This window comes from Bidens hawaiensis, unplaced genomic scaffold (assembly GCF_021521415.1).
Source record: "Bidens hawaiensis isolate Kalapana, Puna unplaced genomic scaffold, B.hawaiensis_p1.1 tig00004357_1, whole genome shotgun sequence".
NCBI classification, from domain to species: Eukaryota; Viridiplantae; Streptophyta; class Magnoliopsida; order Asterales; family Asteraceae; genus Bidens; species Bidens hawaiensis.
In genome coordinates, this window is record NW_027491262.1 from 800,734 (window position 1) to 917,106 (window position 116,373).

Sequence of the window (116,373 nt, forward strand, 5' to 3'; positions counted from 1 at the left end):
TTTAGGTACTAATTGTAACTTTCATTAAATACTATCAGAAATAGAGGGCAGTTTCGTCATTATGCAAAAAATAGAATATATATGCATGTTTTTGACTCGTATATTTTACCGAACTTTCGGTAAACTGCTCTCTGTTTTCTGTTAGCATTTAATGAAAGTCACAATTAGTACCTAAATTCGTTACAGATTTTCAAGTTGAATACTCATACATGTGACTTTTAAACGTTAGTGTGCCAAATCTTGTTACTTTCAATAAACGTTAGGGACTAACTGTGTAATTATATCTAAGTAATATAATAAACACAAAATAAAGCTCATATATATATATATATATTGCTATAATAAAAATAATTAAAAAATAAATAGAATTATCTATATCAAGTAAAGTTGACAGTCGGTGCCACAGAAGTGAAATTGATTCCAAGGATTTTTCATATATATTAAACAGATATTTATGCAAAACACAAAGGTTTGGTTCTGGCTTAATGGCTAGGGTAGTTTTGTTAGATGTTTCTTTATTTTTGATTTGCCCAGGCTCAATTCCTTTCTAAGACAATTTTTTCTTCCAACATTGCATCACTGTGGTGGCCCATGAAACCCGTTTAAAACCATGATTTGATTAACCAAATATTTAGAATATAGGTGTGGATGTTTTTTTACCTTGAAAAAAATATATAAAACATGTTTATGTAAATCCAATTGTTAAAACGTCCGAGTTTTTCCGACCAAATAAACATCGTTTTTTTAGGACGGCGACTTTTTTTTTTATTTTATTACACCACCACCCTATCCAATCTGCCAGACTATGCTGTCTTAACCGGGTACACGCTGCCTTCAGAGACCGAGTTCGTGTCAACTTACCGTCATAACGCTCGGGTTTTACCAACCGAATAAATATGTTAATTTTGTTTATAATACGCTATATGAGTTCCGTTACTTTCTTTTGGTTTCTTATTTTAAATATGTTAATTTGACGAATTAATTTTTAGGTTTAGTTCTGGTACTGTAATAAACGTAGCCAATACCAACCCAAATCATGTTAACTCGCCACTGCAATACCTATGTAACATTCGTTACTTTTCAAACCCGAAAACCCGACCCGTGTTGAATTTTCGGATATATATATATATATATATATATATATATATATATATATATATATATATATATATATATTTTATATTCACGAGATTTCGTGCGATATTTGTTCATTTACTACTACGTTCAATTACTTAAGAAATCTCGAAGTTTATCGATAACCCGGTTGAACGCGTAAATAATCCACAACCGAAAATCATATAATTTAATTATAAAGTTTAGGGTTAAAAGTGTAAACTTTAAATACTTATTATTAACTTAAAAGATATTAAGTTTCATTTAAAATGTTTATCAAACTCTAAGGGCTAATAGTGTAACATTTTTATTATATATTATTAAAATTACCCAACCCTACCAGCCCACCCCCGTACACCCGTTTTTCCGGCCACCGTCGCCGGTGGCGGCGCCGGAGATCACAAACACCCCTAAATCCATAATCTTTGACCCGAAATTTTAGTTTAAAGTGTTTTGTCGTCAATTAGCATCGTTATCTAACATATTAATTACGTTATAACGAACTTAAAGTCGCGAATCAATCCCGAAATCTTCGCCGGAATTACGGAAAATCAAATTAATAACATTACCGCGTATTCGCTCCAATTACTAGTATAAATAGAAGCATAACCTCAAGCTAAACTATCTCATTCCTCTTAATCCCCCTCTAATACACCGATTTTCTGTAATTGGGAGTTTTTCTTCTTAGTTTTCGACAACCGGGTCTCGGCCAAAACAACTCTATTTGAGGTAATTTTTATATGCATATTAACGTCGTTGAATCAACAAATAAAACCCCCAAAGTAACTTTGACAATCAACGAACAGAACCTTCAATTTGAAAAATTAGGGTTTATGTGTTTGAGATGAGGAAGATGATGAATCTGGTAATTATTTATATATAAACTTTTCCAAGTTTAAGACGAATAATCCATGTAGAGCGTCTGGTTGTGTCTGTGTGTTGTAAACCACCAGACCCGGGTTTGAAACGGCATTTTGTATTTTCTTTTTTTAAATGTTTTATTAGACTTGAAAACCACAATCTGTTAGTATGTATAAATATTAAAAACCAAATAAAACTGAATGTCTTTCCCTTGGAGCAGCAAGTAACACTTGGAACTCGTAACCCGGAGACCCGGGTTCAAAACTTGGGTCAAACACTTATTTTTGGTATTTATTTTTCAAGTTTTTATTTAAAATTTTAATCAATTAAAATCATTATAAATTCATAAAAAGCTTTTCAAATTAAATAAAAATTATGTAAATTAACTATAAAATATATCTCACCATTTTACATGTAAAAAACATCAAGTTTCTCGTTTCGCAACTCGTTATTAAAAATCGTTTAGTCAACGCAATAAATATAGTTATAACTTATAATCAACAGTTCAAACGTTTTGAACATATAAGTTTTGTTTTCTCGTCATTAAAGTGCTTAAATCGTACTAAAAACCGAATTGTCGTTAAAACATAAATAATAATATAATAATCTAAGAGCTATAGAATTAGTAATAAATCGTAATAAAATAATAACTAACACCTAAAATTATTTGTACAATTAATCAGCCTTAAAATCCCGTTAGAATAGTCGTTAAAAGTCGTGTTTATTCTTATTTATCGGATTGACTGCTTCGGTTTCCTTTGACGCCTTCGAGTTATTCTTATTTCTTTTTTTACTTCAATTACTAAGGTGAGATTTCACAACCCCTTTTTCAACGCTTTCATGTTTTGGGGTGACATATGTATTTATTATCAAACTTCAAGATTTACAACTTTGCTTACAAACTACAATTCGTATCATAGACTTGTATGCTTATTTGCTTATTTGTTATATACGTGGATTTCAAGTGGTTGCCTCAATAAGTATGATCATACGCCTCACTTTGCACTCAGGTCCATTTGTATCGAGTGGAAAAGGGACCTCATATCCAAGTACGTTGGTAGCCCCAACTGGAAAGGACATTCGTTTGTTCTTTACACTCAGGTCCATTGCATCAAGTGTAAAGAACCCTTACTTGCGCATTTTACAAGTTTTCATGGAATTGTATGGTTTTTATATTATATATATCAAACTGTGGAAGTTTCACCAGCTATATTTATAGCTGACCGTATTTTATACATATGTTACAGGTACCGTGATTAGAGGATGAAGGACTAGATGACGCTTAGAATACCTAGGTTATTTAATAAATGAGACATTTGTTTTTATTATGATTTGATTTCAATTTGTATTCTTATTTGAACTTGTGTTACATGATGCTTTAATGAATTAATGTTATTATGGTCATAAAATAGTGTCACGTGTGTTTGAACAATTTGTACGTCACACTCGGGCGTTTCCGCTTAAGCCGGGGTGTTACAACCTGGGTTTTACAGACCGGTTTCCCGCGTAACACACGGGTAAATCACTAGTTATAGAGTAAATTACACCCGTCATTTTCACCGTATGCTCAAATTTCCGTTCTAAAGTATAAAAATTACGGTTTTAGTCCCAATTGCTTATTCAAGCTTTTCAGTTATCGTCCTTTACATGAATGGACTTTTAACAGATTTGTTAAGTTGATGTAAAATTTCAAATTTACTCTTAAAAAAATGTAAAAAAGATAAAGAAATTTAACATCGTATGTTACGCTCGAAAGTTATGCTCTTGTGACAACATAACGACTATTATGTGGCAGCCACCGATATATTTCCCGGGGGATCACTCAACACAAACGTTGAAGCCAGCATGGGCCCAGCTAAGTCATAGTCTGACTAGATTATGGGCAACGGGGCTGCCAGAGTAAGAACAAGACATTTGTCGTTCTAAACAGATATAAAAGAAAAAAAAACCCACAAGAAGGCAGATATAGCTAGAGGTGCATAAACCGGGTATTTTCAAGAACCGAAATATGGTCAACAAAAGTTAAAACCGGGTCGGGTAGGAACCGGTTCCGGGTATAGTCGGGTATTTGATCGGGGTCTCGGGTTTCGGGTAGGGTCGGTTTTTGACCGGGTATTTCCAATTCCGACATGCCCGGGTCGATTCCGGTTCCAGGTCCAGGTGCAGCGCCAGAGAAAAACCCAATACCAAGTCGTACCAGCATATAGGATACAAGTAGGAACCGGTTCTGGATATTCTTTACATCTCTAGATACACAACCGTACAACACATAATTATGGGGAAAGGCCCACGACACGTCAGGAAATCTTTCAAAGTAAAAAAAGGAAATATATCTAACCCAAAGTTGTGACATAGGGGCCCATCGCACAAAAGGCTTTATATGGGAACCGAACTGTTTTATTTGACTTTCTGTTTGTAATTAGGGCTATAAATGAGGTTTGCAAGTTATTTGAGACTGGGACGATAAAAAGCTTGAAACTTGTTAAGCCTTTTCGAGTTCAAGCCGAGTCAATCTCGAGTCTCAAATAAAACTTATTTAGTTATCTAGTCCAAGCTTTAGCATTGTTTGGTAAGCTCGCTTAGGCTCGACGAGCCTTAAGTAGTTTTAAGTTTTATTTATGTGTATTAATTTACACACAACCGAGCTCAAGACGAGTTTTAGCTTGTCTAAGGTATTACACGAGCTCGAGCCTAAGCACGTTTAAGCTTTGCTCAAAATACATAAAAAAAAAATAACTAAAATGCATTTAAATTCATTAATATATATATAAACGAGCCAAACAACTCACGAACCGAACTCAAACTTTAGAAAAAAAGCTTAAGCTCTTATAAATCAAAATGAATCAAGGTCGGGCTTGGCCTATTTACACCTCTATTTGTAACTGTTTTCACTATTTCATTATTTGTTTTTCTTTTTATTAAAGTTTCTTTTTAGTTATTTATTTGTTAGTAGTTTATTGGTTTATGTTACTAATATTTTTCCAAGTTGTCCACAATTTTCTTATACGGAGGTTTCCTTACTATGTTAACCTTTTTTGTTTGTTTATGTTAATTTGATTGTATTAGTGATGATTTTTTCTAATGCATTGATCAGAATCTAAGTCAAATTTACCTTTTTTTCAATATAAATATATAGAAAACACGTAGGGAATAATTATGAAATGTATTTTTCTATTATAACTAAAGAAATATAGTTATATTTTTCACAATCTTTTACATGTTATCCTAAATAATAAATGAGCCGATCTCAAACGTAATAAATCAATTATGAACCAAGCTTGAACTTATCAAGTTTAGTGAAGCTTGTTCTAGACTAGACTTGAAAACCTATTTAGAATTCTCATCAACCTTTGAAGCACAAGAGTTATTGGAACATGATTGTTGTAATCAAAAGTATGGGTTGGTGGTGGATGTAATCATGCATTCATACCAACTAGGGCCTCACAAAACTCTTTTAAACATGTTGAATTGACCTTATGAGACCATGAAAGGCCAATGCATTATCATTTACAGTTTTATCTAGAATCTTGGGGATAAACGTTTTATTAGTTGTTGTCACTTATCATTGTAACAATCTTTTTAATTCACACTTGGTATGAAGACAAATATATTGAACATTCTTTATTTATTTGTAAAATCACCCGCTTATATAAAGACAGCAAAGTTACAAATATGGTCTACAGGAAAATCTTTGAAAGTTTATGAATTGTATCCATTGTTATTATTTTTGTATTAAATTTAATATGTATTTCTTTTTTATAATTCTTGCTCATTTGGTCATTTTTGTTATTTTAAACTACCAAGATGTTATATGTTAATTTTATACAACTACTAATGAATGTACTACCAAACGGAACATTAATTTGTTCATAATACTACTTGTAAAATCATTCGTTTATTCTACGTTAACATTTATTTTCATAATGACTTTCGTCTCCTCCTATCTATTTTCATTAAAAAAACACTACATTTATGTAAACTCTTCCGTTTATACTACGTTTAAATTGACAAATTGTTCAAACTTCAAATACATAAACATATATTCATATTTGCTATTTTTTTAAATAATTTCTGTCACTAGTCTAGTTTATGATTTAAAAAAAAAATTAATTCGTACCTGATATGAACACAAATATATTGAACATTATTTATTCACTTATGTAAGTTTCACGAGTATATATATTTAATGCATTTTATTTAACTAGTTACAACATATTTCGCATGTACATATAATTAATGCATTTTAACTAGTTACAATTTCATGTGTACATATATTTAATGTATTAGGCCTAGAGTTAGAGCGGTTTGCTTTTACATTTCGAGATCTTGACATGACATGCTTTTGCAACCTTTTTCGCATTAGGGGACTTCACATACTTAGCAAATTTCGGGTTTTTAATGTAACCACACATACAAGGCTTCTGCTCCTTGAGCTTTTTACAACATACTGCTGGTGGTGGCGTACCAGACGTAAAAGATCTTAAGCATGGGAAAAGTTGTGTGGGCTCACATGTCACTGCTGCTGTCTCTGCCACCGTCACTATATCTGTCTCCGCCATGCTTCGCGTCACACCAATCACTAGTACCACCAGCAATGGAAATGCTATCATGGCTAATGACTTCTTCATGTTTGAAATATTGAATGATTTAGGAAAAAGTGATATTTTGTATGATTTATACATGTTTGAAGTATATACGTGTAGGAATGAAAGTAGCAAAACATACATTAATAATGCATGATCAATTTTGCTCTATAGACATAAGTTAGAAATAAAACAGGGATTATGCGACACGTGAATTTGAAGGCCATTTTTTTTCCTGATTTTGCAATTAATAAAGATTTTTTGTGAGGATTTTAATTATTTTTTGTTTAACATTTGTTTCAGAATTATATTATTATGAGTTATATTGTGTACAATTATTTTATTTAATTTTTATTTCACATATATTTTATGGTTATATTGTAAATATTATATGAGTTGTATTAAATAGAACAAGATATTAACACGTGAATCAAACAAGTTGCTGACAAACTAAATCAATTTTGTTTGTTTCTAAAGTTTCAAAGTCTAATTGATTTAGTTTTTTTATTTTTTTAATTTTTAAATGAGGTGAAGATTGACGACACAAACGATCGAGAGGATGAAGGAATCAAGGAAGTTAATTAATGAAAACTTACATGTTCTGATATTTCTTAACCAAAACTACATAGTTCTAGATTGATTTTTAAATGTTCATCTTTTCTTAATTACAATATTCTCAAATTTAGTAAATAATTACTAAAGGTAAATGTAAGGATATTATATGATTATAAAATTTTGATGAGTTATATATTGATGTTTAAAATCTAAATTCTTTTAATAAATATGTGGTTTTGTTATTAAATAGCTATATTTTTAAACAAGAGTATTACTTGAGAAATTGTTTAAACTCGGTTCAGTAAACGTATAGATGGTATTACTATAGTTATAGTCGCCTGAATCTATTAATATGGCGATTTAAACGACAATAAAACATGAGATATAATCTCCTTTAGTTTTATTTTATTTTTATATATAATTCTATGATACTTCGTTTTCATTTCCAGCTTTATATCTAAATCTTTGAGATATATTCCTGAATAGTTCTTCCTTGAGCATTGATCAATTTTTTTTTGTTTATTATCCGTTAAATTTCAAGCTTTATATCTAAAAATTGAGCTAGAATCATGAATAATCTTTCAAAAATCCAGCATGAATCAAAATTTATTGGTTGTTATCCATTGAGTATTTTAATTGCAAGTATATTTATTAAATAGTTATTATATCAATTAATTTTTGTTTTATCTTAATAATAGACTTATTTATATGTGTGAGTCTACTTAGGCTCAAGCTCGTTTAAACTAGAGCGAATTTAAACTTTTAGTTATTCAATCTCAAATATTTTGCAAGCGCCTCATCTCGTTTTCATTCATATACAAGTAAATAAGTAATTGCAAGATTGCAAGGGGTGGAAAGGTCCATTAGAAAGCCCACTTGACTCTAAAAGAAGTCCAATTTCTTAAACATATTAATTGGGCTTTCTTTTAAATTCTTTTGGTCTACTACCTTTACAGGTGCACAAAAAACCCGAACCAAGAACCGTACCCGAAAAAAGTACCCGAAACCGGTTTTTATTATACCTGGGTTTTTAATATCCGAACCCGTACCCGACCCTACCGGTAGGGTACGAATAAGGTATGCATTTCAGTACCAAAACCCATACCCGAAACCGGGCCCGATTTATACCCGGTAATACCCGAAAGCCAGAACCGGTTCCATACCCGGAATTGGGTTTTTCCAATACCCGAAACCGGGTTTTTCAAATACCCGATCTATACCCGAAAAATACCTGAAAAATACCCGGAAATACCCCTAAAAATTGTAACCCCTTAAAAAAATCCAATCTATACCCGAAAAAAACCCTGAAAAAACCCAAAAAAAACCCCAAAAATAGGGTTTCTCAATACCCGGAAATAGGGTATTCAAATACCCGGTTTTAGAATACCCGGTTCTGTACCCGACCCGAACCCGATGCATTGGGTATGGTTTTTCGAGACAATACCCAGACCCGAACCCGACCCGAGTATTACCAATACCCGATTTTCCAATACCCGGTCATACCTGAACTCAGTTCAATACCCGAACCCGGGTATTTGAAAAACCCGATCTGTGCGCCTCTAAGTCTACCTTTGGTGGAACTGGACCAGACATGTGTAATTGTGGGGAAAAAAAAAAGATGGTTGAGAATTAAATCCGGTTTGGTTGAACCCAGTCTGGACCCGAACCAAGCCGTAGGGTTGAAATAGGTTTGTAACCATATACCTTGAACCACCAAATCCTTTCCCCCTTAAAAGAGGTTTAAACCCGAACCTGTTTGGACAAAAACCTTGCTTAGCCATCTTTTTGACAACCAAACCGATTTCAACTTGAACAGTTGTTATTTACAGGAATATGCATTCATTGTTGACGAAGATTTATTTGTTTATAATTGTAATAGTAACAAGTGACATCTTCAAAAGATACTGGTTGATTTAATGATCCATCTTATGTTGGTTTGATGAAATATCTGACAATGAATGCATCCTGAACGGCCATTTATCATATATAAATGCAAATGCAAATAAAATTTAGCATTTTATTGTTACTTTTGGCCTTTTCACATATTAATTTTAGGTGGTTGGATGAATTTAAAGTGTTGATGAGACATTTGTCCGAATGATGCATCTTGCATTCACTTGGGTGTACCATGTTGTCAACTCAGATTTAAATCTACCCATAAAGTAGGGTAATGCCCCATTATATTATGGGAAAATCGTGAAAACGAGACCAAGAAGGTAAAACCAAAACAAACATGAAAAACGTCTGACATCAAGGGGTTTCATGAAAAACAATGGCTTCTGAAGGAGACATCAGATATGCATATGGATGAAACGTTTGAGCTATAGGGGTTTCTCTAACACATGAGTTGTTTTATGTCAAATGTTTTAAATCTATATTTGTGTTGGTATGATATATTGTAAAAAGTAAAAAACAAAAGAACATTGTTATGATGTGTCGGCTGAGGTATTTGATTTAATCATAAAATTGGTCTTTTCTTCATTTAGTTTTAAATAATAATTTTAGTTTTATGATATTTTTTTGTTAAATTACTAGTATGTTAGGTTTTGTATATTTATCTTCAAAAATATTACAAGTAAAACAAAATCAACTAGAGTTGCTGACTTTTTCATACAAGTATGGAGTCCATTACAAAGCTAAATTGTTACGGTTTTTTTAATTAAACAGAAAAAAAGTTTAAATCCAAATTATTACAGTATACATTTATACAACATGATATAAAATAAATTATAAAAATTCTCAGGGCCTGACTGCATCAAAACACTGTTTCTAATGAGATTTGATAAATCATGTAACTTGTATTACAGGGTCATCCACTATAAGAGAAGTGAATGACCTGACGACCTTTACTGACGACATGTCGTCGGCATACCCTTTCCCAACGACATGTCATCGGTAACTAGAACCTAGTCGCAATAGCTAAAAAACGTAGTTGGTATACTTCTCGTCGCTAAAAACCAAAATTTTCTTCTAGAGTATTTGCTAATTTCCAACTAGATTTCATTATATGAAGAATGAATTGAATTCCCTCCAAAGAGTTACATATTAATATAATATTATAATGTACTTTATTATAATTTATATAATAATTTGTTGTTCACAATATATAGTAACAATATGTTTACATTGTTAGTGTTTTAATAATAATATGTTTACATCTCATATAGTTTTAATTACTTTCCAAAACAAAACAAAACAAGTAAAAGTGGTCATAGATATATATTATCATATTAAGCATAGCACAACCCAACTTTGTTGCATTAACAACACAAGCATTCACTCACCTTCCATCATTAAACAAGTTGTATGCATGCTACAATTTATTTTACCATATATATTCCACATTTCATATTACCATGCAAGTCCAAAACACTATTTCTAACACTGTGGAATAGTAACTCCACACTGGCTAGCAACCCTCTGTGCCGTTGCCGGGCTAACAAACTGGCGTAGGCTCGGGTTCCGAAGGTACCCGCAGAAGCACGGCCTTTGCTCCCTAATCTTACTGCAACAGGCGCCAGACGGTGCCTGTGACGATGAGATTGCGCCCGCGCACGGCACGAGCTCCATGTAGTTGCATGTTACCGCCGTGGTTGCGGGGATCCCGCCCATAAAAACCATCATGGTTGCAGTTAATGCAACCATAAAGCAGACTATGGTTGGTGCCTTCATTTTGGAATGGGTTAATTTTTTGTGTGAAGTGTGGTTGTGACAAGTGAGGGGTTGGGGCATTATTTATATAGACCATTGGACACATCGGTAGTTAAAGATTTTAATGGCTGATTGACACATGCAATTAGATATTAGACTACTAGGTTAGGTACCCGTGTAGAACACGGGTTAAAATAAATAAATTTATTTAAATTATAACACAATGTGAAATATAAATAATATGTTCAACATATAAAAAAATATAATATATAATTGAATAAATTACACAATACACAGTATGGAAATAAAAGATTGCAAATTCGTAAATCTCTAAATATTTTTTGTATACAATATTTGTAACTTTATCATCCATATTAAAATTACTAGTTTCACTTTATTTTTGTTTCAACTATATATAATGGAACACATAACTGGCCATATGTTAAAACATGTTGTCTCAAAAACAAACAAATTATCTAAAGCAATCGGCCTTGTCTTTTATTAATCTTCATTGAGAACCAAACATAAAGTGAAAATTTCTTTTTTTGAAATTAATTATTTTATCTAAATCAATGTGAAAATTCATTGTTTATAAAAACTCAATATTAATAGCTAGTACAATATATTAAAAACTAAATAATATATACTTCAAAATATATACATAAAATAATATATATTAAAGCAAATTGGACTTGTAAATATATACTTAAAATAAAATTCCATAATTAAAGCAAATTGTCAAAAAAAACATGAAGTTAACAAAAGTCATGGCTTATAATCAAGTAACCCTTGAGCACTCATCAATAGTCTTAAACTTGTTCTCACTTACCCTTTGTATTTGTAACATCAAAATATATTACAGGCTTCCTCTTAGGTTCATTTCATTGTTGCTGCAAACGTAAATGCAAATAGTCAACGGTCTTCGTGTTTAGTTTTCTCTTTGACTTTTAAGGTCAAATACATTATATATTTTCCAGCTTTAATTAATATGATTATCTTTAAATTTAGACAAGTCCACAATGATTTTACTTAATATAGTTGAAAGTACAAAGGTCAACTTTTACCTCTATAACAGCAGCCAAACGCAAAATCGTTGCTTCACACCAAGGCCGTCCTATTAGTTGCAGCCCTATTGGAAGTCCCTGCTTATCATAACCAACCTAGGCAGACGCAGACAGCAACATAAGACACGAGGAGTGGTTACGTTTATCATTTCCATACACACTTACAGGGACAGAAATGACCGGGAATCCAAGAACATTTGCTGTCAATCCATATTTCATTAGGCTAGCTGAACAACACACACATATAATAATAATTAGACTCACATTCCATTTTGTTTGCATAAATAACAGATACATCTTTTCTTAAGTTAACTATGCACCTGCAACCTCCAGATCCGATTCACCACAAGCAAGTGCACTCGGGTGAATCTTAGGTGTAGTCATGCTGGACAATAACGCAATTAGATCATGAAAACAATCAACATATACATACATACATACATACATATAGTAGCTGCTGAGCTTATCATACCCTGTTGAAGGGGTCACAATAATGTCCACCTTCTTGAAGATTTCCATGTGGTAATACTTTAATCTCCGTCTGTAGCATATTAAATTATAATTATTTCTCTAGCTATAGAAATCATAATAAAGAAATTTTTTTTTACCTAAGACGTTGGGCAGCAACATAGTCTGAGCCTGTGAATGACTGAATAACTGCCAAATTTATACGACTATCCAATGCAAGTTTCTGAAAGTTCCTGCATGAAAAACAAAAAACCTGTCATTCACCAAAAGTCCATTTTTAATGTTTATAGAATTCTGAAATCGTTTTACTTGTAAATTAAGACTACTATAGTAACATTAAAAATTATATCTCTCATTAAACTCAAAACGATTACAATAAAGTTGTGATTAACATGTTTGTAATTATACATAACAAAACACACATACCTTTCTAGGAATCGAGGCATTAATGAGCACAGGGCTTCACTACCATATGAAACGATATGTGCTATGCGCATCTTTTGAAGCTCTGGTATAGTAATCTCTACTATCTTGGACCACAGAGAAAGCAAATTATTGCAAGCTAGAAGAAGTAACATTTAAGTAGATATATAGACTTACTTCACACCCATGCATCTCTGATAATGAAGTAAGAACTTGTCCACAGACACCAGATACGTCAGGCGAGTTTACATCATCAAACCACTGAAAGAGTGGTACACATAGACATATTTAGTACTCTTTAAGACCTTATTAGGTAAAAGTATAAAACTGTATCTGTTTCAACTCAATTATATATCTTAACACAATAATCGGCGAGGCATGGATTATTTGAGGACACGCTGGAGCAATTAAGAACTATACCTTAGTCGCTGTAGCAATCGGCGAGGCATGGATTATGATGATAAGACGTAACGAATCTTCTAGTGCTGGATCGAGAAGAAGAAAGATTTGAGTTTGTTTTTCATTTTTTGTAGTTTATTAATTATAATATATGACTTTAATAATCCTTTTATATATATTAACTAATTTTTAAAAATTTAAAGAAGATGGAACCTCTAAAAGAAGTGCTGACATATGAAAAGATTAACAACCCTGAGCTTGCTGAGGCAAAAGTTCCTTTGTTTCTTCGGGCTTTGCAAACTCTTCCTCGGTTTGAGGTTCACAATTTGCATCTGAAAGAAGTTGTTTTAAGGATGCAATGGTTTCTTTTAGTCTTCACAGTCAATTATCTTGCAAAAATCAAAAATATTGATACATCAGAAAACAAAGAATATCAAAAGGCAACAGAAATCTGCAATTGACGTTTAAAATTGTACCTTTTGGTTGAGCTGTTCTTGTATTAGTCGATGCTCCTCGGTTTTCACCTGTTAATCAAAATGATATAACATCTATGCAATAATAATAAACATAATCATCGAAATTCACAAAATTGAAGAACATTTGGTTAAAACAACAAATAAATAATCGAGCCTAAGAAGAATAAGGAACAAGATTTAGAGTTTATATCAAAACAAAAATAAAGATAAAAGGCACATATCGAACGTAATTTCATACATTATGAAATCGAAGAATAAACAATGGTGAGATGCTGCTTGTTAATCAATTCATGCCTAAATACATACTGAAATCAATTTAGGGTTTATATAAATAATAACGAACATCGAATCATATGAGAAAGCAAGAACTATAACATACCAGCCTGAGGTCCAAAGACTGGTGTACCAAAAGGGTTGTCGGCGGGACCAATGGTGGAATCAGGTGAGAAAAAGGGGGTGGCGGTGGCGGTTGCGGCTGCAACATCGGAGACGAAGGTAGCTGCAGAATGATTTAACAGATGAATCAGACCAGTGTAAAATCCGGTGAGAAATAAGGGGTGGGGGTGGCGGTGGCGGGTGCAGCCGCAACACCGAAGACAAAGTAATTAAGCTGGAGGATGATTTAGGGTTTGTATGAAAGAAGTCGTTCAGATTTAATCGGGCCTGTTATAGGAAATGGGTTTGTAAATGGATATTGGTGAGAGGCGGGAATGGGAGACTAATGATAGGTTAAATGGATGACATGTGGCATAAAGAAAGGTTTATTTATTTAGTAGTATAGATGTGTAGGGGACGTCTTTATAGGAGCGTTTTATATATCATGTGGCGTCACGTTATAATAGGAGTCTTATATACATAAAAAGGTGTGTAGTGAATAATGCCCCTCTCATTAATCATTCCCATCATTATTTTTTTTTGATTTTTTAATAAAAATAAAACATAAAAACACATTTCATTAAATAAAAAAAATACATTAAAACTAAAACAAATACCCAAAAAAATACATCAAAAGTACATAAAATAAAATATTTATTTAGTCTTCTTTATCGAGAGCATATATTTTTTATTATTTTATCGAGCATATTTTTTTATATTATTTTATCCCTTTTTATTTCAGCAAGCCTCCGCGCATGCATTTCCGTTGAGTTGGTTGAAGTGTTGCTGCAAAAAGTCAGTTAAGTAGTTTTTGATTGAGTCGGTTGGTTAGATGTTCGGAAGTTAAGTTGAAAAAGCGTCCTCCTACACACGGTGTTAAAGATTTAGACAAAGATGGAATAGTAATGCAAACATGTTGTGTGGAAAGTTAAGTCGTATGAGAAAAGTTGTTAGAAAGTGGTTGAATTTAATATTTGTTTTGTCTTTGTGTGTTTTAAAGCAAGGCTAACTTTTTAACATTTGTATAAAACTTTTGTTCTTCTTTGTTCATGAACTATACAGGTCATGAAAAATATAAGGGGAGGAATCTTGGCAATATATTGTATTGTCACCAAAATGTTGCATATGAACACTTTACTTTTAACGGTGAATGTTTTATGCGCATCTGATGTTGTTTCATACAGTGGTGATAACCTTCATATATGTTGAGCATTATGTACTCAGTCTAAGCCTTTCGTTTTTTTGAACGCTTGTACTTTTTCATTAATACTGAACAAAATGATTCAATTACAACAATGAGGCAGGTGAGCGGGCAACAAGTTGCGCTGTCTTCCCTTATAACGGAGGTTGATAGTGTCTTTGACTGCATCAAACTGTTTCTAAACGAACTTCGTGCGGGACAATTTAACATATTTTGAATGCTCTTTAATGAAGTAAAGAAACTATTATTTTAAGTTTTTCCTTTTATAATATTATGATGATCATGTTTTGTAAGGATAAAATCGATTACACCCTATTTTAATAAAATAAACTAACAACTATTATATACACATAGATAAAAAGCAGTGGCCGGTGTCACAAACTTTTAAGCAGCTCACTCTTTGTCTACTTTAGTTTATTGTATTGAATGGAATACAAATATGATTTGTTGGTTTATTGGTGGTTTTGTATTTGTTAGGCATGTATTGAGTTAGTGCGCAGGTTTAAATCTTACCTACTAGCTTTTGTTATTTGCATTGACAGATGGATCTTCTTTATTTTTTTTACATTTTCAAGTTTATGTTAATGCTAAGCTTGATGTAAACAATATATAGAAATATAAATTTTCGAAACATATTGTTATCACTAAGAATTTTGTGAACTTTCAAGTTTATGCTAATGATATATAAGATAGTGATATTAGATGTATAATTTAATAAACCTTAATAGCTAATAATTAATTTATTTTTGTTAATTTCATTTAATATGCTTAGTTTTAATATGTTTTTTCGGCTTACTAATTTATGTTTACGATTTAGTTTCGGTACTATTAATACCGACCAAGTTTGCATCGGTTTGATCGAGCCTGAAGGCGTGGATTTTGTTTTTCCCTTTCGCATGGGTTTTTTTAATGAATTTATTTTTTGGTTTAGTTTCGGTGGTGCCATAGCCCTAAACGGATTGAATATTGTCGGTTCGCCAACGCAATGCACGATTTTTGTTTTTTTAATATGTTAATTTGTTGTATTTGGGCATTGACGAATTATCTTTTTTACAGATTACGCTATCAGCCTTAGGCAACGCGCCGGGGAATCTACTAGTTCCTGTTATTGTTAATATAATTTAATAACACATAGTTTTAGATAAATTATTTTAAGCTTTTTCTCTTATAATATAATTATAGTTCTCCATTAAACTCTTGGTGCTCCATTGAACCCTCTTTGAGGACTTTTGTGCCATTGAATTCTTAGGTGTAATATTTTTCTACCATGCTATTACTTCATTGGTCCCTTTTATAGTCAACGAAGGTAATTGGGGACAAAAATTAGAGGTTGTAATGAGTTGAAAAGATGAGTGGAATGCGTGCTTATAACTGCCTCAAATACCCAAGTGAGCATTTACAAGACATGATTTTAACTGTTTATATTAGTTTTGGTGTTTTAAACCTGACTCACTCAAAAATATCTTCACGAATGAAACCGATTAATGTGAAAAAAAACTCTATTGAACTAGATTTCAAATATATGATCATAAAATTTCAAAACTTAACTATCGCATTCATGCCATTGGACCATAATACAAACCCTTAAAAAGGGGGAGGTAAGTTGTTGTAATGGAGTACTTAATGTGGGCATTATAGAAATCGAACTTAATTTTTTTTAAGTTATTAATTAATTCTTAATCAATAAAATTTTTCTAATTGTCATCCCATTTACCTAAAGGAAAATTTTGAGATTAATAAAATTTTGAGATTTAGTTTCGGTACTATTAATACCGACCAAGTTTGCATCGGTTTGATCGAGCCTGAAGGCGTGGATTTTGTTTTTCCCTTTCGCATGGGTTTTTTTAATGAATTTATTTTTTGGTTTAGTTTCGGTGGTGCCATAGCCCTAAACGGATTGAATATTGTCGGTTCGCCAACGCAATGCACGATTTTTGTTTTTTTAATATGTTAATTTGTTGTATTTGGGCATTGACGAATTATCTTTTTTACAGATTACGCTATTAGCCTTAGGCAACGCGCCGGGGAATCTACTAGTTCCTGTTATTGTTAATATAATTTAATAACACATAGTTTTAGATAAATTATTTTAAGCTATTTTCTCTTATAATATAATTATAGTTCTCCATTAAACTCTTGGTGCTCCATTGAACCCTCTTTGAGGACTTTTGTGCCATTGAATTCTTAGGTGTAATATTTTTCTACCATGCTATTACTTCATTGGTCCCTTTTATAGTCAACGAAGGTAATTGGGGACAAAAATTAGAGGTTGTAATGAGTTGAAAAGATGAGTGGAATGCGTGCTTATAACTGCCTCAAATACCTAAGTGAGCATTTACAAGACATGATTTTAACTGTTTATATTAGTTTTGGTGTTTTAAACCTGACTCACTCAAAAATATCTTCACGAATGAAACCGATTAATGTGAAAAAAAACTCTATTGAACTAGATTTCAAATATATGATCATAATCAAAACTTAACTATCGCATTCATGCCATTGGACCATAATACAAACCCTTAAAAAGGGGGAGGTAAGTTGTTGTAATGGAGTACTTAATGTGGGCATTATAGAAATCGAACTTAATTTTTTTTAAGTTATTAATTAATTCTTAATCAATAAAATTTTTCTAATTGTCATCCCATTTACCTCAAGGAAAATTTTGAGATTAATAAAATTTTGAGATTTAGTTTCGGTACTATTAATACCGACCAAGTTTGCATCGGTTTGATCGAGCCTGAAGGCGTGGATTTTGTTTTTCCCTTTCGCATGGGTTTTTTTAATGAATTTATTTTTTGGTTTAGTTTCGGTGGTGCCATAGCCCTAAACGGATTGAATATTGTCGGTTCGCCAACGCAATGCACGATTTTTGTTTTTTTAATATGTTAATTTGTTGTATTTGGGCATTGACGAATTATCTTTTTTACAGATTACGCTATCAGCCTTAGGCAACGCGCCGGGGAATCTACTAGTTCCTGTTATTGTTAATATAATTTAATAACACATAGTTTTAGATAAATTATTTTAAGCTATTTTCTCTTATAATATAATTATAGTTCTCCATTAAACTCTTGGTGCTCCATTGAACCCTCTTTGAGGACTTTTGTGCCATTGAATTCTTAGGTGTAATATTTTTCTACCATGCTATTACTTCATTGGTCCCTTTTATAGTCAACGAAGGTAATTGGGGACAAAAATTAGAGGTTGTAATGAGTTGAAAAGATGAGTGGAATGCGTGCTTATAACTGCCTCAAATACCTAAGTGAGCATTTACAAGACATGATTTTAACTGTTTATATTAGTTTTGGTGTTTTAAACCTGACTCACTCAAAAATATCTTCACGAATGAAACCGATTAATGTGAAAAAAAACTCTATTGAACTAGATTTCAAATATATGATCATAATCAAAACTTAACTATCGCATTCATGCCATTGGACCATAATACAAACCCTTAAAAAGGGGGAGGTAAGTTGTTGTAATGGAGTACTTAATGTGGGCATTATAGAAATCGAACTTAATTTTTTTTAAGTTATTAATTAATTCTTAATCAATAAAATTTTTCTAATTGTCATCCCATTTACCTCAAGGAAAATTTTGAGATTAATAAAATCCAATTTGTCTTACTCATGTATACTATAACGCAACTCTTTTGTATCAACTGGATATGATTCTTGGGAAATTTGGATCTTGGAAATGAAACTTATAAAATTGAAGCCACCATAGGTTTAGGGTGCTTTACCATAGCCATAATTAGGGTGTTCAAAACTAACCTTTTTTGTATTATTTGAGAAAGTAGTTTAAGAAAGGGGTCAAGGGTTTTGTCGGCGCAGTCGTGTGCTAGCGAAAACAAGTTAGGGTTTTAGGCCTACACTTAATTAAGGCCTTCAAGTTTAAAAAAAATTATATATAAATATATTATAAGTGGTAAAATAAATTCAAAGTAATGTATTGATGTGGTGGTAAGCTTGGTTGCTACTAAAACATAGATTATGAGTTCAAAATTTGTAATAAACAATTTTTTTCTTAACAATTGTCAAAAAAATGTCCCAAAATCTTATTTCGATTTAGGCCTCTATATTCGTTGAGACGGCCTGGGTTTTGTTAAATTCTTATGTTGTTTATTTTGGTCATTCTAACCCCTCTTTGTTCTTATATAATTACATTGACTAACAATGTGTGGAGTGGGTGAGAAAAGCATCTCAAGATAAGGGCAAAACATATGCAAGTAGTGTGTGTTTTAATATACACTATAAAACAAAAACAAAAGCCATTAATGGACGTATTCTTGGAAAATCTAATGTGGTTTCGTTATTCATATATATGTGATACTATGTCTGAACACATGGTGTGAGTAATGAATTTACGGAGAGTTTTAGCAAGTGATCACCAACACGTTACCAACTCTATGTTGGCGTCGAAGTCTAGTCGTATAGGAGAACAAATTTCGGACGAAAATGTAACAATGGATTAAAAACAACTACTTTACTCACTCAAGGCCGATATCACCATCCGAATCCGTCACTAGATTTATTTTACTAAAAGAAGGTAAATTTTCTAATGTATGCACAATATGGATTGATAGCCTACACTAGTATTCACAATCGAAGTTTTATATAATTTACTATAAAACGACTACAATAAAGTGGCAGGCAAACGGGCAACAAGCTGCGCCGCAACCCCCTTTTGAACAGCAAAGCCAATCCTGCTAAAAACGAAGCTTTGGGACCTAGAAGCTGAAGAGGTTCCGTGTACGACGCGCTGAACCATACTCAAAAATTTCACAGCCTCTGGAGCCAGAAAACCAAATGTATCAAAGGCAAATGGTAGAAAGACATGTTGATTATCTAAACAAGCTTTCTCGTGTTTAACAACTTTGCCCGATTCAGCCTTCAACGCAGCCTGACCCACAACAAACCCACGGTCCCTGAGCCCAACAAAAGGAGACACTCCTGTAAGATCCACACAGGCGTGTTTCCCCCCTGCCCACCCGAAAACAAGAATATCAGCTGGTCGTAAAGTAGACCTCCCTTCAATAGAATCCGTGAGAAAATTAACAGGAGCCTCCTTTTTAGCAGAAATCCCTGCCCGTTTAAGAACATCACACAGAACATCCCTAACCAGATCATGTCTGTATTTAAAGCCAGACAATTCTTTGCAATGCACCGCATGGTCACCAAAAGAATATTTTGTAATAATCTAAGTATTTCACAAGATATATAAAATTTGGAAAACAACAAAATATTGACAAATCAGAAAAAAAAAAAAAACCATCATTTCACTAATAGGCCTGCCTTCGCCTTGTTTTAGGCCATCTCAAGTTCACCTGCATTTGGGCCAACGTAATCTTTACATGGGCTTCTGCCCATTGCTTGCTTTTTACTTACCAGCTTTTATTTTATTTAATTTTTATTATTTTTCTGTATTCATTTTTGTTTTGTTGTAACTTATATAGTACATCATTTCTTGTCACAATATTAATTGTCACGTTTTAAGGAACGAAAAGGTTAGCGTTTAAAAACTCATTAATCATATCTTCCTGAGAAGAAAGCTCCAACATATCTAATAAGTACTCACCTTCATCACCATTATCCAAATTCATAATCGGGTCGGGTATGCACGACCCGTGCCCATACCCAAACCCATTTTCTTCAAACACATTCAAATCAGGAGCAAACATACACTCCCCACCAAAAAGATCCTCGTTATTCTCATATTCAAGAAACGACGTCGTTTTTAAACCTAATTCAAGCGTGCCAACGTATCCTCCTTCGTCACAATGTGCATAATTATTATCAAAATCAGAACCCGTAAACCAATCGTGACAATCGTCTACATTATCAACCTTAAACCAAGATGAATAATGACCATGGTGACGTTTAATGTCTTCAGATAACACGCTGGTTCGCGAAGAGGAAAGAGGAACATTTTTTCTAGCACGACATTTTGCGAGCTTCTTGAAATGGGAATTGAGAGTGTGTAGTAATCGTGCTTCGGGTTTGTTTTTCTTTGGCTTTTGACGATGGTGGTGACGGTGATGATGGTGATTGGTTGCCGTTGTGTCGGCATGATTTGGTGGTTTATGTTCGACATTAAGATCGTAGGTAACCCTTTTTTTCCCCATATTGTAAGTTGTTATAACTAACATGCATGCATGAACGAAATGCAAACAAAAGACAACAAATAAAACATGTTTTGTGGGGTTGCTTACAATTCGCAATCAAATGTACGGAAACTACTTAATGATCAAACCCTCTTACCAGATTTTACTTCCTATTTTTAGTTTCATGCTATAATTTTATCCGTATGTATAGATTGTGTAACAGGGATATTTATATTATTATTTTACGTGTTATAAAATTTTTATAGTTTGATCATAAGTTCATAACTATCCGTTAATTAGTAAAAATTATTTTCTTATACAAATTCAATTTGGTTATTAATGTAATTGGACTCGTGTGTGTATGTTGTATAGTATCTTGTTAGTCTAGCTATGGAAATATATCAATAAAATTGGCCATTCAAAAAATAATAATAATAATTCGAATACAATTAATAAAAACAATTTAAAGCAATTACATAAATAAAGTACCTGGTTAAAATAAACGTACAATAGATATTTATTACATATATACTCTATCGTTGTCGGATAGTTTAAGCGCATAATTACATTCCTCCAAAGTTAGTGATGCAAGCACATACAAAATCCGTTTACGATAAGAATGAGATGGATCCCGTGCCGGTATTGGTTTTGAATATACTAAAATTGATACAGTACCGGTTCGGTACTCGTAGTGAAAAAATACCGAAACCAACTCACACCAAACCAGAATTCATAAAAAACAAATACATGTATTAGTACCAATGTTGTTCGGTCGGTATCGATCTGATTCGGTACTATACATGTTTTGCTTATTGTTATTATTAGTATTTTTTGGTCATCATTTTGATATAACTTTTAACGAAAGCCAAGTTGTATTTAAAAATAAAATAATTTTTGGGCTTGTAAATGGCTATGGCAATTGCTTGGAACGACATTTCGGAGGATAAGGAAAAACAATTATATTCAACATTTTGTAACTTCAAAATCTATAGAACATATAACCCAAAAGATATCAGATATCTTAATCTGACGTGATACAATTTAAAACAATTTAAGGTAACTAGTTTACCCTGCTTATTTTAACTACCAACTCACAGTGCCAGCTTTGAAGGAGAACAGGGTGGTTGATGGTCCCGGCCTCATCACATGATTGACCCTATTTTTTTAAATATATATATATATATATTATGCAAAAAATATATATTTTAATTTTTAACCCACTCAACTTATTTAAACATATTTTTATAAATAAAAATAAAAATAAAAATTGCATAATCTAAATCATAACCTTGTAAGTTTATTTCAAAATTTTTTATTTTAAGCCTAACAAAAAACCCTTTTATTTTAAGGCCTTCCCGTCTTAGATCCGAAAATTTAACGACTCTTGAAGAAGGTCTTCAAGACGGACTTGATAACTCATATGTTCATTTGATGTCTAATGGTGGTGCAAGGTGACAAAATCCAATTTTTTTTAATTACAACTCATATCCCAAACTAGAGGAAGACATGAACCAAACTTCCAACACCACCAACATTTCAAATTTCACATTCATTTCCACCCCTAGATTCCCATTTAATTACAACTTCACCCCTCCAAACCTCTCAAACAAAACCACATGACCCAAATCCATTCAATCCAATCCAATCCAATCCAATCCAATCCAATCCAATCCTCTTTTGCACAATTTTGTCACGAAACAAACACAACATGGAGTCACTATTAACCAAGCTTTCAGATGCTTCAAAAGCCCTACATAATCTAGCTTCCATGATTCAAGAATCGAATTCGACGCCAAATTGGCGCGAAAATGAAGCCGAATCGCATGCACAAGTGGTTCAAGAACTCGAACATGCGAAACACGAGTTGATCAAACTTAAGCGCGATATTGCTTGCGTGGCGAAGGAGAAACGCGATGCGAATAGAGCGTTAAAAGCTTCGAATTCGAAAAGATTAACACTTTTGGCTTCTATAGAGTTAATGAATAAAGAGATTCAAGAATTGAAGTCAAAGAGAGTTAAAGAACTTGAAATTATTAAAGGAGAAGGGTTTAATTTAATGGCATCAATGGATTCGATTCGAGACGAGTTGAATCGAGTTTGTATCGAAACAGGGGAGGTATTGAAAACAGAGGAGGTACAAGATTAATTAATTCAAGTTCTAAATTCAAAGATTTTGAATGAAAAAGCAAAATTAGAATCGATTACATCTATCGAATCGAAAACCGACATGGTTGCGATGAATTTAGTCGTGACGCTTGATCAATTAAGGTTGGAAACCGAAAGATTAAACAAGGAAGAAGGTTTTGTAATCGAAGAAATTGAAAACACGAAAAGGGATCGAGAAACCGAAAATGAGATTCGAGTTAAAGAAGTGGAATTGGAGGCTGCAATGGATGAATTGGAGGTAATTAAATTATTAGAATTTGAGGCATTGGGGAGTTTAAGGAATGTAATTAATGCAACAATGGAAGCTAGAGATGCGGCTTTCGTGAACAAAACGATGATAACGATAACGGGTTTTGAATACGGGTACTTAACGGGGAAGGCAGGTCTGGCTGTGGAGGTTGCTGATAAGAAGATTGATGCAGCTGAAGCTTGGGTTGAAGCTTTGAAGGCAAATGAGAGGGAGGTGTTGATGAAAATTGAGATGATAGAAAGAGAAATTAGTAAATTAAGTGTCGGGCCCGGCCCGAAAACCAATGTAGAGCCGGTGGGGTTAGGGGAACGGTTTGTGGCTTCGGGACGTAGATCGATGTATAGAGTTGGGAGCAAGGCGGGTGTTAAACGGGTTAGGTTGCAGAAGTTTCGGTCTTCAGGAGCCCGGTATTCGGGGAAGATGGGTTCTTTAAAGAAAGAGAAAGTTGTGTCAAAACTTGTTTAGTGTGAAGAATGTTGTGAGTGACGAACTTAGAAATTTTTTAATGGGTGTTGGTAATTTTCGATGCTCGAATGTCTTATCACTCGTTTTTGGATTTTCAACCGGGTTCAGGTTGAGCCATTTGAAAGCGCTAGATTGAAATTGTTTTAGGCTAATTAGTTGTATTGTTTTTTTCTTCTTTTGGTTTTCATTGTTTTTCTAGTTTATATGTTATTCTTTTATATGAAGAACTATACCAATCAATTTTTAACAATGAAAGGTAAGGTTTATGTTATTGTTTTCAAAATCCGCATCATAGTTTATGAGAAGAAAATATATCCAATTCGGACCAACCTCTCATATAATGTGGCATGTTTTCTCTTTTTATCAACTTATAATGCAGGTTGCAGTTACACCCAAGTGAAACTCTATGTCAGGGGGCTTTAGAGCTGTAGCTACGACACCTTCGGCGCTTAAGTTAGTATCATATGATCCTATCCATGATAATCATATTTGTTGTAGATTATTAGTCTTCCTATTTATAAAAAATTGCTGGGTTAACTCTAATTGGCTAGTCTAATCGTGAGCATACTAAGGTTGGGCCCGTGTGGGTGTCATTGGGTGTTTCAATTAAGGTTACGTAATACAAATTTGAAGTCATGTAAAACAAGTTTGGTGAGTGAAGAAACACTAATGGACCCCGGGCAGATTACGGATAATCTGGGGGTTAGATAGATGTTTCCCACGAGGGGTTAGACCCGGCAAAGATGGTTCTTCTGATAACCTGCAAAACAGACACCGTGAGCTCGTCACTGAGAAGGGGGGGGTACCTCCTTGTGACCACCCTCCGGCGTGAGAATCAGACTAGATTGCTCTTGAATATAAGTGTATATTAAGAGATTGCTAGAGCAGATATCATGTATAATATGTAAGATACAAGATAGTATATGATAAGATAAGATGATCATACCATTTGGGGTATTTATAGCCGAAGGTAGGTTTCCAAGAAGGTATAGCCGGCTGAATAGTATTCCTGTTCTACCAACTGTGGTCTACGCACGTGCCATGCTGGTAGTTGGTGGGTAGGCAGCGGCTGATAGTGACCAGGCCTGCTGTGTACTATTCCTTTTCCACCAACTACCGGCTATGCACGTGGTATGACAGGAGTTGGTGAGTAGGCAGTGGCTAATAGTGACATACAGTACAAGAGCATGCTGCTCGCCATATTGTTGTCAATGAGCTGTTGTATCTTTGGTCAGATCTTTTGCCCATACCTCGTCAGGTACAGTACAAAAGATCTTCCCGTATCGTACGGACTGGCTTATTTGGGCGGGAGTATTCCCCCTCCCGCCTTTGTGCGGGATTGTTCCCGGCTTTGCTCATTCCTTCAGGTGAAAACTGAATTATTGAGAGCTAAGTGCCTTGTGCGTGTAGCCTTGCTGCGCGGGTGGCCTTCCCTGATGGCTTGTATCCGCAGCTGCGGGAACAGGCGGAGTACTTCACCATTGGGAGGCATTTCCTGCGGGAACAGCTTGCGTACTGCGCGTAAGGACGTCACGTCTCTGAGCATGGTGGGTCCTTCGGATCCAGTTGGTTTCTGCGCAGACGTCTCTCTTCAAGGTGAGTCCTGCAGGTCCAACTGGGCTCTGCTGGGACCTACCTCTTCAAGTCCCCCCAGTCCAATGTTCTTCTTATGAATGTTTAATAAAGTGAGGTGAACTTTTGGACTTAAGCAAAGGGTTTTGAAAAGGGTTTAGTTTTAAGGTTTTCCCTGGGGATTCTTCCCGCGGAAGTCCTTATGTCACTTGCAGAAATTCCCGACTTTCCTGCTTGATCTTTGGGTATGATGCGGGTAGGTCTGTAACCTCCTCGCAAGTCAGGAGCGTTAAGTCCCACTTGTGTGGATTCTCCATGAGGTTTTGGTAGTTTTGAACATAGTGATCAATTATGTTAAAACCACCAATTCCATCCTGGAGCTTCAAACAATGTAGTTCTCGACGTTCCCGCTATGCGGGGATGTTATTCCCGTTTCCGCAAGCATTGCCCAGAAGATCCTTCTTGATTTCAATTCCCTGCGGAGCGCTAGGTATGTGAAGGGTTTTGCCTTGACACTGTACCCGCACTCGTCTTACGGTTACTTTACTTCCAAGGTATTCCTGGCGTCAATTCCCTGCGGGTGCTAAGTATGTGAAGGGTTTTGCCTTGACACTGTACCCGCACCCGTCTTATAGTTACTTGGTTGCCAAGGTATTCCTGGCGTCAATTCCCTGCGGGTGCTAAGTATGTGAAGGGTTTTGCCTTGACACTGTACCCGCACCCGTCTTATAGTTACTTGGTTGCCAAGGTATTCCTGGCGTCAATTCCCTGCGGGTGCTAAGTATGTGAAGGGTTTTGCCTTAACACTGTACCCGCACCCGTCTTATAGTTACTTGGTCGTCGAGGTATTCTTGGCTTCAATTCCCTGCAGGTGCTAAGTATGTGAAGGGTTTTGCCTTAACACTGTACCCGCACCTGTCTTACAGTTACTTGGTTGCCAAGGTAAGGGGTATTTTCCCGCTTACTTTTGAATCTTTTTGAATTTTTGAAATTCGAAGAGTTGGTGAAGGATAAGAACAGTCCAAACTGTTGAAACGTCGTGCGACGGTTTCTTCTGACTGTGTCAGGACGTGCAGGAAGTTATGGTGACGTGACAGTACATGGTCATTCCAGACGCTTTTTCAGGCGCGTGGGCGCGATTTTTCGGGCTCGTGGCCGCGAAATTAATGGCACGCGTCCTTTCAACAGCTGTTGCCAGCTTGCTTTTTGCCACGTGTCATAGTTTCATTGCACCTGCGATTTCTCTCTTTTCCGCATTAAATTCATCGCATTAATTGCGATTAGTATATAAAGGGGGAGAGGGTCCTTTGTAATCCACACTTTCACTTCATCTTCAAACGATTTCCGGCGAATACTCACCTTTTCAGTCGAGCATTCTCTTGAAATCGTTTTCTTTCATACCTGCAAGATGTCTTCTCACGATCTTGAGGCTACAGCCCAGGAGGCTGGGGTGTACGCCGATGACAAGAGTACTGCTGGCGAGTGCCAGTGTGCTCTGCCTGTCGATCTATATCAGTACATCGTCAGGAAGTTCAAGCTCGAGTCTTTCGAGCCTGAGTTTCCTGAACCTCATCAGACGGTGTATGATGCCCCCAGAGGCAAGATCGGGGTATATGCCGCATTCTTTGTCTATGGGAATCTTAGGTTCCCGTTGACGAAGTTTGTGTACCGTGTTCTGGAGAGGCACGGTGTACACCTGACCGAGGTACACCCGATGGCGATCGCGAAGATTCGCCACTTCGAGTGGGTGTGCCGGATTCTGGGCGTTGAGCCCTTCGTCGACCGCCTGATGACCTTCTTGTAAGGCCCCGTTACCGGTAGCCCTACTTTCGTGTTGGATTTACTCATGAACACAGTTCTAAATACCAGAGTTAATTAAAACATTTACGCGGAATATAAAACTTTCATAAAACTTTACATAATTCATAACTTGTCTCAAAACATCCTTTGTCTTTCAACATTAAAGCATTAAATTAAAACATCATAAGTCTTCAGATGCCAGATTCTTGTTCAGTGCCATGTGTCTCCTCAAGCGAGCTGCCTCATCCTACTCACCTGCGTGCATACTAAAAGTCAGCTACGCTGAGTGAGTTCTAGTTAATCACATAATCATACAATACATTCTTACGCTTCATACTTAATCTCTTAACTTTCTTTCATATACACCTAAGTGCTTTTACTTTCATTTTTACTTTCATACTTTCTTTACATTCATAATCATACGTTCATTTTTACCTTCATGCTTTCCTTACATACATAATCATACTTTTTAAAGAGCCTTTCGCCCTATAACCTCACAGATATTATAAGGGTCTGGTCCCTAGTTTTCGAATATTAGAAGGGTTCGATTCCCTAACATCACAGATATTATAAGGGTCTGGTCCCTATCATCACAGATATTATAAGGGCCTGGTCCCTAGTTTTCGAATATTAGAAGGGTTCGATTCCCTAACATCACAGATATTATAAGGGTCTGGTCCCTATCATCACAGATATTATAAGGGTCTGGTCCCTAGTTTTCGAATATTAGAAGGGTTCGATTCCCTAACATCACAGATATTATAAGGGTCTGGTCCCTATCATCACAGATATTATAAGGGTCTGGTCCCTAGTTTTCGAATATTAGAAGGGTTCGATTCCCTCTTCGTTACCATACAACCATACATCATACCTCGAGTATTAGTAGGGCTCGGTACCCTTTTCGTAACCGTACATTATCATTTCTTTCTTCTATTATCTCTATCATGTTCATACACATAAACATACATAACATACTTACCTTATACATAGCGTTACAACCTGACAGTACGTGCAATATCCGAAGATCGTTCACGTACTATCAAGCAATCATTCATACATTTCACATTATCCACATAAGGCATACACTTATCTCTTAGGATAAGTGTATTAACAAACATATTGAGTATGCACACAGCCCCGAAAACGTAACACATAAATGGGGCTAGAAACTCACCTGAACACGGTTACGTTCTCCGTTGATCGTAATCCCTTTCTTCAGTTGTGCACGGCTGACTGTATAACAAGTATACATATCAATTTAACTATCACTACTTATAACATCTTTCTAGTCTTAATTACTACCCACAACGAACAGGGGTCCGGGGGCAGCGCCCCTGGCAGCGGGGTCTAGGGGCGGCAGCCCCTAGCAGGGTCCAAGGGGCAGAGCCCCTGGCTGGGGTCGAGCTGCCAGGTCAGCTTGGAAAAATTTTATTTCCATTAACTGTCTTAACACATTTTTCATTAGATTTTTAATTTTTTTCTAATCGAACTAGACTTTAGGCGAAGTTAACCTTAGGCGAACTTAGCTTTAGGCGAAGTTAACCTTAAGCGAACTTAGCTTTAGGCGAAGTTACCAGATAGGCGAACTTAGCTTTACAGCGAAGTTGCCATCAGGCGAACTTGGCTTCAGGCGAAGTTGTCATCAGGCGAACTTGGCCTCAGGCGAAGTTACCAGTTAGGCGAACTTAACTTTACAGCGAAGTTGCCATCAGGCGAACTTAGCTTGCAGGCGAAGTTCATCAGGCGAACTTAGCTTGCAGGCGAAGTTCGTCACTTTGAAGGCGAAGTTGCCCAGATGAAGGCGAAGTTGCCCAGATGAAGGCGAAGTTGCCCAGGCAGCCGCTGTTTTAGTTTCTGATCGGCATTTCGAGCGATTTTAACACCCTTGCTAAGGTTCAATATCACCCACTACGCTACCCGACCATTTTTGGTCGTTTATACACTAACAAGCTTGGATCTTTAAACTTCAAAGATCAAGAATCATACCTTTTTGGGCTTGTTTGGATCTCGTTTACTTGCTTATCACCACTAATCGCTCTCTCTCTCACTCGGGTCTGCCGGATCTGCCCGGATCTGCCATCGGTCCGGCGGCGAAGTTAGTGTGGTATGTGTGTGTTTTTGGAGTGTTAGGGAGTTTGGTGAAAAATGAAGATATTTTGGGATTTTGGGGGTATTTATATCCCTGAAATCTCATTCTCATTTAACCCCTCTCAATTAATCCAAGTCCAAGACCCGCTCCCTAACCGATATTAATTAATTACGCGAAATCACTAAACATAACTTCCTTTATTCATCATTAAAATTTTTAGGATGTTACACTTCTACTCTTGGAGGTGCATCCAGGGGTGGTACACTCTGATAACCCGTATCAAGGGTTTGAAGATTTGCGCAACCGAGCGCAGTCTTCGTTCGTGGAAGCGGGAGTTCTTTTATATCTCCGCTCGAGCCATCCCCCTTGCCATGAAGTTCAAGAATGGGCAAGCACTCCCCAGCCTTCACGCCTCCAACTACCAGGAGGCGGAATGGTTTTCAAAGATTTCCCGAGTCCAATCTCCGGTTTACCGGTTTGCGGAGTCCGGGATGGTGATGCTCGGGATGAGCCGGGTGTGGAAGGATGCGGAGGCGCAAAAGATCCCGATCGTCCTTGAATACGGTTTGAACTCTGTTCCTTACGGTATGCTCTGTCTTCTTTGTTTGTATAGGTTTGTCTTCTAACTGTTTTTCTTTTATTTCAGAGGGGAACGACTTGCAGTCGCTCTTGTATCCGCGGGAGGCTGATAGTCCCGCTCGGATGGGTACTCGTGATCTAGATGAGAACGAGTTGCCCATCCTTGAACAGACGGCGGATCGGTTCGTGGAGGTCTACCCGCCAGGCCACAAGATCCTGAGCGCCAGGCGGCCAGGTAAGGCGTTATTCAACCCTCGACCCCTCAATGCAGAAACCTCTGCTGGAATTCCTCTAATCTTGTGTTCTGATGAGGAATCCGCAGATGGTCCTCCGTTGGTGCGGAAGAAGAAGGCTGCCGGCGGGAAGGGAAAGGCGAAGGTGGCCTCCACTGCCGATCCGGTGCCTCGGTCTGATTCAGAGACCGAGAGCGAGGAGGTGGCGGGGAACCCGGGTGGTGATAGGACCACTGTTCCGGAGGCTGCGACTGTCACCTCCGGAGAGCCCAGGATGACGACGGTGAGCGGCGTAAAGAGGCCGACTCCATCGGGTTCGTCCCCGCCTGTCCGCACTTTTAGGCTCAAGAAAACCTGTAAGTACAAATTTCCTTTATTTTTAACTTCGTAGCTTTCCATCATTAATACTTATCTTCTTTTGTGCAGGCGTGGATGCTACCGCATTCCAGGGTGGATCGGGGAGGAGTACCTCCGGACCCATGACGGTAGGCTTGGTCAGCCTACCTGAGGCGACGACCCAGGCGGCTGCGCCTGCTTCGGTTGGTTCAGTTGCTCACCCAGTTGAGCCAACTGTTCCAACTGTGATGACATCAACGCCGGCTGTCAGTGCCATATTTACTGAATCTTTCACTGAGCCGGCGGTGACTATTTCTGCGGGTACTTCCTCAGCGGCGACCACGGTTGTGAGTTCACCTCCGGTGAGTTCACCTCCGTTGGTTTCTACCGCGGCGGCCTCTATGCCTCCGACGTCGGCAGCTACGGCCGACCCTTCAGGTATGCTCGGGGCTTCTCGCCAACCTCTGCCTCCTTCCCATCTGCCTGACCTCTTGGATGGGTTTCCCTTGGGTTCAGGTGATGGGTTTGGCGGCTATCGGCCTGTTGTCGACCCTACAGGTGCGTAGAGTTCTTTTGGCCTTTTTTTTTTTTTTTATATATCATCTTTTCCTAACTGCTTTTTGTTTTTTGCAGTGTCGGATTCCAATGAAGTGTATGTTCCACGATGGAACATCCGCCGAGGAACAACCCTTCGCACGCCTGTGGAGTGCGTGGATTGGGCTCGTCACGCAGCTCCCAGTGGTGCGTTGGGGGAAGCCATGGCTAGCTACCAGGAGGGTAGGCTAACCAATGAGCTTCGGGTTCTCCTGGCCCGGATGCAGCCGCGCGTCGAGCTGCTTTGTCGTGAAAACGACAAGTTAAAAGCAGCTCGCATCCAAGAAGTAGCTCAGGCGCGGGCTGTCCGGGAGGAGAATAGGAGGCTTACCGCAGTGGCTGCGGAAAAGGAGAAGGCCTTCAAGGCCCTCGAGGTTGAAGTTCAGGCCCGGCTCGAGGCCCGTTCCAAGGCTGCCCAAGCTGTTAACGAACAGCTTCGGCTGGCTAAGGAAACTGCGCGGAACGCAACCGAGAGGGCCACCAAGGCTGAAGCTGTTGCTGAGCCTTTACGCCTCGAGAATGAGGAACTTAAAGCCAAATTAGAGGCGCTCCAACAGGCTCATGATGACTTGGCGATGGAAGACGCCAAGAAGCTCCAAGAGATCTTGGACCAGAGGGGGGTGCTTGACCATACTGAGCGGAAGCTAAAGGGCGTTGAAGAGGCTGCGGCTAAAGAAGTGTTGCTTGCCAACCTCAACAAAAGTGAAGCCGAACGCGCCCGTAACCAAGCTCAAGCTGCCCTCCAGGAGGCTCTGGTTGCTAAGGAATTGCTTCTTCGAGAAGCGTTGTCTCAGGTAAGCTTCGCTTCATAATGTCTTCGCGCTTTTCTTTGTAAATAGAAAAGGTTTTGATACTTATATTTTTTTTGTAGGTTGTGCATCGGGTCTTCACGGATACGTCATACCACGATGCCATGAGCGCAGCCCTCAACGCTTCTCATGAGGATGGGGAAAAGGCCGGCTTCCTGCTTGGTCTAGGGTTCGTTGAGAAAGGCATCCCGCCTTCCAACTTCCCTTTGTATGATGTGGATACTGAAGCTGTTTATGACCAAGCAGTGAATCAGTATGCCGCCTTCCCGCATCCGGTGGTGGAGAAGGTGAACGAAGTTGCTGCTGCTGATGATGGGCTAGCTATCCTTAAAGCTTTCCTTGAACCGCCACGCTCTACTGATGGTGCTGGTCCAAGTGGAAGTGGTCCTAAAGCTTGATCCTGAAGATTCCTTCCCACTGTTAGGATAGGTTTAGCTTGTATAGATTTATATTCTTGTAGGCGGGTAGTTACCCGACCATTCTTGTAATGAATATTATGAAATATAAATCTTTGTGCGGGTAAGACCGCTACTTTCACTGGATTACTTGCTTTATAAACGTTATATGACTTGCTCATGCATACTTTAGTTTAAATTAGCAATTTTCCAAGTGTTTAGAATAAGTTAACCTTTGAACGTGGTAGATAATAGGTTGAAGTTTTGCTTCCTCTTTCGTGATTGTGCGGGTAGGACCGTCACTTGCTCTTAGTAGGATGGCTAAACTTTACCTACATCTGACCTGCGTGGAGGTTTTCCTCATCTTTTTAGAAATTTCTAAGTGTTTAGGATAAGTTAACCTTTGAACGTGGTAGATAATAGGTTGAAGTTTTGCTTCCTCTTTCGTGATTGTGCGGGTAGGACCGTCACTTGCACTTAGTAGGATGGCTAAACTTTACCTACATCTGACCTGCGTGGAGGTTTTCCTCATCCTTCTGTTAGAAATTTTCTAAAGTATTTTGAATAAGTTAACCGTTCGACGCGCGGTTGTCAATAGGTTCGGTTTCCTCTCATGATTTGTGCGGTTAGGACCGGCACTTTCATTTAGTTGGATGACCAAAGTTTACCTATGACTGACCTGCGTGAAGGTTTGCCGTTTTTTGGGTTTATGCGGGTTTTGCCGCCTTCCCCACGCAACGACTTTCCACGTAATTATGCGGTTAAAACCGGCATTAGTGTTGAATAAATTAACCGTTCGACGCGCGGTTGTTAATAGGTTAGTGTTCAGTTTCTTCTACCATGATTCGTGCGGTTAGGACCGGCACTTTCATTTAGTGGGATGACTGAACTTTACCTTTAACTGACCTGCGTGAAGGTTTGCCGTTTTTTGGGTTTATACGGGTTTTGCCGCCTTCCCCACGCAACGACTTTCCACGTAAATATGCGGCGAAAACCGGCATATCCGTGTTGAATAAATTAACCGTTCGACGCGCGGTTGTTAATATGTTAGTGTTCAGTTTCCTCTATCATGATTCGTGCGGATAGACCGGCACTTTCATTTAGTGGGATGACTGAACTTTACCCTTAACTGACCTGCGTGAAGGTTTCCGTTTTTTGGGTTTATGCGGGTTTTGCCGCCTTCCCCACGCAACGACTTTCACACTTATGTATGCGGTGAAGACCGGCATATCCGTGTGGAAAGTTCATAGGTATAAACGTAAAATCATCAGCGTCGATGTTCTAAGGAGAATCATTTCCATTAGAAGTGGCTCTGGGCCTTTTCTTTACAAATTTGGAATTGATCTACATGCAAACTGTGTAATTGAGCTCCCTTCCATGTTGGGATGGGAGTGCCATCGAGCCGATATGCACCTGGTTCGGGATCTCGTTGTTTACGCAGTATGTAGTTTCCAACATTGAAGCTGCAATTTTATTCGTGTTTTCCCCAACTGGGGTTCTACACGCATCAGCCTGCTCAGCGTTCATTGCGCCACGAGGTGCGCGAGCGTCCCATCTCTGACAAATGCTTCGACCATGTCCTTTACGTCTGTGCATTCTTCATTGTTGTGGCCTTTTGTCCTGTGAAAGTCACAGTATTTGCTCCGATCAGCATTGTGACGATGTCGGATTGTTGGAGCCTTTGGCCATGGGAGCTCCTCAGTGGCGAATATCTCGGTGACGCTCTTGGTGAGTGGCGTCCATCTGGAGTTCTGGTTCGACTGTACGTTATCCCTTCCGCCTAACCGATGTTGCAAGCCGGATGAGGTGTCAAAATTTACCCTTGACTGCCAAATGCCTAGCTTCCGCTTTTTGTTTAGTCGGGCGGTAAGGACGTTGTTTTACCTTGTTTTCTGGGTGTAGAGGTTTGTGCTCTGGGGGAGATCTCTACCCCGTTGCTTCTCCGTTTCCGCAAAGCGTTTTGCTACTGTCATGATGGCATCCCATGTGGATGGCATGCCATCTTTACCCGTTAAGGTGCGGATGAGCTCTGGGTCGTTCGCGCCGTGGATGAAAGCAGCGCGAACAAGATCTTCGCTGATATTACCCAGACTTAGCTTCTTTGAGTTGAAGCGAGTGATGAAGTTTGGCAAAGATTCATCTTCCTCTCGAATGCATTTGAGGATTGTCCATTGCTCTTCGGTATACTTTCTTTGTTGGCTGAAGTGTTGGCTAAACTTCTGTTGGAAGTCTGCCCAGTCGTAGATGTGGTTGACCGGTAGACGATCGAACCACGCTCTAGCTGGCCCAACAAGCGTCATTTGGAACATGTAACACCACGTAGGTTCCGTCCAATTACTGACGGTTGCCCCCGCTATGAATTTGTTTAAATGATCGTCTGGATCAGATATACCATCGTAAGTGCCGATGTTGGACATCTGTTTGGCACTTTTCGGGGCGATTGCTTCCGCAATGTCCCTTGCAAATTTGGACGTTCCCGCATTTGCCACAGTTTGTCTGAATGTTTTGGAGAAGTCACGTGGGTTCCCACCCGCGTTTTTTGGTTTGAAGGTTTCTCCAAAATTCCTTCTCGTTTGGAAGTCCGTTTCTTTACGCTTCCCTTTCGCCCTGTGGCGAGGGTTTGCGTCAGTGTCGGATTCCTCCCGATCATCGTCCGAGGACTCGCACTCACTGCTCATGTTGAGCTGTTGAGTGCTTCCAAATTCGTCAGCCTGTTGGACGGAACGCAAGCGTTCGTCCAACTCAGCTTGGAATTTCTTCTGACGTGCCTCCGCCCAGGCTTTAACTTGTTCAAGTGTTTGGCGGGGGAGTCTCGTCTGTTGTCTTTCCGCCTGGGTATTATTGAATCCCAGGGGATGGTTGTTTACTGCACTTGCCCCAGCTTGGGTAACTGGGGTAGTGTTCGTAAAATTTACTGCACTTGCCCCGGCTTGGGTAACCGGGGTAGTGTTCGTAAAAACTGTGTAGTCGCCGGTATTCCCCCCAGTAGTTGGGGTTGTGGTTACCGGAGTTTCTTTAACCATCTTTTCAGAAGTTTGAAAAAACTGAAAAGAAATGAAGTTCTAGCTTTTATGCACGGATGGCGCCAATGAAGAAACACTAATGGACCCCGGGCAGATTACGGATAATCTGGGGGTTAGATAGATGTTTCCCACGAGGGGTTAGACCCGGCAAAGATGGTTCTTCTGATAACCTTCAAAACAGACACCGTGAGCTCGTCACTGAGAAGGGGGGGTACCTCCTTGTGACCACCCTCCGGCGTGAGAATCAGACTAGATTGCTCTTGAATATAAGTGTATATTAAGAGATTGCTAGAGCAGATATCATGTATAATATGTAAGATACAAGATAGTATATGATAAGATAAGATGATCATACCATTTGGGGTATTTATAGCCGAAGATGGGTTTCCAAGAAGGTATAGCCGGCTGAATAGTATTCCTGTTCTACCAACTGTGGCCTACGCACGTGCCATGCTGGTAGTTGGTGGGTAGGCAGCGGCTGATAGTGACCAGGCCTGTTGTGTACTATTCCTTTTCCACCAACTACCGGCTATGCACGTGGTATGACAGGAGTTGGTGAGTAGGCAGCGGCTAATAGTGACATACAGTACAAGAGCATGCTGCTCGCCATACTGTTGTCAATGAGCTGTCGTATCTTTGGTTAGATCTTTTGCCCATACCTCGTCAGGTACAGTACAAAAGATCTTCCCGTATCGTACGGACTGGCTTATTTGGGCGGGAGTATTCCCCCTCCCGCCTTTGTGCGGGATTGTTCCCGGCTTTGCTCATTCCTTCAGGTGACAACTGAATTATTGAGAGCTAAGTGCCTTGTGCGTGTAGCCTTGCTGCGCGGGTGGCCTTCCCTGATGGCTTGTATCCGCAGCTGTGGGAACAGGCGGAGTACTTCACCATTGGGAGGCATTTCCTGCGGGAACAGCTTGCGTACTGCGCGTAAGGACGTCACGTCTCTGAGCATGGTGGGTCCTGCGGATCCAGTTGGTTTCTGCGCAGACGTCTCTCTTCAAGGTGAGTCCTGCGGGTCCAACTGGGCTCTGCTGGGACCTACCTCTTCAGTGAGCCTGGGCCAGTAGGCTGTAACTGGTCTATGAGATCTCATAGTTAGATTTAGTTTAACATGTACGATTAAACACCCAATGAAACACTTCTGAAAACTTGATAACTATTCTATAATATTTCTCCATAAATTAAGTAAATTTAATTATTAAGTTTTAATCAGTGAACACCCAATGACAAAGATCTTTTATCAGTGGTTCCATTCTTTTGAACGAGGGATGGTCAACAAGACGACAATTCATTCTTGATCTCTTTAGGATTGCTCAGTCGACTCATCCCTATATGTCAGTAGCAAGAGTGTGCGTTCGTGGATGTAACAAGGGAGGTAGTAGATACTAGATAGGGGTCGTGCAAGACGACAATTCACCACTTTTGGGCCGCCATCTTGACCTCATCTAGTGCATGCATGCCAACCGGTCATGAAATATGTTAACAAATTTTCATTCTTATAAAACATCCTTTCAATAAGATAATTTCGTACACTTTAACAAATATATAGTTTTTTAAGTACATATAAGTTTAATAAAGCATTTACACATATTATTTTATGTGTATAACTTTACAGAAACCAACCAATTAAGTTGAGTTACAAAATGAACTCACAGTGTAATACATCGATCAAACATACTAATATTCGACCGCAAATAAAAATGTATCAAAGGTAGTTTAAGTATGGTCACTCGCAATTTGAACTCAACCTATTGTTGACTATGCCTGCTAATCTTTGTTGCAACAATGAGGGATCAATCCGAGCTTGATTACTCGCCTGCAAGAACTGTTGATGAGTTAAGTGAGGACCATAATGTAAAACCCTAAACTCTATTATATGTTTTACAAAACTAGAAAATAGACCACATATGAATATTTAATCTGTTTAATTAACCATAACAAGTTTAATCCTAACAAGTTATTTATTTATTTTTTACATCTAAGGCGTGCTCGTTTCACATGATGCCTAAGAATTCAAGGAATTAGTTGTTGTGTTCGTAAGAAACTTACCTCAGATCGGATGGTGTGAAGTAACCGTTCGCTGGCTCTAATCGAAGTGCAACTTATAATGTTAAGCCCTTCTTCGACAAGCATGTTTAATACTCTCGAAAGGAGGAACCCATCTTGAATTGAACAACTATTGATCATAATCTGGACTCCACCATTGCAACTGTCGACGACGCCTGTATTTGGGAGAAAATTGTTTAAGCTCTTATTTGTATAACTATTCATTGACACTAAGTTCTTGAGATGATCTCTTTTGACACCTAACACTTTGATGTTTTCCTGCATGTGTCTGATATACTTCACTGTTTGGTCCACTTGATCCGTTGTAGAACGCTTTCCCTAGACGTCAAATCCGACAAAAAATCATCATATCGATCTGGTGATATTTAAACTTAATTATGATTACTTGTATTATGTCCATTAAAACATTATTTGTATTATGTTGCTATTAAGCGTAGGTATTAACTATATATTAGAGTAGTATATTTAGCTCATGCTTATGTTTTGTTATAATTATATTGTATCTAGTTCATATGTATAGGAGATACTTCATATTGGTGTATTATTATATATATCTATATAAATTAAGAGGGTTCATGATAAATGAAAATTATTAAAATTTATACCTTAACACTCTTATGGTATCATAGCCAAAATGCTTAAACACCCTACTAATCCTATCATCCGCCACCTCAAATCCTGTTCTCTCTTTTTTTTCCGATCTATTGCCAGCAATAAACCGAAAAGTTTAGCCACGGCTAAAGGAAAATCCCTCTGACTCCCTCCACCCCATTTATTTAGTAACAAATAGTCACAACAAGATTCGTGTTCTATACGAAACCAAAGTAACCTACTCAATTACTCATCATCGGCTAAGCTATTTAGACTATACGTAAAAGGATACAAAGTTCTACAACACGTACATAAATGACACCCGACCACCAGCAAATTGTATTTGGTCCATATTTAATTATTTATAGAAGATATTGGTGTATAATTATCCCTATTTAGGGTTCAATATGATCAGTGAGATCGAATTAATCAAATTTGATACCATAAACACTTTTATTAGCCGTTGTTACATGGTTAGACTGCATAACTACCTTTGTACGCGTATTTAAACATCTATTTTATCCGTTTACACTCTCCAAGTCAATCGAAATTTTCATGTTAGCCATTATATTGTCATTTCTTGTTCTTTCAAACTACCAAAATTGTTTTTTCCCTTTGATATCCCAACAATATCTAGGGTTCTTTTCCTTTCTTTTATATCTAACATTTCAACTAATTAATTAATTCCAAATTATCAAAAGTCTACACTAAGAGACATAAACAAGGAAAATATTTAAATCTTGATAAACATATTAACATAGGTTTGTAAACCCTAAAGCTCACCTTGATGAACTCAAGAGGAAGTAGACTTCTAAGTGAGGCATAAAGATTAGCCATTTGTTTCCTTCTCTCCTTCTCATTTTGTCTATGAATCAACTTCTTGTAATTTGTATGATCATCAGCCGTAGACGAACTAGGGTTAGTTAACAAAGACCCATCTTTATTATGCTTTGTTCTAGCCTTGTTAGCCTGATGATTAATATTCCTATCCTTGGAAACATGATCATGAAGATCCATTAGAAATTCTAGAATAATAAATGAAGTAGTGATTGTTGGAGATAATAATCTGCTTAATTAAATAGGATATGAGATCAACAGTAGGGACTGATGATCAGATCAGGTGATACAATGAAGATTTTTGTAGGAATCTTTGATATCATATTTTTGACTTTCGTTGGAAATAATTTGGACACCCTAAACCAGACAAGTGCTTTTCCTTTTTTAAAGTTATTTATTTAATATGTATTTTTAGTGTTTGTTTTATTATGAGAAAATTCCCAAAAAAGCCCTTTTAGAGAGAAGTCTCATTTTAGCCTTTTTTTTTCTCAAAATCTTTTATAATTTAGACTTGCAAGAAGCTTTGAAAAAAGATAAAAATAAAGAGGGAGCAGACCAAATTTCGAAAGAAAGTCAGGTAAAATACGAGATTTGGGGAAATAATGCCGTGCAAGTCCAAATTATTTTGTAATCTTGGAGGAAAAGTCCATATGTTTTCAAATCTTTTTTATTCAAAAAACCGTCTTGAGAGGCTGTTTTTTTATGTTCCCTACATTTCCCGTCCATATTGTCAAATTCTTAGAAAAATATATTTTTTACAATTATACCCATTAACCACCACCACCACCACCTTGAACCACCACCATCACGTCGGCCCCACCCCATCACCACCACCGAACCATCACCACCTTGAGCCAAGGTGGTGATGGTTCGGTGGTGGTGATGGGGTGGGGCCGACGTGATGGTGGTGGTTCAAGGTGGTGGTGGTGGTGGTTAAGGGGTATAATTGTAAAAAATATATTTTTCTAAGAATTTGACAATATGGACGGGAAATGTAGGGAACATAAAAAAACAGCCTCTCAAACGGTTTTTTGAATAAAAAAGATTTGGAAAAATATGGACTTTTCCTCCAAGATTACAAAATAATTTGGACTTGCACGGCATTATTTCCCCAAATCTCGTATATTACCTGACTTTCTTTCGAAATTTGGCCTGCTGCCTCTTTATTTTTATCTTTTCCCAAAGCGTCTTGCAAGTCCAAATTATAAAAGATTTTGAGGAAAAAATGACTAAAATGAGACTTCTTTATCTAAAAAGAGTTATTTTGGGAATTTTCCCTTTTATTATTTAATGATACATGTGTATACATTTATAACCTGTCACTTTGAAGCTTTCAAATCAATGGAAACCTTTTGATCAAGCTAGTGATATTTTAAAACTAAAAGATTGACGTAGAGACAATTATAAAGTGTAAATTAAAGAATATTTTATACGAACACCCAACCCGTCTTTTATACGAACACCCCACTAACTGCCTATTATACGTTTTGTGCTGGGCTATAGAAAACGTATAAGTCCTTACCTAGCTTGAAAACAGTAACGTGGTTGTCAGCTCTTGTATGGTGACTAAGCTACATGCAAACCTATACGTCACATATAAGGATTTTTTTTCAAACCTTGGTTAGATTTTGATTTGTATTTGCTAACGCGTAGCTTATAGGAGGACTCGCTAGGCTTAAGTTCAATTATTGGATTAGGGCTAAGAAGGATTCGGTTCGGTTACTAGCTAGGCAAAACCAAAACCAAAACCAAAATCAAGTCATCGGTTTTTTTGAATTTACAAACCGTTCGGTTTCGGTTTTTTGATTATTTCGGTTCGGTTATAGTGTATTAGAATATCACATATATATTGAATTCGAAAAACAAAAATATACGTGAGTTACGGGGAACTAGGGGTGGCAAATGTGACCCATGGTTTGAATGGGTTGTAATAAAATGTACATAATGGGTCAAGCTAAAAAAATGATTGAATTGGGTCAAAACGGGTTGACATTTTTTTATGGAACGAGAAAAACGGAAGAAACTTTTTAGTTTTTTTTTTTACATTTTTAGGTTTTTATTTATATTTCGAGTTATGATTTTTAATTATTTTTTTGAATATTTTAGTGAGGGTTTTTGAAATCTCAACCCATTTTGACTCATTTCAAAAACCCCTCATTAAAAAATAATTAAAAAATCATAACTTGAAAAATAAATCAAAAACTAAAAAAAGTAAAAAAAAACTAAAAATTTTTCTCCATTTTTCTCGTTTCATAAAAATAAAACCAAAAACAAAAAAAACTCAAGAAATGTCAACCCGTTTTGACCCGTTTCAATCATTTTCTTTTTTTAGTTTACCTATTCTGACCCATTATATACATATTATTACAACCCAATCAACCCATGGGTCACATTTGTCACCCCTACGTGGAACCATGCGAATACAAAATTGCTAGAGTAATAGGGAGTTCAAAATTCAACAAAGTTCTTAACAAAACACACTAAAAGTTTAGTCTTAGTCTTTATCAATTATCTTGTTTTATTTTCAAAGTTTAGTCCCAATATTCATCATCTTCATAATATTTCATCACAATCAATCGGTTTGATTTGGTTGTTTAAAAATGAAAAACCAAACCGAGAATTCGTTTTTTTTCAAAAAATAAAACAAAAAATTAACCGTCGGTTAATGTTTCGGTTCGGTTTTTTCAGTTAATTCGGTTTCGGTTCGATTAATTCGGTTTTCCAGCTCACCCCTGTTGGGATATCTCATCGCTTAAAACCAATTAGGCTCACCAAACTTGTTGCTAGCTTTTCTTGAGCTCAAGCCTGTGTTATATAAAAACTAAAACCATTCAGTAATAAATTTAAAAATTAAGTTTTAATCACCCAATGAAGATCTTTGAGCCTGTATTATAAAGCACCCTTGTTATAAAGGAGAAGCCAAATCATTATAAAGTTTTATTGTTGCACATTATATAGGATGTTTAGTGGCAACTAGTAAGAGATTGAAGAAACACTAAGTGACCCCGGCAGATTACGGATAATCTTAGGGTTAAGTAGATGTTTCCCACGAGGGTTAGGTCCGGCAAAGATGGTTATTCTTCTGATGACCTGCAAAACAGACACCGTGAGCTCGTCACTGAGAAGGGGGGGTACCTCCTTGTGACCACCCTCCGGCGTGAGAATCAGACTAGATTGCTCTGAATATAAGTGTATATTAAGAGAAATAGCTAGAGTAGATAAGATAATATCAGATGATATGTGATAGTATAAGATGTGATGTCTTAATATGAGAGATCATACCGTTCCAAGGTGTTGGAGTATTTATAGCCGAAGGTAGGTTTCCAAGCAGGTACAACAAGCTGTATAATATTCCTTTTCTACCAACTGTGGGCTACGCACGTGCCGTGCTGGTGGTTGGTGGGTAGGCAGCGGCTGATAGTGACATGGCCGGCTGTGTACTATTCCTTTTCCACCAACTGCAGGCTATGTACGTGCCACGATGAGGGTTGGTGAGTAGGCAGCGGCTGATAGTGACATTTTGTACTAGAGCGTGCTCCTCCTCGTACTGTTGTCAGTGAGCTGTCACCCTGTGATGGGCTGCTTTGGTCAGATCTTGTCTATTTTGTCCATACCTTGGCAGGTATAGTACAAAAGATCCTCCAGAAGCGTACGGACTGGCTCATTTGGGCGGGAGTATTCCCGCCTTCCTCATTCCTTCTTCAGGTGACATTACTGAATTATTGAGAGTTAGTGCCTTGTGCGTGTAGCCTTACTATTTGTGCGGGTAGCCTTCCCTGATGGCTTGTATCCGCAGCTGCGGGAACAGGCGGGGTACTTCACCATTGGGAGGCTTTTCCTGCGGGAACAGCTGGCGTACTGCGCGTAAGGTCTTCATCTCTCTGAGCATGGTGGATCCTGCGGAACCAGTTGGTCTTTGCGCAGACGTCCCTCTTCAAGGTGAGTCTTGCGGGTCCAACTGGGCTCTGCTGGGACCTACCTCTTCAAGTCCCACCAGTCCAATGTTCTTCTCATGAATTGTTAATAAGTGAGGTGAACTTTTGGACTTAAGCAAGGGGTTTTGAAAAGGGTTTTTAGTTTTAAGGTTTTCCGTGGGGATTCTTCCCGCGGTTTCCCTAATGTCACGTGCAGAAAATCCCAACTTTTCTGCTTGATCTTTGGGTATGATGCGGGTAGGTGTGTAACTTCCCGCGGTTTCCCTAATTTCACGTGCAGAAAATCCCGACTTTTCCGCGGTTTCCCTAAGTCAGGAGCGTTGAGTTTCACTTGTGTAGATTCTCCACGAGGTTTTGGTAGTTTTAGACATAGTGATCAATTATGTTAAACAACCAATTCCATCTTGGAGCTTCAAACAATCTAGTTCTCAGCGTTCCCGCTATGCGGGGATGTTATTTCCCTTTCCACAAGCATGGCCCAGAAGATCCTTCTTGGTTTTAATTCCCTGCAAGTGCTAAGTATGTGAAGGGTTTCGCCTTGACACTGTACCCGCACTCGTCTTATAGTTACTTGACTTCCAAGGTATTCTTGGCTTCAATTCCCTGCGGGTGCTAAGTATGTGAAGGGTTTCGCCTTGACACTGTACCCGCACTTGTCTTACGGTTTCTTGGTTACCAAGGTATTCTTGGCTTCAATTCCTAGCAGGTGCTAAGTATGTGAAGGGTTTCGCCTTGACACTGTACCCGCACTTGTCTTACGGTTTCTTGGTTACCAAGGTAAGGGGGTATATTCCCTCTTATTTTTGAATCTTTGTTTCACGCATATTTTAGTTTAACTTAGCAATTTCTTGAGTAGTTTGGATAAGTTAACCTTTCAACGTGGCAGATGATAGGTTAAAGTTTTGCTCTCTTTTGTGATTGTGCGGGTAAGACCGTCACTTTCACTTAGGATGGCTAAACTTTACCTATATCTGACCTGCGTGAAGGTTTTCCTCATCTTTTACTTAGAAATTTTCTAAGTGTTTTAAATAAGTTAACCTTTCGACGCGCGGTTGTCAATAGGTTGATGTTCAGTTTCCTCTATCATGATTGTGCGGGTAGGACCGTCACTTTCATTTAGTGGGATGACCAAACTTTACCTATAACTGACCTGCGTGAAGGTTTTCCTCATCTTTTCCTTAGAAATTTTTGCCGTTTCTTGTGTGTATGCGGGTTTTGCCGCCTTCCACACGCAACGACTTCCCCACTTATTTATGCGGTGAATACCGGCATATCTGTGTTTTGAATAAGTTAACCTTTCGACGCGTGGTTGTCAATAGGTTAATGTTCAGTTTCCTCTATCATGATTGTGCGGGTAGGACCGTCACTTTCATTTAGTGGGATGACCAAACTTCACCTATAACTGACCTGCGTGAAGGTTTTCCTCATCTTTTCCTTAGAAATTTTTACCGTTTTTTGTGTTTATGCGGGTTTTGCCGCCTTCCACACGCAACGACTTACTTCTTTCCATATTTATGCGGTGAATACCGGCATATCAGTCTGGAAAGTTCATAAGTATAAATGTAAGACCATCAGCGTCAATGTGATTTGGAGAATCATTTCCATTAGAAGTGGCTCTAGGCCTTTTCTTTACAAGTTTGGAATTGATCTACATGCAGCCTGTGTAATTGAGCTCCCTTCCATGTTCTTGGGATGGGGGTGTCATCGATCCTTTCGAGCCGATATGCACCTGGTTCGGAATCTCGTTGTTTACGCAGTATGTAGTCTCTAACATTGAAGCTGCAGTTTCATCCGTGTTTTCCCCAACTGGGGTTCTACACGCATTAGCCTGCTTAGCGTCCATTACGCCACGAGGTGAGTGAGTTTCCCATTTCTGACGAATGCTTCGACGACGTCCTTCAAGGCTACGCATTCCTCCGTGGTGTGGCCTTTTGTCCTGTGGAAGTCACAGGATTTGCTTTGATCAGCGTTTGGACGCTGTCGGATTATTGGATCCTCTAGCCATGGGAGCCTCTCGGTGGAAAATATCTCGGTGACGCTTTTGGTGAGTGGCGTCCATCTGGAGTTCCGCTTCGACGACTGCATGTTATCCTTTCCGCCTAACCGAGGGTGCGAGCCGGATGAGGTGCCAAAGTTTACCCTTGACTGCCAAATACCAAGCTTCCTCTTTTTGTTTTGTCGGGCGGTAAGGACGTTGTTTTCTCTTGTTTTTTGAGTGTAGAGGTTTGTACTCTGGGGAAGATCTCTACCCAGTTGCTTTTCTGTTTCCGCGAAGCGTTTAGCTGCTGTCATGATGGCATCCCACGTGGATGGCATGCCATCTTTACCCGTTAAGGTGCGGATGAGCTCTGGGTCTTCCGCGCCCTGGATGAAAGCAGCGCGGACAAGATCTTCGCTAATAGTGCCCAGAATTAGCTTCTTTGAATTGAAGCGCGTGATGAAGTCTAGTAAAGACTCATCTTCCTCTCGGATGCAGCTGAGGATCGTCCATTGCTCTTCGGTATACTTTCTTTGTTGACTGAAGTGTTGGCTGAACTTTTGCTGGAAGTCTGCCCAATCGTAGATGTGGTGGACCGGAAGACGGTCGAACCACGCTCTGGCTGTCCCAACAAGCGTCATTTGGAACATGTAACACCACGTGGGTTCCGTCCAATTGCTGACGGTTGCCCCCGCTATGAATCTGTTCAAATGATCGTCTGGGTCAGATATACCATCATATGTGCCTATGTTGGACATTTGTTTGGCACTTTTCGGGGCAATTGCTTCCGCAATGTCCCTTGCAAATTTGGACGTTCCCGCATTTGCAACAGTTGGTCTGAAGGTTTTAGAGAAGTCACGTGGGTTTCCACCCGCGTTTTTTGGTTTAAAGGTTTCTCCAAAATTTCTTCTGTGGAAATCTGCTTGTTTACGCTTCCCTTTCGCCCTATGGCGCGGGTTTGCGTCACTGTCAGATTCTTCCCAATCTTTATCATACTCGCACTCATTACTCATGTTGAGCTGTTGTCGAGTGCTTCCGAATTCGTCAGCCTGTTGGAGTGAACGTAAGCGTTCATCCAACTCAGCTTGGAATTCCTTCTGACGTGCTTCCGCCCACGCTTTAACTTGATCAAGTGTTTGGCGGGGGAGCCTCGTCTGTTGTCTCTCCAACTGGGTTTCGGTGAATCCCAGGGGAGGATTATTTAATACACTTGCCCCGGCTTGGGTAACCGGGGTAGTGTTCGTAAAAATTGTGTACTCGCCGGTGTTCCCCCAGTAGCTGGGGTTGTGGTTACCGGAGTTTCTTGGTCACTCGTTGGCCTTGGCATCGGAGTAACCTTAACCATCTTTCCAGAGGTTTTAAAAAAACTGAGAAAATTAGTTCTAGCTTTTATGCACGGATGGCGCCAATGAAGAAACACTAAATGACCCCGACAGATTACGGGTAATCATAGGGTTAAGTAGATGTTTCCCACGAGGGTTAGGTCCGGTAAAGATGGTTATTCTTCTGATGACCTGCAAAACAGACACCGTGAGCTCGTCACTGAGAAGGGGGGGTACCTCCTTGTGACCACCCTCCGGCGTGAGAATCAGACTAGATTGCTCTGAATATAAGTGTATATTAAGAGAAATAGCTAGAGTAGATAAGATAATATCAGATGATATGTGATAGTATAAGATGTGATGTCTTAATAAGAGAGATCATACCGTTCCAAGGTGTTGGAGTATTTATAGCCGAAGGTAGGTTTCCAAGCAGGTACAGCAAGCTGTATAATATTCCTTTTCTACCAACTGTGGGCTACGCACGTGCCGTGCTGGTGGTTGGTGGGTAGGCAGCGGCTGATAGTGACATGGCCGGCTGTGTACTATTCCTTTTCCACCAACTGCAGGCTATGTACGTGCCACGATGAGGGTTGGTGAGTAGGCAGCGGCTGATAGTGACATTTTGTACTAGAGCGTGCTCCTCCTCGTACTGTTGTCAGTGAGCTGTCACCCTGTGATGGGCTGCTTTGGTCAGATCTTGTCTATTTTGTCCATACCTTGGCAGGTATAGTACAAAAGATCCTCCAGAAGCGTACGGACTGGCTCATTTGGGCGGGAGTATTCCCGCCTTGCTCATTCCTTCTTCAGGTGACATTACTGAATTATTGAGAGTTAGTGCCTTGTGCGTGTAGCCTTACTATTAGTGCGGGTAGCCTTCCCTGATGGCTTGTATCCGCAGCTGCGGGAACAGGCGGGGTACTTCACCATTGGGAGGCTTTTCCTGCGGGAACAGCTGGCGTACTGCGCGTAAGGTCTTCATCTCTCTGAGCATGGTGGGTCCTGCGGAACCAGTTGGTCTTTGCGCAGACTTCCCTCTTCAATGTGAGTCTTGCGGGTCCAACTGGGCTCTGCTGGGACCTACCTCTTCAGAGATTGATCGAATATAAAATTTATATTGACATCGATGTTAATTAACCAAAAGATCGTTTGTAAGTTTTAACCCCAGATTTTTTAAAATATAAAATAGCGAATCATTTTGTTAAAAACCAACTATGATAACTTATTAAAATGCATTACATGTAATTTAACGAAACACCAACATATGGTATTCGTAGCAAGCACAACTAAACGATGCTATAAACAGTTTAGTTTTTCTTTATTATGGTTATTTTTGAATAAAAAGAGAGCACACAATAATAGAAAGTATAACTTAAATTGAAGAGAGTGGCTCAAATACCCTCTCGGCGTCTTGTAATATTTGTTTTGTCATCTAACTTCTTGCTAGTTGATTATCTTTCCTATGACAGTCAAAGCTTTTAAAAGAAGAAAGAGAAAAGTTTATTAGGGTGGACGGGACGTAACACCATTGGCAATGGCGTTACCGAGCTATACAAAGTCATGCGCCATATTCTGTCACAAACATATATAGTTTTAGTATGTCTATTTATATTTTAATTACTTGAAAAGAAATACTCAATTTTTATAACCAAAAGGAAACCAAATTTAAAATATACTTTTTTTTTTATTTTTTTAACGCCAACTTTTCTTGAGTGTTAGGTCGCCACACTCTTTAATTTGGAGAGCCCAGTTGCCTCACTCTGGCCACATTATTAGTTTTAACCGTGCTCATGCTGACTTCAGAGTTTGGTTTGGCGGTTCCCTGAAAAACCATTCCATTGGCTACCACTTGACAGTCATTACACCATCACAAGAGCATAACTATCTGGCATAACACACGATAGAGACTAAAACCTGATAAGCTTGAAATTTACATTGGCAACCTTACAAATCATAGCTCAAATCTTTCATTACCAATATTCATCCTAACATGCCACTAGTGAGAATTGAGAGGATCAAAGCCTTACTATCACTATGACACAAGTGAGGGATAAATATACTTTTTATTACTATAATAAATAAAACAACTCGTTAAAAAAACAGAGCGCGAGTAAAATACTAAAAAACCACCTCAGAGATTCATATGAATCTTTAACCGCCATTCCACGTGGCATCACCATTCTCCTCCAACATAACCACTCATCTTCTCCCTCTTTCTGCAACTGTTACCAGTTTCTATCTTTATCTTTACCACCATTTTTTTAGTTACAAAAGTTTATTAATCAATGGATTCACAACAAACAACACACACACTTAAGTCACACGGACTTGCATTAGCCCGGGCCCACATCCATGACTGGTTGATTCTGTCACTACTATTAACAATAATGATCATATTGAGTATGGTTCATCCTTAGGCTCTTAGGCTCTTAGGCTGAGGGGTGTGGGGCTTCAACGGGGGCGCTAGAGCCCCTCTGCTCGCGTCCCCAGGCGCGACCACCACACCACCAGGCGCTATCGGGAGCGCTATCGGGGCGCGAGCACGAAAAACAAAGCAGGCGTGATGGGGTTAGCGGCTGCGGAGGGCATAAAAGTGACCTTGGGAAGGGACAAAGAGCCGTTGGCTCTTATTTAATTAAAAAAAAAAACGTTTTTTCTTTTTATAATACCCCATTTCATCCCATTTTTATACCACAACTTCAAACCTTCACCCAAAATCAATTCATCATCTCAACTTTTTTAAAAAAAAATGTCGTGGTACTCGTCTGATTCCGACTCCTCCGAAGAGGATGATTTGCTTCTTCATGTAGGGGGAGTTTTGACCGCAACCGTGGTCGATCTCTTGCAAAATCAAGCCCATCAACCTCGAGTCCCGAGGGTTTGCTTCTTCATGTAGGGAGAGTTTTTTTAATAATACGTTTTTTGAATATATTTATAAAAAAATAAAAAAAAAATCCGCTGGAGCCCCTGCTGGAGCCCCTCCACACCAGGGCCAGGGGCTCCAGCGGGGGCTCCAACACCCCCCTTATCCAGTTTCTCTCTCTGCCACACGTCATAATATTATTGGCTGCAGCCCCCACTCGCGCCTCCATTAGAGCCCCCCACACCCCTCAGCCTTATAGCCGGTTTGTGGGCAAGGACATGATGGCTGATTTTAAGTAATCCCATGATGGATAGCACCATCCCATTTTGGACTGTTCCAGTAAGTTGTTGATTTTTTTTTTTTTTTTGAATTTGAATATTCATCTTTTTGCAAAAAAATTGTAATAGAAATGGTGAAGTTTTTTAATTTTTATATATTTTATTTTTTTTACTTTGAAATTTAATATTCATCTGAAGAAACACTAATCAGACCCCGGACAGGTTACGGATAACCTGGGGGTTAGATAGATGTTTCCCACGAGGGGTTGGACCCGGCAAAGATGGTTCTTCTGATAACCTGCAAAACAGACACCGTGAGCTCGTCACTGAGAAGGGGGGTTCCTCCTTGTGATCACCCTCCGGCGTGAGAATCAGACTAGATTGCTCTTTAAATATAAATGTATATTAAGAGATTGCTAGAGCAGATATCAGGTATAATATGTAATACGAGATAGTATATGATGATAATGTGATCAGATGAGATGATCATACCATTTGGGGTATTTATAGCCAAAGGTAGGTTTCCAAGAAGGTGTAGCCGGCTGAATAGTATTCCTGTTCTACCAACTGTGGCCTACGCACGTGCCATGCTGGTAGTTGGTGGGTAGGCAGCGGCTGACAGTGACCAGGCCTGCTGTGTACTATTCCTTTTCCACCAACTGCAGGCTATGCACGTGGTATGACAGGAGTTGGTGAGTAGGCAGCGGCTAATAGTGACATACAGTACAAGAGCATGCTGCTCGCCATACTGTTGTCAATAAGCTGTCGTATCTTTAGTCAGATCTTTTGCCCATACCTCGTCAGGTACAGTACAGAAGATCTTCCCGTATCGTACGAACTGGCTTATTTGGGCGGGAGTATTCCCCCTCCCGCCTTTGTGCGGGATTGTTCCTGGCTTTGCTCATTCCTTCAGGTGACAACTGAATTATTGAGAGCTAAGTGCCTTGTGCGTGTAGCCTTGCAGCGCGGGTGGCCTTCCCTGATGGCTTGTATCCGCAGCTGCGGGAACAGGCAGAGTACTTCACCATTGGGAGGCATTTCCTGCGGGAACAGCTTGCGTACTGCGCGTAAGGACGTCACGTCTCTGAGCATGGTGGGTCCTGCGGATCAAGTTGGTATCTGCGCTGACGTCTCTCTTCAAGGTGAGTCTTGCGGGTCCAACTGGGCTCTGCTGGGACCTACCTCTTCAAGTCCCCCCAGTCCAATGTTCTTCTCATGAATGTTTAATAAAGTGAGGTTAACTTTTGGACTTAAGCAAAGGGTTTTGAAAAGGGTTTAGTTTTAAGGTTTTCCATGGGGATTCTTCCCGCGGAAGTCCTTATGTCACTTGCAGAAATTCCCGACTTTCCTGCTTGATCTTTGGGTATGATGCGGGTAGGTCTGTAACCTCCTCGCAAGTCAGGAGCGTTGAGTCCCACTTGTGTGGATTCTCCATGAGGTTTTGGTAGTTTTGAACATAGTGATCAATTATGTTAAAACCACCAATTCCATCTTGGAGCTTCAAACAATGTAGTTCTCGACGTTCCCGCTATGCGGGGATGTTATTCCCGTTTCCGCAAGCATTGCCCAGAAGATCCTTCTTGATTTCAATTCCCTGCGGAGCGCTAGGTATGTGAAGGGTTTTGCCTTAACACTGTACCCGCACTCGTCTTACGGTTACTTTACTTCCAAGGTATTCCTGGCGTCAATTCCCTGCGGGTGCTAAGTATGTGAAGGGTTTTGCCTTGACACTGTACCCGCACCCGTCTTATAGTTACTTGGTTGCCAAGGTATTCCTGGCGTCAATTCCCTGCGGGTGCTATGTATGTGAAGGGTTTTGCCTTAACACTGTACCCGCACCTGTCTTACAGTTACTTGGTTGCCAAGGTAAGGGGTATTTTCCCGCTTACTTTTGAATCTTTTTGAATTTTTTGAAATTCGAAGAGTTGGTGAAAGGATAAGAACAGTCCAAACCTCTGAAACGTCGTGCGACGGTTTCTTCTGACTGTCAGGACGTGCAGGAAGTTATGGTGACGTGACAGTACATGGTCATTCCAGACGCTTTTTCAGGCGCGTGGGCGCGATTTTTCGGGCGCGTGGCCGCGAAATTAATGGTACGCGTCCTTTCAACAGCTGTTGTCAGCTTGCTTTTTGCCACGTGTCATAGTTTCATTGCACCTTCTATTTCTCTCTCTTCCGCATTAAATTCATCTCATTAATTGCGATTAGTATATAAAGGGGGAGAGGGTTCTTTGTAATCCACACTTTCACTTTTCTCTTCATCTTCAAAACGATTTCCGGCGAATACTCAACTTTTCAGTCGAGCATTCTCTCGAAATCGTTTTCTTTCATCTGCAAGATGTCTTCTGCTTACGATCTTGAGGGTACAGCCCAGGAGGCTGGGGTGCACGCCGATGACAAGAGTACTGCTGGCGAGTGCCAGTGTGCTCTGCCTGTCGATCTATATCAGTACATCGTCAGGAAGTTCATGCTCGAGTCTCTCGAGCCTGAGTTTCCTGAACCCCATCAGACGGTGTATGATGCCCCAGAGGCAAGATCGGGGTATATGCTGCATTCTTTGTCTATGGGAATCTTAGGTTCCCGTTGACAAAGTTTGTGTACCGTGTCCTAGAGAGGCACGGTGTACACCTGACCGAGGTGCACCCGATGGCGATCGCGAAGAATTCGCCACTTCGAGTGGGTGTGCCGGATTCTGGGCATTGAGCCCTTTGTCGACCGCCTGATGACCTTCTACACTTGGAGGTGCATCCAGGGGTGGTATACCCTGATAACCCGGATCAAGGGTTTGAAGATTTGCGCAACCGAGCGCAGTCTTCGCTCGTGGAAGCGGAAGTTCTTTTTCATCTCCGCTCGCGCCATCCCCCTTGCCATGAAATTCAAGAATGGGCAAGCACTTCCCAGCCTTCACGCCTCCAACTACCAGGAGGCGGAATGGTTCTCGAAAATATCCCGAGTCCAATCTCCGGTTTACCGGTTTGCGGAGTCCGGGATGGTGATGCTCGGGATGAGCCGGGTGTGGAAGGATGCGGATGCGCGAAAGATCCCGATCGTCCTCGAATACGGTTTGAACTCTGTTCCTTACGGTATGCTCTGTTTCTTTTTGTTGATTTAGAATCTCTTCTAACTTCTTTCCTGTTTATTTCAGAGGGGAACGACTTGCAGTCGCTCCTGTATCCGCGGGAGGCTGACAGTCCCGCTCGGATGGGTACTCGTGCTCTAGATGAGCACGAGTTGCCCATCCTAGAACAAACGGCGGATTGGTTCGTGGAGGTCTACCCGCTAGGCCACGAGATCCTGAGCGCCAGGCGGCCAGGTAAGGCGCTTTTCAACCCTCGACCCCTCATTGTTGAAACCTCTGCTGGAATTCCTCTAATCTTATGTTCTGATGAGGAATCCGCAGATGGTCCTCCGTTGGTGCGGAAGAAGAAGGCTGCCGGCTGGAAGGGGAAGGAGAAGGTGGCCTCAACTGCCGATCCAGTGCCTCGGTCTGACTCAGAGGCCGAGAGCGAGGAGGTGGCGGGGAACCCCGGAGGTGATAAGACCACTGCTCCGGAGGCTGCGACGATTGTCACCTCCGGAGAGCCCAGGATGACAACGGTGACCGGCGTGAAGAGGCCGGCTCCGTCGGGTTCATCCCCGCCTGTCCGCACTTTTAGGCTCAAGAAAACCCGTAAGTACAAACTATATTTTTAACTTCATAGCTTTCCATCATTAATACTTATCTTCTTTGCGCAGGCGTGGATGTTGACGCATTCCAGGGTGGAGCAGGGAAGAGTGCCCCCCCGCCCATGACGGTAGGCTTGGTCAGCCTACCTGAGGCGACGACCCAGGCGGCTGCGCCTGCTTCCGCTGGTTCAGTTGCTCATTCCATTGAGCCAACTGTTCCAGCTGTGATGACATCACCGCTGGCTGTCAGTGCCATTTTTAACGCATCTTTCACTGAGCCGGCGGTTACTTTTGCTGCAGATTCCGCAGCGGCGAACGCGGCGGCCGCGGCGGCCTTCACCATGCCTCTTCCGTCATCGGCAACGACGGCCGATCCTTCAGGTATGCATGGGGCTTCTCGCCAACCTCTGCCTCCTTCCCATCTACCTGACCTCTTGGACGGATTTCCCTTGGGTTCAGGTGATGGGTTTGGCGGCTATCGGCCTGTTATTGACCCTACAGGTGCGTAGGGTTCTTTTGGCCTTTTTTTTTTCTTTTCCTAACTGCTTTTTGTTTTTTACAGTGTCGGATTCCAATGAAGTGTATGTTCCACGATGGAACATCCGCCGAGGAACAACCCTTCGCACACCTGTGGAGTGCGTGGAGTGGGCTCGTCACGCAGCTCCCAGTGGTGCGTTGGGGGAAGCCATGGCTAGCTACCAGGAGGGTAGGCTAACCAATGAGCTTCGGGTTCTCCTGGCCCGGATGCAGCCGCGCTTCGAGCTGCTTTGTCGTGAAAACGACAAGTTAAAAGCAGCTCGCATTCAAGAAGTAGCTCAGGCGCGGGCTGTCCGGGAGGAGAATAGGAGGCTCTCCGCCGCGGCTGCGGAGAAGGAGAAGGCGTTCAAGGCCCTTGAAGTTGAGGTTCAGGCCCGTCTCGAGGCCCGTTCCAAGGCTGCCCAAGCTGTTAATGAACAGCTTCGGCTGGCTAAGGAAACTGCTAGGAACGCAACTGAAAGGGCCACCAAGGCTGAAGCTGTTGCTGAGCCTCTACGCGTGGAGAATGAGGAGCTTAAAGCCAAATTAGAGGCTCTTCAGCAGGCTCATGATGCCTTGGCGATGGAGGACGCGAAGAAGCTCCAAGAGATCCTGGACCAGAGGGGCGTGCTTGACCACACTGAGCGGAAGCTAAAGGGCGTCGAAGAGGCTGCTGCAAAGGAAGTGTTGCTTGCCAACCTTAATAAAAGTGAAGCCGAACGCGCCTGTAACCAAGCTCAAGCCGCCCTCCAAGAAGCTCTGGTTGCCAAGGAATGGCTTCTTCGAGAAGCGTTGTCTCAGGTATGTTTAGCTTCATGTCTTCACGCTTTTCTTTATAAGTAGAAAAGGTTTTGATACTTGTAATTCTCTTGTAGGTTGTGCATCGGGTCTTCGCAGATACGTCTTATGACGATGCTATGAGCGCATCCCTCAACGCTTCTCATGAGGATGGGGAAAAGGCCGGCTTCCTGCTTGGTCTAGGGTTCGTTGAGAAAGGCATCCCGCCTTCCAACTTCCCTTTATTTGATGTAGATACTGAAGCTGTATACGACCAAGCAGTGAATCAGTATGCCGCCTTCCCGCATCCGGTGGTGGAGAAGGTAAACGAAGTTGCCGCTGCTGATGATGGGCTAGCTATCCTTAAAGCTTTCCTTGAACCGCCACGCTCTACTGATGGTGCTGGTCCAAGTGGAAGTGGCCCTGAAGCCTGATCCTGAAGATCCCTTCCCACTGCTAGGATAGATTTAGCTTGTATAGATTTATATTCTTGTAGGCGGGTAGTTACCCGGCCATTCTTGTAACGAATATTATGAAATATAAATCTTTGTGCGGGTAAGACCGCTATTTTCACTGGATTCCTTGCTTTATAAACGTTATATGACTTGCATACTTTAGTTTAAATTAGCAATTTTCCAAGTGTTTAGAATAAGTTAACCTTTGAACGTGGTAGATAATAGGTTGAAGTTTTGCTTCCTCTTTCGTGATTGTGCGGGTAGGACCGTCACTTGCACTTAGGATGGCTAAACTCTACCTATATCTGACCTGCGTAGAGGTTTTCCTCATCTTTTTAGAAATTTTCTAAGTGTTTAGAATAAGTTAACATTTGAACGTGGTAGATAATAGGTTGAAGTTTTGCTTCCTCTTTCGTGATTGTGCGGGTAGGACCGTCACTTGCACTTAGTAGGATGGCTAAACTTTACCTACATCTAACCTGCGTGTAGGTTTTCCTCATCCTTTTGTTAGAAATTCTCTGTTTTGAATAAGTTAACCGTTCGACGCGCGGTTGTCAATAGGTTTGGTTTCCTCACATGATTTGTGCGGTTAGGACCGGCACTTTCATTTAGTTGGATGACCAAAGTTTACCTATGACTGACCTGCGTGAAGGTTTGCCGTTTTTTGGGTTTATGCGGGTTTTGCCGCCTTCCCCACGCAACGACTTTCCACGTAATTATGCGGTGAAAACCGGCATCAGTGTTGAATAAATTAACCGTTCGACGCGTGGTTGTTAATAGGTTAGTGTTCAGTTTCCTCTATCATGATTCATGCGGATAGACCGGCACTTTCATTTAGTGGGATAACTGAACTTTACCTTTAACTGACCTGCGTGAAGGTTTGCCGTTTTTTGGGTTTATGCGGGTTTTGCCGCCTTCCCCACGCAACGACTTCTTTCACACTTATGTATGCGGTGAAGACCGGCATATCCGTGTGGAAAGTTCATAAGTATAAATGTAAAATCATCAGCGTCGATGTTCTAAGGAGAATCATTTCCATTAGAAGTGGCTCTGGGCCTTTTCTTTACAAATTTGGAATTGATCTACATGCAAACTGTGTAATTGAGCTCCCTTCCATGTTGTTGGGATGGGAGTGCCATCGAGCCGATATGCACCTGGTTCGGGATCTCGTTGTTTACTCAGTATGTAGTCTCCGGCATTGAAGCTGCAATTTTATTTGTGTTTTCCCCAGCTGGGGTTCTACACGCATCAGCCTGCTCAGCGTTCGTTACGCCACGAGGTGTGCGAGCGTCCCATCTCTGACAAATGCTTCGACGATGTCCTTTACGTCTGTGCATTCTTCAGTGTTGTGGCCTTTTGTCCTGTGAAAGTCACAGTATTTGCTCCGATCAGCATTGTGACGATGTAGGATTATTGGAGCCTTTGGCCATGGGAGCTCCTCAGTGGCGAATATCTCGGTGACGCTTTTGGTGAGTGGCGTCCATCTATAGTTCTGGTGCGACTGTACGTTATCCCTTCCGCCTAACCGATGTTGCAAGCCGGATGAGGTGTCAAAGTTTACCCTTGACTGCCAAATGCCTAGCTTCCGCTTTTTGTTTAATCGGGCGGTAAGGACGTTGTCTTCTCTTGTTTTCTGGGTGTAGAGGTTTGTGCTCTGGGGGAGATCTCTACCCAGTTGCTTCTCCGTTTCCGCAAAGCGTTTAGCTGCTGTCATGATGGCATCCCATGTGGATGGCATGCCATCTTTACCCGTTAAGGTGCGGATGAGCTCTGGGTCGTTCGCGCCCTGGATAAAGGCAGCGCGAACAAGATCTTCGCTGATATTACCCAGACTTAGCTTCTTTGAGTTGAAGCGAGTGATGAAGTCTGGCAAAGATTCATCTTCCTCTCGAATGCATTTGAGGATTGTCCATTGCTCCTCGGTATACTTTCTTTGTTGGCTGAAGTGTTGGCTAAACTTCTGCTGGAAGTCTTCCCAATCGTAGATGTGGTGGACCGGTAGACGATCGAACCACGCTCTAGCAGCCCCAACAAGCGTCATTTGGAACATGTAACACCACGTAGGTTCCGTCCAACTACTGACGGTTGCCCCCGCTATGAACCTGTTCAAATGATCGTCTGGATCTGATATACCATCGTAAGTGCCGATGTTGGACATCTGTTTGGCACTTTTCGGGACGATTGCTTCCGCAATGTCCCTTGCAAATTTGGACGTTCCTGCCTTTGCAGCAGTTGGTGTAAATGTTTTCGAGAAGTCACGTGGATTTCCATCTGTGTTTTTTGGTTTGAAGGCTTCTTCAAAATGCCTTCTCGGTTGGGAGTCCGTTTCCTTACGCTTCCCTTTCGCCCTATGACGAGGGTTTGCGTCACTATCGGATTCCTCCGAATCATTGTCCCAGTATTCTCCGAATTCGTCAGCCTGTTGGACGGAACGCAAGCGTTCGTCCAACTCAGCTTGGAATTCCTTCTGACGTGCCTCCGCCCACGCTTTAACTTGTTCAAGTGTTTGGCGGGGGAGTCTCGTCTGTTGTCTTTCCTCCTGGGTATTATTGAATCCCAGGGGATGGTTGTTTACTGCACTTGCCCCAGCTTGGGTAACTGGGGTAGTGTTCGTAAAATTTACTGCACTTGCCCCGGCTTGGGTAACCGGGGTAGTGTTCGTAAAAACTGTGTAGTCACCGGTATTCCCCCCAGTAGGTGGGGTTGTGGTTACCGGAGTTTCTTTAACCATCTTTCTAGAAGTTCGAAAAAACTGAAAAGAAATGAAGTTCTAGCTTTTATGCACGGATGGCGCCAATGAAGAAACACTAATCAGACCCCGGACAGGTTACGGATAACCTGGGGGTTAGATAGATGTTTCCCACGAGGGGTTGGACCCGGCAAAGATGGTTCTTCTGATAACCTGCAAAACAGACACCGTGAGCTCGTCACTGAGAAGGGGGGGTTCCTCCTTGTGACCACCCTCCGGCGTGAGAATCAGACTAGATTGCTCTTTAAATATAAATGTATATTAAGAGATTGCTAGAGCAGATATCAGGTATAATATGTAATACGAGATAGTATATGATGATAATGTGATCAGATGAGATGATCATACCATTTGGGGTATTTATAGCCGAAGGTAGGTTTCCAAGAAGGTGTAGCCGGCTGAATAGTATTCATGTTCTACCAACTGTGGCCTACGCACGTGCCATGCTGGTAGTTGGTGGGTAGGCAGCGGCTGACAGTGACCAGGCCTGCTGTGTACTATTCCTTTTCCACCAACTGCCGGCTATGCACGTGGTATGACAGGAGTTGGTGAGTAGGCAGCGGCTAATAGTGACATACAGTACAAGAGCATGCTGCTCGCCATACTGTTGTCAATAAGCTGTCGTATCTTTAGTCAGATCTTTTGCCCATACCTCGTCAGGTACAGTACAGAAGATCTTCCCGTATCGTACGGACTGGCTTATTTGGGCGGGAGTATTCCCCCTCCCGCCTTTGTGCGGGATTGTTCCCGGCTTTGCTCATTCCTTCAGGTGACAACTGAATTATTGAGAGCTAAGTGCCTTGTGCGTGTAGCCTTGCTGCGCGGGTGGCCTTCCCTGATGGCTTGTATCCGCAGCTGCGGGAACAGGCGGAGTACTTCACCATTGGGAGGCATTTCCTGCGGGAACAGCTTGCGTACTGCGCGTAAGGACGTCACGTCTCTGAGCATGGTGGGTCCTGCGGATCCAGTTGGTTTCTGCGCAGACGTCTCTCTTCAAGGTGAGTCTTGCGGGTCCAACTGGGCTCTGCTGAGACCTACCTCTTCATCATCTTTCTGCAACAAATTGTAACAGAAATGGAGTTTTATATCCTTTTTACTTTGTATTTGATTATTCATCTTTCTGCAACAAATTGTAATAGAAATGGTGGATTCATTATTATTTTTTTTTACATTGAATTTGAATATTCATTTTTCTGCAACAAATTGTAACAGAAATGGTGGATTATTATTATTATTATTATTATTATTTTACTTTGAAATGGAATATTTTTCTGTCTGCAACAAATTGTGATAGAAATGGTGAAGTTTTTTACTTTTTATTTTTTATTTTCTTTCTTTTGATTACTTGTGGTTTGAATATTTATGCAGCAAACTGTAAGAGAAATGGTGGAGTTATTATTATTATTTTTTTACTTTGATTTTAATATTCATCTTTCTGCAACATATTATAGCATAAGTAATTTATTTTATTTTATTCTTTTAATTTTGTTTTGTTTTGTTAGTTGTATGCAGTTTTCTTGCCCATAGGTGTTTTTTCAGCATTCTATCATTACAGACAAGATGTTTATGATATACATCATGCTGTGTTAGGTGATCACTTTTTTTATTTTTTTGAATTTTGTTACTATGGTTAACTGAATAAAATGATGAAGAAACACTAATCGGCCCCGGGCAGATTACGGATAATCTGGGGGTTAAATAGATGTTTCCCACGAGGGGTTAGATCCGGCAAAGATGGTTCTTCTGATAACCTGCAAAACAGACACCGTGAGCTCGTCACTGAGAAAGGGGGGGGGTACCTCCTTGTGACCACCCTCCGGCGTGAGAATCAGACTAGATTGCTCTTGAATATAAGTGTATATTAAGATATTGCTAGAGCAGATATCAGGTATAAGATGTAAGATACAAGATAAGATGAGATGATCATACCATTTGGGGTATTTATAGCCGAAGGTAGGTTTCCAAGAGGGTATAGCCGGTTGAATAGTATTCCTGTTCTACCAACTGTGGCCTACGCACGTGCCATGCTGGTAGTTGGTGGGTAGGCAGCGGCTGACAGTGACCAGGCCTGCTGTGTACTATTCATTTTCCACCAACTGCAGGCTATGCACGTGGTATGACAGGAGTTGGTGAGTAGGTAGCGGCTAATAGTGACATACAGTACAAGAGCATGCTGCTCGCCATACTGTTGTCAATGGGCTGTCGTATCTCTGGTCAGATCTTTTGCCCATACCTCGTCAGGTACAGTACAAAAGATCTTCCAGTATCGTACGGACTGGCTCATTTGGGCGGGAGTATTCCCCCTCCCGCCTTTGTGCGGGATTGTTCCCGGCTTTGCTCATTCCTTCAGGTGACTACTGAATTATTGAGAGCTAAGTGCCTTGTGCGTGTAGCCTTGCTGCGCGGGTGGCCTTCCCTGATGGCTTGTATCCGCAGCTGCGGGAACAAGCGGAGTACTTCACCATTGGGAGGCATTTCCTGCGGGAACAGCTTGCGTACTGCGCGTAAGGACGTCACGTCTCTGAGCATGGTGGGTCCTGCGGATCCAGTTGGTTTCTGCGCAGACGTCTCTCTTCAAGGTGAGTCCTGTGGGTCCAACTGGGCTCTGCTGGGACCTACCTCTTCAAGTCCCCCCAGTCCAATGTTCTTCTCATGAGTGTTTAATAAGTGAGGTGAACTTTTGAACTTAAGCAAAGGGTTTTTGAAAAGGGTTTAGTTTTAAGGTTTTCCATGGGGATTCTTCCCGCGGAAGTCCTTATGTCACTTGCAGAAATTCCCGACTTTCCTGCTTGATCTTTGGGTATGATGCGGGTAGGTCTGTAACCTCCTCGCAAGTCAGGAGCGTTGAGTCCCACTTGTGTGGATTCTCCATGAGGTTTTGGTAGTTTTGAACATAGTGATCAATTATGTTAAAACCACCAATTCCATCTTGGAGCTTCAAACAATGTAGTTCTCGACGTTCCCGCTATGCGGAGATGTTATTCCCGTTTCCGCAAGCATTGCCCAGAAGATCCTTCTTGGTTTCAATTCCCTGTGGAGCGCTAGGTATGTGAAGGGTTTTGCCTTGACACTGTACCCGCACACGTCTTACGGTTACTTTACTTCCAAGGTATTCCTGGCGTCAATTCCATGCGGGTGCTAAGTATGTGAAGGGTTTTGCCTTAACACTGTACCCGCACCCGTCTTATAGTTACTTGGTCGCCGAGGTATTCTTGGCTTCAATTCCCTGCAGGTGCTAAGTATGTGAAGGGTTTTGCCTTAACACTGTACTCGCACCTGTCTTACAGTTACTTGGTTGCCAAGGTAAGGGGTATTTTCCCGCTTACTTTTGAATCTTTTTGAAATTTTGAAATTCGAAGAGTTGGTGAAAGGATAAGAACAGTCCAAACTGTTGAAACGTCGTCCGACGGTTTCTTCTGACTGTGTCAGGACGTGCAGGAAGTTATGGTGACGTGACAGTACATGGTCATTCCAGACGCTTTTTCAGACGCGTGGGCGCGATTTTTCGGGCGCGTGGCCGCGAAATTAATGGCACGCGTCCTTTCAACAGCTGTTGCCAGCTTGCACTTTGCCACGTGTCATAGTTTCATTGCACCTGCGATTTCTCTCTCTTCCGCATTAAATTCATCGCATTAATTGCGATGAGTATATAAAGGGGGAGAGGGTCTCTTGTAATTCACACTTTCACTCTTCTCTTCTTGTAAACGATTTCCGGCGAATACTTTCTGCCAAGCATTCTCCTGAAATCACTCTTCTCTACCTCCAAACCATGTCTTCTACCTACGATTTTGAAGCTGCTGCCGAAGAATCTGACATGCACGTCGAGATCCCGACGTCTAGGTCTGATAAAGACGATAAGAGCACTGCTGGCGAATGCCAGTGTGCTTTTCCGGCCGACCTCTATCGGTACGTCGTCCGGAAGTTCATGCTCGAGTCGTTCGAGCCTGAGTTTCCGGAGCCACACCAGACGGTGTACGATGCCCCCCAGGGCAAGATAGGGGTGTACGCTGCATTCTTCGTTTATGGGAATCTCAGGTTCCCATTGACGAAGTTTGTATACCGTGTCTTGGAGAGGCACGGCGTGCATCTGACGGAGGTACACCCTATGGCGATCGCCAAGATCCGCCACTTTGAGTGGGTGTGCCTCATTCTGAGCGTGGAGCCCCATGCTGACCGGTTGATGACGTTCTATTCTTGGAGGTGCATCCAGGGGTGGTACACCTTGGTCAATCGGATCAAGGGGTTGAAGATCTGCGCTACCGAGCGCAGTCTTCGGTCGTGGAAGCGTGAGTTTTTTTTATATCTCCGCTCGCGTCATCCCCCTTGCGATGACCTTTAAGAATGGGAGAGCACTCCCCGCCCTTCACGCCCTCAACTACCAGGAGGCGGAGTGGTTCGCCAAGATCTCCCGGGTCCAGACTCCGGTATACCGCTTTGCGGAGTCTGGGATGGTGATGCTTGGGATGAGCCGGGTGTGGAAGGAGGCGTCACAGGTTCCCATCGTCCTCGAATACGGTTTGAACTCTGTCCCTTATGGTATGCTCTGTCTTCTTTGTTTATATAGGTTTGTCTTCTAACTGTTTCTTTTATTTCAGAGGGGAACGACTTGCAGTCGCTCCTGCATCCGCGGGAGGCTGATAGTCCCGCTCGGATGGGTACTCGTGCTCTAGATGAGAACGAGTTGCCCATCCTTGAACAGACGGCGGATCGGTTCGTGGAGGTCTACTCGCCAGGCCACGAGATCCTGAGCGCCAGGCGGCCAGGTAAGGAGTTATTCAACCCTCGACCCCTCAATGCTGAAACCTCTGCTGGAATTCCTCTAATCTTGTGTTCTGATGAGGAATCCGCAGATGGTCCTCCGTTGGTGCGGAAGAAGAAGGCTGCCGGCGGGAAGGGGAAGGCGAAGGTTGCCTCCACTGCCGATCCGGTGCCTCGGTCTGATTCAGAGACTGACAGCGAGGAGGTGGCGGGGAACCCTGGTGGTGATAAGACCACTGCTCCGGAGGCTGAGACGACCGTCCCCTCCGAGCAGCCCAGGACAACGACGGTGAGCGGCGTGAAGAGGCCGGCTCCATCGGGTTCGTCCCCGCCTGTTCGCACTTTTAGGCTCAAGAAAACCCGTAAGTACAAACTTCTTTTTAACTTCATATCTTTCCGCCATTATACTTATATCTTCTTTGTGCAGGCGTGGATGCTATCGCATTCCAGGGTGGAGCGGGGAGGAGCACCTCCGGACCCATGACGGTAGGTTTGGTCAACCTACCTGAGGCGATGACCCAGGCGGCTGCGCCTGCTTCAGTTGTTGGTTCAGTTGCTCACCCAGTTGAGACAACTGTTCCAACTGCGATGACATCTCCGCCGGCTGTCAGTGCCATATTTACTGAATCTGTTACTGAGCCGGCGGTGACTATTCCTGCGGGTACTTCCGCAGCGGCGACCACGGTTGTGAGTTCACCTCCGGTGAGTTCACCTCCGTTGGTTTCTACCGCGGCGGCCTCCATGCCTCCTCCGACTTCGGCAGCTACGGCCGATCCTCCAGGTATGCTTGGGGCTTCTCGCCAACCTCTGCCTCCTTCCCATCTGCCTGACCTCTTGGATGGATTTCCCTTGGGTTCAGGTGATGGGTTTGGCGGCTATCGGCCTGTTGTCGACCCTACAGGTGCGTAGGGTTCTTTTGGCCTTTTTTTATCATCTTTTCCTAACTGCTTTTTATTTTTTGCAGTGTCGGATTCCAATGAAGTGTATGTTCCACGATGGAACATCCGCCGAGGAACAACCCTTCGCACGCCTGTGGAGTGCGTGGAGTGGGCTCGTCACGCAGCTCCCAGTGGTGCGTTGGGGGAAGCCATGGCTAGCTATCAGGAGGGTAGGCTAACCAATGAGCTTCGGGTTCTCCTGGCCCAGATGCAGCCGCGCGTCGAGTTGCTTTGTCGTGAAAACGACAAGTTAAAAGCAGCTCGCATCCAAGAAGTAGCTCAGGCGCGGGCTGTCCTGGAGGAGAATAGGAGGCTTACCGCAGTGGCTGCGGAAAAGGAGAAGGCCTTCAAGGCCCTCGAGGTTGAAGTTCAGGCCCGGCTCGAGGCCCGTTCCAAGGCTGCCCAAGCTGTTAACGAACAGCTTCGGCTGGCTAAGGAAACTGCACGGAACGCAACCGAGAGGGCCACCAAGGCTGAAGCTGTTGCTGAGCCTTTACGCCTCGAGAATGAGGAACTTAAAGCCAAACTAGAGGCGCTCCAACAGGCTCATGATGCCTTGGCGATGGAAGACGCCAAGAAGCTCCAAGAGATCTTGGACCAGAGGGGGGTGCTTGATCATACTGAGCGGAAGCTAAAGGGCGTTGAAGAGGCTGCGGCTAAAGAAGTGTTGCTTGCCAACCTTAACAAAAGTGAAGCCGAACGCGCCCGTAACCAAGCTCAAGCTGCCCTCCAGGAAGCTCTGGTTACCAAGGAATGGCTTCTTCGAGAAGCGTTGTCTCAGGTAAGCTTAGCTTCATAATGTCTTCACGCTTTTCTTTGTAAACAGAAAAGGTTTTGATACTTGTATATTTTTTTGTAGGTTATGCATCGAGTCTTCACGGACACATCATACGACGATGCCATGAGCGCAGCCCTCAACGCTTCTCATGAGGATGGGGAAAAGGCCGGCTTCCTGCTTGGTCTAGGGTTCGTTGAGAAAGGCATCCCGCCTTCCAACTTCCCTTTGTATGATGTGGATACTAAAGCTGTTTATGACCAAGCAGTGAATCAGTATGCCGCCTTCCCGCATCCGGTGGTGGAGAAGGTGAACGAAGTTGCTGCTGCTGATGATGGGCTAGCTATCCTTAAAGCTTTCCTTGAACCGCCACGCTCTACTGATGGTGCTGGTCCAAGTGGAAGTGGTCCTGAAGCTTGATCCTGAAGATCCCTTCCCACTGTTAGGATAGGTTTAGCTTGTATAGATTTATATTCTTGTAGGCGGGTAGTTACCCGGCGATTCTTGTAATGAATATTATGAAATATAAATCTTTGTGCGGGTAAGACCGCTACTTTCACTGGATGACTTGCTTTATAAACGTTATATGACTTGCTCATGCATACTTTAGTGTAAATTAGCAATTTTCCAAGTGTTTAGAATAAGTTAACCTTTGAACGTGGTAGATAATAGGTTGAAGTTTTGCTTCCTCCTTCGTGATTGTGCGGGTAGGACCGTCACTTGCACTTAGTAGGATGGCTAAACTTTACCTATATCTGACCTGCGTGGAGGTTTTCCTCATCTTTTTAGAAATTTTCTAAGTGTTTAGAATAAGTTAACCTTTGAACGTGGTAGATAATAGGTTGAAGTTTTGCTTCCTCTTTCGTGATTGTGCGGGTAGGACCGTCACTTGCACTTAGTAGGATGGCTAAACTTTACCTACATCTAACCTGCGTGGAGGTTTTCCTCATCCTTCTGTTAGAAATTTTCTAAAGTATTTTGAATAAGTTAACCGTTCGACGCGCGGTTGTCAATAGGTTCGGTTTCCCCTCATGATTTGTGCGGTTAGGACCGGCACTTTCATTTAGTGGGTTGACCAAAGTTTACCTATGACTGACCTGCGTGAAGGTTTGCCGTTTTTTGGGTTTATGCGGGTTTTGCCGCCTTCCCCACGCAACGACTTTCCACGTAATTATGCGGTGAGTACCGGCATCAGTGTTGAATAAATTAACCGTTCGACGCGCGGTTGTTAATAGATTAGTGTTCAGTTTCCTCTTATCATGATTCGTGCGGATAGACCGGCACTTTCATTTAGTGGGATGACTGAACTTTACCTTTAACTGACCTGCGTGAAGGTTTGCCGTTTTTTGGGTTTATGCGGGTTTTGCCGCCTTCCCCACGCAACGACTTCTTTCACACTTATGTATGCGGTGAAGACCGGCATATCCGTGTGGAAAGTTCATAAGTATAAATGTAAAATCATCAGCGTCGATGTTCTAAGGAGAATCATTTCCATTAGAAGTGGCTCTGGGCCTTTTCTTTACAAATTTGGAATTGATCTACATGCAAACTGTGTAATTGAGCTCCCTTCCATGTTGTTGGGATGGGAGTGCCATCGAGCCGATATGCACCTGGTTCGGGATCTCGTTGTTTACTCAGTATGTAGTCTCCGGCATTGAAGCTGCAATTTTATTTGTGTTTTCCCCAGCTGGGGTTCTACACGCATCAGCCTGCTCAGCGTTCGTTACGCCACGAGGTGTGCGAGCGTCCCATCTCTGACAAATGCTTCGACGATGTCCTTTACGTCTGTGCATTCTTCAGTGTTGTGGCCTTTTGTCCTGTGAAAGTCACAGTATTTGCTCCGATCAACATTGTGACGATGTCGGATTATTGGAGCCTTTGGCCATGGGAGCTCCTCAGTGGCGAATATCTCGGTGACGCTTTTGGTGAGTGGCGTCCATCTGGAGTTCTGGTTCGACTGTACGTTATCCCTTCCGCCTAACCGATGTTGCAAGCCGGATGAGGTGTCAAAGTTTACCCTTGACTGCCAAATGCCTAGCTTCCGCTTTTTGTTTAGTCGGGCGGTAAGGACGTTGTCTTCTCTTGTTTTCTGGGTGTAGAGGTTTGTGCTCTGGGGGAGATCTCTACCCAGTTGCTTCTCCGTTTCCGCAAAGCGTTTAGCTGCTGTCATGATGGCATCCCATGTGGATGGCATGCCATCTTTACCCGTTAAGGTGCGGATGAGCTCTGGTCGTTCGCGCCCTGGATGAAAGCAGCGCGAACAAGATCTTCGCTAATATTACCCAGACTTAGCTTCTTTGAGTTGAAGCGAGTGATGAAGTCTGGCAAAGATTCATCTTCCTCTCGAATGCATTTGAGGATTGTCCATTGCTCTTCGGTATACTTTCTTTGTTGGCTGAAGTGTTGGCTAAATTTCTGCTGGAAGTCTTCCCAATCGTAGATGTGGTGGACCGGTAGACGATCGAACCACGCTCTAGCTGCCCCAACAAGCGTCATTTGGAACATGTAACACCACGTAGGTTCCGTCCAACTACTGACGGTTGCCCCCGCTATGAACCTGTTCAAATGATCGTCTGGATCAGATATACCATCGTAAGTGCCGATGTTGGACATCTGTTTGGCACTTTTCGGGACGATTGCTTCCGCAATGTCCCTTGCAAATTTGGACGTTCCCGCCTTTGCAGCAGTTGGTGTAAATGTTTTGGAGAAGTCACGTGGGTTTCCACCTGCGTTTTTTGGTTTGAAGGTTTCTCCAAAACGCCTTCTCGGTTGGGAGTCCGTTTCCTTACGCTTCCCTTTCGCCCTATGACGAGGGTTTGCGTCACTATCGGATTCCTCCGAATCATTGTCCCAGTACTCTCCGAATTCCTCAGGCTGTTGGAGTGAACGTAAGCGTTCATCCAACTCAGCTTGGAATTCTTTTTGACGTGCTTCCGCCCACGCTTTAACTTCATTGAGTGTTTGGCGGGGGAGCCTCGTTCGTTGTCTCTCTAACTGGGTATCGGTGAATCCCAGTGAGCGATTATTTACTGCACTTGCCCCAGCTTGGGTAACCGGGGTAGTGTTCGTAAAAACTGTGTAGTCGCCGGTATTCCCCTTAGTAGCTGGGGTTGTGGTTACCGGAGTTTCTTTAACCATCTTTCCAGAAGTTTGAAAAAACTGAAAAGAAATGAAGTTCTAGCTTTTATGCACGGATGGCGTCAATGAAGAAACACTAATCGGCCCAGGGCAGATTACGGATAATCTGGGGGTTAAATAGATGTTTCCCACGAGGGGTTAGATCCGGCAAAGATGGTTCTTCTGATAACCTGCAAAACAGACACCGTGAGCTCGTCACTGAGAAAGGGGGGGTACCTCCTTGTGACCACCCTCCGGCGTGAGAATCAGACTAGATTGCTCTTGAATATAAGTGTATATTAAGAGATTGCTAGAGCAGATATCAGGTATAAGATGTAAGATACAAGATAAGATGAGATGATCATACCATTTGGGGTATTTATAGCCGAAGGTAGGTTTCCAAGAGGGTATAGCCGGTTGAATAGTATTCCTGTTCTACCAACTGTGGCCTACGCACGTGCCATGCTGGTAGTTGGTGGGTAGGCAGCGGCTGACAGTGACCAGGCCTGCTGTGTACTATTCCTTTTCCACCAACTGCAGGCTATGCACGTGGTATGACAGGAGTTGGTGAGTAGGTAGCGGCTAATAGTGACATACAGTACAAGAGCATGCTGCTCGCCATACTGTTGTCAATGGGCTGTCGTATCTCTGGTCAGATCTTTTGCCCATACCTCGTCAGGTACAGTACAAAAGATCTTCCAGTATCGTACGGACTGGCTCATTTGGGCGGGAGTATTCCCCCTCCCGCCTTTGTGCGGGATTGTTCCCGGCTTTGCTCATTCCTTCAGGTGACTACTGAATTATTGAGAGCTAAGTGCCTTGTGCGTGTAGCCTTGCTGCGCGGGTGGCCTTCCCTGATGGCTTGTATCCGCAGCTGCGGGAACAGGCGGAGTACTTCACCATTGGGAGGCATTTCCTGCGGGAACAGCTTGCGTACTGCGCGTAAGGACGTCACGTCTCTGAGCATGGTGGGTCCTGCGGATCCAGTTGGTTTCTGCGCAGACGTCTCTCTTCAAAGTGAGTCATGTGGGTCCAACTGGGCTCTGCTGGGACCTACCTCTTCAAATGAGTTGTGATGGTTTGATGTTTTGTTAACAGGGCTTTTGTTCTCAGTTTTTATAACCGGTGTTATAACCGAAGCTATCAAAGATGCAGTTGGTAGACCCAGGCCCGACTTTTTCTGGCGTTGTTTTCCTGATGGAAAAGATGTATGTTGGTTTAGTGTTTATTAATTTTGATTCGTTGGTGTGAACGGGTTGAGTTGATTACGGGTCATATTGGGTTTGGGTTGAAAACGGTTGGGTAATGCCCAAATTGGGTTTGGGTGGAAAAGGGTCGGGTAACGGGCCAAAATTGGTTTGGATTGAAAAATGGTAGGTTGGGTCGGGTAACGGGTCACATTGGGTTTGTGTTAGACAAAGGGTTGCAAAAAGGTCTGGTTGGGTTGTCCCACGAAAACTTGTTTGTTGGTTATCCACACTTATTTTATAAATAATTAGCGTGTTAATTATGATTAAAGTAACAATCCAGCAATTAAGGAGGTTATAAGGCATTAAAAACATACTTTGGGCCATTTCAATGTGTTCGACTCATTTGAGATAAAAACACACCGAAAGGCGAAAGCAACCCTTTTTAGTTAAGCGGGCTAAAATTGTCCTCTTTCAACCCATTTGAGATAAACTACACCCTTAATTTTCATGCTTTGTCCCCTTTCAACTCATGACTTTTTTTTTCTATTGCCCTCTCAGATATATGATCGATGGGGGGATGTTATATGCCATGGTGATATCGATGTCATAAGACAAGGTCACAAGAGTTTCCCGAGTGGCCATTCTTCGTGTAAGTTACACAAAACACAACTTCCTTATTACACGCGCTATTTTTATTTATTGATTATAATTTAATTGCAGGGTCTTTCTCTGGTCTCGGGTTTTTGTCACTTTACTTATCCGGAAAAATAAAAGCATTCGACCGCGAAGGCCACGCTGCAAAGCTATGCATAGTTTTCTTCCCGATACTTGCCGTGTAGCCATTTCAAGAGTCGATAACTATCGGCACCACTGGGAAGATGTGATCGGTGGCGGTCTTATAGGTATATTTTGTATTTTTAAAATATAAAGTCGTGTACGATAAAAATAAACCGTGCTTTATGTCTTGTAGGCATCACTATGGCGGTATTCTGCTACTTGCAGTTTTTTGCACCACCATATCACTCGGAAGGTTGGGGACCATATGCGTTCTTTCGGGCTTTAGAGCTGTCGTGTGCAACCGCTCAAGGTTCTGGGGGTCCCCCGACTTGTGATGGTGTCGGTCGAGTTGAGATTCAGCAACGTGGGACCGAGAGGGATGGTGAGATGGCGATTGTGCGTTCGTATGAGGGTTCAGATATGTCGCTTGATGATATTGAAACGGGCAAGCGGTAGTCATGTTAGAAGACTAGGTTGATCTGTTTATATTTTGGGGTATGCACATGACTTTTCGGATGTAAACTTGTAACTGTATGTGTGTAGATTGTTTCTACCTATTAAGAATTATATTACTAAGTAGTGGCATTAGACCCGCGGGTTGTGGAGGCCGGAATATGGTCGGTTTTGGTGCGTTGGGTATCGGGTATATCAATTGTAAGAAAACTTAAAACTAAAATACAAAGTCGTGATTTGTCCAAATGAGTATCAGCATATATGTAATTTTACGTTACCAAATACGGAGAACTCCTAACGAGTTAACGTTTAATTGTCTTTTCAAAAATCCGATAAGAAAAAAAATAAAATTTTAATAACGAATTCTTGACGTTTAATTGTCTTTTGAAAACACCGATAAGAAAGAAATAAAATTTTAATAAATGATTAGGGGTAAACGAAGTTACTCCTTCGTTAGGCGGATAGAATAAATGTGGCAAGGGTCGAGTAGACAAAAATAGAAGATGATCATTGACGCCTTTGTTACCGGTGAGAATCGCAACCCCATGTGATTAGATATCGGAAAAGATGCAAGTCATGCAACAGGAACATTCTCTTGAAATGAAGGGGGGCACGAAGAATGAGTTGGATGAAGAACGATGCAAAAGTAGTCAAGTAGGACAAGAACCAGCGGCATCTACCTTGTCCATTTCAGTACCGATTGGTTGAGCGGGTTCTAGTTTGCACGTCTTAAGATTTGAATTGTAATTCATGGAAAAATTTAAATGTTTGAAACAGAAAATGAAAGTGTAAAATATAGATACGAAGATATAAAATCCATGGTTAGGTTTTGATTAAAGTCCGTAAACAAAAACACATTCACCACAACCAAATGATCCGTTAATTAGATTCACTTAACCATAACCCCGTAAACATTACTCACACGGGCCCATTTCCGTCATTTCACCCAAACCCTAACCCACTCTCACTCATTCCTATATCAATCCTTCATCCTCCTCACCGCCGTTCTGCAAACCCTATCCCTAAAACCCTAACAACCACCATGAAGTACAATCCACGAGTTACCAGCTCCCGCCGCAAATGCCGTAAAGCACACTTCACCGCGCCGTCGAGCGTCCGGCGTGTTCTAATGTCCGCGCCGCTCTCAGCCGAGCTCCGGACCAAGCACAACGTCCGGTCCGTAAAGACGACGAGATACAGGTCGTCCGTGGGACCTACAAAGGCCGTGAAGGCAAAGTTGTCCAGGTGTACCGTCGGAAATGAGTGATTCATGTTGAACGGATCACTCGTGAGAAAGTCAACGGGCAGACGGTCAACGTCGGCATCAATCCGTCAAAGGTCGTTATCACGAAGCTTAAGCTTGATAAGGATCGGAAGTCGTTGCTTGATCGGAAAGCTACGGCCGTGCCGGAGATAAGTCTAAAGGCAAGTTTACGGCCGATGACGTGGCGGCCGGTGCTGCTGCTCTTCAGGAGATTGATTAGGGTTTTGGTTTTCTTATTATTATTATTATTATTAAACTTTTGAGAATTGTATTTGGGAATTACTGTTATTGATGTTATGGATTTTTTGTTTAAACTTTTATTAATTTCTGGTGTTTAATTGTAACGTATAAGATCTCGAGCGTGGCTCGCTTCGACTTATTTTCTAAAGCTAGCTCGGCTCGTAAAGATGTTTTTCTAAGCTCAGGCTTAGCTTGAGCTTGAATTTAAGTTCGTTTAGTTATCAAGCCCAAGCTCATTTTTTCGCCAAGCTTTGGTTCGTTTACACCTCAAACAAGCTTGAGCTCGTTAAAGATTTTTTTAAAGATTTTTACTAATCTAAGCTTGAGTAGCTCGCGAGAAAGTTGGCTCGTTCGCACCCGTATTCTAGCTCGGTAGAAAGTTGGCCAAAACTGATTCAAATTAGAACCAACGTTGCAATCGTATATACATCGCACTTTTGTTTTGCTTAGATAAAGTTGGTCTACTGGGTTTTCACTTTCAGCTCGTCAAGATGTCAAACATCAACTTGGCACGACTCTCGTTTCGTTTCCTAATAATACGATCGCTGAAACCTCTTATATGCATTGTATAATCATTGTCTATTGTTTTGTGTTGTTGGTGTTAGTTAAAAGGTGTTAGTACCAACTTGACACGACTCACAAATTTAAGAATACAAAGAATCAAACAACTTGGAACCACTTTGACACATCGCCGCTATCTAGAGGTGTTCAAAAAAACCGGTTATAGAACCGGTTTGGTCGGTTTAACCGAAAACCGGTTAATAGAAAAACCGGTTATTAAAAAACCGGTTAGACCGGTTATTGAACCGCCGGTTAGTACTTCGGTTACTCATTCGTGGACAAAAACCGGTTATTGAACCGGTTAGTAAAAAAACCGGTTAAATTTAAAAACCGGTTATTAAAAAACCGGTTAACCGGTTAACGGTCAAAAACCGGTTAACCTAAAAACCGGTTAACCGGTTTTTAGGTTAACCGGTTTTTGACCGTTATAAAACGGCCATATGACCGTTTGGGTCCTTTTTTGCCCGTTTTTTCTTGATTTCTAGCCGTTTTTTTTAACATTTTACCCGCTGTTTTGACATGTGCTGCTGCGTTAAACCCTTGCATCAATGTTGGTGGTGTTGAAGCTTTAATAGAAAAAATTTGTGATGAGCTTTGGTTAAACGACGATCAAAACCCCTATTATAGCCAAACTTTAAAGAATGCTTTCAACACCACCTTGTCAAACATGTATGATGTCTACCTTACAAAATACGGGACGTCTTCCCAAATTCATGACTCGTTAAGAGCTGTTGCCCAATCCCAATCCCAAACCGACCTTGAAATGGGGATGTACTACATGATTTGGGAAGACGTCGGTAAACGTCAAAGGGTAAACACCCCAAGCAGTGAACTTGGAAGGTATGGTGGTACCAACTTTGTGAAACACATGACTCCGGATGAATTTAGAAGTCTTGATTTGCTGGCTTGGTGGAGAGGTAAGGAGGATGAGTTTCCGATCCTCGCCGCCATGGCCAAAGATTTACTAACGGTCCAAGCTTCCACGGTAGCTTCGGAGTCTGCCTTTTCTGTTTCTGGCAGGGTTATATCGATTAGGAGGACTCGACTCACTGCACCAGCTATAGAGATGTCGATTTGCTACAAGGATTACTTGGACTCTTTAGATAGGGCACAACATCAACGCTCACTCGAGGGGGAAATGGAGTATGAAGCGGGCTTGTATGAAGACGAGGTCAATGAAGGACACACTCAACCAATGACCGATGAAGAAGCCGCGTACGACGATTACCTAAGAAATAGCTCGGGATCGGGTAGCGAAGAAAATTAGTTAAAGAAACAGCAAACATGGAGGCAAATCATGAGTAAGAAACAGCAAGTTGTTCATGTAATCGTGTCTAAGCATTCTTTTTCCTAATATGTGCTCTTATTTACTTGTTGATTTGGATTTTTCTAATTTAGTTAAAGAAACAGCAAACATGGAGGCAAATCATGAACAAACTGCGATTGGGAACAACAGGAGCATCTGCTAGTTCACGATTTAATGTTTGTATTTTTGAGTTAAATCATGAACAGTTCTTGGCAGAGATTTCTTCAGTGTTAATGATTTAATGTTTGTATTTTTGAGTTACGAATATGCGATAACGATTTAATGTTTGTATTTTTAATGTAAAAACTATAAATGAAAGTTATGTGTTTTTAATCTTTGGTTTGTTGAAAACACATTCACCAACACACACTCATACTCATCTTCCAAGCAAAGAACCCTAACAACGAAAGCAAAGAATGGCTTCGGTCAGTCCGTTTTGCCTTGTAGTTACCGGTTTGCCTTGTAGTTACCGGTTTGTTTATACTGTGAAAAAATAATGGTCTTTATTAAGTACAAAATATAAAAAACAAATATTCGTATTTGAAACCGCGAAATTTAAAAAAAAAAAAAAAAAAAAAAACGGTTAATAAAAAAAACCGGTTAATAAAAAAACCGGTTTATTAACCGGTTCTAACCGGTTTCTAAACCGGTCCTAACCGGTTAGACCGGTTAGGGTTTTGACAGAAAAAAACCGGTTATTAACCGGTCCGGTTATTAACCGAACCGGTTTTTTTCCGGGCCAAAAAAACCGGTCCGGTTAATAACCGAACCGGTTTTTTTAAAAAAACCGGTTTGTGCACCTCTACCGCTATCTACTAGTTGTCACCAACACCATCGTGACCACCAGCGCCACCCATCACCATTGCGGGCACCATAGCACCGACACTGCCAATCCATTATCAACTCCAACCCATAATAAGATAATCAACCCATAAACCTTATATATAACAAGCTAAATTCATCAGTTTAATCAGCTATTCAACACTTAACACAACTTCTTCAGCATACACGTATTCAATCGTTCTAATACAAGAATCCGCTCTCTATAAAACTTCAAACTCACAATATTACAAGGTCTCCCTTCAACAGTTGACTTTTTTTATATATATAAAAACATATTACAATGTCTAAACCACATACCTTAATTCTTGTGTTGCATCCGACCGCTTTCTGCACCAGCAAACGGATCAATTGTGACATTAATAACTGCAGGCTTTCTTGCAGAAAAAGATTCGGTTAGAGCGGATTTGAGCTCATAAGGGGTCCCGACAAGATAACCTTTGCCACCAAAAGCTTCAATTAGAAGATGATATGCTGCACCGGGGACAAATGAAGTGGGTGCTGGATCATCTTTGTAGGGCCCTGTGATGTCTTCGGGGTTTCTTCTGTCACCACCGTATACACCACCATTGTTGAACACTATCACCACTACAGGCAGCTGATAACGAACCAATGTCTGCAAGTGTATGACATTTTGACAGATTTAGTTACAAATGGGTCAATCTAGGCTATAGATTCTGCTTAACGCCACCTAAATCGTTTTATTTTAAAATAAAAAAAATAAAAAAACTATTACTAATTGCATGGATGGTTAAAAAATTGCAAGTTTAGTTCCAGAGTTTAAAAAATTACTAAGTTAACAATAACTGTTGGCCGAAACGTAATACCAATGGTCCTTGAAATAGATGAAGGTTAAAATTTTCCGTCAAGTTCGTGTGAATGACCAGAATACCCTTAACATTAGAAAAATATACTATTTTGCTAAATTTTAAACAGATTTAATCATTCAATAATTATCAAAAAACCATGTGGACTATTTCTAAATTTGCAAGATTACATCTCTTAACTTCTAAAACTCAACAATGAAGACCTGATTTTATTTTATACTTTAAGAAAGTCTTTATTTTTTGGATATTTAAATACTTCAACTTTATAAAAAAGAAAATGAAAAGGTCCTTTCTTTTGAATATATGATCAAGTCGAAACTTTATAAAACGCACTAATTTGCTAAATTAAAAGGATTCGGTCATCCAAAATAAATTCTAAGGATTTATATGTGATCTCAGCTATGGTTTTTTCAACTTCTAATAATAGGGGTTGCAAATGAGCTGCAAATCCAAGCTCAAACTCGGAACATAAACGATCGAGCTCACTTATTTTCACGAGTTGAAAAGCTGAGCTCGAGCCCACTACTACCAAATTTTAATTTTAAAATCGTTTAACGCATATTGACATATAAAAGACAAAACAATTTTCTAACATAAACATAATACAAAACTTAACTATAGAATTTATAACATTATATGTATCATTATTATTATATTTATTTAAGAGATTGAGAGGCAGAATCAAAATATTATATGCATTATTTTTATTTTTTTCAATATTTTTATATGCTATTATTATTATTGTTATTATTATATTAAAGTGCAGGGTTTAGTTTAAACGAGCCGGTTATTGAGCAAGCCACGAGCTGAGACAGCCCTAGCTCATGCTCAGCTCGTCTTCGTTTACAAGTGAAGTATGCTTTTTTCGAGCGAGCTGCGAGCTCTATGAACAGCTCTACTGATACAAAACTAGTTGTAACAAAATGGCTACAGGCCAACACAACCCGTGATTAAAAACATGTTTCAACCCGCCCATTTTGAAACCTCCACAAAACATTTACGATTACTTAAAAAAACAACGAAAACCAACCTCGACTTCCATGGCACTAAACCCAAACCCAGAGTCACCTTCAACCGCAACCACGAGCCGATCAGGTGAAGCAACAGCCGCAGCAATACAATAACCCAACCCAACCCCCATCGTCCCCCACGTCCCTGCATCCAACCGAGTTCTAGGCTCGGTTTGAACCAAAACCGACCGACCCACATCCATAGTATTAGCCCCTTCCGACACCAGTATCGGTGCCGGACTACCCAACCCAATAATCGCATCCCTAATAATCCTCATCGGTGTCAAGAAATTAAAAGGCACAACATCCTTGGCCAACTGAGCCTCCATTCTCGACACATTCTCCCTCACCTTATTTGTTATCGCCTCAACCCACTGGTGGGACCGCCCCAAACAAAACGGGTCATCCTTAATCTCCTTATTCAACACCTTAACAACCCGTTTCGCATCCCCAACCAACCCCACATACGGCTTCCGAAGCGCAATCTCTTCTTCATCAATATCAATTATCACAAACTTAACGTCTTTCGACCACTTCGGAGGCTCCCCAAAATGCAACAACCAGTTCAACCGCGCACCAATCACTACCGCCACGTCACATTTCCCAATCGCGAGCGACCTCGCAGCTGTCGCTGCCAGCTCATGCGCATCTGGCAACAACCCCTTCCCCATCGGCGTCGGCAAAAACGGGATCCCGGTCCTTTCCACCAACAATTTAATCTCGTCCTCCGCCCGAGCTAAACCCGCCCCTTTCCCAAACACAATCAACGGCCTCTCGGCCTTTCTAATAACCGATATCGCCTTAGCTATCTCATCATTTGCCACATTCTTAATCGGTTCTATCGTTCTATTACGCTCCGCTTCGTCTAATAACCTATTCGCTTCGGATTCGGGTAACGATTGATGAAGCACATCCGCGGGGATATCTAAATAACACCCGCCGGGCCGACCCGACCCGGCGAGATCAACAACACTAAAAACCGAACTGGGTATCTCCCTAATGTCCTTAACCTTAACCGAGAACTTAACGAAAGGTTTAACCGCAGCGATTTGATCGAGTTCTTGGAAATCGCCTCGACCGGCATCGAATTGGTTGCAAGAACCGGAGATCATGACCAAGGGCCAGGCGTTGGCGGCGGCGTTGGAGAGTCCGGCGAGGCCGTGGACGGCGCCGGGGCCGGAGACGGTGAGGAGGACGGCGGGGCGGTGGGTGAGGTAGCCGAAGGCGGAGGCGGCGTAGCCGGCGGATTGTTCGTTGTGGAAGGCGATGAAGCGGACGCCTGAGGCGACGGAGCGGTTGGCTAAGGAGGTGACGGGGATGCCGACGACGCCGAACATGTGGGTTACGCCGGCGAGGGTTAGGGCTTTGGCGACCAGGAGGTTGCAGTCGATTTGTTCAGCCATGAATGAGTGTGTTGTGGTGGTGGATCTGAGTATGAGTTAGTGGAAATTAAAATTGGTTTTGGCTACTTGATGGATTTAAGCCGCCAGTAAAGATGTTGTTGATGGTGATTCACAGAATCACATGAAAAAACGTGTTTTGATTCCTCCACAATGTATTTATCCGACTAAATTCACCATCTCATTATACACTTCTCTTTTACACTTGTTCTAATGTATGACAGTGAGGTTACGTAAAACTCTTTCATTTTAATGATCCAATTAGTGAGCGTCGTCTGCATGTCTAGTCTCTCATCATCATCCGGTGCTATTAGGATGGGGGCAGGAATTTAACCTAGGTCACATAAAACACCAAGTCTTTTTTTACCACTCTATCACCCAATGTTTTAAAATCCGGTAAGTGCCGGCCGGTTGAATTGATTATACTAGATTTTGGTTAGAGTACGGTATTTTTGGACGGTTTGCTAAAACATCGTACAACTGTTTTTTTTTTTAATTCTGATTTAAACCAGCAAACCAGTTGTAAACCCAAGAGATGTTTGATATTCTTTGACGACCCATACTTTTTAAAATTGACTTTTACCTAGCAAATAAAATTGAAACAAGTAAACACATTAAATGACGATTCGTTAATCAAGCAGTTTTGTATCCTGCAAATCTAATGTTGGTTTCTTTACATCATTTGTAATTGATTAATTTGTATATAAAGTAGATACATTCTATTTGACAAAGGTTCATTTGTGATTTTATTAATATACTTTTAGGTATTTTTGTTTTGAGTTTAAGTTGTATTTATATGGAATTACATGGTAAAATATTCAACCAAGTTAAACCTCTCAGTTTTTAAACCATTGCCACCGCTAGCTCATTGGCTATATTGTTTTCTTTAAAGCTGAAAAAGAAAAATATATCAACTAATACTCCTAGCTAGGTTCTTTGATGTTTTTGGGTTTTTGGATTGGATTAATCGGATTTTATGTTACGAAACTTCTACTTGTTTGCCGACCCCAAACAAGTTATTCGGTTTGGTTTATACGGGTGGGGGCGGGGTAATTGATATTCAAGGTTTCTAATTACTTGTCACATATAGTAAGTAAAAAAATTTCAAATAAAATAAGCACATATTCTTTCATGTTTTTGGGTTTTTTGGATTGGGTTAATCGGGTTTTATGTTATGAAACTTCCAATTGTTTGCCAACCCGAACAAGATTTTGGTTATTTGATTTTAGGTTTACACGGGTCGGGGTAATTGGTATTCAGGGTTTCTAATTACATGTTGGAATGTATACACATAGGTAACGTTTGGTATGCATGAATGAAAGACGGAATGGAATAGACCCTTATGATGGAGTGAAAAAAAATGTGTTTGGTTGGTCAATTTAATGGAATCACCCATTACCATGTCCATTTCATTCCCCCTAAAACACCCCAAATTCATTCTATCCACCCCTTGTTTTTTTTTTTTCATTTCATCCCACTTTCACACTATGTCGCCTCCACCACCCTCCCACCACCATTACCCATTGCCCTCTCACCACCCACCACCACAGCCTCCACCACCCGGCACCACCCACCACCGCCTCCGCCTCTGGCCACCACCACCCTCCTTCGCCGCCCGTCACCACCACCACCCACCTCCCCCGCCACCACCTACCAGCGCCGCTCACCTCCGCCACCACCAAACATACTCCCGCCATCACCACCACGCCCATCACCATCATCGCCACCACCACCCACTATTAGCACCACTTGCCACCACCAACAATCGCTCCTGGCTCCAGCCCATTGCCACCGTTTCCCACCACCATTACTACTGGCCGCCCATCACCACCATCCCACCGCCACTCATTACCATTTTTATTTTATTCCAGCTTTTCTAGCTTATCAAAAAATAAAGACTAAATAATTCATTTCATTCCCGTATGGTAACCAAATATGTCAATGGAACGGTAATTATTCATTCCATTACCTCGTCCATTCCATTACCCCATACCAAACAAACTCATATAATAACTAAAAATCGTCAAATAAAATAAGCACATATTCAAAGCCAAAACGGGTAATTGATTTTTGGGGTACTCAAAGCTTCATATTTACAACAAAAAGAATATCATATATTCATTCACATTCAAACAACAAAAAACAATAGGTGGATAACCGACTGTTTTTATGTAAATTTCGACCCGGATACTATCTTTAGGTTTAGGGCTCGGATTATTTTGGGTTTTGGTTAAAACGACACCCCTACTACTAGTAAGGAGCTAGAAGGTAAGACTATAAGTTAAATATAAATGAACTTCTGAGTTTACCTAAGTTCATTAAGGGTGATGAACAAATTTGGTTTAAATCCATTTCCATAGTACTGTAGTTATTAATATTGTGTTTTAAGAGTAATATGACATGTAGAGAATTTTTTGTTTGCATTTAGAAACTTTTGTAGAAATTTATCATTATTTGATCCAATAGTTATGATATTTTTTGGCATGACTTGTCATGATCAGTCTATTTTTCCGCTCCCACTGAAAGAAAATCTTGGTTATGTCACGGTCGATAATAATAATTTTTGTAACATAGCTAGATAAGTATAATAAAAAAGAATAAAGGAAATATATTAAGATGGTCTACGTACTGACATACAAAGTTGAAACTAGTAAATATCTAACCTCTAGAATTCGGCTGTTGACATAGCCTAATCTAATTTATGATCAAATCTATCGAGTGAACCTGTGGTGTTCTTGTATCCAATATAATTTATGTGGTATTCTTAACTTAAAAACACGACTTTGAACACATCAAAAGCATACTGAAAACAAGTACATGGTAGAAACTACAAACCATTCAATCACTACCCAAGATACATGATACATATTATTGATTCTAATATAAGATACTACTGAAACAAGATATGTAAATTCTACATAGCACTAGCAAGCACACGCATTTGCCAAAAACCAATTCAAAATAAAACCTTCTAACATTCAAAAACAATAAACACTGATCCATTAACCAACTCACCGGATCTCTGTATATCGGATGAACCGGAATCTCTTCACGATCCACAAACATAGCTTCAGCCACTACAGGACCTACAAACAAACATATAACCAATCAACACATAGTTACAACTTAAAATAATTAACTTCCACACATGGCTGTAAAAATCACGCCTAGGTGCCGATTAATCGCTGTTTGGTCAAAGTCGGTCAAAATTGAAAAATTTATGTATAAAACATATAAATTAATCCAATTAATCCCGATTAATCCTATTCATCGCTAGTCCCTATCCCACCGCCCCGCCCGACTAGCACCTAGCGAGTTCTACTTCTACAATGCTTCTTCCACATCAAACTTATACCACAATGTCAAACTAAAAACATTAATACATTATCAATTACTACAACCACTAGTTCATCTAATATGTTTGCCCAAGTTTTGCACAAATTGAATAAATGAATAATAATAACAATAATCAATTTCCACATCAAACTCTTACAATGTCACTCCATCTAAATATTAATATATATTATCAATATCAATATCAATATCAATTACTTTAACCACTAGTTCATCTAATACTTTTGCCCTAATTTTCACAAACTGAATAACAATAATTAAAATAACAACCTGGTTTAACAACATGACGATTGGTTAATATAATACCACGCCTCTTATCAACAACAAACCCCGTGGCATAACTTGAACCGGCGGATTCCGTATCGAACGCACGGCAGGCGGTGGTCCGCAGCACCACCACCGCCGGAACCACCGCTTGCAAAGCCTTCTGCCAGTCCTCAGCCGTGGCTAGGTTTTCCTTCAACGGAGGATCGATTTCCATATGCTCGTGAGTTCAGCGACGGTTATTGACGACTAATGTGCGACGGTTATTTTCCGACGGTTGCCGGAGTTGGTAGTTAGAACTCCGGTGAATGAAGAGGCTAGAGAGAGAGTTGACAGCGACAGCGAGTTATAACCAGTGATAGGGTTACACGTGGCAACTGGGCTAGTGAAGGCCGAATGATGGTCTTTATTTTTGGGCTCTAGGCCCACGGATTGAATGGCCTGAAATAGCAGGAGATAGAGGGGCAAATACCAGTTAAAAACGGTTTTTGAAATATCAGTTGGTTACTTGGTTAGAGCATTCATAGCCCATTCTCTAACCAAATTCATATAACTACATTAAAAATCACTACTTTTTTCTGTACGTGTTAATCGCTATTTCTAACGTTGGGACTAACGGCTAGGTCCGATTACAAAAAAGTGCAGACCATTGGGGTGATATATATCTGCAAAAAAACTTCCATAGGGTGCAATCTTGTAAAATGTGTTGACCACAGGGGTGGTGTTACACTTACCTCTACTCATAGCTTCAGTTAACATGTTTGATATAATGATATCTATACCGAATGATATACGGAAATGAATTCTCCAATATGTTCAACTTAAAACTTCAAAATTTATTATAAATGACATGTAGAATAAACCGAGACTAATTTTATTATAAATGACGTCTAGAATAAACCGAGACTTCAAAATATATATAATATATGTTTTTAAGAGTGACGTCAAACTAAACCAATCAAAAACTTTAAATGTACCGTATACGAAGACTAATTTTATTATAAAAGACATATAAATAACAAAGCAAAAACAATAACTCAAAACAAACTTTTAATTTTAGTTATAACTTATGTATCAGCTTTCAAATATTTGATTTAAGGAAACAAAAACAAACCAATTCATTAACATCATCCACCTGTGATTCTTCCCCTTTATATAAGCATCATCAGTCATCATCAACATATAATAAGCACATTTTACACCACCCTGCAACACACAGTAAACTCTAGATCCTGATATTAATTTCTTCATTTTTCCAAAACTATTTCCACTGACCAACGATGAACGACGGTATAGATTCGCAACTTTCAGCCATGGAAAAAGGCAATATTACATTGAGTATGTCAACAAATCATAAAGTCCATTTAGCTCAAAAGGTATATTGATAATTAGTATGAATAAAATTTATTTAAATGTGATTATACATAATTTAGACATTGATATAAATTATAACGTATTGGTTGATAATATTTCATACTGACAATGTGAACAATTTCGCCCCTAACTTTCATTTATATTGTTTTTAAACAATGAGATTGCCTTTTGCCACGAAAATGAAAGTTAAGAGTGTTAGGTCACACTGTCGATATAAATTATTATGAGTCAGTAAACAATAGGCCATAGGGTCAGAGTTTGTATTATTAAAATCCAATTTGATTAATTAACATTGTGGGATTCATTGTGGTGTATAGTTATTAGCAGAACTCATTGGCACATACTGTATTATCTTTGCGGGTTGTGGATCGGTGGTAGTTAATGTCCTCTATGGCCGCACTGTAACTTTCCTGGGAGTCTGTGTTACCTAGGCGTTAATAGTTATGGCTATGATATACACTGTTGGCCATGTCTCCGGCGCACACTTTAACCCAGCTGTTACCATTACCTTGGCTCTTTTGGGATTGTGTCCATTTAAAGAGGTATATAAGTTATGTTAAATGTTTTGGACTAATATTTTATACAGTTGATGAATTTTATATATTGTGTTGAATAAGCATAAATCTTACTTTAAAAAAAAGTACTTATTTTTACCTGAAACCCGAACCAGCCCGACCAGTCCTGTTTGTCAGCTTTTTAAATCTGAATCCCGTCTCTATACGCAACACAGGTGCCTTTTTATATAGTGTCACAAATGTTGGGATCAATCCTTGGAAGCATAACATTAACGTTAGTTGTGAATGTGACTTCGGATGCTGAAGAAACGCTAACCGAACCCCGGACAGATTACTGGTAACCTGGGGGTTGGATAGCTGTTTCCCACGAGGGGTTAGACCCTTGGAAGATGGTTCTTCTGATAACCTGCAAAACAGACACCGTGAGCTCGTCACTGAGAAGGGGGGGGTTCCTCCTTGTGACCACCCTCCGGCGTGAGAATCAGACTAGATTGCTCTTTAAATATAAAAGTATATTAAGAGATTGCTAGAGCAGATATCAGGTATATTATGATGATATAAGATAATGTAATGTGTTGAGATGATCATACCATTTGGGGTATTTATAGCCGAAGGTAGGTTTCCAAGGAGGTATGGCCGGCTGCTACAGTGTTCCTGTTCATCAACAGTAGCCTACGCACGTGCCCTGCTGGTAGTTGGTGGGTAGGCAGCGGCTGATAGTGACCAGGCCTGCTGTGTACTATTCCCTTTCCACCAACTGCCGGCTATGCACGTGGTATGACAGTAGTTGGTGAGTAGGCAGCGGCTAATAGTGATACAGTACAGGAGCATGCTGCTCGCCATACTGTATCAGTGAGCTGTCGTATCTCTGATCAGATCTTTCGCCCATACCTCGTCAGGTACAGTAAAAGATCCTTCAGTATACGGACTGGCTTATTTGGGCGGGAGTATTCCCCCTCCCGCCTCTGTGCGGGATTGCTCCCGGCTTGGCTCATTCCTTCAGGTGACACTGAATGATCGAGAGCTAAGTGCCTTGTGCGTGTAGCCATGCTGCGCGGGTGGCCTTCCCTAATGGCTTGTATCCGAGGCTGCGGGGACAGGCGGAGTCCTTCACCATTGGGAGGCATTTCCTGCGGGACCAGCTTGCGTACTGCGCGTAAGGACGTCACGTCTCTGAGCATGGTTGGTTCTGCGGATCCAGTTGGTCTCTGCGCAGACTTCCCTGTTTAAGGTGAGTCTTGCGGGTCCAACTGGGCTCTGCTGGGACCTACCTCTTCAAGTCCCCCCAGTCCAATGTTCTTCTCATGAGTGTTTAATAAAGTGAGGTGAACTTTTGGACTTGAGCAAAGGGTTTTGTAAGGTTTTCCATGGGGATTCTTTCCGCGGAAGTCCTTGTCACTTGCAGAAATGCCCGAGTTTCCTGCTTGGTCTTTGGGTATGATGCGGGTAGGTCTGTAACCTCCTCGCAAGTCAGGAGCATTGAGTCCCAGTTGTATGGATTTTCCATGAGGTTTTGGTAGTTTTGAACATAGTGATCAATTATGTTAAGACCACCAATTCCATCCTGGAGGTTCAAACAACGTAGTTCTCGACGTTCCCGCTATGCGGGGATGTTATTTCCGTATCCGCAAGCATTGCCCAGAAGATCCTTCTTGGTTTCAATTCCCAGCGGAGCGCTAGGTATGTGAAGGGTTTTGCCTTGACACTGCACCTGCGCTCGTCTTACGGTTACTTTACTTCCAAGGTATTCCTGGCGTCAATTCCCTGCGGGTGCTAGGTATGTGAAGGGTTTTGCCTGAACACTGTACCCGCAGCCGTCTTATAGTTACTTGGTTGCCGAGGTACTTGGCTTCAATTCTCTGCGGGTGCTCGGTATGTGAAGGGTTTTGCCTTTACACTGTACCCGCATCCGTCTTACGGTTACTTGTTTGCCAAGGTTTATTTGGCTTCAATTCCCTGCGGGTGCTAGGTATGTGAAGGGTTTTGCCTTTACACTGTACCTGCATCCGTCTTACGGTTACTTGTTTGCCAAGGTTTATTTGGCTTCAATTCCCTGCGGGTGCTAGGTATGTGAAGGGTTTTGCCTTTACACGGTACCCGCATCCGTCTTACGGTTACTTGTTTGCCAAGGGGTAAAGGGGTATTTTCCCGCTTACTTTTTAATATTTTCGAATTTTGAATTTTGAAATTCGAAAAGTTTGTGAAAAGATCATAACAGTCCAAACCTCTGAAACGTCGTGCGACGGTTTCTTCTGACTGTGTCAGGACGTGCAGGAAGTTATGGTGACGTGACAGAACATGGTCATTCCAGTCGCTTTTTCAGGCGCGTGGGCGCGATTTTTCGGGCGCGTGGCCGCGAAATTACTGGCACACGTCCTTTCAACAGCTGTTGCCAGCTTGCTTTTTGCCACGTGTCATAGTTTCATTGCACATTCGATTTCTCTCTCCTCCGCATTAAATTCACCGCATTAATTGCGATTACTATATAAAGGGGGAGAGGGTTATTTGCAATTCACACTTTTCACTTCTTCTCTTCATCTTTAAGGCGATTTCCGGCGAATACTCCTTTATTCAATCGAGCATTCTCTCGAAATCGTTCTCTTCTTTCTCTGCAAGATGTCTTCTCGTGATGCTGAAGCTATAGCTGACGACAGGGGTACTGCTGGCGAGTGCCAGTGTGCTCTGCCCGGCGATCAGTACCGGTATGTTGTCAGGAAGTTCATGCTCGATTATCTCGAGCCTGAGTTTCCTGAATCCCACCAGACCGTGTACGATGCCCCCAGAGGCAAGATCGGGGTTTATGCTGCATTTTTTGTCTATGGGAATCTTAGATTCCCGTTGACAAAATTTGTTTACCGTGTCCTTGAGAGGCACGGTGTTCATTTGACCGAGCTGCACCCCATGGCGATCGCCAAGATTCGCCATTTTGAGTGGGTGTGCCGGATTTTGGGCATCGAGCCCCATGTGAACCGCCTGATGACCTTCTATACCTGGAGGTGCATCCAGGGGTGGTACACCTTGACGACCCGTATTAAGGGTCTGAAGATTTGCGACACCGAGCGCAGTCTTCGCGCGTGGAAGCAGGAATTCTTCTACATTTCTGCCCGCGCCATCCCCCTTGCCATGAAGTTCAAAAATGGCCAAGCAATACCGAGCCTTCACGCCCCCAACTACCAGGAGGCGGAATGGTTTTCGAAGATATCCCGGATCCAATCTCCGGTTTACCGGTTTGCGGAGTCCGGGATGGTCATGTTAGGGATGAGCCGGGTGTGGAAGGATGCGTCTCAGGTTCCCATCCTTCTCGAATACGGTTTGAACTCTATTCCCTATGGTATGTCTTGTCTTTCTTTTTGATACGCGTTTGTCTTCTAACTGTTTATTCTTTCAGAGGGAAATGATTTGGAGTCGCTTCTGTACCCGCGGGAAACCGACGGTCCTGCGCGGATGGGTACTCGTGCTCTGGACGAGGGCGAGTTGCCCATCCTGGAGCAAACGGCGGATCGGTTTGTGGAGGTCTATCCGCTGGGCCACGAGATCCTGAGCCACCGGCGGCCAGGTAAGGCGATATTCTTTCCTCAATCCCTCAATGCTGTACCCGCTGCTGGAATTCCTGACCCGTCTTCTTCTGAGGAATCCTCAGATGCTCCTCCGTTGGTGCGGAAGAAGAAGGCTGCTGCCGGCGTGAAGGGGAAGGAGAAGGCCTCCACAGCTGATCCAGTGGTCTTATCTGACTCGGAGTCAGATAGTGAAGAAGTGGCGGGGAAGGCCGGTGGTGAGAAGACCACTGCTCCGGAGGCTACGACCGTTACCTCCGGAGAACCAACGAAGACAACGGTGACCGGTACCAAGAGGCCGGCTCCATCGGGTTCCTCCCCGCCCGTCCGTACGTTCAGGGTCAAGAAAACCCGTAAGTACAATTATAATGTCTGTAAATTTATCACTTCATTAATTTATCTAACACTTTCTTCTTTGTGCAGGCGTGGATGTTGACGCATTCCGGGGTGAAGCGCAGAGGAGTACCCTTCCGCCCATGACGGTAGGCTTGGTCAGCCTACCTGAGGCGTCGACCCAGGTGACCGCGCCTGCTTCCGCTGGTTCAGTTGCTCCTGAGCAGACTGTTCCAGCTGAGATGACGTCCCCGCCGGCCGTGAGTGCGATTTTTACAGCATCCTTCACGGAGCCGGCGGTTACTGCTGCTGCTGAGGAGGCGGCGACCGCGGCGGCGACCACAACGGCGACCACGGCGGCTGCCACCATGCCCGCGCCACCGGCACCTATGGCCGGACCATCAGGTACGCGCAGGGCTTCCCGCCGATCTTTGCCCCCTTCCCGTCTGCCTGACCTGTTGGATGGATTTCCTTTAGGTTCAGGTGATGGGTTTGGCGGCTATCGGCCTGTCATTGACCCTACAGGTGCGTGGGGTTCCTTTCTTTTTCCCTTGTTTTTTATCATCTTTTCCTTACTGCCTTTGTTTCTTTTGCAGTGTCGGATTCCAATGAAGTGTATGTTCCGCGATGGAACATACGCCGAGGAACAACCCTTCGTACCCCTGTGGAGTGTGTGGACTGGGCTCGCCATGCTGCTCCTCATGGTGCGTTGGGGGAAGCCATGGCTAGCTACCAGGAGGGTAGGCTAACCAATAAGCTTCGGGTTCTCCAAGCCCGGATGCAGCCGCGCGTCGAGCTGCTTTGTCGTGAAAACGACAAGTTGAAAGCAGCTCGCGCCAAGGACGTATCTGAGGCGCGTGCTCTTCGGGAGGAGAACCAACAGCTGGCGGCAGCTGCCGCCGACAAGGAGAAGGCCTTCAAGGCCCTCGAGGTTGAAGTTCAGGCGCGACTCGAGGCCCGCTCCAAGGCTGCCCAAGCTGTGAATGAACAGCTTCGGCTGGCCAGGGAGACTGCGCGAAATGCAACCGAGAGGGCTGCCAAGGCTGAAGCCGTTGCTGAGCCTTTGCGTGTGGAGAATGAGGAGCTCAATGCCAAATTAGAGGCTCTCCAACGCGCTCATGATGCCTTGGCAATGGAAGATGCCAAGAAACTCCAGGAAATCCTGGACCAGAGGGGGGTGCTTGACCACACCGAGCGGAAACTTAAGGGCGTCGAAGAGGCTGCCGCAAAGGAAGTTTTACTTGCCAACCTTAACAAGAGCGAAGCCGAACGCGCCCATAACGAAGCTCAAGCTGCCCTCCAATGGCTTCTTCGAGAAGCGTTGCCTCAGGTATGTTTAGTTTTATCTTCACGCTTTTCTTTTGTAAGAAAAGGTTCTAATACTTGTGTTTTTTCTTTGTAGGTTGTGCGTCGGGTCTTTTCAGAGACCTCTTACGATGATGCTATGACCGCAGCCCTCAACGCTTCTCATGAGGATGGGGAAAAGGCCGGCTTCCTGCTTGGTCTAGGGTTTGTTGAGAAAGGCGTCCCGCCTTCCAACTTCCCTTTGTTCGATGTGGATACCGAAGCCATTTATGACCAAGCATTGAATCAATACGCCGCCTTCCCGCATCCAGTGGTGGAGAAGGTGGACGAAGTAGCTGCTGCTGATGATGGGTTAGCTGTCCTCAAAGCGTTCCTCGAACCACCCCGTTCTTCTGACGGAGCGGGTCCAAGTGGAAGCGGCCCTGAAGCTTGATCCTGAAGATCCCTTCCCATTGCTAAGATAGACTTGTATAGCTTTTTTTTTTTTTCTTTTAGGCGGGTAGTTACCCGGCCATTCTTGTAATATATTCTTGAAATATTAATCTTTTTGCGTATAAGATTGTTATTTCCTTCTTTGGGTTCCTTGCTTTATAAACTTATGACTTGCATACTTAGTTTAAATTAGCAATTTTCCAAGTGTTTAGAATAAGAACCTTTGAACGTGGTTAATGGGTTAAAGTTTCGCTTCCTCCTTCGTGATTGTGCGGGTAGAATCGTCACTTGCACTTGGTAGGATGGCTAAACTTTAACCTTCATCTGACCTGCGTGTAGGTTTTCCTTTTCGAAATTTCTAAGGCGTTAAGATAAGTTAACCTTTGAACGTGGTTGATAATAGGAAGTTTTGCTTCCTCTTTCGTGATTGTGCGGGTAGAACCGTCACTTGCACTTAGTAGGATGGCAAAACTTTACCCTTATCTGACCTGCGTGTAGGTTTTTCTCACCTTTTGAGGATAAGTTAACCTTTGAACGTGGTTGATAACAGGAAGTCTTGCTTCCTCTTTCGTGATTGTGCGGGTAGAACCGTCACTTGCACTTAGTAGGATGGCAAAACTTTACCCTTATCTGACCTGCGTGTAGGTTTTTCTCACCTTTTGAGGATAAGTTAACCTTTGAACGTGGTTGATAACAGGAAGTCTTGCTTCCTCTTTCGTGATTGTGCGGGTAGAACCGTCACTTGCACTTAGTAGGATGGCAAAACTTTACCCTTATCTGACCTGCGTGTAGGTTTTTCTCTCCTTTTGAGGATAAGTTAACCTTTGAACGTGGTTGATAATAGGTGTGAAGTTTTGCTTCCTCCTTCTTGATTGTGCGGGTAGAACCGTCACTTGCACTTAGTAGGATGGCAAAACTTTACCCATATCTGACCTGCGTGTAAGTTTTCCTCATCCTATGAGGATAAGTTAACCTTTGAACGTGGTTGATAATAGGTGTGAAGTTTTGCTTCCTCTTTCGTGATTGTGCGGGTAGAACCGTCACTTGCACTTAGTAGGATGGCAAAACTTTACCCATATCTGACCTGCGTGTAGGTTTTCCTTATCCTTTTTAAGAATTTTGTTTTGAACCGTTCGACGCGCGGTTGTCGATAGGTTAGTGTTCGGTTTCCTTTCATGATTCATGCGGATAGACTGGCACTTTCATTTAATAGGATAATTGAACTCTTCCCCTTCAACTGGCCTGCGTGAAAGTTTGTCAAGTTATTGGGTTCGTGCGGGTAGGACCGCCTTCCCACGCAACGACTTCACGTAATGTGAACGCCGTCACGAGTGTTGCATAGTTTAACCGTTCGACGCGCGGTTGTTGATTGGTTATTATTCAGTTTCCTTTAATGATTCATGCGGATAGACCGGCACTTTCATTTTTGGGTGCTGAACTTTTTCCCAAACTGACCTGCGTGAAGGTTTGTCACGTTATTGGGTTCGTGCGGGTAGGACCGCCTTCCCATGCAATGACTTCACGTAATTATGCGGTGAAAACCGGCATATTAGTGTTCAGAAAAGTATGAATGTAAAATCATCAGCTTCGATGTTCTTAAAGAGAATCATTTCCATTAGAAGTGACTCTTGGCCTTTTCTTTACAAATTGGAATTGATTTACATGCAGACTGTGTAAATGAGCTCCCTTCCATGTTGGGATGGGAGTGCCATCGAGCCGATACGCACCTGGTTCGGGATCTCGTTCTTTACGCAGCATGTAGTCTCGATTTTGAAGCTGGAATTGATTCGTGTCTTCCCCAGCTGAGGTTCTATACGCACCCGCCTGCTCAGCCTTTATTGTGCCACGAGGTGCGCGAGCGTCCCATCTCTGACAAATGCTTCGACCATGTCCTTTACGTCTATGCATTCTTCAGTGTTGTGGCCTTTTGTCTTGTGGAAGTCACAGTATTTGCTCCGATCAGCATCGTGACGATGTCGGATTATTGGAGGCTTTGGCCATGGGAGCTCTTCAGTGGCGAATATCTCAGTGACGCTTTTGGTGAGTGGCGTCCATCTGGAGTTCCGGTGCGACCGTACATTATCCCTTCCGCCCACTCGATGTTGCAAGCCGGATGAGGTGTCAAAGTTTACCCTTGACTGCCAAATGCCTAGCTTTCGCTTTTTATTTAGTCTGGCGGTGAGGACGTTGTCTTCTCTCGTCTTCTGAGTGTAGAGGTTTGTGCTCTGTGGGAGATCTCTACCCAGTTGCTTCTCTGTTTCCGCATAGCGTTTCGCTGCTGTCATGATGCCATCCCATGTGGATGGCATGCCATCTTTACCCGTTAGGGTGCGGATGAGCTCTGGGTCATGTGCGCCCTGGATGAAGGCAGCGCGAACAAGATCTTCGCTGATATTGCCCAAACTTAGCTTCTTTGAGTTGAAGCGAGTGATGAAGTTTGGCAGAGATTCATCTTCCTCTCGTATGCATTTGAGGATTGTCCATTGCTCCTCGGTATACTTCCGTTGCTGGCTGAAGTGCTGGCTAAACTTCTGCTGGAAGTCTGCCCAGTCGTAGATGTGGTTGACCGGTAGGCGATCAAACCAAGCTCTAGCAGCCCCAACAAGCGTCATTTGGAACATGTAGCACCACGTGGGTTCCGTCCAATTGCTGACGGTTGCCCCCGCTATGAACCTGTTCAAATGATCGTCTGGATCAGATAAACCGTCATATGTGCCTATGTTGGGCATTTGTTTGGCACTCTTTGGGGCGATTGCTTCAGCAATGTCCCTTGCAAATTTGGACGTTCCTGCATTTGCAACGTTTGGTCTGAACATTTTAGAGAAGTCTCGTGGACTTCCACCTGTGCTTTTTGGTTTGAAGGCTTGTCCAAAATGCCTTTTCGGTTGGGATTCCGTTTCCTTACGCTTCCCTTTTGCCCTATGGCGAGGGTTCGCGTCGGAGTCGGATTCCTCCGAGTCATCCTCCCAGTACTCGAATTCGTCGGCCTGTTGCACGGAACGCAAGCGTTCGTCCAACTCAGCCTGGAATTCCTTTTGTCGTGCCTCCGCCCATGCCTTAACTTCATCGAGAGTCTGGCGGGGGAGTCTTCGTTTCTCAAACTGGGTATCGGTGGATCCCAGTAGGCGATCATTTACTGCACTTGCCCCAGCTTTGGTAAGTGGGGTAGTGTTCGTAAAATTTACTTCACTTGCCCCGGCTTCGGTAGCCGGGGTAGTGTTCGTAAAAACTGTGTTGCCGGTATTCCCCCTAGTAGCTGGGGTTGTGGTTACCGGAATTTCTCTAACCATCTTTGTGGAAGTTTGAAAAAACTGGAGAAAAATAAAGTTCTAGCTTTATGCACGGATGGCGCCAATGAAGAAACGCTAACCGAACCCCGGACAGATTACTGGTAACCTGGGGGTTGGATAGCTGTTTCCCACGAGGGGTTAGACCCTTGGAAGATGGTTCTTCTGATAACCTGCAAAACAGACACCGTGAGCTCGTCACTGAGAAGGGGGGGTTCCTCCTTGTGACCACCCTCCGGCGTGAGAATCAGACTAGATTGCTCTTTAAATATAAAAGTATATTAAGAGATTGCTAGAGCAGATATCAGGTATATTATGATGATATAAGATAATGTAATGTGTTGAGATGATCATACCATTTGGGGTATTTATAGCCGAAGGTAGGTTTCCAAGGAGGTATGGCCGGCTGCTACAGTGTTCCTGTTCATCAACAGTAGCCTACGCACGTGCCCTGCTGGTAGTTGGTGGGTAGGCAGCGGCTGATAGTGACCAGGCCTGCTGTGTACTATTCCCTTTCCACCAACTGCCGGCTATGCACGTGGTATGACAGTAGTTGGTGAGTAGGCAGCGGCTAATAGTGATACAGTACAGGAGCATGCTGCTCGCCATACTGTATCAGTGAGCTGTCGTATCTCTGATCAGATCTTTCGCCCATACCTCGTCAGGTACAGTAAAAGATCCTTCAGTATACGGACTGGCTTATTTGGGCGGGAGTATTCCCCCTCCCGCCTCTGTGCGGGATTGCTCCCGGCTTGGCTCATTCCTTCAGGTGACACTGAATGATCGAGAGCTAAGTGCCTTGTGCGTGTAGCCATGCTGCGCGGGTGGCCTTCCCTAATGGCTTGTATCCGAGGCTGCGGGGACAGGCGGAGTCCTTCACCATTGGGAGGCATTTCCTGCGGGACCAGCTTGCGTACTGCGCGTAAGGACGTCACGTCTCTGAGCATGGTTGGTTCTGCGGATCCAGTTGGTCTCTGCGCAGACTTCCCTGTTTAAGGTGAGTCTTGCGGGTCCAACTGGGCTCTGCTGGGACCTACCTCTTCAGATGCATTCTTTGGAACCATACCGTCGGGTTCATTTGGACAAGCATTTGTTGTTGAGGCTGTCATTACGTTTATCCTAATGTTTGTTATCTCGGGTGCTTCCATTGATGATCGAGCAGTATGCTGTTATTTTTTATCGTTAAGTTAGGGATATTATTATTATTATTATTATTATTATTATTAATTTATTATTATTTGTTACAAGTTTATCGTTTAATATCGCAGACAAAAAAGCATGCAGGGATTATAGTTGGAATGACGATTATGTTAAATGTCTTCGTGGCAGGGTAATTCTTTAATTATTAAATTATTATAAACCAGGCCGTTCCAACGACGCAAATTCGATCGATATCGATTAAGTTCGTTATGGTAAGCACATTAAACTCAAAACATAAATCATTAAACTCTTAGAATATTAGTGCCGTACATACTATAAAAAAAACATATTAAAAAAAATGTATAGTCATTTAGTAAAACCTGCGCAGGGTGGTGCGAATTGACGCAGATTGAGTTGGTATTAGGTTATGACAGAGGAACTAAACCAACACACAATTCGTCAACTCTAAAATTCAAAACGTTAGCATACCGCGAAGAAAAAAAACTCACGCAATACGGCAGTGAATTGACGAGAATTATGTCGGTGTCAACGATAGATGCAGTTCGTAAACATAAATTAGTAAGCCTTAAAAATTACATATTATTTTAGAGAAAGTAATATATTTAGAAAATAAAAAAGCAACTGTTAAAACAAAAATAAATACATAAACATATTTAAAAACATCTTTATTGAAACAAAAATAAGTAAAAAGTTTGCTGGAAAACAACTTTTTTTTTTCTCTTTTGTAGCACCTACATCCCGGATTTGACTTACAAATTAAAAGACGATATTAAAGATACACACGCAAAGATGGTTTAAATAAACACGTTGACAATACAAGATATTAGCATAAGAAATTGATACAAGATAATTAATATGGCAAATTCTTGATATTAACTTGGCAACAAGTGATAAACTCAGACATTGATCTATATGAAGATCCATTAACCATTAATGCTTGGTTACCACTTTCCCTTAATGATTTCACTTTCTTTCTCATTGTGGTTCCTTCTTCACCCTTCATCAAACTCTTCACCATCTTCTCTATCTCCTCTCTTCCCACGTCTTTTTCGGCCGGCAACACCTCAGGCTGGACCGCCACCCCCAGCTTTTCCACCAAAAGGGCGGCGTTTAGTCTCTGCTCTGCGTACAACGGCCATGCAATCATCGGCACCCCACCTCTAATGCTCTCGTAAATCGAGTTTAACCCACGATGTGTCAAAAACCCACCAATGGATTTATGGTTCAATATTGTCACTTGTGGCCCCCATAATGGGATGATTAAACCCTGATTCTGGGTCCGGTCCAAAAAGCCTTCTGGAAGGAACTCTAGCCATCCATCTGGACCAGACCCAGAGGTAAAGAACGTACCGTCCTTGACAGTGCCAGTTGGTGGACGTATTATCCACACAAATCTTTCTCCGCTCAACTCCAAACCCCAAGCCAGCTCGATTATCTGGTTGGCCGAGAGCGTCCCTCCACTCCCAAATGATACAAAAAGCACGGATTCCAACGGCTGCATGTCAAGCCACTCGATTGCTTTATTTCCCTCTGAACCAGGCGGATCTACCTCTCTACTCAACGGTCCAATATCATAAACCGTAACCTTCACAACAGATTGCAAAATATCGTTGTTCTTTAACGCATCAAGTGATGTCTCATCCAAATCTTCCCATGTATTTATCAAAATCCCATCGGATAAAGTCGTGAAATCGACTCCCATCCGAACATACTCATGGTACTGTCGGGTAGTCCGGTCTAGCATCGGGTCGGGCACGTCTTTACACCGAACCGGTACACACCCGGGAATCCTAAGTGGCTCGGTCTGGTCAACGTATTGACCTTTGACCTCTTTATCAAGAACTTGTAAATAAATAGTTAAAGCAGTAAAAAGTGTATTGCATGGGACATATACGTACTTTTGCATGTGAAACTCATCGGCTATAGGAAGCGATTCACTAGAGAATAAGTCCACGATGACGACGTGTGGGCGTGGTCTCATGTCGGAGATGGTTGACCGAATATTATTCCTGGCTGCCCGCATCATGATTGCTAGTTGGGTGACGATGCTATCGTTTGGGTGGAGTGAGTTGGAGATGTCTGGTAATGGGATTTTGATTAAGTTGATGTGGGAGGAGTTGGTGTAGGAGTCGAAGAGTTGTGATTCAACGGGTGATGTTTGGGTGGTGACAGCGAGGATGGTGACGTGGAGGTGATGATGAGAGGCGAGACGATTGGCAAGTAATAGTACGGGTACTAGATGACCCATTCCGGGGCTTGAGATTATTGCTACGTGAAGCTTATTTTGATCCATAAGCAAAGGGTTTGTAATATTAGACTAAGAAGTGATGAGTGATTGTTCATGAATTAATACCTCTATATATAATTAAGCTCTCGCGATTTTGAAAGGAAATGGGAAATATAATATTTTATGTTTTCATTCTTTTTTACTTGTAATTTTGGTGGATTGATTTCTATAATATATGATTGTTTATTGGATTACATCGAAACAGAAGACAAGCGGGCAACAAGCTGCGCTGCTACCCCTTTTTGAATCGCAAAACCCAATCTTTTAAAAACTATATTTGCTGATCTTTGAGTCATAACATTACTATGCATGACCCGCTGAACACGGGTAAGTAGCTCCACAGCTTCAGGCGCGAAGAAACCAAAAGTGTCAAAAGCAAAAGGAATAAATACATGTTGGTTGTCAAGACACGTCTTTTCATGTTTTGCCACCTTACCTGAAGCAGCTTTTAATGCGGCTTGACCGACCGCGAAACCACTACTCCCTAAGCCCACCAAAGGAGAAACCCCTGTTGAATCCACACACACGTGTTTCCCTCCTATCCATCCAAACACCAAAATGTCAACCGGTCGAAGAGATAATCTTCCCTCCGACGGGTCAGTCAGGAAATTCACAGGTGCTTCTTTCTTAACAGAAATTCCAGCTCGCCTGAATATATCAAAGAGCACATCCCTAACCAGATCGTGTCGATACTTGAACCGCGGGAGCTCTTTACAGTGCACCGCGTGCTCCCCACCAATTAATTTCTAATTGGTGGTCTAAAAAGTAGATCATTTGTACCTATTCTAAAATGTTAATAATATCATAAATAAGGTAAAATTATATATTTTAATTTTTAATCGGTACAGGGTCATAGGGATTAGGGAAAAAAATCTGTATGAAGTAGAACTTTCAAACACATGTAACACATGGCTAATTGATAAAAAAAAATATTTAATAGTTAAAAAAATAGAAAAAATAATAATAAACTGATCGTACATTGTTAAAAAACAGTTGTTGTAAAGCAGTGTTTAAAATATTTAAAAGAAAATAATACACTAATAAATTACAATATTTGTTGTTGGTATGGTTAGTGTACTACATTGGTTTCAGGAAAAGAGAACATATAAACAGTGACGGCATCAAAACTTTCAAACTAAAGGGGTCCGGTTGTTTTTCTTAACTAGTATACAATAACTATTTTTTACCATTCAATGCATCAAAAGAGTGTTTTTAATGCTTCTTTTTAGTCTTTCTACCAAAATATTTCAATAGACATTTTAATAAAAATAAATTGTATCATAACGTGCTTGCTCCTGTGAGCCTAGCGGTGTAAACCAGCCTAGCCGAGCCCGAGCTCATTAAGGCTTGTTTGAGCTCTGCTCGTAACTTAAGACGGCTCGAGCTCAGTTTATTTAAACTTAAACCAGCATTGGAATCACTACACTGCGATGGAGGCGTTAAATCATTAAGAAAAGTTAATTGGAAACACACAAAAAAATAAAAAACTCACATTACAAAACAATTATTAGGAAACACAATAAAGTCGATTGTTTCAATTTGTATAACCAATAAGGCAAGAATCAAAACTTGTATAACCATCCCCTAAAATTATATGAGAGTTCGTAAATTATATGATGGGTTGTGAGTGTAAATTATAGAGTGGAGAGAGAAAAGGTAGTGATTTTTTGTAAATTTGGGGAAAATGTAGTGATTTTTTGTAAATTATGGGGCGAAGAGAGAAAACTGAAATGATTAAGGCATAAAAATCATTATTTAATTAAACAGGAGAGAGAAGTCTATTGTTTTTTAGTATAATTATATAGATGGAGATGGAGATGGAGAACGGGCTAGGAATGCTCATTATCATCCAAAAATTTTGAGGTTTACATAAGTTTTGAAAATCAACTTTTAGATAAGAATAGTCTTATCATCATTGAGAGAAAATTATAGTTCGCCACCACCGCTGGCAAATACGGCCGGAAAGCCACCGGGAACAGAACCGGAAAAGCTCGTAAAACAAAAATAATACAAAAAAAAAAAGAATATATGATTTACTATCAATTCCTTATTTTCATTAAGTTAATAAGTTACAAAAGTGTAATTTATTAACTTTTCCTTCTCACTTCAAAAACAATCTCAAACATCTTATTCTTTTTTAAAAAGTTAATAAGATATACGTTAGTGAAAATAAGCAATCCCAAACACCCCCATAATATATTTTTATTCCTCACTAATGTCAAAAATGAAAAGTATAAATTACAAAGTAGTAAGTACAAACCTTTTATGCATACAAAGTTCATAGTTGTATTTATATAAATTGTGTGTTTTTTAAAGTAAAGCATTATAATCATTATTATAATTACTGAATTAAATTAATAAAATATTACGTATGTATTATAATAAAATAGAAAAAATCTATCTATTTATAATCAAATCGTCTAAGTTAATTTTTTTAATCATTTCATCATGCATACAAGCTAGGTTGCAGTTTCTGCGAGAAAACTTTATTGTCTGAGTTAAGCTTATTAGGCTTTTGCTGTGTGCTTTTCAAAATAGTAATTTTAAAAAATATATTCACATCATCTTTTTCCTTTCTCAACTCTCTACCGTTACTTTCCACGGCCTCCGTTATATTCACCTGAAAAGATTCAGTTTTTCTTTTTTTTTCACTTTTCTCAGCTTGCTATAACCATTCTATCTACGTGGATAAGTTAATGGGCTCATACTTGATGTCTTTGCATACAGTGTCGAAGTTTGGATTAAGACAGCGGGGCCGGCTCAAAATGTATAAAAAGTTTCATAAACGAGGGGGGCGGGCTCAAATATTTGGTTGAAAACGGCTAAATTTAAACTACATATAAAAATTTTCAGATGAAAAACAGGTAAATATACACCACTACGCAAAAAAAGGGGGGGGGCCACCCCTGGCCCTAAGTATACTTCGCCACTGCTTGCATGGTGGTTCTTTATTACTTGCCGTGTGTGCTAGGGATGTATGGTCATCGTCAACATTATTCAATCACTATCTGAAATATCTAAAAGTTGTAACAAAAATTCATTATATAATAATATTTTGGAAAAGAAAAACATTTAAGATATTTTGAGTTCTAAAATTTTCAAAATCACTATCTGAATATGAATCCGAAAATTTAGAGAGCCAAGATTTGGATAATTCGAATACAAATTTAGAATTTTTTATACACCTCCAAATCAAACCTTAACGTGGATAAGTTAATGGGCCCATAGTTGTCTTCTTTGCACGGCAGCATATATTAGTATACTAGTTTTAGAACCCGTGTCATACACGGGATAATTCAAATTATAAAATTATAAATAAAATAAATAGTTGCATAACGTATATGAAAAAAAATGTATTACATATATGCTTGTATCTATACAATGTGTATATGAATTGATTTTATTTATATCACAAAATAATTTTTTTAAATAAACTTAATAAAAAAAATGCCCGTGCAAAATCGTACCCGAGAATACTTCTTTCTATTGAAAAATTCATTCTCGGTGTCATATGTATAATTGAAAGAATTTTGGTTATAAACCAATTTTAAAAATAAGACTTCTCATACGATAGTAGTTCTAACCATTCAGACTAAATACAAAAGAGGCGTTACCTTTATTGATATATTTATCAATTTACCACCCATTAGGATATTAAATTGTAGCAATGAATGTTCTTCAAAACTATGTTTTTCTGAGATACACATTAAAAACAGATTTTAATAGGTTTTAGAGGGTTTCTCGACTTTGTCATAAACCCATTTAATTTTGTGAATATTTTGTTTCATTTGAGCATAGTTTTGCATGACATGCTTCCCATACAACGTTCTGATCACCGTTGAAGGAAAAATTAATATTGCCATAATATTTCAAATTTGATAAAAGTTAGAAGCATTGATAGGCATGGGGGTGGCATGTCGAAAGTGTTCGCAATCTTTTCTTAAATTTTAATAGTTAAGGGAAAATAGTCAATTCGCCAAATCCCGAACATTTTGATTATTTCAAAAAATACCCTTAAAAATAAACTTGAAACCCGAATCATGTTTAAAATTCTAACTTTCATACTTTTGACGTTTTAGAATCAACACTTTGAACCCATAACAAATTTGACGATAAATCTATTTTGCATTCTCAAACTTTTAAAAATACTCAAAATTTCATTTTTGACCCGTAACAAATTTTGACCTAAATGTAGTTGACTTGTACCAAACAATCTATTTACTAACTTTTGACCCATAAAATCAAATTTAACTTCCACAAAAAACCCGAAACAATTTTCATTTGAGAAACATGATTTGTTGTTGATTTTTGGAATTCACCAAGTATTTTGAAATATATAGTAAAATAATATGTTAATATTTATATTTATATAAATATATAGTGTAAAAGGAAAGTGAATTGTTATTGATTTATTACATATATTAGGGTGTATTAATTTTGGAGGAAAAAAATTGTAAGAAATAACCAAAACATAACAAGTGTCCACATTTATTTTACTTTATTAGAATAGGTAGATTGGGAAAATTCCCAAAATAGCTCTTTTTAGAGAGAGAAGTCCCAAAATAGGCCTTTTTCCCTCAAAATCTTTTATAATTTGGAATGTCAAGACGCATTGGGAAAAGATAAAAATAAAGACGAGATTTCGAAAGAAAGTCAGGTAAAAGACGAGATTTGGGGAAATAATGTTGGTAAAGTCCAAATTATTTGTAATCTTGGAGCAAAAGTTCAAATTTTTCAAAAACTTTTTTACTCAAAAAACAGTCTTGAGAGACTGTATTATTATGTTTCCTACCTTTCACGTCCATATTTTTAAATTCTTGGAAAAATTATTTTATACAATTATACCCCTAAACCACCATCACCCACTTGAACCACCGCCACCACCACTACCGCACCCATCACCGCCGTCGCCCCCCACCCCATCACTGCCACCGCTGCACCCACTCCGGAAAACAATAACCGTTCACCACCATCATCTTTACCGGAGAGCACTTAAATGCACACATCTATGGATTTTTCCGAGCATTTTTAATTCCACTTATACTTCATCTATACAGTGGTGGTGTGAAGTAAGGTATGCATGCGATAACTTCATTCCACTTTTAATAACCGGTGGTGGTGATGGGGTGGGGGCGACGACGGTGGTGGGTGCGGTAGTGGTGGATTTTAATAACCGGTGGTGGTGATGAGGTGGGGTCGACGACGGTGATGGGTGCGGTAGTGGTGGCGGTAGTGGTGGTGGTTCAAGGTGGTGGTGGTGGTTCAAGTGGGTGATGGTGGTTTAGCGGTATAATTGTAAAAAATATATTTTTCCAAGAATTTAAAAATATGGACGTGAAAGGTAAGAAACATAATAATACAGTCTCTCAAGACGGTTTTTTGAGTAAAAAAGTTTTTGCCAAATTTGAACTTTTGCTCCAAGATTACAAATAATTTGGACTTTACCAACATTATTTCACAAAATCTCGTTTTTTACCTGATTTTCTTTTAAAATCTCGTATTTATCTTATCTATTCTCAATGCGTCTTGATAGTCCAAATTATAAAAGATTTTGAGGAAAAAATGGTTATTTTGGGACTTCTCTATCTAAAAGGGGCTATTTTTGGAATTTTCCCTTAGTATATTACCAGCCATATGCACTGGGGAATAGGGATTAGGGGTGAGCACGGTTCGGTTCGGTTTTTAGGTAAAACCGAAACCAAAACTGAAAAGTCGGTTTTTCGAATATACAAACCGTTCGGTTTTTGGTTTTTCGGTTTTCGGTTTTTTTCGGTTTCGGTTCGGTTTCAATCGGTTTCTTTTATGTGTGTAGACATTGCAAAAAAATTCCAAAATAATGAAAATGCAAATTATATTCAAAACACAAAAATAGGCATTTGTTACATGGAACCAAACGAATACAAACTTGCAAGAGTACTAGAGTTTAAAATTCAACAAAGTTCTTAATCAAAAAACATTAAAAGTTTAGTTCCAATCTTCATTCTTCATCTTATTCATCTTCAAAGTTTACTCATCATCTTCATAATCTTCATCACCATCAACGGTAGATCCTTTTGGTGTTTTGTTTCCGGTCATAACATCTAAAAAAACACATATAATTGTATTAATATTTAAGTAAAAACACATATCGGTTCGGTTCGGTTTTTTTCAGTTTTTAAAAATGGAAAACTGAACCGAAACCGAAATTTCGGTTTTTCAAAAAAACAAAAAACTACCGTCAGTTAATGCTTCGGTTCGGTTTTTCAATTCGGTTTCTTCGGTTAATTCGGTTTCGGTTTAGTTAATTCGGTTTCTCGCTCACCCCTAATAGGGATGCATGATCAAGGTCTCACAAAAATGTAAATATCTCTAAAACTACAAACGTTTTCATTCTCACAATTCAAAGAATAGTAGATCAAAAAATCTCTCTAAAAGGTACAAAAGTTGTCATCTCCTTTAATTCGAAGAATAGTATCTCAAAACAAAGTAAATGACACGAATGTCAATTGTTTTGGAAATTTAGTTTCATTAAAGGGGCCAATATATATGCATTATGTACAAATGTTTTCATTTTCAGTAATTCAAGGAACAGTAGATTAAAAAATATCTCTAAAACATACAAAAGTTTCATTTTCTATAATTGGAAGAATAGTATCTCAAAATAAAGTACACGATACGAATGTCAATTATATTGTGGAAATTGAGTTACATTAAAGGGAACAATATATATATATATACTAGATTTTATTCCCCGTATTACGAGGGTTGTTTTACATTTTCGTTTTCAATATTTTTATATGTCTATTTGGATTTTAATTTTATTTATTGTAAGAAAGTTAATAATTAATATACTTGAGGTTTGATGATTAAATGGTTTCACAAATAGATGATATGTTATAATTCGGTTTAAAAGCTATCTGGGTTTAGTGATACTCATTACCCTTTTATTTTGTTTATTATAAAATTATTTCTTAATTATAAATAATATATTTTTTTAAAAATAAAATAGGATATTAATTTTTAGTATATCCCTGTTTTATAGTATTTTCATATAAAATATGTTATGAGATTAATTTTTAATATAATGAAATGTTATAACCCGTTTAAGAGCTATCTAGGTTTGGTGAGACCTTTACCCGTGAATTCGGCTCAAATGCGTGAGAAGCCTTCATTTACAAATAAAACAATCTGATGGCTTGAAAGAATGGTTGTTTTACATTTTTCATTTTTTAATATTTATTTTTGGGATTTTAATTTTCTTTATTGTAAGAAAATTAATAATATACTTAGGGTTTGATGATGAAAGAGTTTCATAAATAAATGATATATTATAACTCGTTTAAAAGCTATCTAGATTTGGTTACCCATGACCCGCTTATGTTTTTTTACTATAAAAGCGTTTATTAATTATAAATAATATATTTTTCTTTTTAAATTGGATATTAAATTTTAGTATATCCCTATTTTATAGGATTTTCAAATCAAATAATTGGTAAGATTAATTTTTAATTTAATGAGATGTTATAACCCGTTTAAGAGCTATCTGGTTTTGGTAATACGCATACCCATGAATTTGGGTTAAATCAATGAGAGGCCTCCATTTAAAAATTAAGCAATCTTGTGGCTTCCATAAAATGGGGGGAGCGACCACATCGCGACACATAGGATTTTAGGGTTTTGGTTTATATATATATATATAGGAGAAGTATAGTTTGAAAAACCTCCTGAGTTGAGAAAACCCGTGAAAACCCTATGTAACATCATTTTTTTTGTAACACGTAATATATGTTGTTATATTTAATACAAAACATCGAAAACATAAAAAAAAATGTTTTGCTATTTTTTTTACATTTTTTTAGTAATTTATATATATGTTTTCAGGAGAGAGAAGTGTAAGAAAACTTTAACATTTTTTATTAACTTTAATTATGGACCACAAGATTTAATCTTTAATTAAAAACATGTGGTTGAGAATGAGTTTCTAGAGTTTTCACAACTCAAGCGGGTTTTTATTCTAACCTAACCCTATATATATATATATATACATATATATATATATATATATATATATAAAGTCCTTTAACTTTGTAGTTGACGAATCTAACCCAAAATTTTAGAGATGTTACAAGTAGTCGGAGTATTCGGAGAGTACTGGAACATGATCAGTATAAAGAAAATTAATTTTTGGATATATATATGTGTGTGTGTGTGTGTGTGTGTTAAAATAAGCATATTTCCTGTAAAAAAGGTAGCCTAGCGACTTTAACCGTCTAGCCCGACTTTTGACCGAGTTTTAAATGACTTTTAGAGAATCCTAGCCCTACTAGACCGAATTTTGACCTCCTAGCCCGATACTTTGACCGCCCCCGACTAATCCAGGTCGACTTGAATAAAGTCTCCAAGGTTGGGGTCTGAGGACTGACTAATCGGCCTTAGAATCCGACTTTTACAGCACCGTATATATATGTGTGTGTGTGTGTGTGTGTGTGTGTGCGCGTGCGCGCATATGTATATTATTCACAGAGTAAAGATCTGTTCAATTTGAATTATTATCGGTATTAACCGATATAGGAGACAAGAAACAACATTATGTTTCTTTTTATATACTGTATATGTTTAATATTTATTTTTATAAAATAAATATTGTATCTGTGTGTATACGTATGTGTTTATACACTATCACTAATGTAACCAGGAATGTTTGGCTAGAGGGTCATAATAATAGAACTATTTTCACATGGGGTTTTCTACAGACACCCCACTTTTTGCTAAAACACCCACCAATACACCCCGTATAACTCTATACGGGACGTATTGGTTGTTTTTTCTAGAAAAAACCATCAATTTTGTCTTATTATGTTTTTTGTCTTATTATCATAAGGGGCGTATAGCCCTATATACCGCCTCTGATATATATTTTCTTAATTTATTATTTATTATTATTATTGTTATTATTATTATTATTATTATTATTAACATAACCGGGGTTCTAAACATCCGTTTGGATCGATCCAGCGGCATTAAGTTCATTTTTACTTATATTATCATATCTTAAAGTTTCAGGTTCTAAAATGTCGTTGGAGTCGATCCAAATGGATGTTTAGAACTCCGGTTATGATAAATTAAACGTTTAAGCGAGCTGGTACTGACCAGAATCTGAACAGCGAGTCGGAAGTCGGGTTTTGGTCGGTAGCCTTAAAATATTGTTACAAAAATAAAAGTCTTCTAGACCGAAAGTCAGTTCCGAACAGAAGCATGAGAAATTGACTAGTCAAAGATGTTTGACTTTAGCCTGTAGTTCCCGAAAATACGATTTTTAGCCTTTTAAAGTGATTTTAAAATAAGTTAAACCATGTAAAATACCAATAAATACAAGTTTTAAATAGTTCGAAAGATCCGAATTACGATCCCGAATCGGTTTAATGAATACAAATACGAAAAATCCGAGATGTTACAGCACCATCATCGGAATTATAATAGTAATAATAATAATAATAACAATAATAATAATAATAAATAATAAATAATAATAATAACAATAACAATAACAATAACAATAACAAATAATAAATTAAAAAAATATATCAGAGGCGGCGTATAGGGCTATACGCCCCTTCTGATAATAAGACAAAAACATAATAAGACAAATTTGGTGGTTTTTTTCTAGAAAAACCAACCAATACGTCCCGTATAGTTGGTGGGTGTTTTAGCAAAAAGTGGGGTGTCCCTAGTAGGACCCTTTCGCATTCACATGTTCACTAGTGCATAATGGTTTTATTATTTTCCAAACCGTTAGTAAGTGTAACCTTCGTGTCCCAATGCCAAATAACTTTAAACGGTTATAAAAACTAGTATTATACCCGGCGCGTTGCGCCAGGCCAGTTGGTAAAACCTCAATGTTGAAACTGAGTGTTGGTAAAACTTGAGCGTTGGTAAAGCGTTACTTCGGTGAGTCGATGGGAATTAAGTCAGTATCATTTACGTTCGTTATGGTATAGACACGTACCATTGGTAAAACCTTAGCGTTAAACCCAAAAAATATATTCGTCAAATTAACATATAAAAAATAAATTATTTAAAACGATGTTTGTTTGGTCGGTAGACATGGGTGGTGGTAAAACCCAAGCGTTGTCAGTCCGATGCATTGAGACGGTAACTGGACACGAATTCGGACGGTTTTAGCTATGTTCTTTATGGTACCGGAGCTACAAAAGGGAAAAATATAAAAATCGACTGGACCAAAGGGTGGTGTTGGTCGGTAAACCTAGGTGTTGGTAAAACCCGAGTGTTGTCGGCCCGGGCAATGAGGCAACAAGTCTAGGCGAATTTGGTCGGTTTCCGTCACGTCTGTTACTTTATTGGAATTAAAACAAACAAAAAAAATTGTTGTTCGGTAGGTACAGAAACGAAAAAAAACAAATTGCCATGGTCAAGAAATGTGTTGTCGTTCGGTCGGCTTCCGTTATGCTCGTTACGGTACCGAAACGAAAAAAAAAAACAAATTGTTATGGACAAGTAAGGTGCCGCCAAGTGGCCCAATGGCGACTTAGCGGCACCAAACTTTACATTTATATATATTAGATAACTAGGTTAGAACCCGTGTGATATATGGGCTTGTCAAAATTTAGACTAAATTGTAATTATCAACAAATATACAAAAATATGATCCCGTAAACCTCGAGGAAAATTAGCGAATAAAAGGAATGCAAAAAAGAAATAACATATTACAATATCCATTCATGCATGTGTTGAACAATATTCGTCATTGAAAAAAGAATTGCTAAACACTAAAAATGGCTATTGAATTTACGTACAAAAAATCGTTCACCAACGAAAGAAATTGATGAACCAATCTACTGATCCACTAGAAAAAAAATAAATGAAAGCCAGATAACATAATTATAGGGATCTCACGATAACATAATTATAGGGATCTCACGATAACATAATTATTGGAGTGTTTATCTTTATCCTAATAAAGAATTTTATAAATGATAGGATTAAGAGCATTCACATTAGCATCCGTATATTTTCTTTTAAAATTTATTTCTAATAAATTCTAAAGGAATGGGCTTGGTTCAAGGCGGGCCGGGTTAGGGCATGTTGATTTGAAAACAACAATTGAAGAGATAAAACAACAAAATGATAAAGTTTTTTAAAAAATCGCACTTGAAATTCAGGTTAGAATTTTTTTCTTTCGAAGCTGAAAACCAGACCCAAATTCAAGAAGTTTAAAATTGAAACAAAAACCTAATAGAATTTGGGTTGATTAATTACTTGAAATCCGGATATACCATATTCTGCCCAAAAATTTTTAAATCAGGAGAGCAAACATTGATTATGAAGTATAAAGATAATACAAAAAAAATATGATGTGCATGAATAACTTACAAACAATTGATTGAACCTGCATAAAATGTTAAATACTTCAAAGCCAATAAAAGCACTTGAATATAATTGAGTATCCACATGATTTCGGGGGGGTTGACATTTAAGCTCAGGCTATATAGGGGTTTTTACATTTGTTATTACCCATGTTGCAATTTGTGCAAATTTAGCTTGTGCCAGTTGTTGATGAGACTTACAAACAAAATAAACTAAATTTGCACAAACACTTTAGACCTTAGATATAAAAGTGACAAAGTCAACCATTCTAACTTAAATTTAGGTCAAAAGGATAAGTTGATCCGAACTCATTTTTCTAAGAAACCATATTGACCCGAACCAAATTGATGTTTTTTTAAAAACGACCCATTTTGACGGTAACTCATTTTGCTAAGAATCCATATACGAAATCTGCAACTTTGACCCTTTTAACATTTTGGTCAAACTTATTCCTTATTCTTAATATTGACCTTCTTTAATATATATTTTTCAACATTATTAAATTATGTTATCATTGCAGCTGATAATCTGATTTGGGTTGTGATAACTTTTAAAGTAGACATCCAAACACCCGCATAGTAGGATTTATTAAATGAACGACAAAAAGTTAAATGAAAAAATAATTACCACGTTACCAGGTGCCGAGGGTCAGCAAGCATGGGGGGAAAGACCTCTAACAATAAGTGATTGGCCCTAATAAAAAATAAATAACATTAAGCTTCTAGTTCAAACCAGCTTACCTCTAAATTGTCAAAAAATACATAAATTAGAAACATCATACCTTACTAAATGTCTTATGGTAGATTGTTTACAGTTCCTAGCGCCACTATGGCTACCAGAGATGGCTGAGTTAACTGGATCAGAGATCACTCCAAACATCCAACAAACAACCTATACACAAGTATCTCATATACGATACCAATAATAAAAATTATATTTAACAATGAAAGAAATAATATTAAACAAAGTTACTATGATTCTTGGCAACACTACGATTCTTGATGACAAATTTCTTTATTTTTTACTGTTGCTACCAGAAACGATTGAGTTGACTCGAGATCAGAGATCACTCCAAGCATCCAACCAGCAGTTCCATCACCGCCTACAACCTATACAACCTATACACACATATCTGATAAGAGATAATAAAAATAATAGTGAAAACAAATAAAAAATAATGTGCATAAGGCGCATGAGTTGGATCTTAGAGATTGACAATCAAGATTCGTACCTAAGAGTGTCACACTCACTATCAACAAAACAAATCATAGTTTCTATTTCAGAAACTAAATTGTATACCTGAAAAAAGAAAATATATTCATAATACTTACTAATAGTGAAAACCATTTGCTATAAATCTAGAGCTATACCATAAAAATTGATAATATATGTTCAATGTGGGGATGGTAAAGGTTGATGAGCAATTCCATTTCGGTTCACAATTCATCAGATTGCAAAACTCAAAGAACACTATTTAGGACAATTGACAAACAAAACTTCCTCAAGTTAGCTGGTGAACTATAAAAATAAAATAAAGCTTCGATCAATTCAAATGGGCATAAATTAATGATCGATTGAGGGAACAAATCAAAGATCGATTGGATAATAAAACATTATTACCTGCAAATGAATCTTCAAAATCAATTTCAAAGGTTTAGACTAAAGAGTACCCATACCTTAATAGTGAATCCGGCAAAGATGGTGGAACGGAGCCTGAATAATATATTGGAATCTGTAAATTGAATTTGTATAGTTGTAAATAGAATTAGGGTATAAAATCATCATAGAATTTGGGTTGAATTTGTAAACTGAATCTTTGAACATAAGCATAAGTTTCGACATCAGATGAATCGAATTAAAATGCAATCGGATCACATATGAAACGGATTACCCATGAATCGGTTTGTTTAACAATGACATCAGATGAATTGTATTACATATGAATAGGGATGAATATGGTTTGTACAGAGGAGCCAGCGTAGTTAGTTTATTTATTTATTTTGATTAATGAAAAAAAAAAAGAAAAGATTACATTATTAGGAAAAAATGCCATGTGGCAATTTGAAGCTATTTAATGAAAAGCAGGAGTTTGATGAAAAATCCATTGTTTTATTATTTAGAGAGATTTGATTAATGAAAAAAAAAGAAAAGATTACATTATTAGGAAAAAATGTCATGTGACAATTTGAAGCTATTTGATGAAAAGTAGGAGTTTGGTGAAAAATCCATTGTTTTATTATACAGAGAGATGATTCATTTTAAACACTTAAAAAAAAAATCTTTCTCGATATAACACCACGATCAAAGCGCAAAATCTATCAAAGCACTGTATTATAACCATCAAAAGCGCTCAAACCATGCTTCTTAAAAATTTACACACCCCACATACTTCTCTTTTAAAGAAATTTGGTCATTTGATTGATAAAGAGTCTTTTGTTGTCTTTTTCCCGAGTTTGAATCTTCTTTTGGTGCTCTTATTCCATATTTGCTACTTTTTGAGGCCCTTTGTATAATTGTATTGATTTGCTTCACACCCGAAAAATTCTTTTGGAAATACGTTAACATAAAGCTGGTGAATGACGTCATTGCTCAAGAGAATTTTATAACACAAAGCACATTAAGACACATAAATTCTGGCAGTTCCAACTTCTCAACGAAAGCACACGCCATATGTATGTGGTTACAACTTACAACCATTTAATCATTTATACACACCAAACCATCTCACTAGAAGTACATTCACCAAGTAGTGCGGTCACACCATGATGGGTTTATGGTGAGTACGACTACAATATATATGCCTAGTGTAACGCATTTATAACTGGATACATTTATAAGTCTGCTCATAGCCCCTGCTATGTATCAAAAAAGATTTTAAAAGGATTAGTTATTTGATTCTTTTAGAAGTTTTTTTAGACACTTAAAATGTGAATAGAGACATTCACGCATTCAGAAGAGTAAGTGTAGACTCGTTGGAAAAGTTGAACATATTCACGTTGTTTATTTCTTGAATTGACAGTCCTTCCTGATGATGTTTATGCTCTTGAACCGATAGCTTCATAATAGGTTCGGATCAAATACCTAGATCATCGTATGGCATAGTTTCATACCTTTACGAGGCCTAGTGGGGCAACGACCTCTCTAAATTTGAAAAATGCGATAGCCTAAATTCAAGAAAGTCGAAGTTCTAAAAAACAGTATTCATGTTTAAAGATTGAAAGAAACGAGTTGTAACTCCAACCGAATGATAATTGTAAGTTTAAACTAAGCCTTTTATTTTGTAAGTTCATTTTTATTCCAATTTCCAACAGGCTTCTATGATTCTATCTAATTAACTTCAGCCCATAATATTGCACCACTTGATTTTCATAATCATGTCTTCAGCCCAAATAAATATGTCTTCGAGTTTAAATGCTTAATAAACAAAAGAATATGTTCGTTTTGAAAACGGATTAATTTAATTATTTTATAATGCAATTAATAATAATTAGTATGCAATCAACGTATATCAAAGCAAGTTCAAATACGAGCACATAAAATAAGCCGTTCAATAGTTATTATTGTTTGGTTGATTTACTCGTTTTTACTTGAAACCTTTAAGATCCAAATATGAACCTGTTAGGAGTAACGTTTAATAAGAACTAAGCCTATTAATTTGAAATAATGGTATTGTGAATGTATGAGGGTTGATAGATGAGTGAAGTTGCCATGTTAAAGTTACTTGTCATCCTTAAGAACCAAACTAGAATGGTTAGTTGGACGGGAAGCCTGTTAATTTTGACCGTTTTCATTTGAATCGACTCCAAATCATATGAATTTCCATATCTTAATTACTTATTTCTTTACATTTCGAACCAAGCTAAGAAGGCTAAGCATTAGCCAGATCTTTTGGCATGGAAAATCATAGGAGCAAGACGGGCCCCACCTTCTTATCAGTCAGAAGTTGACACGTGACACAATAGGGTAATTTTAGCCTATAAATGAAGGTTTTAGCCTATAAGACAAACGACTAAGTAGAGAGAAGCCGGCTAAGTCAGCGTGAACTTTTAGCGTACAAGGTTGACCACTGTGGAAATGCATTTGTAGGCTAAGCTTAGCCTATATGTGCATGTGTTAACTCCTAGTTAGTCCGAGGATGAGTCCACTAACTTTAATCAATTTTTAGTGTCAAAAAACTTCAATTAAGGCTTAACCTCCTTACTATATGTGGCGACTTCTAGTTGGTTAAATTTGAAAATGTTTAGAATAAAAGTCAATGTCTATTTTTAATAGAAAAAAGGTTTGAATGTATATTTGATAGTTTTCCCTTAGAATTATTGTTAATCAAACGTTAATGTGATATGTTAATAGGCCCCCCATACTTGTTGTCCTTACATGCTGGCATTCGTTACAAGCCATCACGTATACGTAAAGTGTTATGAAGAGAAATGGATGAGAAAAACAAATGGAGATGAAGATTAAACATAAACTTATAACATAAAATTTGTACGGATCAGTTAGGAAACATATCAATCTTGCCTCTTTGGAACAAATGTTTCTCAAATACGTCTTGGCATACGGAATTCAAAATGACTACATAAAATAAACATTCAATAGCTAATTTTATTGAGTCAAATTATTATTTTAACTCGTTTTCAGTTGAAACCTTTAATATCTAAACATTAATTTATTAGGACTTAAGACTAATATTTAATAAAAGTTAAGCTTATTAATTTGAAATTTTGGTATGATGAATGTTGGAGGGTTGATAGATGAATCAAGTTGTCAAATTAAATGCTGCCTGTCATTCATTCTCTTAGGAACTGGACCAGAATGGTTGGTTGGGCTAGAAACTGGCTTATATAACTGATTAACCGAGGTTATTTGAATCGTTAGTTGGATCGAATGTCAAATCCTATTAAATTTTCTGATGTTATTTATTTATTTCCTTACATTTCGAATTTCATGTTTCATTTATGCTATTTTAACAATAACAACTAAATTAAAATACATTCCTTTGGTAGAAAGTCCTAATAAGAAAAAAAAAAAAAAAACAAAATTACATACTAAGCAATGGGTTTTTAACCACACTACCCATTCATTCGGGCTTTTATTAACGCCATAACACAAATATATTTGGAGATATATTTGAAGCTGTTGAATCTTTTTTTGTGAATTCTAAATACCCTAAAGGATGCAATTCTTCTTTTATTACTTTGATTCCTAAAGCTCATAGCCCGCTCCTAGTAAGTGATTTAAGACCAATTAGTCTTATTGGTATTATTAATAAAATGATTGCAAAAGTTCTGGCGATTCGTTTAGGTAAAGTGATTAATACTTTGGTGAGTGGGGTACAATCTGCGTTTATAAAGGGGCGCCAAATTTTGAATGGGTCGTTAATCATGAATGAAACGGTGGATTGGTACAAGAAGCGGAAAAAAAATTAATGATCTTTAAAGTTGACTTTGAGAAAGCATATGACTCCATTTCTTGGGACTACTTAAAGACTATCATGGGCTTTATGGGATTTGGGGATAAGTGGATAGGGTGCATTATGGCTTGTTTATAGTCGTCAAAACTTTCAGTATTAGTGAATGGTAGTCCTACGAACGAATTTGATATGCATAGGGGTTTGAGACAAGGTGATCCGATCTCACCATTCCTTTTTATTTTGGCTATGGAGGGGTTGAATGTCATGATAGAGGATTCTATTAGAATAGTTTATTCAAGGAGGCGCGAGTGGGTTCAAATGGTGTTTCTCCATCTCATTTGTTCTATGCGGATGATGTGGTATTTTGTGGGGAATGGTCGATCCCAAATGCTCAAACAGTGATTCGTATTTTGAAGTGCTTCTTCATTGCCTCAGGTTTAAAAATTAATCTGCACAAGTCAAATCTTTATGGGGTGCATGTGGATTACGATGATGTCGTCGGGTGTGCTTCAGTGGTGGGATGTAAACCGGGGAGATTACCATTTTTATACTTGGGATGCCGATTGGTCTAAATATGGCAAACTCTAGAAGTTGGAAAGTTATTACGGATAGATTTGAATCTAGATTGACTTCTTGGAATGCTTCACTTCTTTCTATTGGAGCTAGATCTTTGTTGATAAAAACGGTCCTTGGTGCTTTAGGGATTTATTATATGTCTATTTTTCTAGCTCCGGTGGGTGTCTTGAAAAGATTGGAACAAATTCGATCCAAGTTTTTTTGGGGTGGTAGTCAGGCGGAAAAAAATGCATTGGGCCGCTTGAAAGTTGGTTTTGGCTTCTAAAGAAAAAGGTGGATTAGGCATTGGGTCGTTAGAAGGTTTTAACAATGCTCTTTTGCAAAAGTGGAGATGGAGGTTTGTGAATGAACCGAATGCCATTTGGGTGCGGAAGGAGGTTTGTTTTCTTCTTTTAAAGGCATTAGTGTTTGGCAAAGAATGTTAAAATCATTTTCGAAGCTTAATGCCTCCGGTGTTGTACCTCTTAATTCGATTAAAACACAAATTGGTAGTGGAAATGAAACGTTGTTTTTGAATCCTCCTTGGTTCGACACCCTATGTTTAGCTGAGAAGTTTCCAAGGTTATACGCTTTAGAAATGGTAAAGAATTGTTCGGTGGCTCAAAGGGTGAGGGGAGAGTCGTGGGAGTGGCGTAGGGATCTTCGAGGGGTGCTGAAATGACTCAGTTTCTAGAAATGCAATACTTGATAAATAGATTTTCGCTTTCTAATGCTAATGATCGATGGGTGTGGTCGTTGCAAGGTATGTCCGAATTCTCGGTTAAGGGTATTTGGGAGAGAATTGATAACAGTGCACTCCCTAGTGCTTCAAGGAAAACAAATTGGTTCTCTTGTTTGCCTCGAAAAATAAATATTTGCGGGTGGAGGGTTGTGGGAAATCGTTTGCCAACGAGGAAAAATTTGGCTACTAAGGGGATAGATATTCCATCAACTATTTGCCCCTTGTGTAATGATGGTTCAGAAACCGTTATTCATGTTTTTGGAGAGTGCGCCTCGGTTAAGAAGATTTGGGATTTTATTGAAAGATGGCTTAATCTGAAGTTGCCAGCTTTGCGATTCCCAACTGATCTCATGGAGTGGGTTGAGAACTTGGCTTTAAGCGTACCCAAGAAAGAAATTGTGGGTGCGATTATATATTGTGCTTGGTGGGCAATTTGGAAGCTTCGAAATGATACCGTTTTCTTTAAAAGACGTATGAAGGATGCGTTGTTGTTTGATTAGGTTACGTACTTCACTTTTCTTTGGTATTTGAGTAGAAAGAGTACTTGTAAAGCTAATTGGATAGAGTGGTTGAAGAACCCTCTTTTATTCATGTAATTTTCCTTGTTCTTTGCCCGGCTAGTTTCTTGCTAGCCGGTGATTTATATAATATCTGCCGTTCAAAAAAAGAAAAGGGTTTATATTTGGCAGAGTTAACATTGGTTTGAAGTGATAGTGCAGTGTGTTCTAAATATATTTAAATAAAATAATTTTTCTTGATTTACATGATGCAATTTGTTTAATTAAATATATATTCATAGCCAAGTACTCAAAATAACATTTTCAAACGATAAAAGGCTTATATTTGACGGAACCCATATTAATTAGTGAAGCAAATATTACTAATACTAGCTTTAGAGCCCGTGTAACACACGAGATGATACAAATAATAAAGTTATAAATAAAGAAAATAATTACATACTATATATGAAAAAATGATTACATCTATACTTATTTTTATACTATGTGTGTATAAATTAATTTTATTTATATCAGAAAATGATTTTTTTTTTCAAAAAAAATAAACTTAATAAAAAATAATAATAATAATAATAATAGCGGAAGTACAAAAACATACATCAGTATTGGAAATTTGATTCTCACTATCATATACATATATAATTGAAACAATTCTGGTTATGAACTAATTTCAAAAAAAACTTTTCATACAATAATAGTTCTGAGCTACACCATGAAAATGACTTTTATAATTTTGAGGGGGATTCTAGACTTTTCATAATGACAACACATAAAAATAACACGTTAACCCGCTCAATTTTGTGAATGTTTTGCTTCTATTGATCATAATTTTGTATGACATGTTTCACACACTACATTTTAATCACAATTAAAGGAAAAGTCAATGCTGAAACAAATGTTTTAAATTTGATAAAAGTTAGAAGCACTGATATGCCTGAAGGTTGAATGTCGAAAGTGTTCGTCGTCTTTTCTTAAATCTTAATAGTTGTGGGAAAAATAGTCAATTAGCCAAATACCGAATCTTTTCATTATTTCCAAAAATTTCATTGAAAATAAATTCGAAACCTAAATCATGTTTAAATTCTAACCTTCATTTGTTTGACATTTTCAAGTCAAAACTTTGAACCCGTAACAAATTTGATAATAAATCTACTTGCATTATCAAATTTTTAAAAATACTCATATGACCCTTTTTTGACCCGTAACAAATTTTGAGCCAAATATAGTTAACTTGTACCGCACAATAGATTTACCAAATTTTGACCCGTAACAATCAAATTTAAGTTTCACAATAAACTTGAAACAATCATTGATAAAAAAAACCAAGAAACTGACTATGATAAATTTTATTATATATGAAAGTGAAATGTATATATTACTACATTTTAACATATATATAGTTTAGTAATTAACTGAAAAAATAAATATCATTTAAAGCATATATTTATAATTTATAAGAATATTTATTTTTGTAAAAAAGTATAGCATATATAATAAAATATAGTTTAAAGAAAAGTGAATAATTAATCATGTTATAGATATAATATAAATGGAGTGTAAAAGAAAAATGAATAATTATTGATCTATAACATGGTTATTAGTTTGGAGGGAAAAAAGTTATGAGGTTTAACCACAAACTGACACGTGTCACAATTATTTTACTTTATTAAAATAGGTAGATATATAAAAAAGAAGTTTGACTAGACTATAATTGGTCCATTTGGCAAGATTCTATTGGACCAAGTTTTGTTTTGTTTTTATTTTTTTGGTTTGTTTTTTGTTTTAAACTTTGATAATTATATTTCTAATTATCTTTGTTATGTTTGTTTTTTATTAGTTTAGTTCAAATACCAATATACCGTAACGGATGTGATAAAAACTGACATAATTTGCGTAGACTTAGCGCATTTTGTTTTAGTTATAGTACCGTAACGAAACTGACCGAATGACAATTCTTTCTTTTTAGTCCAGTTTTATAAGGAACGTGAAAAACCCAACCAAATTTGCATAGACTCACCGACAGGGACCAACAACGCTCGGGTTTTACCAACGCTCGAGTTTCACCGACCAACGCTATCCCAATGTTCCATCTCAATTTTTATAACTTTTTTTTTGTTTTAGTTTCCGTACAATAACACATGTAACAGAAACTGACTGAATTCACGTCAACTTACTGCCTCAACACTTAGGACCGGTAATGCTTGTGTCTTACCAACATTCGGATTTACCAACCTGCCCGACGCAACACGCCGGGTTAAAAACTAGTTAATATATAAAAACTTTTTTTGAAATGAGGGCTCTTGATATTTGAGGGCCTCAGGTATTTGGTTGGGTATATGGCCCATCTGGCCCTCATCTCTTGTCATATCATTTTCTCATGATAACATCAGTACATCACTGAAAAACGTTAATTAATTTGGAATCTGAAAGGCATGGCACGCTTCATGACTTCATTTGTTTATTTTTTTAACAGCTAAATATATCGTGTACTATCGAAATTGAACCCTTGATCTCCAATTCATACCCAAACCACCCCACTAAAGTGGGAAATGGCCGTTTCATGACTCAAGAATGCTTGAAGTAATTTGCTTGTTTTATTTTTATAGTTTCGTCTCATTTGTATTTTCTTTTGGTTTTGTAGTCTCTTCCCCTCCATTGATAAATTGTTGAGGAGAGGGGAGACACTAGTATTTAATCCTCAGTTTTCTATATTTGCAAGGGTACCAGCTTTTTTCTCAAAAGAGAACAAAAAGTTTATATAGTTAAGTAGAGGATGTTACACTCTTTTTATGTTATGTACAAGCTCTTGATGCAAAATATCAACTACTACTATTATTATTATTAT

The 116,373-nt window shown here is 39.9% G+C and overlaps 3 protein-coding genes and 4 pseudogenes across 4 annotated transcripts; 4 read left to right on the plus strand and 3 right to left on the minus strand.

The window, feature by feature from the left end:
* Window positions 1-12,139: 12,139 nt before the first annotated feature.
* LOC143626376 (fatty acid amide hydrolase-like) lies at window positions 12,140-13,031 on the minus strand. Its single transcript, XM_077096493.1, has 5 exons — window positions 12,896-13,031; window positions 12,722-12,825; window positions 12,436-12,528; window positions 12,273-12,368; window positions 12,140-12,212 (listed from the first exon to the last, which is right to left on the minus strand). Exons 1-5 carry the CDS (start codon window positions 12,908-12,910, stop codon window positions 12,140-12,142), a joined length of 381 nt encoding a protein of 126 aa, XP_076952608.1. The 5' UTR covers window positions 12,911-13,031.
* Window positions 13,032-22,976: 9,945 nt separating this feature from the next.
* Window positions 22,977-24,248, plus strand: LOC143626307 (protein PLASTID MOVEMENT IMPAIRED 2-like; annotated as a pseudogene).
* Window positions 24,249-49,480: 25,232 nt separating this feature from the next.
* LOC143626308 (putative lipid phosphate phosphatase 3, chloroplastic) lies at window positions 49,481-69,628 on the plus strand (annotated as a pseudogene). Its single transcript, XR_013152412.1, has 6 exons — window positions 49,481-49,515; window positions 59,120-59,207; window positions 68,304-68,413; window positions 68,954-69,044; window positions 69,116-69,297; window positions 69,366-69,628. The product of XR_013152412.1 is annotated as a putative lipid phosphate phosphatase 3, chloroplastic (transcript).
* A 1,028-nt stretch (window positions 69,629-70,656) lies between these two features.
* Window positions 70,657-71,109, plus strand: LOC143626309 (large ribosomal subunit protein uL24z pseudogene; annotated as a pseudogene).
* A 2,878-nt stretch (window positions 71,110-73,987) lies between these two features.
* LOC143626424 (2-hydroxyacyl-CoA lyase-like) lies at window positions 73,988-77,078 on the minus strand. Its single transcript, XM_077096529.1, has 2 exons — window positions 75,694-77,078; window positions 73,988-74,452 (listed from the first exon to the last, which is right to left on the minus strand). The coding sequence occupies exons 1-2, from the start codon at window positions 77,074-77,076 to the stop codon at window positions 74,138-74,140; spliced, it is 1,698 nt and encodes a 565-aa protein (XP_076952644.1). The 5' UTR covers window positions 77,077-77,078; the 3' UTR covers window positions 73,988-74,137.
* A 4,682-nt stretch (window positions 77,079-81,760) lies between these two features.
* Window positions 81,761-93,450, plus strand: LOC143626377 (putative aquaporin NIP4-2; annotated as a pseudogene).
* Window positions 93,433-94,945, minus strand: LOC143626310 (anthocyanidin 3-O-glucosyltransferase 5-like). Its single transcript, XM_077096442.1, has one exon. The coding sequence runs from the start codon at window positions 94,943-94,945 to the stop codon at window positions 93,503-93,505; it is 1,443 nt and encodes a 480-aa protein (XP_076952557.1). The 3' UTR covers window positions 93,433-93,502.
* Window positions 94,946-116,373: the final 21,428 nt, after the last annotated feature.

Bases quoted from the DNA above. Each gene is read 5' to 3' on its own strand.
- LOC143626424 (XM_077096529.1), bottom strand. From the start codon at position 77,076: ATGGCTGAACAAATCGACTGCAACCTCCTGGTCGCCAAAGCCCTAACC. The intron at 74,453-75,693 runs GTTGGTTTTCGT...ATACACTTGCAG, and splicing joins TTAGTGCCATGGAAGTCGAG to ACATTGGTTCGTTATCAGCT.
- LOC143626310 (XM_077096442.1), bottom strand. From the start codon at position 94,945: ATGGATCAAAATAAGCTTCACGTAGCAATAATCTCAAGCCCCGGAATG.
- LOC143626376 (XM_077096493.1), bottom strand. The intron at 12,529-12,721 runs GTATGTGTGTTT...TTTTTCATGCAG, and splicing joins ATGCCTCGATTCCTAGAAAG to GAACTTTCAGAAACTTGCAT. The intron at 12,369-12,435 runs GTAAAAAAAAAT...AATATGCTACAG, and splicing joins GTTGCTGCCCAACGTCTTAG to ACGGAGATTAAAGTATTACC.